At 37.2% G+C, this 144179-nt stretch overlaps 2 protein-coding genes across 5 annotated transcripts in view; one reads left to right on the plus strand and one right to left on the minus strand.

Annotated features, from left to right (window-relative positions):
• Nucleotides 1-8301: 8301 nt before the first annotated feature.
• Nucleotides 8302-101879, plus strand: LOC150076270 (LHFPL tetraspan subfamily member 3 protein-like). The gene is made up of 3 exons (XM_090387605.1): nucleotides 8302-8851; nucleotides 90863-91105; nucleotides 101573-101879. The coding sequence occupies exons 1-3, from the start codon at nucleotides 8440-8442 to the stop codon at nucleotides 101755-101757; spliced, it is 840 nt and encodes a 279-aa protein (XP_090243731.1). The 5' UTR covers nucleotides 8302-8439; the 3' UTR covers nucleotides 101758-101879.
• Nucleotides 101880-107375: 5496 nt separating this feature from the next.
• LOC150076271 (uncharacterized) overlaps nucleotides 107376-144179 on the minus strand; it is a 695145-nt gene continuing 658341 nt past the window's right edge. For 3 of the 4 annotated variants that reach the window (XM_090388135.1, XM_090388136.1, XM_090388133.1), the window contains 2 exons: nucleotides 127681-127797; nucleotides 107376-108350 (listed from right to left, as the gene is read on the minus strand). In XM_090388135.1, the coding sequence (XP_090244261.1) occupies nucleotides 108316-108350; nucleotides 127681-127797 (152 nt within the window). In that variant the 3' untranslated portion in view covers nucleotides 107376-108315. The remainder of the gene's footprint in view (nucleotides 108351-127680; nucleotides 127798-144179) is intronic. The other variant, XM_090388134.1, reaches the window with a different exon arrangement.

Genomic DNA, 144179 nt, shown 5'->3' on the forward strand with positions numbered 1-144179 from the left:
AGATGCGAGACAAGCTTGGAACCATCCAGAGGTCAATGTTAATGGCAATCTGCCGAGTGTGTAGAACGGTCTCCACTCCTGCCATTCAGGTCATTGCGGGAGCACTTCCGCTCGATCTACATGTCATCTTCCGAGGGTTGTGCTTCCGAATTACAAGAAATATCCCAACAAGGATCCTCGACATTGAGGTTAATCTGGATGCTGACCCCAAGGCTGAGATGACGCATTGCTACAACGAGCTCTTCAACATTTGGCAAACTCGATGGCATAATTCAACACTGGGCATTGTCACAAAAAGATTCCTACCTGATGTAACCTACACTGCTACTAAATCTGTACAGTCTTGGTTCACCCCTTCACTAGAAACATCATACCTAATTACCGGACACGGATCCATGAATGAAAAATTACACCATCTGGGTCTCCACCCAACAGATCTCTGCCATTGTGGAGCCAAAGAGAACTGGTGGCATGTACTGTTCGAGTGCATTACGTATGCTGATCTGAGACACAACCTTGTCAGCTGTACACAGATCTCTGGCGAGCATCTAGAGCTCTTCTTACAGAACCGTAACAACTTCCCTGCACTGCAAACCTGCTCAGCTGAAGTCTTTAAGTGCAGAGACGAAGGATTAACAGGCCCCCAATGGCAAACATCGAGGACCCAGCAGTGAACTGAAACCAACCATGTATTTCCCCACCCCCATCTTGCTACATGGGCTGTGGAGCTTGTTTCTGCAGGAAGGAAAACACCATCTCTCTCTCTCTCTCTTCAACCCCCCCTTTTTTATTTTTTATTTATTTATTTTATTTTTTTTATTATTTATTTATTTATATATTTATTTTTTTATATATTCATTTATTTATTATATATTTATTTTTTATTTATTTTTTTTTTATTTTTTTTTTTTTTCTCTTCGCGTTCTACAATCAGTCACCTGGTTGTTGTTTTTTTTTTTTTTTTGCACCACGGGAAAATCTGAATATATATATATATATTTTTTTTTTCTCTCTCTCCTCTGGAGTGGGTCCCTAGAGGAATCTGGCCCACCTTGTGGCAACATCAGGTGGATCAGAATCTCATATTGAGACAGTACGTGTTTAGATGAGACTGGCCCACCTTCCCGTGGTGTGGACGAGTACCAGTACCCAGAATCATCTGTCCAGGTGACTGATGCTTCTGGGTAGCCAAGTGGCCAGAACACACACATAATACACACAAACTGACGTCACATACATATCTGGCCCATTTGTAGTGATACTGATCTTCACGGAGCCGCCCCTTACAAAAACATATGTCCACATGTCCACATGTCGTATATGTTGTTTTAGTAAGATTTTTACCAGCATCAGCATATAAAAATAACGAAATGCTTAAAGTGCGGTACCCACCTTGAATATAATCTGCAATAGTTTTATGAAAAGACTGATGGCTAAATTTAGGGCGGAATGGTTAAGTTAATGCATTAGGGATTATGCTATTAGTTAAGAAACACATAAAAACCAAGGAAGTGAAGCCAGTCGACATCGCTGGACAGAGCAGTGTTGAGTCAGTTTGGTGTGACATAAACATTGGGATATCAAAATTGAGAGTAGGAGTGTGCTATAGGCCTAATGACTCTGATGAGTATAATAAGAAACTGTACAGGGAAATAGAGTGGGCCAGTAAATCAGAGAGTCTTATAAAGGGAGATTTTAATTTCCCAGATATTGACTGGAATTTGGCTGGTCACTCACACACTAGCAGGGCTTTTGTGGATTTATTGGATGATTGTTTTCTACATCAGCATGTTCGGGAGGCAACTAGAGGGAGTAATACTCTTGATTTGATTATCAGCAGTGATTCTTCATGCATTAAGAATCTGCAGATAAATGAACCACTAGGTGGCAGTGATCACAGTGTGCTGAAGTGGGATTTACTCAAAGAGGTAACTACCATTAGGGGTAAAGGGAAGGGTTATTGCTTCCGTAAAGGCGACTACGATGGACTGAGACAGTATTTAAATTCTATACAGTGGGACCAACTGATGATGTTACCAACAGCAAATTCAAAATGGGAAGCATTCAAAGAACTTATCTTGGAAACTACTAGGCTTTACATACCAACTAAGAAATATTGTTCAAGGTTTAGGCCAAAATGGATGGCAGATGAACTAATGAGGTATATGGCAGAGAAGATAAATGCATGGGATACTTACAAATTAACACATGACACAGAAGCCTATGATAGATACAAGTTGATATGCAACCAAGTTACAAAGGAGGTTAGGCAGGCGAAGGCAGATTACGAGAAATCCTTGGCAAGGGATGCAAAGAAAAACAGCAAAGAGTTCTTTACTTATGTAAACTCTAGAAGGAAGGGGATGAATCAGATTGGTCCACTTGATATTGATGGCTCAAGTATTGATGATCCTGCTCAGGTAGCTAACAAACTAAATGAATATTTTGCATCGACATTCACACACGAGGAGTTATTCAGCGAGGGGAATGCCAGAGGTGCATTCAACTCTAGCAGTAAGCTACAGAATCTTGAAATAACTGGGAGTAAAGTGGAGGAGAAACTGTTGAAGATAAACACAAGAAAGGCACCCGGGGTGGATGGAATCTATCCAGTTATATTAAAGGAGGCAGCAATGGAAGTAAGCAAACCCTTAGCCATAATTATGAGAGCTTCCTTGGACTCAGGGGAGGTACCCATAGACTGGAGATGTGCAAATGTGACCCCAATTCACAAAGGAGGATCAAAGGCTGGCACAAGTAATTATAGACCTGTGAGATTAACTTCTGTTCCAGGAAAATTAATGGAGGCACTGGTTAAAGAAGCACTGCAGGATCATTTAGACAAGACTTCAGTTATAGCTCGGACTCAGCATGGTTTTGTTAAGGGGAAGTCTTGCCTGAACAATTTGATTGGGTACTATGATGCAGTCACAAAAGAACTGGATGCAGGGAATAGCTTTGATATTATATACTTGGATCTTAGAAAGGCTTTTGATACTGTTGCACATGGAACACTGCTACACAAATTGGAGCAGTGTGACATTGGAGGCAAGTTGCTGCTATGGATAAAGGGGTGGTTGAGGGGGAGAAGACCGAGAGTGGTAATCAATGGACACTGCTCATCGTGGACTAATGTTATTAGTGGAGTCCCTCAGGGCTCAGTGTTGGGTCCATTATTGTTTTCTGTATTTATAAATGATATTGATGATGGTATATCAAGCTTATTGTCCAAGTTTGCAGACGATACAAAGGTTGGCAGGGTTGTCAAGGACACTACTGACACTATGCTGCTGCAACAGGATCTGGAATGGTTGAACAGATGGGCTGAGAGGTGGCAAATGAAGTTTAACATTGACAAATGTAAAGTACTACACATGGGAAACAGCAACCCCAGAGCAACGTATCAACTCTGTGGTACTACACTGACAGTGGTAGACAATGAAAGGGACCTGGGGGTGGTTGTGCAGGCAGATATGAAGTTTTCTGAGCAGTGCAGACGGGCTGCAAGAGTAGCTCATGGTATATTGTCAATGATATATAGGAATGTTTCTAGCAGGGATAAGGAGGTGATTATTCCCTTGTATAAGGCAATGATCAGGCCACACCTAGAGTACTGTATACAGGTCTGGAGGCCTCATTTCAAGAAGGATGTAGAGCTGCTGGAACGAGTACAGAGAAGGGCAACAAGATTAGTGAATGGAACAAAGGGGTGCTCTTACGAAGAAAGGCTTAAGTTTTGCAAATTACAGTGTCTGGAGACTAGGCACCAGCGAGGTGATCTGATAGAGGTGTATAAAGCCTTGAATGGTTTGAGCATGCTCAATGCTGATGGGATTCTTCCTCTAGCTCAGAATAATCACCTGAGAGGGCATAAATTCAAATTGAGCAAAGACAGATGTAGGATAGACACGTACGGAAATTTGCCTTTAGCCAGCGGGTGGTTGGTTGGTTGGTGGAACAGACTTCCATCCCTTGTAGTGGAAGTTGATAGCCTAAATAAGTTTAAGGCTCAGCTGGACAGGTATTTTGAACGAACAGAGGGGTGAAGTGGAAGTGGTTTTTTTTTTTTTTTTTTTTTGCTGATGCTGCATAAGCTTGCTTTCTTGCATCAAATGCCTCTACTAATGCTAATGCTAATTAAGGTGGGATGAAATTTAATTTAAGCATTTCGCTATTTTTATATTTAGTCTGTTATCACGGTACTATAAGAATTCTATAAATTTATACTTGCCAGCATCAGTGTCTAACGTCATATTGCTCCGTGTACATTGTCTGTAAGATGTGTGGATTCTGAGATCGATTTTCTGTTTGCTGGATGAAAAATCGGAGTTTCCGAGAGAAAAAACCATGATACCTCGCCTTAGACCGACTAACTCTGCCACATTATGAAAAAAGACACATAAAACTTTCTCACGTCATCGACGAAACTCGAAGTCCAGGCTAACTACAGCCTGGATTGAAAAGGACTTCAGAAATTCCTCCAAAAGTACCCAGTCTTAGATGAGAATCGAATCTGGACCTCTCCAAAAGACTGAATGTGACGAAACCACTATGCTGTTACGGAAGATGACATATAAGAGCAAAAACTAAAACAGCTAAAACAGCTGAATATTTCTTCTTTTTAATTTTTGTCTCTGTACTTTACAGTTATTGATTTTCATTATTCTTTTGGTTTGTATGGTGTGAAGGCAACTAAGATCATGAGGCGCCACTATATTATCTGTAGCAGCGTGCACTTCTCGGTCTGCGTGCTGGGATAGAAACCGCGGTTCAGGAAAAATTAAATATATAGCTCTCGTCGGAGACCGACTAATTCACCATATCGTAAAAAACCAATAAAGTTTCTCCCTTCGAGAGAGGAATTGAACTTAGGCCTCTTCCACACTGCACGGAAGAAAGACGATCTGTGTTTTCTGGATATTATTTTACGTAATAAAATAACTGCTAGAAAAAAAAATAAAATAAATGGAATACAAAAAATTGTACTTTTTAACATTAGGCAATTGGCGCCTTTTTTTGTGAATGTACCTGCTGACAAAAAATCCTGGCTACACCACTGATAAACGCCCAGTATGAAATATCCAGCACTGCTGCGATCCCTTGAATACCATATTATTAGACTTTACTGTACTAATAGTAACACGTGGTCACCGCATAATTTTTTGTTGGATTCCTGGACACTCTGGAATCCCAGGAAATGAACAGGAAGATTTAGCTGCCAAAAATGCTTCAAATCCTATTTCTTCCAATTTCAGGACACCTTATGTTGACTATAAATCCATTATACAGCAGACCTCTAAAGAACAGTGGAAACATATATGGGAAAAAGAAACAAATAATAAACTTTTTGAAATAAAGAAAGAACCCAAACAGTGGCGATCCAGTCTGAGAGGAAAAGAAAGAAGAAACTGTACTAGCACGACTGCGCATTGGTCACACATACCTCACTCACAGTTATTTATTAAGAAAGGAAGATGCCCCACGATGCAGTAACTGTTCATGTCCACTCACTGTAAAGCATATCGTTATCGAATGCCCACTATATCTAAGAGAACGAAAAACTGCTTTCTCCTTACTTTTCAAAAATTGCAATCAATTAACACTATATAATGTTTTAGAAGATCGTCAGGATATGGATGATGTTTTTGTTTTCCTAAAATCGATTGATAAATATCACTTTGTTTGAATTTTTATCAGAATCAGCATCAACAACAAAGATATACTAGTCAGAAATCAGTGCGTTATAGCCACAGTTGCTGATGCACCAACAAGCCTAACAACAACAACAACAACTAATAGTAAGTAAGAATAAAATTTTCATTCACCCTAAAAATTCATTCTTTCTCTGCTCTTCCTGAAGGTGAATTTACTGCAGACCGCAGAACAGTCTAGCTTTGAAGTAACGTCATTCTCTGTGGGTCGAATGGCCAATCCTGATAGGTGATATTGTGTCAGAGTCGTTCGGAGATACGTTTTAATCCAGCGGTTCCCAAACTGTGCGCCGCGGCGCCTCAGCTAACTCACAGGGACGTCGTGGGATATTTTAAATTTTCGAGAGAAACACAGCGATACTCGAAATCTGTCGGACACTGCGCGAACTACTAGCTCGAGGTAGTTCACAGTTTCAACATTACTTAAATAAATTTTCTGTTTATACTCCGGCACGACAACCAAGTCAGTAGAGTTTACAATAAATCGTCAATACAAATATTTATCGTATTTAGTAGTCACGGGCTTGAACCCCAGTCCACTCGGCTACGTCAAGAGCACAAGGGCAGCTGCTTGTAAATGTGCTATTAAGCTTTTATAATTTAAAACAAACACGTTCATACGGTCTTCATTTTATTATCTAACCATCCATTATATACTACTGTATCTGTCTCCTTCTACGAGGTTGGTCACGAGGGATCTCCACCTTTCTCATCCCGTCTTACAAGTAATTTAAGCTTACGAGACAGGCTGATATACTGTATACTGTACTATATATTTTACAGTTCTGGTCTATTCCGAGTACACTCCTCCAAGTTGTTTATCCATGACTATCTGAGGTGCTCTCTTCCTCTTTTGCTTTGAACTTTTCCTTCTGTTAACTAACGAATTTCCTTCTGAATACATTTTTAAAAAATTAAATGTCCTATATATATATATATTTTTTTTTTCTGTTTATACTCCGGAATGACCAAACGGTCAGAGGAGTTCACAAAATAGATTGAATACAAAAAACAGCACCGTATTCAGCAGTCACGGGCTTGAACCCCGGTCACTCAAGGCACGTGCACATATACAGTAGATGTCATTTTCCTTATTTTAACATTCAGCATATGCATTATAATGTATCTTTTTTTGTTTTTCATAATAGTTTCCGTGTTTTTCGATATGTCTACATTTCAAAAGCTTTTATTTTATTTCGGGGATAAAAAAAAAAACTAAAACCTCTCGTCCAAGACCGACTAACATAGCCATGATGTTAAATATTTTAAATATTTTTATTTGTCCACGTTTCGGCATCTTATGGACTGAACAGAACAGATCAAATAACGTATTTATCAATTCCAAGTCTGGCTTGCATAATAAGATGTAAACTAAACAATTTTTTCACATTGGTAATGCATATATTTCCATAGTAGTCCTTTTTATTTCATTTTCACTTATTTCGTCACTGGTGTAATATTTTATTAAAATATATTATATGATTACAGTATACTGGACGTTATAATAAATTATGTTATGTTGTTGTTTGGTTTTTAGGAGTACAGTATTAGCAACTAAGGCCATATTGCTCTGGGGATATGCGGTGGTCATTCCCTGACCTTTCCGCATCCTCCGTATTTGGTGGTTACGGGCTCGAACCCCGGTCTAATCAAGAAGCATGTGCTACGCACTGCTGCTCCTGCCCACCTGGTTATGTTATGTAGTATATTATAATAAATAAATGAATTCCTGTTTACACTCCGGTACAGTCACTTAGGGTCAGATGAGTTCGTAGTATTCTTTAATAAAATTGCATTTTATTATAGTATACTACGGTTTTATTATTATTATTTTATTATAGTATACTACGGTTTTATTATTATTATTTTATTATAGTATACTACGGTTTTGTTTTAATTAAATCGACTTTTTTGTATATTAGTATCATGGAATTTTTTCTCGCAATGGCGTAAATTGATTTTTATTAATTTCTTAATGAATTAATCAATATTTTTATTTATTACCTATTAATTTTTAATTAGTGAATTGGTCTAGTATATTAAATTTGATTTTTTATAATAACCGTTACAGATTTCATGACCTGTCCCCCTTCAGACAGTTGCTGTTGCATTTTTATAACCTCTCTGCCACACTCCTTTCAAGAATGCAAAATGATATTACTGTATTTTGTCTTTGTGATGACCGTGAAGTCGACTTCTTTTTCCTCTAATTTCAAAACGCGTATTTATGAGGCGGAGGAAGTTCTAGTTTGTTTGTTAAACATGTATTGTCAGAGCAGACGGATGATATCTGTACATGACTTGCTATACTACTTTTTTCTTTTTTACAGAGATATTATTTGACGGTCTTAAGTTGCCAGTTCGTTGTGTCAAATAAACCCTGAGGAGACACGTAGCATCATTCACTTAGTTCATCGTACAGACTAAGATGTTTCCTGCTTTGACCTCGGGTTTACGTTGAGGCCTACCCTGAAGTAAGAAAAACGCTTCACGGCCATTGGTTACCAGCGGCGCAGGTAGGGCCTTGCCCCGTGCACATACTAGGAGAGGGTCAATCAAGCAGGTAGTCTGCCGTTAGGCTTAGGGGAGCAGTTGCGTTGTGTTTCACGTGTGCTTCTTTGTAGACTACATATCCCACTCTTTTGAACAGTTGGGAATGCCTTCTTGCCGTACTTATTATATGGATAATACGGCAGATATTTGTGATTAGGGTCGCTAATATAATAACATGGATCCTAGATACGAGTATTCTTCCGATACTGGCATTTACCATGCCAACTACTTAAGAAACTCCAAAGCAATTGGTGTACTTTGGGGAGTTTTCACAATCTGTTTTGCTATTATTAATGCAGTCGTATTTCTTCAGCCTCACTGGTTGGGAGACACCCCGGCAAGCAAAGGAACGGGGTATTTTGGACTTTGGCAAGCTTGTCTTCTTGTGCAGGACGGTCAAGATGTCGTTTGTGAAGGTCGACTAGACGACTTTAGTACTATCCCGTCGCCAGCGTTTCGTGCAGCTACCGTGTTCGTTGGCTTGTCTGTTACAATAATCCTAATTTGCATATGTTCCATGTTACTGTTTTTTGTTTTTCACTCTTCTACAGTGTTCCACATCTGTGGCTGGATGCAAATTTCTTGTGGTAAGTAAATGTTTTTAATTTCAGACCAAGAAAACATTTGGTTATTATAATTGTTTATTTTAGAAAATGGATATTTATAAAATAAAATATGATTTATGAAATAAAATAAGATATAAAACAAAATATGATTTTTCATGTTTAGAATAAGAGAAGGACTCTCGTGGAAAGGGACTGACCGAATTAAAATGAGTGCTTCATTTCCTCATTCCCGCATCATTTTACATACGAATTAAAAGTGAAAAATTATTCATGTATTTTTGCAATTAATTCATATCATCGATGATTAGCTAATTCTTTAATCGTGGTAAATGCAAGTTAACTCCGCGAGGTCAGGATATATTTCAATTCTTAATTTATATTTAATTCACTGCAGTGGTTTCTAACAATTTCAGAAAGTATCAGTGATAATTAAACTATTGCTTTTTAAGAACGTAGCGCAATGGCGGTCCCTATCTGTGACTGCCACTTACACTATCCCTTATGATTAAAGTTCGATGATTTCCTGAAATATTGTTTTAGCCCGCTTTCTCTCCTTCCGAAAAAATCCTGGATGTTCCTTACTGTTAGTGCTCGTAAGTTATTGCCTATGTATTGTCTTGGAATAGTTGTCAGATCTTAATAAATAAGTTTAATTTAGTTCGGTAACTGTCTTTTTAGTTGTTCTCCGTTTATTTGGTTAGTATACCTAATTTGCATATTCTTGATAGTTCGCTGTTTCACTTAAGAACCGTTAAACGCTTGTTGATCTGGCATTTCGTGGCAGTATGCATGTTCCACCCGAGAAATTTGATATTATTAGTAAAATAGACTATACCATTCCTTCAATTGTATCATGTAATCAAGCAGAACAAAAATGATACGATTTTTAAAAACAATAAACTTTACTTAACGAGTTAAACATTGACTGTGGATTTAATGAGATGTAGACGACCTCCCCCCAGTGATATTATCTTTTTTGAAGAAATCGGAAATATTCTGTTGAGTCAAGTTCCATGGTATTGCAGTTTCATAGTCTCTTTTCACCCCTATTAGATAGAGTACACATATATTTCTTGAATTTCTCATCAGAATCAACAAATTTAATATCAGTGTCGAGATGTCTTTTTTGCGTTTGTTTATTTTAATCAATTACCAACAGATTGTTAGATTTTAAGGGGGATAAAGAGAATATTGTTATTCATTTTGGGACTAATGATATTAAGCACACACGATCTGATGATTTGTTTGACAAATGTAGGACCATGCTGAAGAAAATGCCACGAGTTATGTCATAATGTCTGTATCTGCAATTCTGCCCAGGCACGATAGGAGGGATTATATGCTGACAGCCTTATGGATAAACTCAAGACTTGAAAGACTCTGCAAGGCTGTTGGGAAGGAAATTTTTATCAGCTTGGCCCACACTTGTAAGTAGAAGGAATCTGTTTTGTAGAGATGGGATACATTTAAACAAAGGTGGTGCAAAAGTTTTTGCCAGTACTGTATCATTGAGGATTCCTTAAGAGTTCAGGGAAATTTCTAATTTGGGGGAGAGAAGGGTATGTAGATACGCGTTTATTTGATGGTATATATACCTCGAGAGTTCTTGTTTGTTACCAACAGATCATATCAGCCCGATGTTCTGAGGGCAGAAACGTTTCAATTGAGCGGGCAGCTAATGCCAGGTAAGCAAGCTTAAATAACTTCAAGGGGTGTGTCAGGGTAGTTAACTATGCAAGAACACCGTCTTAATTGTTAATACAGTAATGCCAGAAGTGACGTCAATAAAATGAGTGAATTCGAACTGCTGGTTACAAGTAGCACCGATATAATAGGGCTCGCGAAAAGTAGTGCCACCTGTAAATAGGGGAAAATGAGTTTCAGTGTAGTATGTATAATGCATTTAGGAAGGATACGACAGATAAAAGGGGTTATACGGTCATGCTTCTTATCAAAATCAGCCCGAGCTCAAGAAAAGCTTTCCCCGATTCAGCCATTTCACATTCTAATATAGAATCTGTATGGTGTGAGATAGTTGGAAGCAAAGGTATAATGAGAGTGGGAGTAATCTACAGGCCAGGTGATTGTGAAGATAATGATGGAATGGAAATTTGTTTTCATATAAGGAAAATAATAAATAAATAAATTTTGTTTATACTCCGGGACGACCAAATGGTCAGAGGAGTTCACAAGATAGACAGAATACAAGAAACAGCACCCGTGTTCAGCAGTCACGGGCTTGAACCCCGGTCACTCAAGGCACGTGTATTTATGCACCCGCGCGCCTGACCACTAGGCTACGGCAGGAAAGTTTTCGAATATGTGGGTTGCAGAGCTTGGAAACTAGGTACCTTAGAGGAGACTTGATAGAGGTTTAAGGTTCTGAGAGGCAAAAGTAAAATGAATGAGGACGAAATTTTCACGGTTATAAACGATTCTAGAACTAGGGCCCGTAAATTCAAGTTATGGGGGAGATGTTTAGACTGCATTGCAGAAAGTTTTATTTTAGTCAGCGAGTTATAAATTACTGGATTAAGTTATCTACATGCGTGGTTGAGGCTAACAGTTTGGAGGAATTCGAAATCAGCTGGATAGTTACTTACGGGAGGAGGAAAATGCATAGGTTGTCTACTTCCTTTACTTTTATTAATTATTTATTTTATTTACTTTTTTTTATTATCTTTTTCCTTTGTGTGGTAGTAAGGAAGGGATTTATCATTCCCCCCCCCCCCCAGGAAGTGAGATTGAGAACTGTATAGTCAAATTTGTGTGTGAGCAATTGTATAACGATAATTTGCTGATAAGGATTCTACAATCCTTAATGAGTTTTTGGTGTACAGTAAACCCCGCTAATCCGGTTAAAGTTAACCCGGATCGAAATATGAAAAATTCTGTTCACAGTTGAGTACTTTGAAAGACACATAGGATTTAAGAAGGCAGATAAGACACTGACTGTGCAGAGAAAAAGAGATGGAACATACATTACATTGTCTTGTGTGTTGTTCAGTATCGTTGTTGACGCATGATCAGACGGATGTCATTGCTTATATCGCTTCATTTGTTTACTTCTGTATACGGTATGTACATAAGTTAACATATTTTATATAATTATGGGTTCTAAAGAATTGAAAAGTGGAATAAAAAGAAAAATACATTACTTTAATTATCATTAACTTGAAAATGATGTTCCTGGAAAAAAATTGCTGAAGAATTTGGTATTGGCCAACAGACTGTCAGATATTAAAAAACAAAAAGAATCTATAAATGCATTTGCTTTAAAATGCGATGTGGGGATGATAAAAGCAGTGTATCAAAGTTAAAAATCCAAAAGAAGTGTTGCTGGAAGCTGTATTGAGTGGTATTCACAGCAACGATGAAGTGGCGTTGGCGTGCGACGCCAGCGCCACCTGATAAATGTATAACATGACAATACAGTACCATTTATCCATTGATAGATGGATAAATGTACATTTATCCATCTATAAAATTGAGTAGGGGTGCCAAAAAATAAAATAAATTACTTAAGGGTGCCGTTATTAAAAAAAGGTTGAAAGCCACTGCTATATTGTATAGCCACGCGCGTGGTTTGAAATCTGGGATTTATGAATGTTTAACATTAATTTTTTGCAATTTATCTTCATATTTTCGATTTTGTTAATACTTGAAAAAAAAAAAAAAAAAAAAACTCGTAAAGCGGGAACTGCCTGTATTATCTTTTTATAGTTTTTAAATAAAGGCTCTACAGTAATATTGTTTTATTTATTTTCATCATCACTGCCTATATTTTATTTATTAAATTTTCCATTTATTTGTGTTCTAAGTTTTTGTTCTTTTAAGGTTATCTTTTGCTTCATCAATCCGGATTATCGCTTAATTCGGATTAGCTAGGGTTTACTGTAATGTACTTGATGAAGACTAATAAATATTTTTATTATTATTTTACTTTTTTTTTTTCAGCTAGTGCAGCATAAGCCTTAGGCTTCCTTGCACCATATAGTTAATACTAAATTTTTCTTCTTTCTTTATTCTTCTTTTCCTCCGACTCCTGCTTCACTTACAGATTCTTCCCTTGAACTGCTGCTGTCTTCTTCCATGATGGTATGATGTTCAGCCTCATCTTCTTCCATTCCGCAACTTCTACGTTATTGCATCCCCAAATTAATGTTCATACTTTTGACACTGTTCATATTTGATTCCAGCGAAATCGATAAGAACATCATTTAAAGAGGTTTTTTTTTTTTTTTCCTATGTACTTACCAGAGCTAGTCCTTATGTGGGATGCAGAATGTGCAATGAACAGTTTCAAACTGAAGAGGTCTTCTCCTGCTGTCTTTTTCCTCCAAGAGTTATTGCAGCCGGTCCATTACTTTATGTCATGTCAACTGGCATCATACCTACATATTGCACTTTTTATGTTATAATTTTTAATGTTTCACTTTTTAATTTTTAATATCACTGCCCTTAACTCGTCTCCTACTCACTGTCAGAATATCAAAAAAAAAAAAAAAAAAATCTTCAATCGGCGTGGGCTTTGTACACTGGTGTGCAAAACTTGCGGACGAACACTTATTTCTAAAGGTTACGAAAACAAAATCTTTACTTAAGTTACTCTCAATTTCAATCTATGCCTCCTCAGGTTCTTCGTCTGAGCAAAAGGAAATATCCCGCCAGCATTGAGCCTGCTCAAACCATTCAAGGCCTTATACACCTCAATCAGATCACCTCGCAGGTGCCTAGTTTTCAGATGCTGCAACTTGCAGAACTTAAGCCTTTCTTCATAAGCGCACCCCTTTGTTCCTCTCACCAATCTTGTTGCCCTTCTTTGTACTCGTTTAGCAACTCTAAATTCTTCCTAAAATGAGACCTTCAGACCTGTATACATTACTCAAGGTGTGGCCTCACTATTGCTTTGTACAAAGGGATAATCACCTCCTTGTCTCTGCTAGCAACATTTCTATATAACATTGCCAAAACTCCATGACCTGCTCTGGCAGACCGTTTGTACTACTGCTCAGAGAACTTCATATCTGACTGCACAATTACCCCAGGTCTCTTTCATTCTCCACCTCCCTGAATGTAGTATCACAGAAGTTGATACGCTTCTCTTGGGTTACTGCTACCCATATGAAGTACTTTGCATTTGTCAATGTTAAACTTCAGTTGCCACTTCTCAACCCATCTGCCTAACTTTTCTAGATCCTGTTGCAGTAGCATGCTGTCGTTAACAACCCTGCCAACCTTTGATCACCTGAAAACTGGGACATTAAGCCTGATATACCTTCATCGATATCATTGATAAATACACACAAAAAAAACCCAACAACAATGGGCCCAGCACCGAACCCTGGGGGACTCCACTAATAACATTAGTCCACGTAGAGCAGTGTCCATTTATTACCACTCTCTGCCGTCTCCCACTCAACCATTCCTTTATCCATTGCAGTAACTTGCCCTTAATGCCATACCGTTCCAATTTGTACAGCAGTCTTCCATGTGCAACAGTATCAAAAGCTTTCCTGAAATCCAAGTATATGATATCAAAATTATGTTTAGCATTCAGTTCCTTTGTGATCACATCGTAGTATCCAATCAAATTGGTCAGATGAGACTTCCTCTTAACAAACCTTTGCTGCTGTCTTGTCTAGGTGATCCTGTATCACGTCTTTAAACCAGGGACTTCATTATTTTCCCCGGAATAGAAGTTAAACTAACAGGTCTATAATTATTTGTGTCACCCTTTGAACCCCCTTTGTGAATTGGGGATACATTTGCACATCTCCAGTCCATGCGGACCTCCCCTGACTCTAAGGATGCTCTCATAATTATGGCTAAGGGTTTGCTTACGTCCTTTGCTGCCTCATTTATTATAACTGGATAGATTCTATCTGCCCCAGGTGCCTTTTTTTATGTTTAACTTCAGCAATTTCTCTTCCACTTTGCTCTCAGTTATTACAAAATCACTTAGCTCCCTGTTAGAGTTTGATAAACTTCTGGCCTTCCCCTCCTTGAATAACTCCTCATGTGTGAATGTAGATGCAAAATACTCATTCAGTTTATCAGCTACTTGAGCAGGATCATCAATAGCCGAACCATATATGTTAAGTGGACCAATTTGATTCATCCCCTTCCTTCTAGAGTTTACATAAGTAAAGAACTCTTTGCTTTTTTTTATTACGTCCTTTGCCAAAGATTTCTCGTAATCTGCCTTCGCTTGCCTAACCTTGATTAGACTAGCTTTTATCTCTCGTAGGCCTTTCTGTCGCCTGATAATTTATATGCATCCCATGTATTTTTCTTTTCTGCCACGAGCCTCATTAATTCATCCTACTTCCATTTAGATCTGAACCTTGAACAGTGTTTCTTAGTTGGTATGAAAAGCCTAGTAGCCTCCAAGATTAAGTTCTTGAAGGTTTCCCATTTATAATTCACCGTTGGTAACATCATCAATAGATCCCACTGTATAGAATTTAAAAACTGTCTGAGACGTCTGTTGTCACCTTTATGAAAACAAAAATACTATTCTGGCATCATCAAAGTTGGCATTCCTTGGAATGCTGACTCCCAGAGAATGCTTGGCCTTTGGCACTCACACAGTGGCGTCTGTCCCTCTGACTTTTGATCCCTCTCCCCTACCCCTATTTCGCCTTCCCCGGGTGGACTGCCTTCTCTATCTGTGCACTTTAGCTTTTCCTCACATTCAGACCTCCCTTCCTCTTGTTCCCCCAGGCCTTCTCTTCATTTTTTTTTTTTTTTTTTTTTAACTTGGTCTTCGTCCAGGACACTCAGGCGACCCTGGCGGAGACCAGCCAGAGAATAAAGGGCAACCTCCTAGCGGTGTGTGCGGGCAACGTGGGGTCCCATCAGGGGCCTCTGCGGCCAAAGCCAGGACACCCAACAAAACCTAACGCAATATGTCATATACAACAGACAACACTTTTTTTGGCATTTACAGTAGTACTGTATTTCTTCATAGCGTACATATGGCGCAGATGTGAGAAATCGCAGGTGGTGCCTAACACTATGCATTATTCTTTCTTCTCATAGCAGAACAACTCTGCTTGCACAGCGAGTTGCACTGGTATTGAACTACTTCGAAACGAATGGCTTGAGTAAAAGTTCACCTACTTATTAATTTCTGGAAAACAATCATAAATTACACAGTGTGATTTACTTTGTAAAGGAGTCTATATATAATTTATGATTATTACTGGATAACTGGATTCCTTTTAGGATATAAAGCTGTACGTGACTCTCATACACAATGACTGAGTGATCATCCAAAAGTAATACATACATATATATATATATATATAGAGACATAACACAAAAACTGGCAAGGCTCTTCACAAAGTGCATTAGAAAAGGTGTGATGCCTAAGCAGTGGAATAATGCAATCATAGTTTTGCTGCATAAGTAAGGAGATAAATCAGAAATTGGAAATTATAGACCAATTAGCTTGTTATCCCATATCTACAAGTTGTTCACAAGGGTCATTACTAACAGATTAGAAAGAATACTTGATGAGAATCAACCGAAAGAGCAAGCTGGCTTTAGGACAGGATTCTCAACTATGGATCACCTTCACGTAATATCACAGCTAATGGAGAAAGCAAATGAATATAAAACACCATTATGCCTGGCATTTGTGGATTATGAAAAGGCATTTGACTCCATACAGCATAAGGCAATGTTTCGGGCACTGGAAAGACAAGGCATAGATACTCAATATATTATGATTTTGAAGAAAATATATGAGAGTGCTACATCCTTTATTAGACTAGACAAAGACAGTAGCAAATTGAAAATCGAGAAAGGAGTTCGACAAGGAGACACAATATCTCCGAAGCTGTTTACTGCTGACCTTGAGGAAGCTTTCAGAAGATTAGACTGGTCGCAGAAAGGAGTCAATGTGAACGGAGAGTACCTAAACCATTTACGATTTGCAGCTGACATTGTGGTCATAAGCCACGATCCCAAAGAATTAGAGGAAAATCTTAATCAGTTATGCACAGTTAGTAAGGATTTTGGACAAAGATGAATATGGCTAAAACAAAAGTAATGATGAACAAGTATGCCACGGAAAGGGAAATAATGATTGAAGGAGCAGTAATTGAAAAGGTGGAGTCATATACTTATCTGGGACAAGTTATTAGCTGTAATAATGATAAATGGCTGGAAGTCAAGAGAAGAATAAATTTTGGATGGATAGCATTCAGGAAATATAGTCACATACTGAAGAGCAATATCCCAGTTTGTCTGAAACGTAAAATAATGAATCAATGTATACTCCCCACCATGACTTATGGAAGTGAAACTTGGGCACTCACCAAAAGAATGGAAGGGAAGCTAAGAACTACACAGCGAAGAATGGAACGAATTATATTGGGAATCAGACTGTTAGATAAGAAGAGAAACACATGGATTAGGCAGCAAACTCAAGTAAACGACATTCTTATCAAAACTAAAGAACTAAAATGGTCTTGGGCAGGACACATAGCTCGAAAACATGATGACAGATGGACTAAGAAAATAACAGAATTGTACCCAAGAGGAGCTAGAAGAAAACCTGGAAGACAAAGGCGGAGATGGATAGATGAAATTCATGAGTTTTTGAGTAGTAAATGGATGGCCAGTGCTCAAAACAGAAGGAACTGGAAAGTTGCTGGAGAGGCCTTCATCCTGCAGTGGATTGAAAATGGCTGATGATGATATATATATATATATATATATATATATTTTTTTTTTTACATACATATATAATAATAATCATAAACAAGAAAAGAAAACAAAGGCTCTTAACTTACATTAAAAAAAAGTCTAGCCGTTTGAATTTAATAATTGAAGTAAAGGTGAAACCGAAAGATAAAACATCAAACAACCAAAAAAAAAGCGCCTCGTGAGTAAATAACGTGTTCAAAATGATAATATCACATAAACGTCATATCAGTTCGACAGTTCTAAAGCTAGAGAGCAAATAGCCAGCAACAAACACGATAAATGCGCTCCCGCCTAGAAGTTTGGAATCACAGCGCTTCTATTGGAGGGCGGGGTGCTCGGGTTTTCGGGAACTGGTGGGAGTCATCACGGAACAAATAAATACATGGGCTGTATTAGGGCAACTAAGAATATGTATAGGCGCATGTATACTTGCACGTACACCAATGCTAGGAGCATAGTTGATGAATTTGAAGTGGTAGTCAAGACATCAAACGCGGATATTGTTGTTGGATATCAGATACTTGGTGTTAACCAGATATAAGCAGTGCACAATTGGAATTTGAGGAGTACAATGTGTACAGGAAGGGAGGAGGGTTTATGCTGTTAGTTAAGAAACATAAAATCTAAGGAAGTGCATTCAGTTTACATAGATAGTCAGTGCAATATTGAATCAGTTTGGTGTGATGTAAGCACTGGGAAAGCAAAAATTAGAGTAGGAGCGTGTTATAGGCCCAATGACTCTGATGAATACAACGAACAACTGTACAGGGAAATAGTGGGCCAGTAAGTCAGATTGTCTAATAATGGGGGATTTTCACTTCTCAGATATTGACTGGAACTTCTGGGTGGGTCACTCGCACACTAGCAAAAATTTTATGGATTTATTGGATGATTGTTTTTTTACAGCAAATACGTTAGAGGCAACCAGAGAGAGTAATACTCTTGATCTGGTTATCAACAGTGATTATTCGTGCATTAAGAATTTGCAGATAAAGGAACCACTGGGTGGCAGTGATCACAGTATACTGATGTGGGATTTACTTAAAGATATTACTACCATAAGGGGTAAAGGGAAGGGTTTTGGCTTACGTAAAGGTGACTGCAGTGGTATCAGACAGTTTTTAAATTGTATACAGTGGGACCAACTGATGATGTTACCAACAGCAAACTCTCAATGGGAAGTAATCGTGGAAGCTACTAGACCTAAATGGATGTTAGATGAACTAATGAGATTCGTGGTAGAGAAGAAAAATGCATGGGATGCATTTAAATTATCAGGCGACACTGATGCCTGCGTTAATTATAAGCTAGTCTGTAATCAAGTCACAAAAGAGGTTACTTAAGCAAGGACTTCTTTAGTTATATAAACTCTAGAAAGAAGGGAATGAATCAGATTGGTCCACTTCATATCGATGGTTCGACTGTTCATTATCCTGCTCATATAGCTGATAATCTGAATGAGTATTTTGCATCTACATTCGCACTGAGGAGTTATTAAGGGAGTGAAATGTCAGAAGTTTATCAAACTGTAACGGGGTGCTAAATGATTTTGTAATAACAGAGCAAAGTGGAGGAGAAATTGTTGAAGTTAAATATAAGAAAGGCACCTGGGGGTAGATGGGATCTATCCAGTTATATTAAAGGTGGCGGCAAAGAAAGTAAGCAAACCCTTCTCAATAATTATGAGAGCATCCTTGGACTCGGGGAAATCCCTACGGACTGGAGATGTTCCAGTGTGTCCCCAATTCACAGATGATCTAAGGTGACACGAGTAATTACAGACCAGTTAGTTTAACTTCCGTTCCGGGGATGGCGCCTCCGTAGCCAGGCGGGAAGGAGCAGCAGTGCGTAGCACACGCTTCTTGATTAGACCGGCGTTCGAGCCCGTCACCACCAAATACGGAGGATGCGGAAAGATCAGAGAATGATCACCGCATATCCCGGAGCAATATGGCCTTAGTTGCTAATGCTCCTAAAAACAAAACAAACAACAACAACTGTTCGGGGGAAAATAATGGAGTCACTGGTTAAAGATGCATTGCATCTAGACAAGACTGCAGTAATAATTCAGCCACAGCATGGGTTTGTTAAGGGAAAGTCTTATCTGACAAATTTGATAGGATATTATGATGTGGTTACACAGGAACTGGATGCAAAAAATAATTTTGATATCATATATTTGGATTTCAGGAAGGCTTTTGACACTGTTGCGCATGGAAGACTATTGTACAAATTGGAACAGAATGGTATTAAGGGTAAGTTGCTACAATGGATAAAAAGATGATTGAGTGGGAGAAGACAGAGGATGGTAATCAATGGGTGCTGCTCTTCGTGGACTAATGTTATTAGTGGAGTCCCACAGGGTTCGGTGTTGGGTCCACTGTTGTTTTGCATATTTATGAATGATATTGATGAAGTTATATCAGGCTTAGTGTCGAAGTTTGCAGATGATACAAAGGTTGGCAGGGTTGTTAATGACAGTGTGCTACTGCAACAGGATCTAGGAAATTTGGGCAGACTGGCTGAGAAGTGGCAACTGCAGTTAACATTGACAAATGCAAAGTACTGCATATGGATAGAAGTAACCCCAGAGAGACGTACCAACTATGTGGTACTACACTTAGGGTGGTAGAAAATGAAAAGGACTTGGATACTTTTGCAGTCAGATATGAAATTTTCTGAGCAGTGTAGACAGGCTGCCAGAGCAGGTCATGGGGCATTGTCAATGATATACAGGAATTTTGCTAGTAATGAAAAGGAGGTGATTATCCTTTTGCATAAGGCAATAGTCAGGTCAAGCCTTGAGTACTGCGTACAGAGAAGGGCAACACAATTAGTGAGGGGAACGAAAGGGTGATCTTACTAAGAAAGGTTTAAATTCTTCAAATTGCAAATTTGAAGAATTTAAAAAGCGTCTGGAGGCTAGGCACCTGCGAGGTGATCTGATTGAGTTGTATAAGCTTTGAATGGGGGTTGAGCATGCTCAATTCTGATGGGATTCTTCCTCTTGCTCAGATTACGACCCTGAGGGGGCATAAATTCAAATTGAGGAAAGACAGGTATAGAATCGGAAATTTGCCTTTTGCCAGCGGGTAGATAATTGCCGGAATGAACTTCCATCTATTGTTACGAAAGTTGATAGCTTAAATAAATTCAAGAACTGGACAAACGTTTAAGAGTGAATGGATGTGTGAAATGTGGTTTTTTTTTTTTTTTTTTGGGCTGATGCTACGTAAGCTTGATTTCTTGCATCACATGCCACGATTACTACTACAGTTTTCGTTATTTTTTTGAAATTACAATGTAAGGGTTAAAAACAAGCACATACACCTACAATTTTTTAAGAATTTTTATTAAGCATTGAAAGATACAGCAAGAAATAGTGAAATGATTAAGATTAACAACTATAATCTCGTCGAGGACAAATGATTTTTCATCAAAATATCCTCCACAATATTTATATCACTGCCCTACACAGATGTGGCATTCTGGCGATTAATTTTATAATTCTACCTTGACTAACATTATTTTAAGCGATCTGCAAGGCCTTCCATAAATTTTGTGAAGATGGGCAGACTTCACGGACTTGGGTCTAGAATAAATAATCCCATAAAAGCTCTATTGGGTTTAAGTTAGTCGACTGGGGTAGTCACACCATAATTGGCAATACTCCGTCCTGTTGTTTAGTTACTAGAAAGTCCCTACACAGCTTAGACCTGTGCTTCTGGTTATTTTTTTGTAACACAAAATTCACAAAAGTTGAAGTCCAGAGGATATTGCATTATGTTCAAGAATGTTTTTATAGCCTTCTTTTTCTTAAAATTCTTTTAATTCTGATGATGTCACCCACTCCAGGAAAAGAAAACTAACCCCAGATCATGATGGAACAACACCGTGCTTGACTGTAGGCACCAATGAATGTGGCACCATTCTTTCTTCATTTGATCGCCTCACACGAATTCTACTCTTGAATCTGCAAATTTCAGATTTGCATTCCACAGTATGTTTTTCCATTCTTCAATTGTATAATGTTGACGGTTCTTAGACCAAGCCAATCGTTTCTTTCGACTTTCTGGTTTTTAAGACGGGTTTTCGGACCGCTACACGACCATGATGTTCTGATTGTGTAAGATGAAGTTTTACATTGGATGTTGAAGCGGGAGTTTCTCTGTTCCTATTGAACTCATGTCGGATTTCAAGTGCAGAAATTCGTGGACTGCGTTTAGAAATCAGTGTTATCGTCTTATTTTATTTTATTTTATTTTTTGATTTGGTAGTTGTTGTCGCATCGGCTTCTGTGACCATATTGCACCTCCCAAAGTTTTTGCAGTACTTTGATCCAAGCCCGAGGCGGGAATAGAACCGGCGACCTTTGGGTTGCCGGGCAGGTACTTTACCCACTGGGCTAGCCCGGTCGGCGTTATCGTCTTATCCTGTGCTTCCATTGTTATGCGCGGTCGTTTTGATTGTGGTCTGTCCTTTAAATTGCCAGTCTCCTTGAATCGTCGAATGATAATTTATAATTCCTTTAAATGAAACACCTACTTTTTTTGCCAATATTTCTCTTGGAATAACTTTCTTCATACAGAGTTATAATAGCACTTTTTTTTTTTTTTTTTTTTTCAACACTCAGTTCCCTATTCCATTAAATGAAAAGTACGGTGTATGAGGTCATCAAAAATGTGACCGTAAACAGATGGGATTAAGTTATGGAAGAAGAAAGACAGACGTATACAGGCTGTAATCATAAAATTTTCTTCATAATTTCTGTAGTTTTATCCTCACAAATAGGAGAAGCAAAAAAGAAAATCAAAATCGCCCACTATGCAGAAAAGTAATAATCATTGATTATCCGTGATTGGTTTCAGACCAGAACATTGAATAATAATTTATATCATCATTAAACTCTGTATTCAAAACGCTGTGACTGTCAAACTGGCACGTGACTTCCTTTTAGTGTATATTATTAATTCGCTCACAGTAAAATAACGATCTTGGTCACGCACTGATCCTATCGTACTACCTTGATTAACTGTCGTTTGTGGGGGGGGGAGAGGATAGGGAGTTCCGTCAGTTAACTGCAGTTTCCGTTGAAAAGTAATCTGTATAGGAAAGATAAGATTAATATCTGAAACAAATTTATATCTTTAATATTGAATTCGTATTGTATTTTTCAAGGTTTAAAGAAGGGGTCAAATGAAAGCCTCTTTTTTTTTTTTTTTTCTTTGTTATTAATTAGTAATTCCGAGAACCAGAAGTTAACATTTGTGGATAATGAAAGGCTGAAGACAATAATACCTTTGCATACAAGAAACAATCTCAATATGAATAAATAGATAATATTACACGAAACAGGAAAAGTGAACTAGCAATTCATTTACAATGTTTTATAATTAATGCTTTAAGTCTCAATGAGGTAAAACTAAAAGTAATTAGAACAAAATAACCAATTCATTTATTTCTTTATGGACATGTAGAGAGATGATGCAAGACGAATATGAGAAATATCGAACAGTGTGATCGTTTAGTACTAAGGCATGAATAAGCTAAAATAGCACAGATATTGAGAAAAACAGTTTCATTAGTATTATTTAGTTTTTAATATCACTCATATTTTACTGTACATTACTTTTTTTTATTTAACGCAAAAAATGTTTATTCCTATAAAAACTATTATCAAATTTTGTAGATTTGACATATCTACAAGCGAGGCACCTGACATATTAAAAATAGGCTTATGGAATGAAATAATCCAACAGCATGAGTTTTTAATTGGCATAAAGAGTTTAAAGAAGGTAGGGAAGGTCATTCATGAAGAGGTCTTCGCGTCATTTATAGGTCAATGAAAATACTGACAAGATCAGGATTTGCTCCACTCAGGTAGACAATTAACTGTGAAACGATTCCTGAAGAATTAAATTTTGATAATGAAACGGCTGCTGTTCGTCCTGAAATATCGTGAACACGAGATCATTTCTGCGAAGATTGTGCCACTCATTTTGAGTGATGAATAGAAACTGCAAAGACTACATTTCTTCTGATTTTTCAAGTGAAGATGGGCAAAATAACGGGCGTGTGTAAAATAGTAATCGGTGACGAAACAGGGTTCCTGTAGTATAATCCAGGAACAGAAGTAAGTCCTCTGTGGTAAACTCCAACATTCTTGAGACCCTAGAAAGTGCGTATGTCAAAATCTCAAGTGAAGGTGATGTTGATTTGTTTCTTTGATAAAACTCAATTTATTAACAAGACTCCGGAAGCCAAAATGAAATCTATGTCAAATTCATCCCACAAGATTAAACATTCAATCGGGCTCGTTCCACATAAATTCTGCAGCGTATGTACGATAGCTGTTTTTCCGCACTATGGAGAGGGTTCGGGTTCTGTCTAGATGCGAGGAACTTTTATGCACTTTTTCGTATCGTACTGAATTTCTCATGAGCCAGCTGCGTGGTTTTTCCCATCCAGGAAACTCAGTTTTTCATTCGACAAACAGCCAAACTAATCATAGTATACACACAATGTATGGACACAACACACTGACGCCTCGTGAACTTCGATTAACTTGGTATAAAAGCTAAAACAACCAAACTAAGTTTTCAGGTACGGTTGTCAAATATCAGTTAAATATTAAGTATTATTATTATTTTATTATTATTATTATTAGCCATATGGTGCAAGGAAGCCTGAGGCTTATGCTGCACCAGCAAAAAAAAAATTCCCGAGTTACGCTGAGAGAGAGAGAGAGAGAGAGAGAGAGAGAGAGAGAGAGAGAGAGAGAGAGAGAGAGAGAGAGAGGAATCATCAAGAAAGAGAAGAATGATGATATCCAGCTCAGGACCCTGGGTGTGCCAAGCCCATACTCACCAGATGTGAGCCCCTGGGGTTATAGAAGACACTCAAGCGACAGCTCTCGTGGGTAGTACAGTTGGTATTATCGTCGTCATACCGGGTAGAAGAGACCCAAGTCCGAATTCCGTCGATGACGCGAGGAATTTTTTATGGGTCTTTTCACAACGTGGCTGAGGTAGTCGGTCTCAGAAGAGGGTAGTATGGTTTTTTAATTCTGGAAACTTGGGTTTTTCGTTCAGAAAACAGCAAATCGATCACAAAACAATTTCACGCAATTTACAGACATATACGGCGCAATCGGCCTCCGTAGCCGAGTGGTCAGGGGCGGGAGTGCAGTAGCACACGCTCTTTGAGTAGACCGGGGTTCAATCCCCTGACTACTGAATACGGTCGATCTGCCAACCCGCACTGGACCAGCGTGGCAGATTATGGTCCATTTCCCTCAGCATGAATTGTTGAGGAGGCTTCCATCCTGCAGTGGGTTGATAATGGCTGCACTTTACCTTTTTTTTTACGGCGCAATATTGGCTTACGTTGCCGATGCTCCTAAAACCCTATAATAGTAACAGCAACAACCTAATAGCCACTTTTTTTTTTTTTTTTTAAGTCTCCGAAGCAGTCTGTCTCACTTCAACGTATCAGACTTAAACAACTGAAATGTTCAATACAGTAATGGATAAAGTTTCAAGTTGTTTTGGGGCCAATATTTTTATGAGTGTGGAAATAAGTTGAGTAGTTGGGTGTCATGTCATAAAATTACATTTTATGGTATTTCTAATTCATAATTGGGCCCCTGTGTAAATTGTGTCAAATATATGATTAAATCTTAGTTAACTTTTTTTTTTTTCTCCAGTTCACATGATTTAAGAGTTAATTTATGCTACTTTTGTCTTTCACATGATTAAAGTGTTTTTCATGTATTGAGAAAGAAGCTAAGTCTTTTCTTAGTGTTGGAGCTATACGTCGAATGCTTCTCATTGTTTCAATTTAATAAAGTCGTTTTTAACATTTTGTGAGCTCTGCCATTTTGAAAATAAACAGAAATTTGTTTATTTTGGTAAGTTTTTTGTGGAGTATAGATAACAGTAGCTCACATCTGGTGAGTATGGCTTGGCACACCCAGGGTTTTGAGCTGGATATCATCATTCTTCTCTCTCTCTCTCTCTCTCTCTCTCTCTCTGTCTCTCTCTCTCTCTCTCTCTCTCTCTCTCTCTCTCTCTCTCAGGGTAACTTTTTTTTTTTTTTTTTTGGCTGGTGTAGCATAAGCCTCAGACTCTCTTGCACCATGTGGCTAATTATAATAATAATAATAACAGACTGCAAATTCCTATTTCTGTTAAAATGGAAAATTTTAGCTTCGTAATTTTTTGTACAGTAGCAATATATTTTGTAAAGAGTATTTTTAGGTTAAGTCAAATAAAATACTGTATATCTAAATGGAGTTTACTACCTGCACACTTCAAAAATACCCCAGGGGCTCACATTTGGTGAGTATGGACTTGCACACCCATTGGGTATGCACACCGAGTGTCCTGAGCTGGATATCATCATCATCATTCTTTTTTTTTTTTTTTTTTTTTCGTGATTCTCTCTCTCTCTCTCTGGGTATTTCAGAAATTTTTTTTTTTTTTGGCTGGTGCGGCATAAGCCTCAGGCTTCCTTCCACCATATGGCTATATGGTGTAATATGGTGCAAATTCGTTGTTTTATTATTATATAATAAAACAACGAATTTCCAATACAACATTTAAAGCAGTAATCATAATTATAATATCGATTATTTGTTTATATTGGATTCCATTTGTATTGTTGAAAAAAAAAACTTTTCACATAGTCCGTAATTTCCTGAGAATTATTTAATTTAATAATTGTCTAAGCCTGCGTTTTTAACTTTAATAACACCCTTGCGGCGAGTTTCGAACCTTCGGATATCTCCTGTTGCATAATTTAATTCCATCGTTTGGTAGTTTGTAGCAATATATAACTACATTAACCCAATTAACAGTGAGAGAAAATAATCGATGAGTCTTTTTGAAAGGAAGCCGTTAAAAGTTAAGTTGTTCGTGTATGTGTAAATTAGTGGACGAATCCAGTACTGTCGTTAATCAGTTAAGTCAAAACAATTATCTTTTTGTAAAACGATAAGTTTCAGCTCATTAGATGAAACAAATAGCTTGTGTCACGGGGTATTTGGCCTCTTAATCTCTGAATGAAGTGCGTGGAAGTTTATTTTTTCTGCATCTAATAAGGAAATGTTGTACTCAGTGAGCAGCTCAAGCTTTCCGCTGCTTCTCACGAAATGCATTGACCCACAAACAACATCCTCAACGTGGTAGCTACTACCAGGTTAGAGAGGTAGGTCATTTTTGTAGTTAGTTCAAGTAATCGTTCCCTTTTAGAAGTTTGCGTTTTTCAGAATAGTCAGGCACTAAAGCCCTTCAGCGTCAGAAGTGAGCTGGTTTATTTTTAATATCTAACGTAAATGGTACCGGCAAATGCTTGATAACCTAAAGAATTATAAAAAAAAATATGAGGATACAGCAGAGATATTACACTAGTTCGTTCAGCACTAAATAAAGGCCTTTGATGCCACTTCCGCGTTAGTAGTCCAAGTGCAATATACTAGGACGAAGTTAAAGACTTCGTTCTTTGGGTTGTGCATGCTTGATTTTATATGTAATATATTTGAAATAATTGCTTTTATCGTTAAAACGACTAGGTTGTATAGACCACGGCCCTCAACCTTTTCTGTAATGCAACCAACATAAAATGTTAGGAAAAAAAAACTGCTGCCCCACATATTAAAAATTTGTATTTACAGATATAAAAGACTTCATCATTTTGGCTCCTCAGTTTTTCATAATATATGTAGTGTGGTGTGTGTGTGTGTATATATTATATAGATGTAACAAACTAATTAACATAAAAATAGGTAAAAATAAGAAATAAAATTGATAAGGCAAGCATCAGGGACAGCAAAATAGCATAATCCTTTGCGTGTTGTATAAAACAGGAAAAATAATAGTAATAATAAAACTTAAGCCAGCAGCATGGCTTAAGTTTTTCCTGTTTTATATATATTATATTGCCTTGTACTTTATTAAATATTTCGCGACCCACAGGTTGGAAAATACTGATATAGACAACTCGACTGTTTTTGGTTAAGGGGCAGTGAATTTTTAAAATTAAGAATTAAAATTATTTAATAAAGTTGGTAAATGTGCGGTATTATGGACTTATTCCACTGTAAATAGGCCTTTAATTGTTACATCATCCATCTGATAGGTCAAGGGCTGTTATTTTTCAATACTTTTTATACTTTCCGATCTAACATTTTTCTGTTATTCTTTTGAATACATAGTTACATAAACAAACCTTACTCATTTACCGAGGCGCAGGTTACTAAAGTAAATGCGCCTCAGGGTCGCTGGAGGGCCCGCCATCAGGATTCCGTTGATACAGACAACCCCGCGACCATGTTTTAGGGCCTATAAGAATATGTGCACGAGTCACATCGTCCCCACTTCCCAAGAGTACCTAAATCTGGCATGCCAGAAGCAAAACTATATTACCATTTAGTACTTAGTACACCGGGAGCAGAGTGTGTGTGGGGGACGACGTTGACATGTGTGGCCGTTCGAAAATCTTGCGGTCGTTGGGGGAAAATTTATAGTTTCGCCTCTGACCTAACCATACATAATAAAAAGATTAGATTACGGTATGTACAGTGGCGTAGCTACCATAGACAGGCAAGGCAATTGCCTCCGTGCCCCAGCGTCTTTGGCTGTCTCCTGTTTTTGCAATTTTCATTAATTAAGTAGGGGCCCCGAACATGTTCTTTGCCTCCGAACCCGAAAAAGGGTAGCTACGCTACTGAGTATATATATTAAGGCCGCCTTAGCCTAGTGGTCAGGCGCGCGGGTGCATAAGTACACGTGCCTTGAGTGACTGGGGTTCAAGCCCGTGACTGTTGAATACGGTGCTGTTTCTTGTATTCTGTCTATCTTGTGAACTCCTCTGACCGTTTGGTCGTCCCGAAGTATAAACAGAAAATTTATTATTATATATGTATATATATATATGTATGTATGTACATTTAGAAGGCTAATAAAACTAAATCTTAGGTTACCAAATGTTTAAAAAAAAAAAAAAAATGCCAGCGAAGCTTATATCCATATAGTTTGTCTTCCTGCAGAAGTATGTGTTAACGGGCTGATATCCATGTAATGAAGTTGATTATGATACTTTATGAAATATCATAATCAACTTCATTAGAAGAAGAGAGAGAGTAACGAAGAAAGGTTTTTTAACTAATCAGGTTAATGACGTCTGATTCGGAAACAGATTATCGTTAAAATCTGAGTCTGTTCACCTGCAAATTTCTTGGATTTGAGAAAAAATCAAAAGATAATTTTTCATTTTTGTGCTGTATACGACAGCCCACTTCTGATATTTCCACCAAGTGTATTATCTCTGTACGGAGGATAATTAAGTAAATAGATTGGAGTAGACATTATTGCAAAAAAAATTTAACTTTTTTATATATAATTTTATTAAGGCCTGAGTTCTGAACAGCACTAAATGATTTCAGTTAATGAGTTCGCATGCGTACCCTTTGTAAATTGAACTGAAATTATGCACGTATGCTTGTTTTGTTTGTTTGTTTTGGGATTTATTGGGCACATCGGCAACTATGACCATAGTGCGCCAGCACGTATGCCAAGTAATTTACACAAATACATGTGCACATAATTTTGTTATGCAAATATAGAATAGTTTTAAAGGAACGATCTTGCTATGCTTATTCGGATATTTCTGAGCAACATTTCGTGGTAAATGGCGCCGAGATATATCTGAGTGATTCGTTGCGGTGAAGAGACTTCGGCTGGATGGAAACGGGTAAGTCGCAGGTGGAAATAGCAGAGAGGTCAGAGTGTTCAATCAAATGTGATATCCCGAATGTGGTAAAGGTCGAGCAGAAACATCCGGAACAAATGGCCGAACACCAGTAGACGACCGATATCTGGCGCTGTCAGAATCTATATATATATATATATATATATATATATATATGCCTATGTTATACGAGGGGTATCAAAAAGTTCGTACCCTTACCTAGAAATAATATCCTTAGAAAGGTGAAACTTGACAGGAACTTTAATCCTTTTCTATGTATTCACCATGTATTCCTTTCGAGGAATGAAACAAGAAGAATAGAGGCTGGGTGTTGCAGTAGTTCGGAGCCGCACTGGGCAACAAATTTGTTGGTGGTAGCAACGGCTTTTGCAAAGGCGTCAGCAATCTTGGAACCCATCGTGTGGAGACCTTACACATGTGCAGATGGTCATGTAAAATGTTGTGGGCAGACCCATAACTAATTCCCGCTGCAACTGCGATTAAATAAATTGTCACACGTCTGTCATTCATCACCAGCTGCTCAACCTTTGGGGCGCCTCCGTAGCCAGGTGGGCAGGAGCAGCAGTGCGTAGCACACGCTTCTTGATTAGACCGGGGTTCGAACCCGTGCCCACCAAATACGGAGGATGCGGAAAGGTCAGAGAATGACCACCGCATATCCCCGGAGCAATATGGCCTTAGTTGCTAATGCTCCTAAAAACCAGATAACTCAACCTTTTGTGTGTGGGGGGGGGGGGTGGAAATAAAAAAAAAAAAAGGGATTTTTTAAATTTTATTTTTGATATTGATAATAATAATTCTTTTTTTTAAATATTCCTTATTTGTTCTGTTCCCTTATTACTATATAGACCGCTATTCCTTACACCCCCACGTACACATCTGACTTAGCTTCACAGGAGAATTCCAGATTCAAGGGAACTTCTCAATTGTGTATAATTCCCTTCGGAAAGGCTGAGTGTTCAGGAATAACAAACTCACAAATTAATAAACAACAAAGTTTATTTACATATATATATATATACAACATAATATACAATTGAATAAAAAAACATGTAATATGCATACAAAGTTAAATCAAGGATACCTTGCATATATTATTCTTATTCCTGTTTCCCTTCACTAGCTAATCTAAGTTGACCATTATATGAAAACACTTGATTCATTCTTCTTGCCCTAATTAACTCCTTGGATACAATTCTGTTTCTTATATTAACAATCAATATGCTGCTTTCATCATTATACCCTGTGTTCTCACCATTCTGTTACAATACACTGAAGACCAATCTTAACTTTCCTAAAGTCCCCATTTGTTATTAGTCTTTCAGATGAACCAACAATTCTTCATCAATACAAACACTATATTCAATTATCTATCCTTAAAACATATTCAAAGTTTCTTATATAATTCAATTATCTGTCCTTAAAACATAATCAAAACTTCTCAAATAAACCTTACTACCCTTCTAACACATTATAATCATTTGAACAACAATTTAATCTATTACTCATCCTTCGTTTCCCTTGCATTTTACAATAACCTTTTTTTAACATAATAACTCTGTTAGTATATATAATTTACTTCAGAGATAATTTATCTATCATTTTACTTCTAGTGCTACCCCCTTTTTTTTAATTATTAATTAATCACTATACTGTTTCACTAACAGTCCTTATTAACTTACATTACTTAATATCTCACCTACTTCTATCTTTTTTCTTTCCCTTCCGGGGAGGTTTCATCCTTCCATTTTTGGCTCTCTGAGGATCTCCTTCATCTGCTACACCTGAATTTGCTACAGATAATTTTTAGGAACTCTTGGCTGCATGGGACTGGCGTTCTTTCTCCACCTTATTCGGGCTACCATCCATTCGCTGCTTCCTTCCTTCCTTCTCATCGAGCTACTAATTCCGCATTTTCGCTCCTTCTCTTGAGCTACTAATTTTGCGGATTTCGCTCCTTCTCTCTCTCCACCTTATTAAAACTTATTCACAAAATAAAACTCACAGGGCATCTCACACTAACTCCTTCTCTACTCCACTTTTTACAGCTCATCCACAAGGAGATAGCTCATAGGGTGCCACCCTCGCTTCTCTGCCCCACCTTTTAAAAACTTCTTATTAAATTAAGAAATATTTCACAGCGCTCGTTTGGGTACGGGTCACTACCCTTGCCTTCCTCTATGATGGATTAAACTATTCGCAAAACGGCCACTGCTCTTGCCTTCCAATGACGGACAGGCTTATTCTCCTTACACTCCATAATTTCTAACACGACAAAAAACTCAACTGTCTGTCCTAACTCATTTTCCCAAACGCCGACAAGAATCTCAACTTTGTCTCCCCTTAACTCATTTCCATACACACCCACATAACTGAACTCAGGGATCTGTCTCTTTCCACATTTTCTAAACAAAAAAAAAAAAAAAAAACTTCAACTGTGTCTCCCCTAACTCATTTCCATAAACACCCACAGGAATCTCAACTTTGGGTTCTGTCTCCCTCTCTCCGTGTTCACTCGCTTTTTTCATCTCAATTACGTACCACCCCTGTGTGTCAGGTCCGTCCTTGTTCTGAGTCTTAACCAATCTTTCTCATTTTATCAACTTCCACTCTGTCCTAATTCGCCCATGTTATCTTTTCCCAAGCTTTCTGTTTATTGCTCGATCTAACTTCTTATTTTAAGAAATTTGTAAAATTTCTCAGGCTGTCTGTACCTTTTGAAGTTCGCCGCCTATAGTTATACTTTAGCAGATTTATTTCCCAAGATCTACCAAACCTGCCATCGCCGACAGCCAGATGCCAGTCTTAAATCTAATTCCCAGCATTTGTTCCGTATTTACTACCTGTCTCGTCTCCAGGTGTCACCGATTAAAGAAATGTCCCGACAGTACCATGGTCCTCCGCGCCCTTGTTTTCCAGAGTTAACACCTATTACTAACAGCAGTTGGTACTCGTTTCTATTGTTTTGGTTTGTCTGTGTGAGCTGGGAGTCGAAGTGTACCTAGGTTGCTAATAGCTTTTCAGCCTACTGCTCCCCTTGTATAGACGTTGTCTAATTTAATCCCTTGTGAGTGATCTTAGTAATATTCTTGACTTGTGGGGTTTCGCTCCCCCATATTGCTTTATTATAAGTTTTACTTTAAATTAATCTCACTTTTCTATAAAATAATATATTTGTAAGATTTTGCATCTTACACTTTGCAACCGTCTGTGCATGTTAATGGTCTTCCTTCTCTTGGCTTGTCAAAGACACTTGTACGACCACACTGGAACTCCCGTTTCCACTTTTTTACATTGTCATTGGATGGACAACTCTGCCCATACACAGCTTTCATTTCTTCAATTTCTCAGCTCACTTGATCACTGCTCGATACTTCACTTTATCAACCATAGCGTCCTTCCTCAGATTCCGTGCTCCTTCTCTGGTGTACGATCACCTACGGGAATGAAATTTCACATGTTAGTTATAGAATATGTAGACAACTTATATTAAAAAGGGCATCTTCCTACTGATGTTTTATCTAGGCCAGGGTACAACTTTTTAATACCCCCTCGAATATAGGGATCCGCAACCTTTTTTTTTTTTTATTTTTGAAGGGGTCCGTAGAAGGGGTCAGTACTTTGGGAACTACTGCCGTAGGACCTCGCGAGTAACATAGTTGATAGCATAGCATCGTCCTCTCCGTATCGGGTGGAAAAGACATGCGAGGCATTTTTATGTGCCTTCTTCGCAGTGTGGCTGGGTTAGCTGTTAGTCTGTCTCAGGCAAAGGTAGCATGGTTTTTACTCCTGGAAACTCGTGCTTCCAGGTACATCACGAAAACAGGTACATCGACCACAGAACACGCGCAGTTTACAGACTTAATATGTACTGCGCAATACGGTCTGTCGCTTATATGCTTAAAAAAGAAAATCTACAGAGAGAGAGAGAGAGAGAGAGAGATGTGTATGCAGAACGATCCATGATTCCGGTTATTAGTAGGAGTGACAGACACAATACTTTGGAATTTGCATTTCCGATATTACTTGGCATATCAAGATTTATAATTAATCTAGGCAACGGGAATAAACCATGTCATCAAGTATCGATAACGCGTCAGTACAATGAACGAGCCCATTCTGTTAACTCTTTCAGATTGCTTTCAGTAGTTATAAAAGGCAAATGTAAAGAAATACCATTTCGTTGTGAGGATATTTTTGTAATAAAATATATATTTTTAAAATTTTTGTATACAGGTAATTTTTTCATCACGGATTTATTGAGTTTAAGATTTGAATCCGAACAAATCCTCATGAATTACATTTTTTTTAATAGTCTTTAGCAAAGAAATAAAAAAAAAAAAAAATCCTCTTCTGAATTAATTGGATAGCAGGCAACACCTTCAAAATCTTGAGAAGCATGTTTTATATAAACTTGAATTTCACTGTATGCACACAAAAAATACTTGCAAAAAATTTGCATACTTTGGCCCAGCTTTTGCAGACTCATAATGAACAACATCGACAATTTAAAGAAATTGTTCTCCGTGTTTTATTAAATATTATTTTGGCACATTTTATTCATTCTGGGTTAAGGACATGACTTCAAATGACTGTTTGTTGTAAGTCATTTTTATGTGTGATGATTTTATGCACAAAAAGAAGCTTTTTCGAATCACGTGTTTTACTTTTTTTTTTTTTTTTTTCGACATACAAGTTGTTACTGCACATGCATTAGTTCTGTACGTAGTTGAATTTTTTTTTTTTTTTTTTTTTTTAAATTTGGGGTTTATAGTCCTAGAAATCTTAAAAGTTGATTTTTTTCCTTCTTATTTTTGACCCTAGATCCACGTCCCAGATTTTTTTTACACATATTTTGAAAGATCCTCTATGTACAGTGGTACACGCCGCTTTATTGTAATCACCGATGTTTTTATGTTTATGAAGTTCCGACAGACATATTCTAATAAATATAAAAAACCGTCGTTTATTGTAATCAGCGCTTCTGTTTTTGTTATTACTTTTTTGCGTTATCGCCGTTTACGTGCAGTAGAGATGATTACGTAACATCCCGATTTGTTCTTGAACTACGACACGTTGCGTGTCTAGTTACTGATGTTGCTTCAGCAGTTCGTATTGGTCTTTGGTGTCGTTAATCCGTGAAAGAAAGTATTGTGCCTGTACTTATACCAATCACTGTTTTACAGTAAAGAATTCAACCATTTCTTGATTTTAATATTGTTTTATTTGTTTTTTAATGGGTTCTATGGATTTCTAGAAACTAATAATTTCATTTTTACTGATAACTTTCTCGAACAAACAATGGACAGCAAAATTAAAGTATTTTATATTGCTTTTAAGTTTTCTCTCTCCACTTTCACCTTTTTATGTACACATTTCCGCTCTGCATCAATAAAGAACGATGAACAGCGTTGATCTAAATTAGCTTAGTACCTAAATGATCATAATAAATGGCATCCACTGTATTAGTATTAGCAGTGGCAAAATGATTCAGGAAGCAAACTTAATAAAATTAATAATGATTCAGTAAACAAGTTTATACAGCATCAGCCATTAAAAAAAAAAAAAAAAAAAAAAAAACAGAGTACCTACTTCGTTTTCCCAACCCTTCCAACAGTTTATCCAATTTTTCTTTATTCTACATTTATTCAAACTGCCCACTTCAACAACGCCCGGTCGAGACTTATTCTCGGAAATAAATTATTCTCTGGAAAACAATTTCCGAACATCTATCCTGCAACGATCTTTTTCCAACTTAAATTTGTCCTGTGTGCATCGTTCGAGAAAGAGTAAGGATACTATCAGCATTTAGGTTACTGAACCCATTTAAAAGTTCCTATACATTTTTGGCAGAACCCCCGTGAGCTGTCCTTAGCAGCCTGTCTGTACTGTCAGATAACTTCGTGTCAGATTATATAACTGCCCCTAGGTATTTTTCATTCTCCACTACTTGGGAGTTTGGTACCACCCAAATTCCCAATCCATATACTTGTCATTTTGGGATTACTGAGACCGAAATGCAGTACCTACCTAGCATTTTTAAATTCGACTGTGCTGTCAATATCATGTCGTGTAGTTCTTGAATTCTGTCATATTTGTAGAGATGATATTTATGTGATTTCAGCACCATGCACAGAAACATAACTAACCCGTGCCTCTTGGGCGACTTTTCACACATAATAATGATTACGCTTTTAGCTAAAATAGCTCATGCATCGCATCTCATGTAGACGTTTGAGGATTCCCAGAACGAGATATCCTTAAAACCTTTTAAACGATAGAGCTGATATAATTCCACAAGATTCCCGCCGACTTCTAATTAGTAGAAATATCAGATGAGATTTCTCTTGTATTGTGTATTTATTTATTTGAAATAATGGATCTATTACAGTGCTAATCACCAGTTCACAAGTATGCAGAAATACAAAATAAGAAGTAACATCAGTTAATATCAATAATATGCAACTACTTACAGTTTTAAACAACACATAATGATATTTGAATAGTGATTAAATGGAATTGGAATGATAATTAAATGGAACTTGAATAATAATAATAATTAAACATGGACTGGAGGTGTGCAATTGTATCCCCAATTCACAAAGGGGGTTCAAAAGGTGACAACCAACTATAGACCTGTTAGTTTAACTTGTGTTCCGGGGAAAATAATGGAGTCACTGGTTAAAGACGTGATACAGGATCACCTAGACAAGACAGCAGCAATAGTTCAGACACAGCATGGGTTTGTTAAAGGGAGATCTTGTCTGACCAATTTGGTCATAAAGGAACTGGATGCAAAAAATACTTTTGATATCCATATACTTGGATTTCAGAAAAGCTTTTGATACTGTTGCACCTGGAAGACTGTTGTACAAATCGGAGCGGTATGGCTTTAAGGGCAATTTTGCTGCAATAGATAAAGGAATGGTTGAGTGGGAGAAGACAGAGTGGTAATCAATGGCCACTACTGCTCTTCGTGGACTAATGTTATTAGTGAAGTTCTCCAGAGTTCGGTGCAGGGCACACTGTTGTTTTGTGTATTTATCAATGATATTGATGAAGGTATATCAGGCTTAATGTCCAAATTTTCAGATGATACAAAGATTGGCAGGGTTGTTAATGACAATATGCTACTACAACAGGATCTAGATAAGTTGGGGAAATGGTCTGAGAATTGGTAGCTGAAGGTTTAACATTGACAAATGCAAAGTACTGCATATGGGTAGCAGTAACCCAAGAGAAACGTACCAACTGTGTGGTACTATACTCAGGGAGGTGGAGAATGAAAAAGACCAGGCGCTTCAATTTGAAGCGCCTGGAGACTAGGCACCTGCGAGGTGACCCGACTGAGGTGTATAAGACCTTGAAAGGGTTGAGCAAGAATCACATCCCAATGCTGATGGGATTCTTCCTCTTGCTCAGATTCGAACCTGAGGGGTCATAGATTCATATTGAGGAAAGACAGTCATAGAATAGATGTACGGAAATTTGTTTTTAGCCAGCGGGTGGTTGATAGTTGGAACAAACTTCCATGGTGGAGGTCAACAACTTAAATAAGTTCAAGGCAGAACTGAACAAACATTTGGAGTGAATGGATGGATGAAATGGGATTTTTTTTTTTTTTTTTTTTTTTGGGCTGATGCTGCATAAGCTTGCTTTCTTGCATCGTATGCTTCAACCAATGCTAATAACGCCGACCGGGCTAGCCGGGTTGGTAAAGTGCCTGCCTGGCAACCCAAAGGTCGCGGGTTCGGTTCCCGCCTCGGGCTGGATATCACGATGGTGCCGAACCAACCGGTTGGTTGGATATCCCGGCCACGATACACGAAGGAAGCAAGAAAAAACTGGTTCCTTTGTGTAATGATCACATCATGCGAAATAAATAAATAAAATAAATGCTAATAAAAAAATGAGTGGCTATATACCCTTGGTTAGTCTTAATTGAAAATAATAAATAAATAATAGAATTAATAATAAAAAAAAGTTACTTTATCACACGAAGAGTCAGCTTCCTGAACCAAGTTTCGGATGTATCGGCATTCTTTACTACCGAGTAATTAGGACCTGAATGAAGAATTGAATCGTGATAGCTAACGACAAAAGAACTACATAAGCTCTCAAAACGAACTAACTAACATCAAGTCTAGCCGTCACTGTATCCTTCAACCAGCTATTTTAAATAAGATTATTATAAAATTTTTCAATGCCAACAAACTTTTAAGCCCTATGTAAATAAACATTTTTCGTTTGCCTTTTGGGTTTTTCTTTCCACGCCTCTCATTGAATCGGGCACCTTTGCGCAGGCGCCTTGTATAGCCTGGTAATAAATTCATCTGACTTTTATAAAACACATTTTAACGGTTAATCTCCTATATAATGAAATTATGTAAATTAACCATTCTGTATATTACATACAGTATGACAAATGTACCATGAAGAATATTGTCGGTAGGCTGAAATTTTTGTTGTAATGAAAATTAATGACCCTGTTTACTCCCATATTTATCTTCAGTATTTAAGGCAATAGTTGCATTAGATTTCACCGTATCAAAATGAGCTCTTGTATCCCTGAGAAGAGGAGAAAGTCTCCCAACAAGTATAACTTTTCAATATTTTCAATTAATGCAGGTTCCTCTAATCTGAATTTACCAAAAGCAAATACTTGGCACTAACGATTGTGTTTCAATGTTTCTTTCTTTCTTTCTTTGTATTCCAGTCATATAGTTTCAGTTCCTTAACCGAAACTAGATTCCAGTGCGGAAGAAGAGTTAAATGATATCACTCAACCCTTCACCCTTCTTGATATTGTTTCACATAAGCATTCTATTAATGGGCTCTTCTAGAAACCCTGCTGCTCTTAAATGGGTGTCTTCACACAGATTCCAAGATATTTTTACAACCAGTTAAGTTTATATATAGTTCACCTTACTAAAAATTAAGAACATGCATGACTTAAACAGTCTCTCAGCATTTAACTGGGTCAATTTACACACGAGGCTCGTTATAGCGCGCAGAACTACTGAATCGGAGGAATATTTCACGCCTCATCCTCCACATAAACGCTTTAGGTGGAAGGTTTCTCATCCCCGGAAGTGGGGTATTCAATTTGTCTGGATTTTTACATTTGGTTTGCATCTACGATATTCGTATATTACTTTGGTGATTCTGTGGGAAATAATGCATAATGTTATGTAGGAAGTTTTAGTTTGGATGACAGACTAAAAGTGGATAGAAATTGGTCAACGGGCACTATTTCCTCATTCATTATGCTATATGTATGATAATATTAACAGGGGACATGGTTCTTCGAAAGGTCCAAGCTCTCACTGTATAACTGTTATTTATTTCTCCAGGAAAAGGGATCACCTAAATCATTAGCGTATGGATTCCCGAACTGCTAAGACTTTACTGTTGATAATTATATGACAAGTAACGATGGTGATACACTAACCCAAGGGCTCACATCTGGTGAGTATGGGCTTGGCACACCCAGGGTCCTGAGCTGGCTTTCATCATCTCTCTCTCTCTCTCTCTCTCTCTCTCTCTCTCTCTCTCTCTCTCTCTCTCTCTCTCAGGGTAACTCTTTTTTTTGGCCGGTGCAGCATAAGCCTCAGGCTTCCTTGCACCATATGGCTAATAATAATAATAATTGGTGGTAAAAAGTCTGAAGTTCTCAGAATAGCTCCCTTACGATTCACAAAGATTTTCTTTTAAGGTAGTGAAATTTTCAAATATAAAACGCACAATATATCTAAATTCATGTTGATAAACACAAAAATAAAATACAAAAATATTGGTACAAACGTTTAGGGGAGGTAGGTAACATCTAAAGGAATGTGAATCGCATAGGAACCAATAACCGGAAACCAACCGGAAACCGGAACCAACACTATGGAAAGCCGTGCAGGCAGCATGACTGAAGATGGTTTGTTGTTGTTTGTTATTTGGTTTTTAGGAGCATTAGCAACTAAGGCCATATTGCTCCGGGGATATGAGGTGGTCATTCTCTGACCTTTCCGCATCCTCCGTATTTGGTGGTCACGGACTCGAACCCCGGTCTAATCAAGAAGCGTGTGCTACGCACTGCTGCTCCTTCCCACCTGGCTACGGAGGCGCCCACGTATGTACTGTGGCTGACTTCGACTAGTTCATACTGAATGCCCAAAACGAGTTTGGGATCATTCAAAGAGAAAAAAGAAAAGTAATGAAACAAAATAAATAAGTAAATAATAACACAAAATAAATAAGTAAATAAAATAACAAAATAAAAACATCCAAAGTCCACTGGTTAAGTGAAAGACTAGTGTATGCCATGATCCCGTACCTAGGGAGTCCAAAACCAGGCACCAGCAAAATCCGGTCTTGAGCGAAGGACAAGAGGTCAGGAAAAAAGAAAATCTTACACCCAGACAGTAATGAAGTCCTTGGGTGCCAGCAAGAGGGGAAAAAAAAAAAAAAAAAAAAAAGTAATAAATAGGTATAATGAAATAAATTAAAATACAAATAGGATAGGAGAAAGAATTAGATAAATAAATTCGTAAAATAAAATAAAGTGTATATAAGAAAAGGTAAAATAAAAAGTATATAAAATAAAAGTAAAGATAAAATTAATAATCCAGCACCCACATGGAAAAAGCAGTAAGTGCTGGCAATCCAGTCCCACAGGAGACCCAAATCCTGGATACCAGCAAGAGACTTCGCCTCGTGAGGCCACAATTTTCCCCCTTTAGTAGCTGAGGAGAAACAGAAAATAAAAACTCCGATCCATGGAAGGAGAAGGCAAGTTCGTATCGTCAAGTAAGTGCAGCCATAAAGTCCAGTCAGGTGCGTCCTATTGTAAAGTAATTCTGGTTTGAAATCAGTTTTTCTGGGAAAAAGAACTATCTAGCAATATATCCTATCTAGGTACGTCCTATCAGATTAGTAGGTATATTTTATAATTTTGATAACCGTGATAGGTACGCCAAATACGTAATAGGTTCAATAGAATCCAAGAGCCTAATCAAGTATGTATTGCACAATTATTTTTTTTTTTTTTTTTTTTTTCTCTTCTCCATTGTTTGAAGTTTAGGATACATTTCTAGATCAATGCAAAAAGCCTGTTGTACAGTTAACATATACATAAAGTTAGTGGTCGGAAGTTTAAGAGTTTGCTGTAGATGGCTTAGGTGTATTTACCAGCGGTCCGACAATTGAAAAAGAAGCAGGAGATGGGACAGCCGACATCGCTTTTCGTTTTGTAAATACTTCTAGTGCAAATCTTTGAAATGTCTGAAAGGATTCTTCATTTTCCACGAGAATAGTTTCATTTCCTTCAGCAAAATTTATATGATAAGATTTTATTGTTGATCTTTGGTCATTGTAGTTGGAGCAGTGATAAATCACATGAGCCCAAGTTTTCTCGGACCCCCCCCAGAACAAAGCCGAATTTAAATTAATTCAAAATAATTTAAATTCGGCTTTGTTCTGGGGGGGGGGTCCGAGAAAACTTGGGCTCATGTGATTTATCACTGCTCCAACTACAATGACCAAAGATCAACAATAAAATCTTATCATATAAATTTTGAATTTATATGATAAATTCTTTCGAATTTAAATTATTTTGAATTATTTTGAATTCTTTCGAAATCGAATTTAAATTATTTTGAATTTAGGGATCCGAATTTAAATTATTTTGAATTTAGGGATCCGTGACCAGTGATTAAGAATGAAGAGTATAGACTAGAGCTGAACCATTTCTTAACATCCCTTCCCGTGGCAAAGGTAACATCTAATATAAAGTTTCATGTCCATGCTCAGTTTGGCTGGTATCCCATCTGCTTTGCCAAATGTTTATCAAATTTTTCCATATTCTGAGTTTTTCTTGCTTGAAATCTGCATCTAAATTACAAGTTATGCCAAGAATTTCAGTGGGAATTCTGTTTGTTTTTTATTCGGTAGCAGAGACTTTGTACACGAGGTGAAGATCCATTGGAAGCACACCTGTCAAGACCTGTAGTGCAGCAGAGAATACTGTCCTGCAAGCGCGAAGCATGGAAAGGAGCTTGATGTTTGTTGCCTTGTGAAACCACCCTCCAGAGGCGTACGTGGCCATTGGGACAAAAAAAAAAAAAAAAAACAGCCTTGTAATATAGGGAAAGTTTTTTTTTTTCCTATTTAATCCCATTCAGTCTTGGTCATTCTGATTAGAGCGTTTGTATACTTTTTGATCTTTGAAGTCAGACAGTTGACGTGGGCCGCAAAATTTAATCAGTCATCCACAATAACTCCGACATAATCGAGCTGTGGAACCATTGGGATGTAACTGCCATTAATTTTAATGAGCGGAGGTCTACCCTAATCGAATTTTCTCCTGAAAGACCATCATCTTGGTCTTTGAAGGAGATACAGTATACTCAGCTTATTAGTAGCTGCCCAAGTAAGGAGATCAGATAGGGCCTGTTGGCGCGAAACTCAAGATCCGAGCGAGATTTGCCTGCAAAGGTGAGAGTCAAATCGTCGGCATATGCTATTGCGCGTGTCTTATCAAAACTGCGAAGTAACTAACTGTCTAGGACTATATTCCAGATGATGGGTCTCAAGAAAGAACCTTGGGTACACCCTCTGGAAACTTTTCTTGTTAGAGACTGCTATTTTGAGATGACTCTGATATATCTGCCTTGAAAGTAGCTTCTAATTATGTGGAACAGTTGTCGGGAGCAATTGGCCTTGAGGAGTCTATCGAGGGCGCTTTCCCACCACAGGGAGTCAGTCGAAAGCGCCCTCGAAGTCAATAAAAATGACTAATCCATATTTAGCCTGAGAGGTCCCAGTGTGATGGACAAGATCCGCAAGGGCATCTTCGCAAGATTTTCCCTTCTGAAACCTGAACTGTTGGGGAGAATTTGTTGCTGTTTTCAAAGAGGTTTATAATTCTTAGAGCAAGTAATCTCTCAAATAATTTCCTAGATTTGCTAGCAACGGAATTGATCTGTAGCCTTTCGGATCTGAAGCTGGCTTTCCTGGTTTTTGTATGATTTTTGATGGGTGCAGTTTTCCATAAATCTGGAAAGAAATTATTTCCATAAGGCATTTGTTACATAAAATTGATGAGTACTTCTGGCATTATTTCAAAAAAATGATTTATTATGAATATGTTTTCAGCTAAGTCGAGGCCCGGATATTTCTTGATTCTGAAGTTGGAGATTGTCAGTATGTATGTGTGTGTATGGACGCCGGTGGCCCCTAGACATATGTCCAAATCCACCTGTTGTCACTGTTCTTTATTGTTTTTCTACATAATGTTTGGAGATTGCCAATCAAGTCAAGTCAAAGTATTTTATTATTTTTTGGCGGGCTCCAGGGTTCCCCCTATTCGCCCAGCAAAACGTTGGTCCTTGTGCACCAGGACTCCTAGTTCTTGCCAGCAAAACATTCGCTGTTTTTCTCTTCTCCAGTGGAGCCTTTATCTCATGGCTATTCCCAACCTCGTATTGTTTATCATTACAAGAATGCAAAATGGGATGACCCACGAGACTTCATTTCTTCTTTTCCAGTAGAAGATCGTCGTTTTTCAGCAGTTCGGATTTCTGCCTACTGGATTGCAGCCCCAATCAAGGTCAGAGGGGAGTGATAATTCCCCCCTCAGGTGAAGTTTCTTAAAGTGACGTCTCGCCGTAGGGCGAAACGACATACAGCGTCAGTCACAAAGCCCTTGCACAGTGCCAAATGGAAAAGGTGGCTTCGTGTTCCTGGAAAGCTTTACGATCCTCCCCCATACAAATTTTTGTCGTCCAAAATGGCGGATTATAGTGTTTCAATAGCCGAGTTGTCTGGTGAATTGACTTTCTCTGAAGTTCCAGACACCAGTTTCAAGGAACCTCCAGCTATGATGGAAAAAACACTGGAAGACAAATTTTCCCCTATAAAAGAACCTTTAAATTCTACTAATACGTTTAATGATTTTCAAGATTGTGAACAAACTGGTAGCGCAGCTATTCTGGACTATCTTTTTGGATTGAAAGCAAATATGCTTGATGTTTTTATAGAGGGCTCTACTGTGACACCTCTTATGTTTGTCGAGATGTCCAAAAATTGGAACAATATGGAAAGGTTAGTGATAGATCTAACTATAGAGAATGAAAAGTTAAGAACAAAATTAAATGATTTTAAAATTCAGAGGAAACAACAAAATGTCTTGCCAACCGTTCCGGCTCCCACCTATGCGGGTGTGGTTGCCTTAGGCGCTGGCAAACAATCTCAGAGTATTGTTAACTTACCGGACGTTCAAACAAAGCACGTACTCATAGTTAAAGCAAACGCAGATAGTAACTGTAAAACTAGTGAGGAAGTCAAAGCTGAAATTTCTAAAAGTCTTAAACCTGAATTTAAAAAATTAAAGATTAAATCAATAAGAAAAATAAGAGAAAAGGGAGTTCTAATCGAAACTGACAACAGCAAGGATCTAAATAAACTTAAATCCTGCCCTAAGTTCAAGGAGTTAAAATTCTCTGTGGATTCCCCTAAAAAATTAAATCCCACTGTCATAATATATGACATACCTAAAGATGTCAATGACTCTGATTTTCTGGAGGACGTATTCAATAAAAACCTTGTGGATCATGGGATTTCCCAGGAAGATTTCGAGTCTGTTAAGGTTCGTTTTAAAATCAGGTCTCGGAACAAAAACAATCAACATTGGGTTCTTGAGATCCCAAATAAAATTAGGAAAGCGTTTTTGGCTTCAAATTGCAAGGTTTTTGTCGGATGGTCCGTCCATGGTATGAAGGATTTTTTCACAGCATCACGCTGTTTTAAATGTCTTGGCTACGGACACTCGGCTAAAAATTGCCACCAGTCCGAGTTTACCTGCGGACATTGCGGCGACCTGGGTCATCAAATTCAAGACTGTCCTAAAATGGAGGAACCTGTTGTTTGCCCAAATTGCCGGCTTAAGAAGAGGAATGTGGACCATTCCTTCAAGGACGTTAAGTGCCCTGAATTTGTGAAAGCCCAAGAGGTAACAAAAATTCGGACCGACTTTACCTAAATCTGAAATGTCTTGTGTATATACTTTACAGTTAAATTGTCAACGATCTTTATCGGTTTTAAGTGATCTTTCTAAGTTAATGGTCCAACACAAATTTCAACTTTTAGGGTTACAAGAACTGTATTCTTATAAGGGTGTGGTCAAGGGCCTCTCTCTCAGCTGTCGCATTATTACTTCAAACCCTGTTACGGTCGGTGACCGTGGTAACGCCACCAGAGTTTGGGCCGCCCTGGTTGTTGCTGACCCCTTCATTAATGTAACAAAAATTTCTAGTCTTTGCACCACACATGCCGCATGCGCAAGCTTGGAAGGCTGTTTTGGAAAAATTTATGTGGTTTCTCTGTACGCTCAATGTAGTCAGGCTGGGCAGGCTATAGAGCCATTTCTAAATTACATTGAAGACGTTTTGATCCGTTTAACTGGTTTTCCCATCATTTTTATGATGGATGCTAATGCTCACTCCCAGCTTTGGAATAGTCCTACTACAGACTCTAAAGGTGAGCTTTTGGAGGAGCTTATTCAGTCCAATAACCTCACTCTGTGGAATACCCCAGGCCATCCGCCTACTTTTGTTTCTTCTCTGGGTCAATCTTATATTGACATTACCCTTTCAAACTCTACTCTTGGTTATAGCATTTCCAACTGGCTTAGCCATACTTCGTGGTGCTCGAGCGACCACAATGTCATCACTTTTATGATCAGTCCAAACAACAATCCTAGGGTTGTTAGGTGCTGTTTTGACTTCCCGCGGTTTAAGACAAAACACATTGATTGGAATATCTTTGATGTAAAGGTTCAAGAGCTTACTTCAGAAGAAATAATCGTCCAACTTGGTTCGCTTCCTGCTGATATGCAGGTTTCTAGAGTTCAAGAGATTCTAATCACCGTCTGTGAGTCCACTCTAAAAAAGAAAAAACGAAAAATGAATAGTGTTTCATGGTGGACCCAAAATCTCACAATTCTCAGAAGAAACTTACAAAATGCTCGTCGTAATTTTCAGAGAGCAAAGAGAGCTAACAGGCCGAGAGATGAGATTGACAGACTTGGTGAGTTGTATAAATCCAATAGAAGGAGTTATTTCAATACCATTTTCCAAGAGAAGAAACTTGGCTGGGTAAGGTTTGTTCAGCATAACATAAATGAAGATCCGTGGGGATTACCCTACAAACTTGTTACTAACAAGGTTCATCCCGGCGATGTTCTTTCTTCTATTATTGTAAATGGTAACGAAACCCTGGACTGGAGTTTGTCCATAAATGCTATCTTGGACGGTTTGCTCCATGAGGACACTGCTTCCTGTGAAAACACCATCCAAACTCTAATGAGATTAGATCATTTATCTTACCAAGGGCCCCGAACCGAAGCTCCTTTTACGGATACGGAGTTGGAATCAGCTATCTCAACCTTAAGGGATGGTAAATGTCCTGGACAGGATCTCCTTGAGGTTTCTGTACTTAAACGATTTTGGAAAAATTGTCCATTAATTATATTAAATCTTTTGAATGCTTGTCTGTCTTCAGGATTATTCCCGCTGGCTTGGAAACAGGCTAGACTTAAACTTCTGCTTAAGTCCTTTGACAAACCCTCCAATGATCCGTCCTCTTACAGGCCCATTGCACTGCTGCCCATCCTTGGCAAAGTCTTGGAAAAATTAATTGTTTCTCGTCTTCTAAATTATTATTTAGACAGAAACCTAAGTTCCCCACTTCAATTTGGCTTTACACGTGGAAGGTCTTCTGTTGATGCTATTTGTCAGATCTTGAGTTCTGTTCAAAATTCCAATTCTAAATATGTCCTCGGTCTCTTTGTTGATTTTCAAGGGGCATTTGACACTGTTTGGTGGCCAAGTGTCCTGGCGAGGTCCAGAGAGGCTGGGGTCTCTGCTCCTATTTACCGTCTCCTTTCGAATTACTTTGATTCTCGCAGCATCACAGTTTCCTCAGGATTCTGCTCTGTCTCCAGATCTGTTTCTAGGGGCTGCCCTCAGGGCTCTGTTCTTGGCCCTGTGTGCTGGAACATGGTCCTTGATGGGTGGCTCGCGGTTGATCGAGACAACATCCTTCAGATAGCTTACGCAGACGACCTTGCTATTCTGATTTTTGGTAATTCCCGCCGGGAGCTAGAGTGCAGAGCAAATGAAGTTCTAGAGGACTTGGATATCTGATGTCAAACACATAAACTTCAAATATCGACTAATAAAACAAAACAAATGTTGCTAAAGGGCTCTCTTGATGTGAATAGACCACCTGTTATTAAGTTGAATGGAGTAATGATTAGGAGTACTCGGCAGCATAAATACTTAGGAATTTATCTTGACGACCGTCTTAATTTTAATTACCACGCAAAATATGTACTTCAGAAAATAAAAGCTATGACCTATAAAATTATTAAGATTACCAGGAGCACTTTTGGTGTAAAGAAATCTTCCATTAAATTATACTACTCTTGTATATTTATACCAATTGTGTGTTATGCTGCTGGGGCCTGGGGATACAGAATCGGTAACTCCCTTGTTCAAAAATATCTTACCCAAGCACAACGATTCTTTCTTCTCGCTGTAAGTAGAGCTTGTCGAACTGTCTCTACAGCTGCTCTCCAGGTCCTCAGTCATCGACTGCCAATCCAATATGAAGTAACGTTACATTATCTTTTATATTGTAGAAGAAAAAATGTTCCTGCGATTGTAAATGGTATAACATATAATACTGGCTTGCAAGAAAATGTAGACATTAAAAGAATGAGAAATGAATGTTGTAGAGCGTGGCAAAACACCTGGTCTATCTCTACTTTGGGTAGGGAGACCTTTAAGTTTTTTCCCGAGGTTGTTGATTACGACAAGAAAATGGATTGGTTCAATCCTGGTTTATATGTTACGTTTTTATATACCGGTCATGGAAGTCTTAACTTTAAATTGTTCTCACTAGGATTAAGTAACACTCCTCTCTGTAGTTATGGTGCTCAAGAAACTGTCGAGCACCTTGTGTTTCATTGTCCTCTGTACGATGATTTAAGACTGGACTTTCAACTTCTCACAAATGTATTTGACTGCTCCGAACTGCCAAGATTGGTTAACTGTTCCGAATATTATACTGCCTTCTCCACCTATGCAGAGAAATTGTTTAAACGGAGGAAAAGAATTCTTGCCCCCTGAGGTTCAGTAAAATGCTAGACTGTTTCTTTGGATTACTCTTACCTGATGTATTGATCAGTCTGCTGGACTCCGAAGCCCAGTATTTATTTATGTACCATCATTGTATATAGTCTTTTATGTACTATCATTGTATATAGTCTTTTATGTACCACCATTGTATATAGTCTTTTTATGTACCACAATTGTAAATAGTCTTTTTATGTATAATTAATCATTGTACTTTTATGTATAATTAATCATTGTACTTTTATGTACAATTAATCATTATAAATTGTACCCAATGTATAGATTACTTTCAGCGGTGAATAGGGGAGCCCGCCAAAAAAATAATAAAATACTTTGAACTTTGTTTTAAACAACCATCGCCACCTGCTGGATAGTGGATACCATGCGCGATGGGTACATGGACTCGTTTTGCTTGCGCCACACACGAAGGCGTCCGTCGGCATGTTGCCCCAGGTATTTGGGCTCGTCCGAGCAGCACACTCGTTTCCAATCCTTCAGTGTCCAACCAGCGTGTTGTTGACACCACAGGATTTACCATCAGCAGTGAGGAGATGTTGTCTCTTGGATTGTCTGCTGTAAAACCCCATACATCTGAGTGTGAAGCGCATTGTCATTGAGGATATTGTTCTCGCATTCCATTCCCCATATTGTATTGCGATGTCAACTGTTGCACAGTTAACTGCTATTAAACTGTAAACATTTTTACATTACATTTATTGTATAAACGGTAAAGCTAAAACTTTTGCAACACTGCTCGTGCTAGTCAATTTAGAGAATTACAAACCAATCCCCTCCTGTTTGCCCATTTGCAGGGTGAGAGGAGCTTAAAAAAAAAAAAAAAAAGACAAAAAAGTAAGCAATAACAATAATAACCAGAAAAAAATAATATGCATACATATAGGAAACAATTCAAGTTCCAGGTTGAAGTTTTTTTACAGTTAAATTAAATTTTCTGTTTATACTCCGGCACAACAACCAAGTCAATAGAGTTTACAATAAATCGTCAATACAAATATTTATAGGCGCTTCCGTGGGCAGGAGCGGCAGTGCATAGCACACGCTTCTTGATTAGACCGGGGTTCGAGCCTGTGACCACCAAATACGGATGATGTGGAAAGGTCAGGGAATAACTACCGCATATCCCCGGAGCAATATGACCTTAGTTGCTAATGCTCCTAAAAACCAAATAACAACAACAAGAAATATTTATGGTATTTAGTAGTCGCGGGCTTGAACCTCGGTCCACTCAAGGAACGCGTGCTATGCACTCTGGCTCATGACCACTCGGCTACGTCAGTTCTGTCAGCGGGAGATAGTTCGACCTGTTCGACACCATGAGCAACTGACAAGACATGCGTTTTCGATGGAGGCATCCGACGCACGAGTTTCCATAATCATGTAGTTTTGAAATTTCGTGATATCTTTACTACGTCCCATAACTACTACTTTATCACTTTGATTTGCACCACCAGATACAAATTACCACTACTCTAGCGTAGGAAGCTGTTCGGTTTTTTATATTGTGAGCTATGTGGCATAGTCCATTACTGATGGAGTGGTCATAATTCAGTGATCACTAGGTGTGCCTGTTAATTTTGATTTTTGATTACGTTCTGAAATCTTTGGCACATACTTTAGAAACGCTATGTAGCGTGCGCGCATACGCTTTCAGCTTTTACCATGTCTTAGGGATGTCTGTAATTGACTCGGTGATAGTACTCTTTGTTTTTTAAATTGAGTGTGGACTTATTATCTCTTCTCTATAGGTGGTATTCCGACCGGTCAGGAAGTGAGTATTCCAAGAGAAGAAAAGAAAAAAAAAAAAAAAAAAAAACACGAAACCCTCTCCGGAGACCGACTAACCCAGACATACTTCAAAAATTTTCCTTCCATTTTTAAAATATGCAGATTTTAAAAATGAAATAAAAAATCTATTCTTATATTCCATTATATTCCACTCGTGGAATCTATTCTTATATTCGCTTATATTCCACTCGTGGGTAGCACAGTTGCTCACTACACGGTCTACACCTGGTAGAAAAGACTTGAGTTTGAATCCCGTCAGTGACACGAGGATTTTTCTATGGGCCTTTTGCACAATGTGGCTGAGTTAGTCGTTCTCAGGCGAGGGTAGCATGGTTTTTCGTCCAGCAAATCGACTACAGGACACACGCAATTTACAGACATATTATATACGGGGCAAGATGGCGCCTCCGTAGCCAGGTGGGCAGGAGCAGTAGTGCATAGCACACGCTTCTTGATTAGACCGGGGTTCGAGCCCGTACCCACCAAATATGGAGGATGCGGTAGGTCAGGGAATGACCGCCGCATATTCCCAGCCCGGATAAAGGGTGAGGGTTGGCGTCAGGAAGGGCATCCAGCCGTAAAAATTGCATGCCAAAACAATAAAAAAACGCTGACCCCATATAATAATGGGAAAAGGCGAGGACAAAAAAAAAAAAAAAAAAAAATTATATACGGGGCAAATGGCCTAAGTTGCTGATGCGCTTGAAAATCTTACAGCTCTGCTTGCTGAAATGATAGAGGAAACAAATAAAATAAATAAATAAAATAAATAAATTTATTTTATTTATTTTTTACCTTGTAAAGTTAGTATCTCCGGTTAGCTTTCGTTTTTTTTTTTTTTTCTTTTTCTTCTATGTAACTTCGGTCGTGATGCATATAATGAACAGAAGGGCCATCTTTTATCGTAATCCCATGGACTGGTCCGCGGATCCACGGGGTTCGCAGACCACAGTTTTTGTGCCACTGGGTTAAACCATATCCTCTTTGTATCCATCCCTAAAAAACAGAACTGCTACACAAATCTTACCTCATAGGTACCTCACAGTTATCTTGAAATGGTTAATGTGAGGTACGATTGTGGTGAGGTTTTGATGAGTATTTCTTGAGTGCAGTATAGGAGCGTTCAACTCTGGGGTACATTATTTAATAATCGAACGCGCCTGAAATGTAATGCAGTTCAGACCTCCTGACTTGTTACTTGTCCGTTCTGTTTGATCTTTAAAATTCAAGAAACGTCATTGAACTTTATTTCAATTTAAGATATATAAATAGTTCTTAGGGGTTCTTAGCCAGGGAAGTGAGGTAGGGGTCCAGGAGAATGAGTTTAAACAGTCTTTTCAGAATTAGATTTTCTGATCGTGTATTTTATTATTGTGCGAAATTGGAAGAGAAGTGGCTGTATAAAGTTAAGAAACTCTGCCATAGGATGACCCAATATCATAATACTGTATACAGAGTATAAATAAATCATAAGCAGCTTATTGCCTTTTCACAGGACATGACATTTGTACCATGTTCTTTGGAAAACAACATTTCCATAAATCATTGTGATGTTGGCAACAGTACTCTTATTTGGCCATGCACTGTATTCAGGTCAAGCCTTAGCTTTGTCTAAGACTAACTTCATTATATAGATCGACGGTAAACTATTCTGGAGTTCATGTTTGATTTTACATTAGAAGCGTGATGTCTGTTAATCGAAATCAAACATTAGGCGAAACTAAGTAAATAGAAACAACTGAAGTTGATAAATATTTGTATGATATTTGTTCTTCCTAAATCTTTCCAAATAAATACAAGACAAAATATGAAAGAGTTTCTTGATATAAAACACCTTTCTTGGATTATTAAAAGAGAAGAAAGACAAAAACTTTTTAAGCAGTATAAAATGAGATCTCTTTCTGTCAGTTGTATAAATTCCGTCCAGTTCAATCTCCCCACCTGATAAAAGTGAGTCTATTCACATTTATGATTAATATTTTTATTTCCTCACAGAAGTAACGTATGGGATAGGATTGAAAAATTAAATAACGTTTTGGAAAATGAAGCAAAGTGGTCTGTAACCTTTTTTTTTTTTTTTTTTTTTTTGATGAATCAATATAAATAAATAAAATTTCGGTTGACATTTATCACACTCTTTGTTTCATTACATATCGTATATTCTGGGGTTTCACATGTTCTGCACTATGTTTGAAATGAGCAGATAATGGGGAAAGGGTCACTCATTACTGAACATCCCATGCTTGGGAAAAGAGATTCAGAACAAATGGATAAGCCTATGATAGAGGTAGTACCCAAAGGCAGTTGTGCACGAGTTGGAGAGCTAGAATTTAATAGCGTAAGGTTACGGTTATCGAGGAATATCTCAGTTGTTCACTTTTTATATTCCAGTATAGGGGATTCCCCAGTTCCCTAGAGTGGATGGGTGACCATTGAAAGCACCACGTAAACCAAAAGGAGGTTGAAGCTGTGTGATAAGATTGTCCAGTTCGGCCTCGAAACAAGAATAGGACTGTGTTTCCCATAAGCTGCATATTTCTTTGGTCGGTTTACCTGCTTTATTATACATAAAGTCACTGATTCCGGAAGGGAAAAACCTTGCTCTTCTGGCCTTAGACCGATTAACTCAAGCCAAGGTGCGAAAAAGGCCCATAAAAGTACCTATCGAAAGAAAGAAACGTGGAAAAGACGCCAATGATATTATTATTATTTAGACCATTTGAGGGCTGGTCCCTGTTCGAGAGAATCGGTTGCACATGCTTGTGGCTGGCCTTGAGTTGGAACGAGGTTCCCATCTTTATGTCATAATTCGTCTTGCGTATATCATCTTCAGCGAACAAAAGGTGGTATATTCGTCTTGCATATATTACCTTTTGTTCGCTAAGTTTCTTGGGTTATTTCGTCTTCGGTCATAGTAAGCAGGATCCATTCAGAAATAAACGTTTTTGGAAGCGTTCCTGATTAGAAGCGCGCCATATAGCTTTGGCTGGTTAATCGTAATTGTGGAACAGCATACATCCTATTAAGGAAGCGGTCATTTTGCAACATGATGAGAAATGGCGAGCTAATAACGTGGCAAACATGCGTTGTGCTATCTCTGTAAAGTCCGTTGGCTGATGTTTGTTTCTTTTTTTTTTCCCCTTCCCCCTCTCTTTCCCTCTTTTTTTTTTTTTTTCCACCGTCCACGATCAGCATTAGTTTGGTTCTAGCGCGCGCGTATATGTTATACCTCCGCGGGATTTCAGGATGTATCATATCTTCTTGTAGTTCATAAAAGGACACATTGCTCCGAAAGCTATACTTGGTGTACATTTGTTTTAACGATCTTAGTCTTTATATATTTTTTCGCTTCTAATATATTTACTTCTAATATTTATTTGTTTGTACGTAGTATTTTAATAGTTTTCGTGTATTTCCTTCTTTTATTTCTTAATTTCTGTATATTTTTAATCAATTTTTACTTTGACGTCTAAAGAGGCTACGGAAAGATGCATAGAATCGCGAAACACCTCCTTATCTGCGCAGCCAGTAGGTACAATTCGTTGGTTGCTGAATCCCTGAAGGTGGTGAAATGAGTCGAGGATTTGCTGATCGAAACTTTTAACTCAAAACAGTCTGAACGGTTATGAAGTTTAAAACCTTTAATGCAATACCGGTATCAATCATTGTCTATAACAGTGGTTCTCAACGGGGGGGGGGGGTATGCCGTATTTCTGAGGGGCCACAGGTAAAAGACCTAAAATTGGGGGCCATAGAAACTTAAGTGGGCCACGAAAAGTTTACTTCTAAAATAAAATTATTACTAAAATAAAAAAGAAATTAGTGAGATCCGCAAGGGTCTTACTAATTTCAAGGATCAACTCCTGATTTGGAACTTCGTCAATGACGTGAGGAATTTTTATGGGCTTTTTTTTACAACGTGGCAGAATTAGTTGGTCTCAGGAGATAACAGCATGGTTTTTCGTCCGGCAAGCAGCAAATCGACTACAGAACACATGCCTCTTATAGGCATAATATGGCGCAATATGGTCTAAGTCGTCGATGCACCTAAAACCCTACAACAAACCAACCTTATGTAAGTAGAGTGTTGTTAATGTTTTTCGACTGGTTTAGTTTGTCTTCGTTACTTCTGTCTTAGTTACGGTGGAAGGCAGCTTCCCAGCATCCTTCCATGCTATGGGGGAGTCAGACCAGGATCAGCAGATAAATGCTCTGGTGGAGCTACCCACACTCCAGCCTAGCAAAAACGGGAGCTGCCCTAAAGAAATGAAGATGAGGACTAGGAGAAGGTTAGAGGGGATATTAGAGAAGGCATCCATGAGGCGACTAGAGATTATGAAACCTTTAGTAGGAAGGAACCCTAAAGGTGGGATGGGTATGTTAGGAAGGGACAGATAGTGTGCAAAAACATGAAACAGAGAAGTACTTCTGAAGCGATTCCCACAGAATCAGATGAATTTGATATCTAGGACGTATTTTGTGTAATTGCAGTGCGTTTCCAGTGGTTTCCCACAAATCCCAAAGAGAACTGCTGTGTAGACGCAAAGACGCTACAGAACTAGTACGTGTTGGTTGTATTGTTCGACTGGTGAACAACAAAAAAAAAAAAAAAAAACACCTCATTTACCCTTGTGTATTATGTATGTAAATTGCGTGTGTTTTCTGGTCGGATTGTCCGTTTTCCTGGACGAAAATCCTGAGTTTTTGAGGGCAAAAACTTTGCTATCCTCTGCTGAGACCAACTAAATTAGCCACGGAGTGAAAATAGTCCATTAAAGTTCCTTGCGTCATTGAAGGGATTTGGAACCGTCAGTGACGCGAGGGCCTTTTCCACCCGGTGGCTGGACTTGGCACACCATGGCCTTAGTCGCCCATGCCCCATAAAAACCAAACCAAACCATCTGGTGTAGAAAGGACATAGTGTTTACTGTCTTGTAGCTCTCTACGCGTGTAGCACAGTGGTATCGTCACCGTCCTCCCCACAACGGGTGGAAAAGGCCCGGGTTCGAATCCCGTCGATGACGCGAGAAACTTCAATGGGCTTTTTCACTCCGTGGCTGAGTTAGTTGGTCTCAGGCGTAGATAGCAAGGTTTTCCCCGCAGAAATTGGAATTTTTTTCGTCCAGCAAAACAGGCAAATCGACCAGAGAACACACGCAATATACAGATATATATAAACGGGTATATGTAAGAAATTATGGGTGGCCCTAATATAATAATTTGAATTTGTCTTGCAGCTCTGGGTCTCCCCCCAACTCCTTGTCGCAGTACAAACTCTCTAAAGGCCAAAGAGTGTGTAGTGTAGTGTTGGGATGTGTTGGTCTGTTGTTGCTCTGGCCATTTAGCCGTGGGGCCCTTGGAGAACCGAGATCTCCCCGTTGCCTGTCCATTACTGCGTAGAGGCGAGCCAGGTAGTAGGGTGTAGGTTTCTGGATGGGTGTCACCTGAACTTGCCAGGAAGGGCTCCCTAAAAAAACAGAAGTTTTTATTGGAATGGAGAGGGGGGGGAGGTAGTATGAGATAAGGAGTACAGGTAAAGTTGGATTATAGGGAGACTTCCACCTGGAGTGCAGAAGTTAAAAGGGATAGAGGGGCACCCCTGTGGAGAAGCCCATCCTCTACAAGGGAGGACTGTTAAGAGCAGAAAAAGATTTAGGGTGGTAGAGCCCGCCAGGCGAAAGGTTTGGATGGGAGGTGGGGAATTAAATTTTATGGGGGAGAGTAAAGTCATAAGGTTAGAGTCCTGTATGTGTGGGTGCTGCATGCAGGGTAATGTAAGTCCCACAGACCAGCTGGGGCCAGTGTCAGCAGATCCCGAGCCATGCCACCAAGGGTGGGGGCACATGACGTCAGTAGGGCAGGCGGGTTTCCTGAATAGGTTACCTCTCTATAGGCGGGTCTACCTGAGTAGGTTGGTGTGCATGTAGTTTGTATACACTCTACATGTACACCAACCATTCATCCACCTGTCATATACGCGGATATACATTTTTTTATTTTTTTATATACAATATATGACGTATATTTAAGGGTAAAAACAAGTATTTCACGCATAACACTACTTTCACTCACATTTGTCAGGTTCCATTCGTTATACCTCTGAAGTTATTTAGGGTCAGTACAAAAAAAAAAAAAAATCTACATACTTTTATAAACCATCCAATATTTTCACTCAAATTCCAGATTTTTCTGAAATGCTTTGAGAAGTAGACGACAGGAATATGTGAACCCATTGTGTACACAGTAACCTACGTAGACAGACCTTTATTCTGTCTGCTGTCTGTACTTTTTGCATAGAATAGATAGAATTCGGGAGGTAGCTTCTATTCTTGCTTTTGAATCTACTTGTAGGTAGGTCGTGACTGAGTTCCACCCTCTGACAACGGTTGTTAAAGGGTGGAAAAGAGGTTATTGGGTGTTCCCTCGGCATTCTCTAATCTCAAACAGGTGTAATGATGTACCCAAGGATGAGCATCCGCCCATAAGTTCATTGTAACAACATAAAGTGGCAGTTATAGAGTAACACACCTAAACATTTATTTAAGAATGTCCTTTACCTGAATTCTTGAGTAACGTGAATATGTTTTTATACTGGTCTTGGGAACACATTTTCTGGTTTTTTGCTCTCGTCAAGCTGTGAGTACGATACTTGTAATGTCAGCCTGAACTGTTTGTTTTTTTGCTTTCTTGTTTACTTTTTTTTTCCTCTGGGCATTCTTCAAGTTATCGAGAATACCTCTGGGCGTTTCGCTTGTTAATAAGTATGCAAATGTATGTCAAGGGCGAGTCCATAGACAGCGGTTACTGTGCGTTGTGTGGAAACGCCTACTAGACGTCGATATCTTGGTGATTAAACAATTCATATAGACAAAGACACAGAGGCGAATAAACGAATTCGTAGAATAAATACCATTACATGCAGCAGAAGATATACTCGCAAAAGTAAAATGGAGACCTTTACCTTTCCTTATTATTGCTTCATTTTTTTAATTGCACATCAAGATGGGAATTATTTATTTTACTACTATTAAATATGATATTTATTGTAAGGTGCAAAGAAACACTTAGAGACGTTACAAAACCCTACACGGCTCTAAGATATGTTAAACCAAATAATTAAATTGTTAATCCAATTACAAAATCCAATTGTTAAATCCAATATACACAAGAGGAATGCGACCAGTTAATATGTAGAGTATTAGTATTCAATACATTCGAATACATAACATTAAAAAAAATTTAGACGGAGGGAACAGGTTTTGCTTCTTGAGTTATTCTGGAACATAAACATATAACTAAATAAATAAATGAAGCTTAAAAGTGAATAATATAATATTTCATTGATAATATGGCTCTATTAGGAAATCAATCTAGTACTAGAAAAAGAATACAAAGTTCTTGGGGTTTCTTTAACCCTTAAAAATCTTCAACAACAAAGTAGGATGTTGCAGGAGACTCCATCATATATCAGTGATAGATGAAGACAGTGCCACTTAGGAAAACCCATCAACCAGAAAAACTCGCTCCAAATGGCCCCGTGAAATTTTTCTGCCCAGAGTCATGATTCCGATCATGTTTGTTTATTGATTGCTATAGTTCTTTGTAAGAAGTTCCTAGATAGTTTTAACTTCACCTTACGTTCATGCACATCATAGCATATCTGGCAGATAAGTGGATTCGGAGAGAATATTACAGAGAAACTAAAGATCAAGGACAGTTCGCCATGTTTCCAAATATTTCAGCTTGAAACAGAAGCACGAATTCAGATATAAAACTCGGTGGAAGTACATGGGATTGCGTCTCGAAATATAGCGGATGAATTTCATTTGAAGTAATTTAATTTTTTGTATCAGGGTTGTACTGTGAGGGTTCCACATCAAAGAACAAATTCCGATGCCTCCGTAGCCAGGTGGGTAGGAGCAGCAGTGCGAAGCACACGCTTCTTGATTAGACCGGGGGTTCGAGCCCGTGACCACCAAATACAGAGGATGCGGAAAGGTCAGAGAATGACCACCGCATATCCCCAGAGCAATATGGCCTTAGTTGCTAATGCTCCTAAAAATAACAATAACGAAGAGCAAACTCTAATAGAGGACGTACAGTGTATCTTAAACAGAAGCACAGAGAACTGAGGATATTTTAATCTAATGTCTGCCGTTTGAAGAAACCAGTTTGATTTTGTTTGGTTCTACATATTTCGGATTTGATTTATCAAAATCACATCCACATAAAATGCGACTCTTGGATTTTCAGCATTACAAATTCTGGGAACCGTAATGCCATTGGAATAATGATTTTCTCAAGACAGCTCTGATGGTAGCCAGGAGGTTATTTCGCATCGATTTGACTTTTGATTGATGACATCATCAGCAAACATTAATGTTTTGATATCACCTCTCTCTAAAAATTGCGAAATAATTTTAAAAATATATTTTTTTTAAAATTCACAGTTTTTCTTAAATTAGAAATACAGTATGTTAATTTTTGTAAGGTTTAGAATTTTTCATACAACAGTTGAGTGATTAAAAGTTAAGTGGTGAATATTACTATATAATAATAGATGAAGTGATAATAAGTATTTGGCTGAAATTTTACATTTATGGTAAAATTTCAGCCAAATAAATAAATAAAGTAAATTAAAATAAAATAAATAATAAAACAACACTAATTTCTTAAGTTCTCATTTAATATAACTTATCAATATGCCCTCTGTGGCAGCTTAGTCAGTACAATACATCGCTGCCTTTTGGAAGAGGTGTGATTCCCGTCTGTGACTAGAAGAATTCTTGAAGGTCTATTCAGTTGGGGCCGTAGTTGGCCGATTTCAGACGGAGGGAACAGGTTTTTTGCGCCTTGAGTTATTTTGGAATTTTCTGCCATAAAACACAAATCAGATCATGGTGGAAGAACATACTCAAGTACATCTACGAGACATTTTCCGTATTAGGATTAGTCGCCACCAATATGGGTATAGGTATGTTGAGGGTCAGACTGCTCCGGGGATTCTCCCATCGCCGACCGGGTTAGCCAGGTGGGTAAAGTGCCTGCCTGGCAACCCAAAGGTCGCGGGTTCGAATCCCGCCTCGGGCTTGGATCAGAGTAAAATGCAAAAAAAAAAAAAAAAAAAAAAACAACTTTGGCAGGTGCATTATTGCCACAGAAGCCGATGCGCCAACAACTAGCAAAAAAAAATTCTCCCATCTCCGCGTATGTTCTATGTATCGAGTGAGAGTACCTGTCTATGCTAGAGGTTTAAAAAATAATGTATTGGTCATGTGGTATGTAGTTTGTTGTGCCCATTGTTCATCCAGCCTGTTGGCAGCTGGGTCCCTAATGGGACCGGCGTTACCATACCTGGCGACGGGGAGCCGGCTGGGTGTACCAAGAGACTAATTATACTTTGACATGTCCTGCCACTTACTTTCCTGGGATTTCGGTGATTAGGACCTAAAATAAAGGTTGGAGCGATTGCGGTTGATTTAGGTAAAATTGCATTTAGAAAGCGCTGCGTGGAGTTTTACGCAGAAAGAACTATTTCTAAAGAGCCTAAAAGGTCGGGCAAAATTTGATGTTATTTAAATTTGGACATGTGGGGCAGTCGCTGTACAAGAAAGTGTTGGGAGTGGGTGAAGACGGGGGGAATAGGAAAAAGAGGGGTCGGATAAGTAGGTGACCCCCCATTTTCAGTGGGGCATGCCTATTCACCTCCCCATATTTCACCAGAGCGAAAATATGGGGAGGCGAGGAAGGGAGAAGAGGGGAAAAAATGCTGCGGGATAGCTTCATACATTTATGGTAAGTTTTATTTCTGTGTCATGTTCTTGTTTGACCTCCTGCAGTCCTTCTAGTCGGGTTGCCTTTGGTGTATTGCTATCATTGTTTTCCTTCTGGAAAATAGATCCTGGGAATATTGACTGAGTGCCTTGTAGTCCTCTTGAGTGTCTAACAGTCTGGGTTCTTGGTTGTCTGGTATATATTGGATTGCCGTTATTAGGCGTAGTCGTAGGTCGTCATACAGATCGCAGTCGAACATTAAGTGTCTCCAGGACTCAGGGTTGCCACAGGGACAGTCCGCGTTATCTATGATGCCAAGTTTGTGAAGCTTAACTTTAAACGGGCCGTGTCCTGTAAGGAGGAAGGTGGTATTCCGACCGGGGTGAAACCACGCTGGTGCCTTAGGGTAAAGCTTTGTGACAGTGGGGAGGAATCTTCTAGTCACTGCGCCTTTTCTGTGTCGCTCCATCTCCTCGTCCAAATCTGGACGAGGTGGTCGGTGATTCTTCTCTTCTGACAGTTGCGGTCATTAGTGTGATGTCAGTGGTCATACATTGTAGCCGATGTGGGAACTCCTGCCAGGACCTGGAGGGCAGCCGTGTTAGTCGTTCTAATTGCTCTCATCATGGTAAGGAGGATGGTCCTCTGAATGGTGTAGAGTATCCTTTAGTCACTTCTAGACCCGCTCTCATGTACCAGACAAAGGAGCCATACGTGATGAAAGGGATGAAGAGAGCTTTGTAGTAGATCGACAGGTTAGTATGGCTGAGTCCCCAGTTCCTGCAGGTGACTCTAGCGACGAGGGTCGCGTGCCTTATCTTTTGTTTAATATATTCTAGGTGTGGCTTGAAATTTAATTTTCTGCCCAGGATTATTCCTAGGTATTTGATCTGTTCGCACAGCTTAACTGTTTTGTTCTCAGTCTTAATTTGTGGTGGTCTCCTTAAGTCTTCAGCACCGATTTTGTCGTGTTGGGTGCTAGTTTAAGCAAATACAGGGTGTTTCAGTTAAACGTTTCAGAACTTCTAAGAGGGGTAGGGTACATCCTGACAACTCGAAATCATATAGCAATGTGGGGTCGGAAATGCTTTCCTGAAGCGGTGTTGTACACAGAAGCACCATAAAGAAAAGAGACCGTAAGTGAGAAATCGTTTTAATAATACATGAAAAGAAGCAAAAGGTACATGGATTAAAGTAAGTGTTCGAAGTTTCTTCCACGGGCTACAATGCACGCCTCACATCTCCGACGCATGGACATCCGAACATTCTGGAATACTCCAGGCGAATTTCGAATTTCTTCGGCAGCTACTGCGATTCTTGCAACCAGCTCCTCAGCATTGTCAACAGGGGTGTCATAAACTAGCGATTTCATATGACCCCAGAAATAAAAATCAAGACATGATAGGTCGGGTGACCGAGCAGGCCAACGCACGGGACCACCACGTCCGATCCACTGTTGACCAAATGTGACATCCAGGTAGTTACGAACATCTCCGCTATAATGGGCAGGGGCTCCATCGTGTTGGAACCACATTGTCTGTTGCGTCGATGCAGAAATCTGTTCATCTCTCAAAAGTTGTGGCAATACTTGCTGCAGAAAGATCAAGTAGATAGGTACGGTTAGACGACACGGTAACAGGTAAGGTCCGATGAGGTGATCTCCCATAATACCGGCCCATACATTGACCGAAAATCCAATCTGTGCTGCACGACGTTGTATTGCATGCGGGTTCTCGACCGCCCAGATATGGTCGTTATGCGTGTTGAAAATTCCTTCCCTTGTGAAGGATGCCTCATCGGAAAACAACACTTCAGCAGGAAAAAGGGGATTTGTAGCACATTTTCCAAGGTACCACTGTGCGAAAGCAATACGAGGTTGAAGAAACTTCGAACACTTACTTTAATCCATGTACCTTTTGCTTCTTTTCATGTATTATTAAAACGATTTCTCACTTACGGTCTCTTTTCTTTTTATGGTGCTTCTGTGTACAACACCGCTTCAGGAAAGCATTTCCGACCCCACATTGCTATATGATTTCGAGTTGTCAGGATGTACCCTACCCCTCTTAGAAGTTCTGAAACGTTTAACTGAAACACCCTGTATAGCTTCGTCCAATGTAGCAGCTTTTGCAGGGCATCATTTTTGCTTGAATTTCTAGGGAGGATCTGCTGTCAGCCTCGATGGCCAAGACAAAGTCATCTGCATAGGCCTGGGCCTCCACACCATTCAGATCCATGGTGCGGAAGTCACCAATATGGGTGTTGAGTGAAGTGGGAGATGAATGCGAAAGGTTTGTTTGGTTTTTAATGGTGCATTGGCAGCTGAGGCCATAATGCACCAAGTCAAAATTAAAGCCTATAAACAGGCTACCACATCAAGAAGGTCCTGGGAAGGCTCTGGAGAGCTCACATACCTGGTAACCTCTATCAATGCATCAAATCCTATCTTAAGGACAGAGAAATCATTGTTAGTGCCCCGTACTGCCGTCTTTCCAAGCCGGTCTACAGGGTTTTCTCCCAGGGGTCTGTCCTTGGGCCTCTCCTCTGGAACCTGGTCCTGGATGATTTTCTTAACCTTGACCTTCATGGCGTCGGAACCAAGCGTACGCAGATGACCTGGTCGTGATCCTTGCATCTGACAGCAGGGCCCAACTGGAAACCACGGCAAGTCAAGCTATTTTCACCCTACAAGAATGGGCCAGCCAAAATTTCCTCAACATCTCGCCAGAGAAGACAATCTCAATAGCTCTCTTTCTCTCTTAGCTCTCTAGACCTAACAAGGCCCCCACAAATCAAGGTCGGAGGGACAACCATAAAGCTCAAAACTGAACTCGAGTATCTTGGTTTGACTGTGAGCACTAAGACAGTCAAGATTGAAGAGATACCACGGGCAACAACCGGTGATGGACTGTTTCAGTGCTTTATATTTTTGTACATATTTCTAATGTTTTTGTAAGTTACAGCACTTTTGATAAAATTATATCTTTCTTAATTTGGGACACTTCAGTATTCCACAACTTTCAAGTATGTAAAATAATAAACTCTTGAGTTCTGTACCTTTCAGGTTAAGCATACATATGCCTCATGTAACCGCCGGACACATGCCTTTGTCTTAACCTCTGAATGTATATATCACCCCCCTAGCTTACTGCTGTCCAGGAGGTGGCTCTTTAGCAGAGCAATAAACAGATTTAATAAATAAATAAATAAAAAATTTCAGCCGAAATCTTACAGTTTGTCGCTAAGATTGCGTTGTTCTTCCACGCCTGCAGAAAAGTTATGAACGATTTTGTTTGGCGTCAGGTCGGAACAGCTATGAACTTCTGAATTTTTTTTTTTTTTTTTTTGCCATACCGTGTCCGAGCTAATTGACACTATTAGGAAGTTAGGATTTTGCATATTAGTCTCCCCACCAAAAAAAGGGGCGAATTAGTCGGTTTCGGGTGAGAGTAGTATGTTTCTCTCTCGGAAGTTTTTTTTTTTAATCTCGCAAAAGACGAAACCAGTCATAGGCAGAGGCGGATTTAACGGCGGGCGCACCGGGCGCGCGCCCTGGGCCCCGACTTCTGAAGGGCCCACGCAAAACCCCAACAAATTAGTTGAACATATTAATTCAAAACTTTGTGATTATTATTATGCTATTATTAATTATATTATACATATATTATATTCAAATTTTATTGGAAATAAAACATTAATAGTACATAATATTTTTTATTTATTTAAAAAATTGGTTAATATGTATTTTTATTTTCCCTGTCTCTCTCTCTCTTTTTTTTTAAGGGGCCCAATATTTTCTTCTGCGCCCGGGGCCTCAACCGACCTTAATCCGCTCCTGGTCATAGGAGTAACGAGAAATTTATAGCCACGATTAATGCCTCATAGCCTCAGCTGCTTGGGCATTTATAAAAACAACTAATAACAACAAGCAACAATTTTTAAGATATGAGTATGCATATTGTACGAACTCTGCATTGTAGTAATAAAGCAAAAGAGAATTACCTTGACCTACACTTCAAAGAATTCTGTCATGCATAAGGGTGACATTATGTAGAATTCCCACACGTCGTAACATCATAACCGTGTTCGTAAATGATGTAATCTTCTGCTAGTGGTCTTTCCCTCTCCCGCACACCCGTATATTCCAAGAAATTTAGCACCGCCTCAAGCGTTAGGTTCTTAAAAGAAAACAGAATTATTATTATTTTTTAAGTGTACAAGGTAGTTTTAATTAAAAGGCGACTGAATAGGAACATGCATGGCTATTTATATAATTACAACTAGTCAGGTGTGCAGTCTGATGAAACTCCTTAATAGAGATATCAAGACGGTTTTTTAAAAAAAGATTATAAAATTTAAAATTTAGATTTCCCCTTAGATATCTAGTTGTCAGACTTTGTAGTCCACACCCTCTAAGCTCTTCTTCATATGGACATCGCTTTCCGTTCGTCATCATTCTGCTCGTCCTTCTCTTAACCCTTCTAGAAGTTGCCTTTTTTTAAGATGCAGTCTCCAGACCCGAATACAATTTTCCAAATGTGGTCTAACCTTCGCCTTGTGAAAAGGGAAAGGCCCTAAGAACCATAGACACACCATGTGCCTTCCTAGCCATATCTTTATACTGTATGGAAAATTTCATGTCAAAATGAATCATAACACTTGTCTTTTTTCCGTCTTAAACCACGTTTAACTCTTCTGTCTCCCCAGCTTATACATGGCTGCTGCATTTCTGTTCCCCGAATGCATAACCTTACATTTAGAAACATTAAACTTTAGATGCCATTTTTCGGGCCATATATGCAACAGATTCAAGTATTTTTGAAGCAACTTGGTCTGGCTCGAAGCTATTGTATGTACGAGGCACATTTCAAAAGGTTTCCAGAATTTTACTATAAAAGTTTAAGCGAGCAGTTGGGCTTACTAACCTAATCATCTTTAAAGTATCTTCCTTCTGCACACACACACACACACACACTTGCTCCATCGGTCTTCCCAAGCTTTGAAACAATTCTTTAAAATTTTTTTGTTCTGAAAACATCTATAGCACCACCTAACGATGGAATGTAACGAAAGTTTTAGCAGTCACGTGACGCTGCCCACGTGACTGGTGAGAAATGTGATGTGAAATACTGAAATTAAAGCAATAGTATACGGGCCCACGGTAGCTTATGGAAATGTTGCCAGCTTGCTGAATAGATGATCGAGGTTCGATTCCAGCTGCTACCCTTATGGGAATTTTCCCAGGGGAATTCAGCATTGTGTTTGGCTGTCTCAAACCATGATCGTGAGGTTTTTCGCCGGGTTGACTCCAGCTTTCCCCTCACAACAGACAAACCGTCCTTCGCGACGAGGAGTACACGAAAATTTGATAGGGCGAGGGTCGTGCGTAGACTAAACGCAGCGTTTTCGCTAAGGACTTTGACGGAAGAGGGTTAGTGGGGAAGCTGCGCCACCACCATCAGGTGGGTTACGGGAAGTTTATTTAACAGACATGTTCTGCTCCTTAAAAGAATGCATTGCACGCATTAAGTCAGTGGATTTCAACTGCAGCAAAAATCAATTGCTGGGACTTGCACCTGCTGCAAAAGAAGTTCATCGCAAAAAAAAAAAAAAAATAATAATAATAATAAATAAATAAAAAGAAAAAAAAAGGTAGTAAATGTGCGCAGAGCATTTCATTTCAGGCGCATTAGCATTAATTAATAATTCATAATTTACTGCAAAAAAAAAAAAAAGCACTATTTATGTGCGAACAGAGAAAGTTTCGTTTCTGCGCATAATATCCAGTGCTTCAGCTACAGTATAGTATATGGATAACCCATGTGATATATATTCCAAAAAAATAAAATAATAATTGCTGGAATTGTATTGGCGTGATTTTAATGAAACGTAGAAATGGTTGACAAATCTTTTGTACAGAGCGAAATATAAAATTTCCTTAAAATCCATCCACTGGGAAGAGTTATTACAGACGGACGGTCAGAGAAATAATAATTGTAGCATTTCTATTAGACCGATTTTAATGATACAGTATTTGGAATGCTCAACAAATCTTTCTAAAAGGTCCAAACATAAATTTCATGAAAATTCGTCCTGAGAGTTGAGTTGTTACATGATAACCGAAAGCAGGCGTGGTGAAGGCAATAAGCGCATTTTGCATATACAGTATGCTAACGTTCTTAAAAACGGGACCATATTTTACAAATCATGCAGTTAATTGCATTGTTAAGGTACGTATGCGTGCTTTTATTTATTGATGTGAAAACATCTATAAAGGCACCTAACATTGGAGTGTAACGGAATGCAAAGTTGTGGTCAAATATTTGTATTGTTGCAATCATGCTTCCAGCAGTAGTAACTACAGGAAGTATGATTGTACCGATGTAGTCGCGATGTCACAGGAGGTATAATTATCACAATCATACATTCTGCAGGAAGTATGATTGTGACGTCATACTATTCTACGAATGGCCTGACGTAGCCGTGGTCAGGATAGAGAGTGCATAGCACGCGTTCCTTGAATGGACCGGGGTTCAAGCCCGTGACTACTAAATACGATAAATATTTGAATTGACGATTTATTGTAAACTCTACTGACTTGGTTGTCGTGCCGGAGTATAAACAGAAAATTTATTTATTTTATTTCGCTAACCTCTTCCACGCTAGGAATGTTTTCACATAAAAACAATCTTTCGTATGTACGGGTACACACGCTTTAATTTTTTTTTTTTTTTTTTTTTTTTTAGCGCAGTAGGGCCGCTTCGCGTTTTCTTTGATGTCATCCAGCGAAAAAACGGCCCCGAATTATATACAATATAATGTTTTCAGTTTAGAAAATATTACATTGTATATAATTGTCTATGGTGGCATCTAAACAACTGTCCAATCTCCACCATATATTCTATTCAATGGAACATCTACAAAATGGGCCTGTAATGTTAATTTATGTGTACTAAATAATGTGTAAATAAAAATAAATAAAAAAAAAAAAAAACAGGTCACTCTGCCTCCAGGGGGAAACACCCACAGGGTTCCTCTCCCCCCCCCCCCCAGTGACAGAGTGGCCTATTTTTTTATATGAACCAGGTGGCAAACGCCGGCAGGGTTTGCCACCTGGTTCATCAAGCACCAACTCCGCTCCCAATGGATGGAGTGCAATACCATTGGGAGCCATTACCACCCCACCCTGGCTGCCCACATCAGGAATAAATAAAAAAATAATTAATAAATAAAAATTCTCGCAGTTTAGGAAACATTCGTTTTTTTTTTTCATTTATTTACAGACACAATTTTATGTACATTTTCAAAATTTATATATTAATTTATATACAATTTTAAATATACCTTCTCATGTGGGAACGTGTGTGTGTGTGTGTGTGTGTGTGTGTGTGTGTGTGTGTGTGTGTGTGTGTGTGTGCGTGCGTGCGTGCGTATTTGCGTTTCTGGGTGGCTCCTAGACTAAAAAAGCCCATCCTCCACCTTGTCCTCTGAGTTGTACAGAAACTCTGTTTAGTTGGCCTGAAAAGGTGTAAATGTTTGGGTGTAAGATGTTAACTATTATATTTAGGCCACCCGAATAATTAAATTCATCTGCCGTGCTGTGTCTTATGTCTGTTAATTGCGTGTGTTCTATGGTCGATTTGTCTGTTTGCTGGACGAAAACCCCCAGTTTTCTGGGGGAAAAACCTTGCTGTCTACGTCCGAGACCGACTAACTCAGCCACGGAGTGAAAAAAGCCCATTAAAGTTCCTCGCATCATCGACGGGATTCGAACCCGGGCCTTTTCCACCCGGTGTGGGGAGGACGGTGACGATACCGCAGACGATAAAATCAGACAAGCAGCTGAAACCTATCGGATCGATATTGTAGCAATCCAGGACTCCTACGCCATCAAGGTTCCAACGGGTAACACGCACAAAATCGCGGGCTACTCTATCCAAACAAGACTTATACAGCCCACCAGCACTGACCCAAAGTCTTGCATTGTGATTCTAAACAGACATATCGATGCACTAATCGTCCATGGACTCTGTACGAAATTCTCAACTTGCATACAGGTCAGATACTTCTCCATGTCGTTTTATTTAATATCCCTTTACTGCCCACCTGCAAGGGACATTAACGACTTCCTTAATTATTTAGAGTTTGCAGTAGACTTCCTAGGTTCAAGTAACATCCTCATCTCGGCAGATGTTAATGCAAAATCCCACCTTTGGCACTCCTTGCCTACAGATGCACGAGGACAGCTTTTAGAAGACCTTATCCTCAGCAGAAATCTGGCTATCCATAATCTTCCCAATCAACTTTCTACCTACTGCAGCACCATCGGACAATCGAATATCGATGTTACCGTAACCACCAATGACCTCCGGACACACATTCTGAATTGGACTACAATACCAGACTGGACTCTCAGCGACCATCAGGTTATTCACTTTCAAATTAAACACAAACGGCCTCTAGCAGTGCCTGATTTCCGAGTGCCAGAGTTAGTGAGGTTTTCCCTGAGGAATGTCGATTGGGAAATAATTGATGAGTCCATCAAACACGACTTTCCTACCCAGGACCCCTCCCAGTACGATGCCACAACCTTAGAAGAATATTGCAATATCATCCAAAGATCAATCATTGAAGCTTCCTATAGATCCGCAAGAAAGAAAGTTCCTTGCCACAGAACTTGTGCATGGTGGTCTGCTGATCTCTTAAAGCTTAGAAAGTAAGTTCACCAAGCACGTAAAAATTACCAGCACCACCGAGACTGGTCTGCCCCAGATGTAGCCCAGCCCCGCAGAGAGTACATAAATAAGAAAAATATATATACTAAGGCAATCGCCACCAGGAAAAGGGAAACCTGGTCCAGTTTTGTGCTTGAAACAGATAACTCAAACCCATGGGGCACTGCTTTATAAAATTGAACAGGATAAAACCTTTACATCAGACGTCTTTGGAACTATACAGATGGATCATATCGAAACTACCAACTGGACTGAATCAGTAAACGCAATAATAAGCTTTTCCCCAATGACCTCCCTGCACACAAAACCATTTGTAAAGAGAATGCCGCGTATGCAACCTCAACACAAGCTGAACCATTTACAAGTCAAGAACTGGGTGCTGCCCTTAAAAAGGTAAATGTCAAAAAATGCCCTGGATTGGATCTGGTTGAGTATGCCTTTGTAATTAGATACCACAAGCTAAAGCCTGAACATCTGCTGTTACTATACAACAAATGCCTACACCAATCGAGTTTCCCTCAACTTTGGAAGGTAGCGCTGCTACGCCTCATTGCCAAGCCTAACAAACCAACAACTGATCCTAGATCCTTCAGGCCTATTGCCTTGCTGGAAAAATTTGGAGCGACTTATGGCCCCGCCGTATCACCAATCGGTTTCTTTCTAATAATCTGATTTCTCCAACTCAATATGGCTTTAACCAGGGCAAATCATATGAAGATGCCCTCACTGACCTGATCCTGCACTTGGAAACATCACAATCAACGTATGAACTAGCCCTTTTCATCGACTTCGAGGGTGCCTTTGATAACGTTTTTTTAGGAAAGTGCCTTGGAACACCTTCGAGTAGCTGAATGTCCACATAACCGCTATTGGCTCTTTAGGAGTTATTTTTCTGAACGACCTATACTAGTAAAATCAAAGCACCTCCAAGTCCAAAGGCCAATCCACCGCGGTTTCCCCCAGGCTCGATTTTGGCCCCCTGGTTTGGAATATGGTATTGCAAAGCTAGCTTAACAACACCTTTGAAAAAACCAAAATCATCGCATTCGCTGACGACCTTACTATCGTCATCGCTGGACACTCCAGAGCAGCACTAGAATCAACAGCACAGTGGGTCCTCAACCTTACCTCCTAGACAGTGCTTAACAAACTTCAGACAAATCCTACCAAATCCAAAATGATGGTTTTTAAAACCAGGCTTGATCTGCGAAGGCCCCCTCAGGTCAAAATCAACAGAATCCAAATACCTTTTGTTGACCAAACCAAAGTCCTTGGAGTGGTAATCGACCACTGGCTATCATTCCTCCCATATCTCCAGCATCTCAGTACAAAGGCCAAGAAGTTCACAGCCTCCATTGTAAGAATATCCAGGAGAGACAAGGCGTACCCTGCTGCTCTACTACAAGGCCGTTTTTCTCCCAATTGTTTCCTTCGCAGCCGGGGCTTGGTTTCATCGGGTTCCTATCATCAAAATGAGAGAGAAACTCGATTCTATTCAGAGACGAATGCTTTTGGCAACCGATCGGGTCTTCTGCCGTACAGTCCCCACAGCTGTCATCCAAGTAAAGCATGCATCCTTCCACTAGACATAATCTATAGAGGTTTTTGCTACCGACTCAGGAAAGGCATTCCTGCCTTTCCTTGACATAGAACTCTCCTTAAATACAAATGTTAAAAGAGAGAAAGCTCGATGCTTAAATGAGCTTATTAATGTGTGGCAGACCAGATGGGACACCTCAGCTGTGGGGATGGTGACCAGAAATTTTCTACCAGATGTCATGCTCTCTTAAAAAGAATAGGATCTGGTACTCCCTCGTTCCTTATAACTGGGCATGGATCACTTATTGAAAAACTTCCAATTCGGGCTTATAAATACTAACTTATGCTACTGTGGACAGAGCGAAAATTGGTACCATTTAATATTTTAATGTGTCCAGTATCAAGAATACAGAGACCGCCTCAAGAGTAAGAACCCTGATTTCTCCCCACACCAGGTCCATCAACTTATCAGCACCTCGACTAACCCCGCTGCCTTCCAAGCCTTCGCCGCAGACGTCTTTGCCCGGCGGAAGTCACTGATTGTAAACCATCAACAAACTAACTCCGACTAAACCTCTTTCTTTGTTATATATATAAATGCACTACGAGAACATTTTCTTCTTCTTCTGTCTTTTATTTATCTATTACTATATATATTTTTCTCCCTTTTTTCCCCTCTTTTTCCTCTCTTCCTTTTTTCTCTTCATCTTTTTTTTTCAGAATTCTTTTTTTATTATAAATACACCACGGGAATTTTTTTATTTTATTTTATTTTTTTTAAATTTAATTTAATTTTTTTCCTGTTCTGTAAATTTAATCTGTAAATATTTGTTTTTTACTCCAAATTTTTTTTTTTTTTTTTAGGTCCTAGCCAATGAAATCTCAGGAAATTAGGTGGCAGGACCTGCCAAAGTAAATAACTATAATACTGGTGTACCTGGTCTGCCTCCATGGGGTATATTGTGGACAATGTTTGGTCCCATTAGGGGCCCAGCGGCCAAATGACGAGGAACAACTGTACACAACACTACACACACACACCTTTAAACCCTCTGGCATTAATATTGTTCTGTTTCACACCCAAAATGTACGTATACTACGCAGAGATGGGGGCGGAACCCCTGGTGCCATTTTACACTAAACACTATACTCCACTCTGACCCTGTTTCCGACGGTGAGATGTTGCTAACCCAGTCCCTGGACTGGGTAGGATCCGTGGCTTAAATCCACACCAACGCTAAAGGCGATCACACCAGTACCCTTTCTGCTTCATCTACATCCCCTCACTCTTACTTTCACCCCTTCCCCCTTCTTGTGTTACACTCTACTTCTTTTTTTTTTTTTAACTTTGTCTCCGTCCAGGAAACTCAGGGGACGCTGGCGGAGACCAGCCAGAGAATAATGGGCAGCCAAGCTTACCTCCCAGCGGTGTGTACGTGCAACGTAGGGTTCCATGAGGACTCTGTGGCCAAAAGCCAGAACACAAGATAACACTGTATATATACAACACTTTTCTGGCTTTTACACTCACTGTATTTCTTCGCAAGAGTGCTTATGGCGCATATGTGGGAAACCACTGGTGGCACCTGACCCCCTAAACACTATGACCCTTTCGACACCATTCTGTGCACACCTTAACTACAGTGGACCACGAGCAACCGACAAGCGCGGTTTCCTATATGGTAGTACCAGACGCTCGAGCTCCGCCATCATACCCCCTTTGAAATTCCGTGATATGTTTACTACTTCCCAAAATTGTCACTTCATAACTTTGATTTGCACGACCGGATGCAAATTATCACTGCTCTAGCGTAGGAAGATGTTCGGCTTTTTATACAACGAGCTATGAAGCGTAGTTCATTAAGGATGGGGTGGTCATAATTGAGTAATCACTGAGTGTGTGTATATATCTTCTTTTTTTTTCCCCCCCCCTACTGTTGAAAAATTTACAAGTAAACAGTTTGACCGCTCTGCAGAATTCTTCGCGTTAATTATGCAAAAGAAATAGAGATGTGATCAAAATAGTTCGTAGACGGACTTTGTATCTTGAATTTCGGCGTTGTAGAAAGTTGAAACTGTCACAATACAGCTTTTGGATAAAGTGCTGTGCATCATTCGAAGACTTTTCTGTGGTTTGCAAAGTTAACGAGAGCCACGTCTGTCGAAGATGATTTTCACGCTTTCCACCTTTTTCTGAAACAAATGATGCTGTTGCTCGTGTTCGTGATCTAATGAGTTCTCGAATGCCAGTATCATCGTCAACGTGCTACTGCTGTCCTGCACTCTGTTTCTTCCATCACTACTGGTAACGAACTGTGACCTGGAAATAAAGCCCCAAGTCATCTCATTGGAAGACTCTGCTCTCTCCTAAGTCATAATCCATCCCTTGTTGTGGAAGTTGATAGCCTAAATAAATTTAAGGCTCAGCTGGAGAAGTATTTCGAACGAACGGAGGGGTGAAATGGGAGTGGTTTGTTTTTTTTTTGGCTGATGCTGCATAAGCTTGCTTTCTTGCATCATATGCCTCTACTAAGCCAACCTCTCTCTCTCTCTTAGGGTAATAGGGAAATTTTTTTTTTTTTTTTTTTGGCCGGTGCAGCATAAGTCCCAGGCTTCCTTGCACCATATGGCTAATAATAATAATAATAATAATAATAATAATAACACTCTCTCGATAAAACGTAAATGCTTATCGTAGTTTTTTTGACTCGTAGAGAATTATGAAAATTGTTCTGCATGGTCAAACAGTGACAAAAAGACTACAAAACAGTTCTATGGCGATTGTTTGGAGAAAACGGCAGAATAATGCGCCTCTTGGAATTGACCCTTTCCAGTCACAAATTTCTTGCGAAGCATCCTATCATTGTGGTCCCCCATCCGACATACTCACTTGGATTTAATTCTTTGGGATTTTTTTTTTTTTTTTTTTTCCTGTTCTCAAGCTTAAGTCCCCTTGAAAATTCGTTTCCCAAATTTTCAGTCATCAAACTGTCTGATCACACTTTGTGTACGTTTGTCTCTGGAACAAGTTAAATTTCTCACGAGAGAGCTGTAGCTTCTGAAGATTGTGAATGTAAGATAAAAGAAATAATAGCAGACAGCCCTTTCCTTTTCGTTGACCTAAATTCCCATTTTGAACATCGATATAATTCAGTTTGAAGGATGTTATCAGCCATTGCCATTACCACTGAAGGATACTCTCGTGGGAGATTTATGGCCATGTTACTCTATTGTTTTCTGCGTTGATAAACTTGGGCAAGTTTATCAACACAGAATTCAACTGAAGTATTTTCAGGTTTTGCACTATCTCTTGGTTCAACTACATACAGAAAAGATTAAACGGAACATGACTTTTGTAGCCTTTGTTCATAAACCCACTTTCAGGGACCAATAATCCAGAAAATTATTACGATTTTCTTATGAATAATTTCATGTAATAATAATCAGGATTACTTTCACATTGCTCATTATCTTCACTTTTAACTCACGGGCAGGTATTAAGGAAGCAAATTAAAGTAAAGTGGGTCAAGGGATGTTCTGTAACAAGTGTCGGTAACCTAGTATTATTTTATTTATTTTATTATTATTTTTTTTTGCTTCTCATTTTTTCTCTGGTAATTGTTTCTGTTTAGCTCTGTTCAGTCTTTTAATAGTTGGTATCAGCACGATCCGTATTAGTCATGAAGTTTTGTACAAGCTTCAGCCCTGTTTTCTAAACCTACTTTTTAACATTTAGCAAAGCGTTTCAATATCTATACTACAGTATAATTAATTTTCCTGCTACTTTCAGTGGTGAGTGATAAAAGAAGTGGTATCGAGGTTTTACATTCTTTAGGCAGAAGGTATTTTCAATTGGACTGAATTAACTGTCTGAGCAAAGAATGTATCAGAGCGTGTACAGTTTTATATTTTCTCTCGGATGAGAAGTAATTAGTTGAATCTAATGGAAATGGGATATCGAAAACAGTGTTAATCCATGTGGTGGCAAACTTTGGTGATATTCCTTTCTTTGCTACTAACATGATCAGAACTTTTTTATTTTATTTTATTTTATTTTATTAATAAAAAGATACACAACAGGTAGCCATTAACAGTGTATCTGAGATCAGATCAATAAACATAATAACAATAATGTGAAATCCTACAGGACGATAAACATTGATATAGATTCAAACAATAAAAGCATATGTACAAAAGAGGATTGTATTAAGTTAAGTTACCGGTAAAACAAGTAATAATTAATCCGTTAGAGAATAGAAAAATAATATAACAAATAATAATAAACTACAATAATTAGATGTGAGCTAGTCACTTTGCAGTTTAAGTGAAGAGGCAAACTTGTGGATGGAGTTCATCAGTGATTGGGAGTTGTCAAAGAAGTCAATGCGAGAGTCATTTGCTGATTTGCTGATTCTGTTCAGTGGACTGAACTTCATTAAGTCCGTGTTGGCAGAGTCAAGGCGAAACGGTGTAAGGTTCCTGACTTGTCTACAGGGAGCATTGAAGTTTATTTTACTCAGGATATCAGATGCTTCATAAATTCCAGTGATTACTTTGGCTACGAGGGCGATGTCAGCAGTAACTCTTCTAGTGCACAGAGGCCTTAGATGAAAGTAATCACACAGCGATTCATAATACACTGAGTGATAGAATAGAGGATTGCGGTACGTAAGGTAACGGATAAAGTTTTTTTGGACTGCTTCAATTTTGTTAGTTAAAGTCTTTGTGTGAGGATTCCAGATGGGTGAACTGAATTCAAGGATTGGCAGAACAATAGTTTTATAAAGGATAACCGCATATCTGTAGTTTTTGAACTTGTATGTGTTCCGTTTGATGAATCCCAGTGTTTTGAATGCTTTGCTGGTGATTTTAAGGACATGGGCATCGAATTTAGCACTGCTGGAAAAGAGAATCCCTAAGTCGTTAACTTGGTCACACCTTTCGATGATCACAGAGTTAATACTATACTCCGTATTCATTAGTTGTGGAGATCTGCAAGATGAGAAAGAGATAACTTTGCACTTCGAGGGGTTAGCAGACAAGCCATTCAGAGATAGCCACAGAGAGAATTTATTGAGAGCACATTGAAGTTGTTGAGAATCGGTAGTCTCCTTCACTGCTGAGTAGATCTTAAGATCATCTGCATAGAGAGCAACTTGAACATTGGAGGTGTAGATGAAAGAAGGAATTTTGAATTTGTTCTGTCTATACAAAAAAAAAAAAAAATAAAAAATAAAAAAAAATAATAATAAATAAATACATTTAGAACATGCTAAAGCATAAGTAGTTGCATTAATTACACGATATTTTACGGGGGAAAATACACGATAAAAATAAAAACGAAAAATATACGGGGAAAAAAAAAAAAAAAAAAAAAAAAACGAAACTGTCATATTAGGGACACCCGAGAATTAACTCTGACGTTACTGTGTGCATCATGTCCACAAAATGCGTATTCTTGGTCGGTTTTGCCTGTTTTGCTGTACGAAAAACTCGAGTTTCCTTGAAGACAAAACCATGCAACCCTCGCCTGAGGTCGACGAACTTAGCTATGGAGTGAAAAATGCCCATAAACATTCTTCCCGTTATAGACGGAATTCGAATCCGGTGTGGGGGTTAACCACTATGCTACCTACGAAGAATTCTACAGGACAGCCATAAAGTTTCTTAAACTATTTTGTCTTACAGATTGACGAGGTTGGAGAAACGTTTGTTGGCTGAAGTCAGCAAATATAGTTCATTTAGAATTGAAAGATAACCGCAAATACTGTATTTATACATGAAAGAATTGCGTGAATATACAGTATTACTGAATAATTTTTAATATACCACTTTATCACGTGAATATTATTTTAATGACGTAATTGGTAAGGAAGGGAAAAGTTAATTTTATCCTTTTCCTACCAGTAAAGTAATTAAAACTGTTCAAGTGGCCAAGTGCGATTTACTAAAAAATCGGGCATGTCTATTTATCAAATCGAGATTTAGTATCAGAGGATTAACCCAAGGAATTAAATCGAAAATTGACACATGTGGAGTGGATACTATTCATTTATTCTTGGGATTTTGAAATTAATTTGTTAGAGTAATTATGGTGAAGTTAATTGTTTTGAAATATATAAAACTACATTGAGCATAAATATATACTTACTTTATCAATCTGAGTTGTTTAAACGTTCACTTCAGTCAACCCCAGGGCCTCATATCTGGTTGAGTATGGACTTGGCAAACCCAGGGTTCTAAGCTGGATATCATCATTCTTCTCTTTCTTGGTGTTTCTTCCCCCCCTCTCTCAGGGTAACGCGTGATTTTTTTTTTTTTGGCTTCCTTGCACCATATTCAGGGCCGCCGCAAGTGGATAAGCAAGGTAAGCATCGCTTACGGGCTGCAGTTCAGGAGGGCGCCAAATTTTTTCTTACACATACAAGTTGGACCTCTTTTTAACGAACTTCTTTATAGAGAAGTTTTATATTTAGCGATTTTTTTAAAAATTTCCCTTGGGTAATTACATTTATAATAGTTTCAGTAGAACAAAGAAAATTTCCATATAACGGACGGATTACGAGAGACTTTACTGGGAACGCATTGTTCGCACCTAGCGAATCAATTGAGGCTATTGAGTCAATTAGTGCTGCTGCTAAGCACGAATTAAGAGCCAAAGGGATTACCATTCTGCAACTTAGTGTTACTTTTAAAACCTATAAATCTATCCAACCGCTTGTCCGACATACCAGTCGCGATTGGTTTTTTATACAATCAGATGATCAGCGCGACTTTCATCGTTTACCAGTATTCAACAAGGCAGGCAAATAATTTATTTGAAATAAAAATACAGTGCAGGAAATTGCAGGCACATTAATTTGCTTATCCGGATCTGTGTTTCATATTTATATTTCGCAGTTATAAATCTTTTTCTTCAAGTTCTCTGCCCTCAGGCAGGTTTAGGGCTTCACTGATGCCATGCTTCTCTATCTTGTGCTAAAAAAAGGGGTGGTTGAGGGGGAGAAGACAGAGAGTGGTAATCAATGGACACTGCTCATCGTGGACTGATGTTATTAGTGGAGTCTCTCAGGGCTCAGTGTTGGGTCCATTATTGTTTTCTGTATTTATAAATGATATTGATGATGGTATATCGGGCTTAATGTCCAAGTTTGCAGACGATACAAAGGTTGGCAGGGTTGTCAAGGACACTACTGACACTATGCTGCTGCAACAGGATCTGGAAAGGTTGAGCAGATGGGCTGAGAGGTGGCAAATGAAGTTTAACATTGACAAATGTAAAGTACTACACATGGGAAACAGCAACCCCAGAGCAACGTATCAACTCTGTGGTACTACACTGACAGTGGTAGAGAATGAAAGGGACTTGGGGGTGGTTGTGCAGGCAGATATGAAGTTTTCTGAGCAGTGCAGACGGGCTGCAAGAGTAGCTCATGGAGTATTGTCAATGATATACAGGAATTTTTCCAGCAGGGATAAGGAGGTGATTATTCCATTGTATAAGGCGATGGTCAGGCCACACCTAGAGTACTGTATACAGGTCTGGAGGCCTCATTTCAAGAAGGATGTAGAGCTGCTGGAACGAGTACAGAGAAGGGCAACAAGATTAGTGAATGGAACAAAGGGGTGCTCTTACGAAGAAAGGCTTAAGTTTTGCAAATTACAGTGTCTGGAGACTAGGCACCAGCGAGGTGATCTGATAGAGGTGTATAAAGCCTTGAATGGTTTAAGCATGCTCAATGCTGATGGGATTCTTCCTCTAGCTCAGAAAAATCACCTGAGAGGGCATAAATTCAAATTGAGGAAAGACAGATGTAGGATAGACGTGCGGAAATTTGCCTTTAGCCAGCGGGTGGTTGGTTGGTGGAACAGACTTCCATCCCTTGTGGTGGAGGTTGATAGCCTAAATAAGTTTAAGGCTCAGCTAGACAGGTATTTTGAACGAACAGAGGGGTGAAGTGGAAGTGTTTTTTTTTTTTTTTTTTTTTTTGGATGATGCTGCATAAGCTTGCTTTCTTGCATCAAATGCCTCTACTAATGCTAATGCTAATTTTAATTCCTGCATAATTTCCTCTTACCGTTCAATCCATCATTCCAATTCTCCTTCTCCAAACACTTCTCTTCCCTCAATCCCTTTCCTCAGCATGCTTTCTGTTCTCAATACATGCTCTATAAAGTTATTTTGTCTCCTTCTTAATTCTTTACAAACATTCTCACTCTGTCCACCCATTTCACCCTCCTCCACACTCACATTTCGAAAGCTTCTTCTTCACTTCACTCTTCCACACTCACATCTCGAAAGCTTCTATGTCTCGGAGCCATATAGTACAACAGCCCATATTAATGTTTTCATCATTTGCTTTCTTAATTCCTCCTTGAAATTTCTTCTCAATAGTTATTTTCTATTACTAAATGCTTCTTTCCCATTGCAATTTTTGTTTTTATTTCTTCTAAGCTTTTCCCGATTTCTGTCATTATGCTTCCCAAGTATCTGTATCTCTCGACCTGTTCCAACGTTATTTCATTTAATGTTGTATTGATTCTTCTTCCTGGCCACTTTGACATAACATTACCTTGGTTTTATTGCTGTCAATCTTCATATTTTACTCCTTTATTGTGCTGTTCAAGATGTCCAAGGAGCTCTAATTCTTCATTAGCAATCAATATCTAGTCATCTGCAAACCTTATTGTCTTTATCTGCCCCTTCCTACTTTTACTGCTCATTTCTGCTCTTCTTTGAACTCTTTCATCAGCGCTTCTGCGTATAAATCAAATAGTACAGGGTACATGGACCATCTTTGTCTTATACCCCTACCAATGGGAAATCACGGCATATTTTCAAGAAAATAGAACAGAGGAAGCATTCCAAAAAATTCTCGATTCGGTTAATAATATGGCTACTATTACTAGCATTTCCGCTTCGTTTCTAGAAGTAAGCACTGTAAGGAAAAGACTGAAAAGACGTCATTTCGATTATGAACGTAGAGAAGCTATTCAGGATCCCCAAAAATATTTCAAAATTAATTTTTTCTTTCAAATTATTAGCTATATGGTGCAAGGAAGCCTGAGGCTTATGCTGCACCAGCCAAAAAAAAAAAAAAAAAAAAATAATAATAATTTCCGAGTACCCTGAGAGAGAGAGAGAGAGAGAGAGTCAAAAGGGAATCACCAAGAAAGAGAAGAATGATGATATCCAGCTCAGAACCCTGGATGTTCCAAGCCCATACTCACCAGATTTTCATTATGGACACAATTTTCTGGGGTACATTATGGACAATTTTCTCGTTAACTGAAAGGTTTAGAAATACGAAAGAACATGTAGAAATATTTAAAATATTTTATAATATTTCTGAAAAAAAAAAAAAAATGGTAATATATCGATGTCTTAAATCTTTGCAAAGATTCACGTAATAAATTAAGTGACCTTGATCATAACGAGTCTGATATTGACGGTTTAGCATTATTTGAAGAACTTAGAGTACTTCAATTTTATATTAAAGATAATATTACTCCATTTTAAGTGTTACAATATATTTTAAAAACAATTTTACAGATACATTTTTCAAATGCAGCAGTTGCATTAAAAATTTACGCAAATGAGGGGAACAAAGGAGTGCTCTTACCAAGAAAGGCCTAAGTTCTGCAAATTGCAGCTTCTGAAGACTCTTGCAAGGTAATCTGATTGAGGTGTATAAGGCCTTGAATGGGTTGAGCAGGCCCATGTTGACGGGACTCTTCCTCTTGTTCAGATTACGCACTTGCGAGAGCATAAATTCAAATTGAGGAAAGACAGTTGTTCGGAAATTTGCATTTAGCCAGCGAGTAGTTGAATGTGGAACAAGCTTCCATCTGTTGTTGTGGAAGTTGATAGCTTAAATAAATTCAAGCAAGAACTGGACAAACTTTTGGAGCGGATGGGGAGGTGAATGGGAAATGGGTTTTTTCCCTTTTTTTGTCCGATGCTGTATAAGCTTGCTTTTTTGCATCATATGCCACTATTAACGCTAATGCCAATTTTTCCAGTTCAGTTGACTCAGGTGAACGGAGATTTTCAAAATTAAAATTAATGAAAAATTATTTACGATCGACAATGTGTCAACAACGACTCTCTAATTTGGCAATAATTTCAATGGAAAGTGATCATTTGGAACAAAAGAACATAAACGTAATAATGAATAAATTCTCATCTCATAAAGGAAGGAAACAGATTTGTATAATTTTTTTTAACATTATAATTTTCCTTTTATTATTGTGATAGAGTACGATTACTGTTTTACGATTACTTTTTTTTTTTTCAGTCAAGTATTGGGAGCATTAACTGTTTGTAGAAAATAAAAGAAAAGAATTTTTCGTTTATGATATTAGATAACAGTTTGGAGGAAATGACATCTGTTTACTATACTTAAATTTGCCGAACTCATACTGATTATGAAATTTGATTTCAAAAACGCATTCTTTGAAATCCAGCCTATGATATGGCAAACTGTTTATACTTGGGTATGAATTCTGTGCTGTGTAATAATATTCTGGAATAATATTTTTATTCCACGAATAAAAATATTATTAACAAACCTAAACATCAAATATATTACAGTGTTGTTTTATATAGATGTGAGACTTGGACTTTAAATGAAAGACAAAAAAAAAAAAAAATAAATAAATAAACGATTGGCTGTTGAGATAGATTTCTGCCGAAGATCGGCAAGAAAGTCCAGAACTGAAAAAGTTAGAAATTATGTGATAAGGAATACAATGAACGTCCATAAAACCATCATTGATAAAATAGAGGAGAAAAGATCGGAGTAGTTTGGCCATGTCAAGAGAATGGAGGCGACAGATTGCCCAGAGGAGCCATGGAGAAGGAAAAAGAGAGGAAGATCAAGAAGGACGTGGATAGAGGGTGTGAGAGCAGCTATGAATAGAAGAGTGGTGGATGGAGATTGGAAAGATAGAAGAAAATGGAAAAAAAAAAAAAAATAATAATAAAGGAATGACTTTTCGATGTTAGGTTGAGGAGATGTTTTTTTTGGTGCAAGGGCTACATAGGCCATATTGTACCTCTCAATGGTATGAATCATACACATGCATCATATTTACTATGACCCCAATCAAAAATGATATATAATTTTATCTGCTTGATAAAGTAGAAAAACTCCAGCAGATTAGCATCATTACCTATGATATGGTTGAGTGTCAAGGGTTCTTTAAGATTAGGCAGAAGGCTGAATGAGACTTTCCGGGCAGTGGTGTACAAAGCACATTCAACAAGAATATGTTTCATTGTAAGCGGAGAATTGCATTGTGTGCATTGCGGAGGATCATTACCTGTGAGGAGATAAAGGTGCATAAGTTGACTGTGGCCAATTCGTGCTCTGGTTAAGCCTACTTCCTCTCTTCTGTTTACATGGCAGCTGGAGGTCCATGACTGCGGTAGAGGTTTAATCTGATGGAGTTTATTTTGTGTTTGAGCTTGCCATTGAATTGACCATTGTTCCATATATATTTTTCGTATATTACATTTGTAGTTAGGATATGGAATATAATAGATAATTCTATGTTGATTGGATGCTTGGCAGCATAGTCTGCAAGTTAATTTCCTGGTAGTCCAGCATGGCCTGTGATCCAGCAAAAGATGACCACTTGGTGGAGTTTCTGGATAAATATCAATTTGGATTTTATGAACTTTATTAAAGGATGTGTATGAGGGGAGATGTTCTGTAAAGCTAAAAGCGCACTCTGGGAGTCTGTATATATCATGCTTTTTTGGATGGACAGATGTAGAATACGCTCTATTGCAAGCCTGATGCCGTATAATTCAGCTGTATAGCTACTGCATTCAGGAGGAAGTGATACGGAAACGGTTTTATGAGGGAAGACAGCTGCGGCACCCACTCCATTATCAGACTTGGACCCATCCGAATATATTTTTGTAAAATACAAATAATTTTGGGTGTGGGCAATATGGAGTTGTACGTTGATATTCGCAAGATAGTGCTTACCACAGTTTAGAAAATAACTGTCACAGGATGGTTTGATAGAGTACCATGGGGGATCCGGATTGATTGGATCTTGGAGAACTTTATCAAGATGGATATTCAAAGTTTCTGCAATCTGATAGCAATAGGCTGTATTGCCCTGGGTTTATTTCTATAGTACATTGGGAACCGAGGATCATTAAGTAGCGACTTAATGGGGTGGTTAGGTAGACTTTGAATTTCAGTTGTATGGTTGACAAGTAACATCTTTCTTCTGAGGCTTAGAGGGAGTTCATAGGCATCAATGTAAAGACTTTGAACTGGCGAAGTTCTATAAGCGTCTATAGCAATCCTCAGAGTAGCATGTTGAACAGGGGAAAGTCATGATAGCACGCTCTCCCTAGCAGAATCATACACTGGTGCACCGTAATCAAGGCAAGATCTGATTAGGGCTCTATATAAATGAAGTAACATGTACCGATCTGCATCCCATGATCTTGATGAAATAACTTTGAGTATGTTAATTTTTTTCTGGCAAGACGTCCGTAGATATTTAACGTGTTTCATGAAGTTCAATTTTCTATTGAAAATCAGACCAAGGAGACGAATACTGTTCACAACTGGGATAGGATGTTTTTTTAAGTGTCGCTCTGTATCTGGATGCATCTGCCATTTGTTACAAAAGCGAACTACTCTTGATTTTTAAGGAGTCCTTATGTGCTGTAATGTAATGACTAGATCATAGGTATAGCTTAGCTTAATTTTAATAAAAATATTAGCTTAATTTAGCTTAATCTAAATATATAAAAAAAAAAAAAAAGAAAAAAAGTGAACTACTTTAGATTTCTGACAAGATATTCGATACCCATTCTGTGACATCCATGCTGAATATTATTAACTGAAATTTGGAGCTGCCGCTCAATGAAGGTCATGTTCTGTGAACTGCAAGAAACAGTCAGATCGTCCGCATAGAGGTATGAATTCACACTATTGGGAATATTTTTAGTCTTGTGATTTGTTCTTATTGTGAATAAAGTGGCACTGAGAACAGAGCCCTGTGGAACTCCTTCTTCCTGTATATGTTTTTGAGAGAACTTGTCGGTATCGAACTTGAAAAGATCGATGCTGAAGGAAGTTCTTTATGAAATATGGTAAGTGGCCTCTGAGATCAAGCGAATGGAGATCTCTCAGGATACCAAAACTCCGTGTGGTGTCAAAAGCTTTCTGTATGTCCAGGCATACCATGACGAGATGCTCATTCCTGATGTTTGTTTCCACTTTTACCATGAGATCCAGGGTTGATCTATTCTTTCTGATGCAGAAATTAGATTTTTAGATTCAAGGAACCAAGTGAGTTGACGAATTATTTTTTCTAGAGTTTTATTTAAGCAGCTGGTGAGAGAAATGGGTCTATAGTTTTCGGGAATAGAATGATCTTTCCCTGGTTTGGGAATTGCCAGTATATAGGAGTGGTGCCAGGAAATAGGGAAAGAATGTTCAAGGAAGATGCGATTGAAAAAGCTCAGCAATGAAGAGACTGATTTATTATCTGTGTTGGAGCATTATGGAATATATTCCATCGGGGCCTGCAGCACTATTTTTTGAGGTAGATATGACTTCTTGTTTCAGCCAAACTGAAACAAGAAGAAGAAATGAATCACTTATAAGTTTATCAAGTGGAAATCTGCTGTACACCAATGGAAACAGTGAAGGTGGAGTTGGGTTTCTGGTCCATAAAGATTTTAAAAACAACATTTTGGAATTCAAAAGTACATCACCAAGGGTGTCAAGACTAATATTCAAGATTTCTAAGAGGTACAAGCTAAAGATTATAATGATTTATGCACCAACATCGAGCCACGATGATGAAGAGGTTGAAGAAATGTACACTGAAATTGAGAGTCTTCTAGATGAGCAGAAAACCCACTACACTATTATTATGGGGGACTTCAATGCTAAGGTTGGAAAAAGGCAAAACAGCGCAGAAAGAGGAACTATAGGAAATTTTGGAATTGGTGAAAGAAATAAAAGAGGTGAAAGACTTGTGGAATTTGCAGAATCTCAAGGACTGTCAGTAATGAACACTTTTTTCAAGAAAAGGGTGAACAGAAAGTGGATATGGAAGAGTCCAAATGGATTAACAACTAATGAAATCGACTTCATCCTCACTAACAGAAGATATATTGTGAATGATGTTACCATCCTGAATAAGGTAAATGTTGGAAGTGATCACAGAATGGTAAGATGTACACTTGATATAGATGTAGGAAAGGAAAGGAAAAAACTGACTCGAGTAAATAATACAAAGGTCTTTGAAATAACAGAGGAGGAGAAAAAGCAGTATGTACTGGAGCTCAAGTTCAGGATAATTGTCATATTCCATTGTTAGCTCCTTTTTGCCCTGGGGGTTAACTTTCCGGTCCTGCCACGGGAAGGCAGGAGCAGTGCCGCAAGGAGGCCAAATGGTTAGAGAAGTTAATTAGTCAGTAAATAAAGAAATATATGTAATAAATAAGAAAGGTGATTTTCCTTTCTCTGTTCTTACTTGCAATTTTCCAAGTGCAGAACTAGGGTATAAATGAACAGCTGATAGAGAACAATATAACTTAAAATGAACTTTTCTCTCTCTGAAGAATCACTATATTATTCGCTTGGCACTCAGGGCCGGTTGAGGAGAACCGTTGTAATAATGGAATAAATCCTAAGATGAATTCTTCTATGTCTATAATGGATTGTGTTTTTTTTTGTAACTGCTTAGGTCAGTGGTTTTCAACCTTTTTTTTTTTTAAAAACAGTACCCCTACTCAATTTTCTGCTTGTTAGATCTGATTCCCCTTCTCTCTCTCTCTCTATATATATATATATATATATATTATATGATAGTTATTACAATAATATAATTATAAAAATTACATTTCATAATACAAATTATATATGTACAGTATATAATAATTTTATTCTTTATATAGAGTTACTAAGAAAATATCAATTATAGATCACAACAAAATTAAAAAGATACTGTACACCATTTTATAATGAAATAAACATATAAATTTAAAAATAAATAATAAAAAGTTTAAGTAACTTAAACCCAAATTACGTGGCACCCCTGGAATGTTGCAGCACCTTGGTTGAAAACCACTGGCTTAGGTAGATGTTACAGTAATTCCTTACTTTAGCCAATGCCGTGGTGTCGCTTTAGTGCCATATGTGACAGCGTCAGGGCGCTTCGGCTTTGACCAGTGACACTGATTTTAACCTGGTTCTGACAGAGCATGCGCGTTGCTCAGTCTATTTGCCCAACCCTGTGCTTTCAGCAATCCAGAAAAATAAAAAATAAATTTATGCTTGCCATTCTGTGCTTGCGCCTTGGATTACTGTTCCCCCATTTTTTGGTCTAAAAGATTTATCTTATTTTCAGTGAGAAAGAATTTAATAGCTTTTCTTTTTTTTTTAAGTGTTTTTTAAGTATAAGTGTAAGTATCTACCTTTTTTCCACGCTAAACAAAAAACAAAAGTTTAATACAGGTAACCCTCGCATAACAGTTATTAGGTTCCTGTAAAATGGCATGTTGTGCAAACCGTTTGCAGGACTAAAGTACAAAAAGGGGGGTTACATTCCAAAAGCTAACAAACACTATTTCATTAACAAAACTAACAAAAATATACCATTCTAGATTTCGTGTATCTTCTGCTCTCTTTAAAAAATCAGTAATCTGGGTTTGTTTGCTTTTGCTTGATAAATCTTTGTGAATTTCATTGTATGGAACTAAGCATTTTTGAAGCTCCCTTTTGAGCTCCTTTCATTCAAGAATCTGCATTCAAAAAATAAGATTCTAATTGCTCGACTAACTTTATGCCTTCCCCTATGCTTTTTAGTGTAAAATTTGGAAGTTCAGAATTTTCATCTGCGATATCATCTGAATTTATTTGATTTTACCTCCAATGCCATTTGCACCAAATCTGCTATGCCGGCTTCTTTTTTTACCAATAATTCTTGAACGTCTTCAGTAATCATATCTGTTTTTATTTTTTTAGGAGCATTGGCGACTAAGGCCATGTTACTCTGTGTATATTGTCTATAAATTGTGTGTCCCGAGGTAGATTTTCTGTTTTGCTGGACAAAACCTGAATTTCTGGGAGAAAAAACCATGCTACCCTCACCTGACTAACTCAACCACGTTTGAAAAAGGCCCATAAAAATTCCTCCCTTCATCGAAGGGATTCGAACTCGGGTCTTTTCCAGCTGGTGTGTGGAGGAGGACAATTCTATCAACTGTGCTACCCATGAGGGCTTCAGTAGTCATATCATCAAAACCTTCCCCTCCTACCGACATATCAAGTTCTACTGTTGCACTGATTCAGTTTTCTGCCTGTTCGATCATATTTCCTGAATGAAATATGACTCTGGCCATACATTTTTCCACACACATTTAACATTGACGGTTTTACTTCTTTCAGCAATAAAGCTATGATTCTGATACAGTCCACAACTGAGAAATCTTTTCATGCCTCCGTTACTTCAATAGATTCGGAATTAATTTTTTCCAAAATCCATTGTAACCATCCATTGGATCTTTTGGATCAAATGTGTATCATATTATTTTATCACTTTCACTTTATATTCTACACTCATGTTTTATCGCTTTTATCTATTTTAAAATATTTTATTGCTTTTATACTTTTAATTTTGCATTTTAATTATATAATTTATTTGTGTGGTTTTATTTTATTAAAGTTTTATCTCTACAGTTTGTTAGTGGCAACAACTTTTTAAAAATTTTTTTAGAAGGTATAAATGAAAAAGAGGGAAAGTTAGTTGTGTGACTTTGGAGTTGGACAGCAAATGGATGCTGATTGGTTGCAGTATGTTTTTGGAATGGTGGGGGAAAAGAGAGGAGTTACAGATGCCAATTCAGACAAACAGTGCCAATGAAAGTATATATATAAAAAAAAGGCATGCACGTGAGACAGATGTAGAGAGACGGATCATTAGTTAACCTGATTGTCATCTTTTGAATGGAGTCTAGAAGATGGAGAGGGGTTTGGGACATTATCCCAGGTGTGGAAACAATATTCCATGGTAGGGCAGACTTGATGTTTGTAAAGAGTGAGTAGTTTAGAAGAAAAGTAATGCTGAGAGTGAAAGAGAAAATCCAGTTTTTTATTGCAGAGGAAGCAGTATTTGTGATGTGCTTATACCAAAAGAGATCAGAAGTCAGGGTAATCTAATAGAGATATGTGATCTTGTCAAGAAATCTGAATATCATCTAAGATAAGCATAGGAGCAATAGACTTTTCAGAAGATTTTACACAGGCCCAAGTTTTAGGTGAATTGAAGTTAACCAAGTTTTCTTTGTCGCATTGTAGAATAATGTGGAGACCAGCATTTAAGGAAATGGTGGTGGATATTTGAGAAGCTGAAGCTGTTTGTGTAGGACTAGACTTCACAAACTGGATACCCAGTTGCAAAAAATAGTAGGCAAACCATTAGAAATGGAATCTTGTTTAGAAGACCTTTATGCAAAACATGATCAAAGGCATTAGAAATGCCAAGAGCAACTTCTTTGATTTTTACCAAATTTTTCCATTGAATTTGTCCACAGATGGGTATCATAAGCCAATATATTACCAATGGATTGACACTGATGGAATCCATACTGCATTCACTGATCAGATGGAAGGTTTTGAGATAGTTCAGGGGTTGGTTGTTGGATTTCATTACTTTGGAAAAAGTAGAGGTAAGTGTAATGGGATGGGAGAGAATTATCACCCTTTTTAGAAATGGGCAGATATGAACAAATTTCCAAGCAGAAGGAAAAAACATCAGTAGAATAAAAAAAAAAAAGAAGCAAAACAGGAATAAGTTCAGGAGCACAGGTTTTGAGAATGAATGGAGAAATACCATCAGATCTGGAGCTTTTTTGGTATCCAGGTTGTTCAAAATTGTTCTGATATCCTTTTGATGGAAGAGTTTTGAACAGGCTGCATTTTCTACTCAGCCTGTTCAAAATCTTGATTGGATTGATTAATAACTTTTGAACCACAGTCCATTCAAATGTGTGTGCATTACTGCACTTGACGACTCAGCTATGCCAGGCCTGATTTTATTTAAATCCTTTGTTGCAATCCCATTACCTCTGCCAGTTAATTCATTCCTTTTTAACGCCTAAAATTTGCTGTTCATAAATTTAGGCATTTAAAATTGAACAATTTAAGGAAAATTATCTGGAACAAGTACACTAGAATTACTCCAAACATCCTTTTTCTATTTTAAAGGATCTAACAGCTACCTAAGATGGAATCTTCATGTGTAAACAATAACACAAAACTGTATGTGATGCTATAACACAATTCTATAGAGTTAGGACTTTCAAATTGCTCTGCATTTAAAGTATAATTTTACAGAAAATTCATATTGGGCACAAGTATAAACATGATCAAAGGGTACTGGAAGTACCCAGTGTGGTTGGCCAAGTTCAATCTTTAAATTGTGTCCATCTTTAGCTACCACTTACAAATTTATAATATTTGTAATGTTACAAATGTTATAAAATAATATTAAAATAATAAAAGAACTGATCAAACAGTTTAGTGAATGTTGCAATAATTAATTTTATTCAATGATAATGATAAATATTTACATTGGTAATATTCTTCAACATAATCTCCTTCAGCAATGATACATTTAGAAGTCTTCCTTTGTGAATGCTTTTAGGCAATTTGTTGTGTTTGGATTTCTTGAATCAAATAAAATAATTTTCCTTTCTTGTCCTGTTTAAATTTGGAAATAGCCAAAAGTCACATGGTTTCAAAACCAGGTGAATAAGATGGGTGTGGTACATTGGGAATGCTTTTGTTGATCAAAAATTGGCTGCTGGCAAATGATTTGTGGCACAGTGCATTGTCAGGGTAAAGAAGTCAACTATTTCACCATTCCCCCCCCCCATCTTTTATTCTCAATTATTTTATAACTTCTTGGTAGTAGGCTGCAATAACAGTGACACCACATGGAATGAATGTGATAATAACATCTCCTTATCAAAAGATGCAATCAGTATGATCTTCACATATAATTTTGACTACTGTGTTTTTTTGACCTTGGGAATCACAGTTTTCTGTTGAACTATCAACCTTGGTCTTGAGTTCATATCCATACGCCCAAGACTCACTGCCTGTTATAATTCTTGTTAAAAATGCAGGATCTAATGCAGCTTTTTTGAACAACTCATATGAAATAAGGACTTAATGATGATGATGACGATTTTGTTTTATGGCACATTGTACGAGATATCAAAAAGTTAGTACCCTGACCTAGATAAAATCTATAGGAAGATGCTGTTTTTAATATAAGTTGTCTATGTATTCAATAACTAACATGTGAAATTTCATTTCCAGTAGGTGATCTTACACCAGAGGTGGAGCCTGGAATCTAAGGAAGGATGCTATGATTGACAAAGTGGAGTATCGAGCAGTGATCAAGTTCCTGCATTTGCAGGGCAAGAAAGCTCAGGAAATTGAGAAAGAAATGAAAGCTGTGTATGGGCAGAATTGTCCATTCTGTGACACTGTAAAAAAGTGTAAACAGGAGTTCCAGTGCGGTCATACAAGTGCCTTTCACAAGGCAAGAGAAGGAACGGCATCAATATCCACAGTGAGACGGTGGCAAAGGTTGAGAAGCTGGTGCGGAGTGCCAGACGTGTGACAGTTCATTTCATTGCAAATGCAGTGTGAATTAGTTATGGGTCTGCCCACAGCATTTTACATGACTATCTGCACATGTCTAAGGTCTCTGCATGTGGGTTCCAAGATTGCTGACTCCTTTGCAGAAGCAATGTCAAATGCAATGTTCTCACAAATTGTTGGATTTTTGTAATGCAGATGTTGAGAACTTTGTTGATCGGTTGGTGACAAATGATAAATGCTGGGTGTATCAGTACAATCCGGAGACTAAAGACATGTCAAAGCAGTGGAAGCACACCACCTCCCCACCTCCCAAAAAGGCAAAGACCACTGCATCTGCAAAGAAGGTGGTGTCCGTGTTTTGGGACAGAAAAGGAGATTACCTACCTCGTGGTTCCACTTACCAGAGAATACTACATAAATCTTTTTAAAAAGTTATGCTATATGATGCTTTGAAGGTGAAAAGGTGTGGAATGTTAACCAAAGGTGTCCGTCTTCTGTCAGAGAATGCACTGGCTCACATGGTCGTTGCCATCACTTTGTTGCCCAGTGCAGCTTCAAACTGCTGCAGCACCCACCCTATTCTTCTGATCTAGCACCATCAGACTTCTTCTTCTTCTTTCGAGAATTGAAGAAACCATTGCGTGGACGGCGCTTTGATTTGTCTCAGGAAGTCATTAATAAAGCGGAATCATGGTTCCAGGCAAAAAGTGCAGATTCTGTGATCAAGGCAACTGATTAAATGACTGATCCATAGATGGGAGAAATGTGTCACTATACATGGAGACATAAAGGATTAAAGGACAGAAGGATTAAAGTTCCTGTGAAGGTTCACCTTTCTAGGGCTATTATTTCTAGGTAAGGGTATGAACTTTTTGATGCCCCCTCTTATAAGGACACGAGCCTGTCTTTGATCTCAAGTAAGAATGCATGGAACAAACTTGGTGCTACTTGCATCATACCCAAATCCTCAGTCAATTTAACTGAATCAAATGAGTGTCTACTTTATTGATGTTTGGTCATTTGTGAGTGTTGACTGATGATTGCATCTTTTTTCATCTTCTAGCAAAAAATTTCCCTCACAAAATCTTTTCAAATCAATCACAAAAAAGCTGTTTTTTTTTTTTTTTTCATCATTACAGTTTATTGTAACAACTCTGTAAACTGTAATGAACCTATCACATGTTTCTAAGTGGACTTTCCAAGTTTATAGCAAAATTTAAGGTTCACACATTCAAATTTTGTCATATTCGGTACACATGACAAATGAGAATAACAAATCAAAACTTGATGTATGCATGCTGAAAAGATTTCTGTTGTAAATCCCACTCAATATTTAACTATGCTACATGTTCAAGAATTAATAAGATCATTTTACCAAACTTTTTGGCTATTTACATATCTCAGGCAACAGGCATTTACATTTAAAGACTTGCTCTGAAAAAGATAAAAGAGAAATCTGGCTAATTGGAGTTTACACACTGGGATAAATAGGTCCATGGATAGGGAGTTCATAGAAAATTGAATAAACAGATTTGTAATATATTTTGTGCAATCGGAATGACAGTAATTCCCTATACAATTCCTTACGTGGGGAACAAATCTAGTCATCTGGAACCGTAATTAAAAATATTTTCTGACTATAATGAGCACCTGTTTTATAGGTAAACCATATAAATCATGATTTATTTTCACTAAATAAATAAATATTATTTTCAGATAAAAAGTAGATTTTACTTTTTACCTAAATTATGACATTTTAATTAAACATGGAAAAAAAAAAAAAAAAAAAAAAACTGATCTAATTTGAACAGTAAATAACTTTATTTTAATATTTCTTATCTTAAGCTATCTGCATGATTGTGGGAGTTCTGACATTTCCAGCAGGATGGGATGTAGACGTTGTCAGGGGAGTCTGTGGACTTGAAACAGATAAATACAGTATTGGTCAGTGTGGAATCAGATGGGCATACATACTGGCTATAATTGGTATCTGTGACTGTGTTGTGTTGGCTGCTCTTGCTTTTGTTCTTGGCACAAGACATGTGAAACTTCCAGAACAAGTACTGTCTAATGGTTCAACATATAAAGGTAATTTAAAATATACTAGGATATATTAAAGGTATATTTAGTTTTATGAAAGAGAATAATATCTAATATTCAGTTATTTGTCTAGTTTTTTGTAGAATTCATTGGTGTCTGTGTGTTGCTGAGCAGAAATTGACAGATATACACCTCATGTATAGCAATGTGTGAAGAATGCAGTTTCTACTCAGTGACAATAAGAAGAGTAGTACCATACACACCACTGTTCCTATTTGTAGTGTACCAACAGGCTTTCGCTGACACTATTAGACAACAAATCTCTGGAAATAGTCTCACACTGGTATCCTGTATATTTGTTGTAATTGGTGTTCCGTATAAGAGTGCACAGTAGACTTTAGAATAGCAGCAGCCCTATCCATACCACCTTCAATAAACACAAGCATTGCTACCAGCTGATGCATGTCCTCAAGAACAGTTTTTGTCAGTGGAAGATGTGCAGAAAGGCTCTGTTCATCATAACTAGGGTGATTACGCACATATTACACAGTGATTTAAATCTTTGCATGTGTACACATAACTGAGGGGAAACTCTTGGAATGTATGAAGTATATATGATGAGCATCTATTTTTGCAATCATTTGCACTGGGATCATAAACAACCATCTTCTTAGTTTGTATACTATATGTTACTTGCATATCTCAGGGCAGGTACTTGCAGTTTAAGAGAGGACCTACTATAACTGCAGGAAGATGTTGTTTGTTATTTGGTTTTTAGGAGCATTAGCAACTAAGGCCATATTGCTCCGGGATATGCGGTGGTCATTCCCTGACCTTTCCGCATCCTCTGTATTTGGTGGTGACGGGCTTGAACCCCGGTCTAATCAAGAAGCGTGTGCTACGCACTGCTGCTCCTTCCCACCTGGCTACAGAGGCACCGCAGGAAGATGTATTGTTAGCTGTAGGAATCAATGTCTTGCTACGTGATCATACTACTATATCCACACACTACAGTTGTATTGCCAGATATTTTCTTGATGTGACTTTCCCACCATGGAGGACTGGATAGAATGGTATTATTGTGTGACAAACAGTAACTGGGGGGATCAGTGTTTTAAAAGATCACTAGATCAGAGCTTTTGATTTTTTCCCTTTGGGATTAGCATTAGCATTAGTAGAGGCATTTGATGCAAGAAAGCAAGCTTATGCAGCATCAGCCAAAAAAAAAAAAAAAAAAAAAACCCACTTCCACTTCACCCCTCTGTTCGTTCAAAATACCTGTCCAGCTGAGCCTTAAACTTATTTAGGCTATCAACTTCCACGACAAGGGATGGAAGTCTGTTCCACCAACCAACCACTCGCTGGCTAAAGGCAAATTTCCGCACGTCTATCCTACATCTGTCTTTCCTCAATTTGAATTTATGCCCTCTCAGGTGATTATTCTGAGCGAGAAGAAGAATCCCATCAGCATTGAGCATGCTCAAACCATTCAATGCTTTATACACCTCTATCAGATCACCTCGCTGGTGCCTAGTCTCCAGATACTGTAATTTGCAAAACTTAAGCCTTTCTTCATAAGAGCACCCATTTGTTCCATTCACTAATCTTGTTGCCCTTCTCTGTACTCGTTCCAGCAGCTCTACATCCTTCTTGAAATGAGGCCTCCAGACCTGTATACAGTACTCTAGGTGTGGCCTGACCATTGCCTTAGGTAGGTACTTACAATCAGACTTTATCTGATTTTTATGCAAACTAGCAAATTTATTATTTGAAGTATCTATTTTACACACACAATGGAAGTAAACTCAGAAGAATAGTTACGGCAGTGTAGCTTGTCAAGCAGTCTTGTGTTCAACCAGGCACTAGTGGAGTATGCAGTCTCTAATATGATGGGCATAAGCTTATATGTAAATGAACAGAAATTCATATGCTTATGGCTGCTTATTTTGAAGAGCTGTGTAACACAGGCCTAAGATTTCCTTGTTCAGTTGATATTATTGTGTATAATTTTTAATGCCCTCTAGCTCAGTTTGGACTCATGCTTGTAATAAAGGGTTTTGTTTGTTTTTTAACTGTAGAATTCAGCCTATAAGTTATGAAGCATTTGCTATATATATATACGAATTTTATCTGATTTAATATATATATATATATATATATATATATATATATATATATATTTAACAAATGTTCATACTGAGTATATTTGTATACTTAAGGTAATATAAAAGATATATAAAAAAATAATATTAACTTGTATATATTATACAAAGGAAGGAATGTTTCGTTCACCAAAATAGTAGTCAGTTAAAACATATCTATGTGAATCAGCCTTTTTGCATTTGAAACAAACAAAGACGAAGAATCGCTCTACTCTTATGGACTTGCATACAGAAGATTCTTTACGGTTGGCCTTATCCCAATATATCCCCGATTTTGAAAGCTTGGCAGATGACGTGAAGACACAAACTTCACATAAATTAAAAATTTAAATACATATGATTTTAAAATTTATAAACAACATTTTTCAATATGTGTTGATTAACTTTATTAACTATGGGCAATGAAATTCTTGAGATGGTAGATAGTGGCACATTTTGAAGAAAAAAAAGATTGCATCACAAATTAAGTTGGCCACCCCTGACATACAGTATTTCTCTTATCAGATTATGTTTAGTTGCCAACTAAAGAAAAGATATGAGAAATACTGTTGAATATGAGAAATTTTGTTGCAGAGTGTGGCCTTCACCAAACACTTCAATATCAAAATGTATTCTGTTTGAGACGTAACCACAAGCACAGTAATGACCAATTAATGTGTCGTAGATGTGCAGAAAGGATGGGGAAGACTTTCAAAGCATTCAAGTGTCTTATAACAACTCAACCAATTTTCTTAGGCAAATTTTAAGTTACTATTAAATAGATCATAAGATGCAAGGAAACTAGGCTTTTGCTGCATCAGCCAAAAACTATCTACACAACCCATATTTGTGCAGATAAAGTAAAATTATAACAACTATCGTTACTTAAAGCAAATTTTCGTATAATGAAGATATTTCTATTCCTGGACAATTTTCTTGATGATTATCCAGATTCATTTGAACGAAATAGTTTGATGGTAAGTTCAGTACAAAGAATTATTTTTACGTCTGCCTGTGCTTATTATGAGGGCTGTCTGAAAAGGCCACAGTATGAAGGCTTTATTTGAGGAGTCTAGTAACACGTTACATTTCAATGTAGTCCCCTTTGGAGTTGATACACTTTTCTCACTGATGTAGCAATGCATTGATTTCAACCGTAAAGAGTTTTCTTTTGGGCCTCCAGGAATGCATCTACTGCAGCAATGATATCATTGTCGGAGGGAAAATGGTTCAAGATTTCAAAGCCGCACATATGCAGTGCAGCCATGGCAATGACACATTTGTTAGCAGGTGCATTGTCCTGAAACAAGATTCTTTTGACATTTTCATGCAAACTGTCGGAGACTTGGTAATTTGGGATCTCCTCTTTTTGATCTTCTCTGGCTTAAAATCTCTCTACCTCGTTCTGTCAAATTCATCCGCTGTCTCTCCCGCTCTCCCAACTCCGCTAATCACTTTGAACTCTTTGACTTCTTCTCATTGCAACTTGACTTTCTCCAGTCCAACTTTCCTAACAGTGAGGTAATTTTCCTTGGTGATTTTAATGTTCACAACTCCAGCTGGCTTACATTTTCTTGTCACACAGACCCAGCTGGTCGAGATGCTGAGGCTTTTGCAATTTTCCACAGTGTGGGCTATCTTCCAGGCTTTCTCTCTCATTTAAATTGTACTGCCCATTTCTTAACTATGGAATAGAAAGGGACATCCTCTCCCATTGTTGTAATCATATCTTCATGAATTGCATTTGGCATTAGTCCCCTTTCCCCCCAAATATTGGATGACTGTATGGTACTGATTTTGTCCATATTTCCTCATGCACACAACTTTGGTTGGCTTCAGGAACTGTATTAAAAAGGGGGAAAAAAAAAAAGATGTTATTGACCATGCACCTATTGTTCATTTACCTACTAGAATACTGGACAATCCTAACCATACAGCCAACATGCTTGATCTTTTTCTCACAAACAACCCTTCTAAGTACACAGTCAAAGAGTGAGTGGTCCTTTAGGTACCTCAGATTACAAGCTGGTGATTGTCTCTTCTCCAATGGAGCCTTTATCTCATGGCTATTCCCAACCTCGTTTGTTTAGCATTACAAGAATGCAAAATGGGATGACCTGCGTGATTTCCTTTCTTCTTTTTCTTGGTTAGATTACTGTTTCAAAACTTCTGATGTCAACATTTTCTCAGATCGTGTCAGTGAAATTATTCTTGTAGGATGGAATCCTTTATTCCACACTCCACTTTAAAATCTCACCCTTCATCTAAACCTTGGTTTTCCAATAAATGTGCTCAAGAGAAGAATGCTGCATATCATAATTGGCTTTCTTCCAATTCTTCAGTTTCATTTTCTGCCTACAATACAGCTCGCAACAATTGTAAAGCAGTTATTAATCAGTCCAAACTAGATTTTGAACAGGTTAAGAATAGAAAACTAGCTTCTTGCTGTAATGGTGGCCGAGCATTCTGGCCTCTCGCCAAAGCTGTTGGCCGCAACTTTTGCCCATCTCTGCTCCCACCTCGGTCAAAACCAGATGGTTCTATTGTCACTTCAGCCAAGGATAAAGCCGACCTGCTAACACCCCATTTTTCTTAACTCTTATATTAATGATCTTGGCAAAACGTCTCGCACCATTACCAACACACTCCATTCAATGCCTCCTGTGGTCTTCCGTCAAAAGGATGTCAGAAGGATTTTGATGAATCTGGATGCTAAGAAAGCTCCAGGTCCTGATGGTATTTCTCCACTTGTTCTCAAAACCCGTGCTCCTGAACTTACTCCAGTTCTTTGCCACCTTTTTTCACTTTCTTATTCCAAAGACGTTTTTCCTTCTACTTGGAAATTTGCTCATATCCAGCCAGTTCCTAAAAATGGTGACAAATCACTCCCATTGCAATTACTTCTGCTCTTTCTAAAGTAATGGAGAAATCAATTAACCACCAACTCTTAAACTATCCGTCAGTGTCGATCCTGGTGATATTCTGGCTTATGTTACCCATTTATGGACAAAATCATTGGAAAAGTTTGGTGAAATACAAGCTGTTGCTCTTGACATCTCAAATGCTTCGGATCATGTTTGCCATAAAGGTCTTCTAAACAAGCTTCCAGCTTATGGTAGTCAACTGTTTTTTGTAATTAGTTATTCAGTTTTCTCTCTGACCATTCACCGATGGTAGATGGCTCTCTGTCTTCTAACTTCTTTACTAATGCTGGTGTCTCCCAAGGTTCAGTTCTTTCCCTCACTCTTTTCCTATTTTATATTAATGACCTTCTTCCCATTGACCGGAAATCCTATCCATAGTTTTGCTGATGATAGCACATTACATTCCACTTTCCAGTTTGAGAAACCTCGCCCTGCTCAATCAGCTTCAACTTCTCAAATATCTGCTACCAATTCCTTAAATGCTGATCTCCAGGTAATTCTCCAGTGAGGCAAAGACAACTTAGTTGATTTCAATCCTTCTAAAACTCAGTCCTGTCTTACATCTGGCAAAAAGGTTTCTTCTGCTCCTATGCTTAACTTCAGTGACACTCCGATTTCTAGGCAAGATGATATATCTCTTTTGGGATTACCTTGACTTCTAATCTCTCTTGGCACAAGCACATTAAAAATATTGCTTCTTCTGCATCTAAAAAACTTGGTATTGTCTTTCGCTCTCGGCATTACTTTTCTTCCAAACAGCTGTTTACTCTGTACAAATCGCAAGTCTGCCCTACCATGGAATATTATTCCCACATCTTGGGCGGTGCCCCCAAAATCTCTCTGAGGCTTCTAGATTCCATTCAGAAGAGGGCAAATAGGTTAATTAATAACTCATCTCTAACAGAGTCTCTCCACTCTCTGTTTCTGCTGCATGCCCTTTTTACAGTACTTCTATAATTCCCACTGTCTTTCAAAACAGTCTGAACATGTGCCACCACCAGCCATTTACTGTCCAACTTCAAACTCACTGAACCTACTTTTCATCTTCCTCGTTTATTCATTCAACTGCCGTTTTCTGGAACAACCTTCCTTCATATGTGTTTCCTGAAATTCAACAAATATCTTCTCTCATCTTCTCAACCTCCCAAACAGAAGAGATATTAGGTTCTAATACTCCTCTCGTTTTTGGGGTTTTCATAAAAAAAAAAAAAATCTCACAAGGTCTGTTTCATATACCCCTGTGAATGTTTGGCTTTTCTGAATGCAGTCCACTAGCAATACTCCATCAGCATCCCAAAAGATTGATGCCGTGAAACTGCCAGCAGATGGAATTGACTTAGCTTTCTCTGGAGCTGTGTTTCTACTGTTCAGGCTGCTTCTGCTGCAAGTGATGGAGCCAAGTCTCATACATGGTTACAAGCCTTAAATTTATTGGATCTGCTTGAAAAATTATGCAAATGTTCACTTGACTTGACAAATGTTGTGTGTTTTTGATTTGCTGTCAACAATTTTGGAACCTGTCATGCTGGCATATTTTTCATACTGAGAACCTCTGTTATTATGTATTCAGGTGAGATTCCCCATTGCTGGTAATGTACTGAACTGTCACTTGTTGATCACTTATCAGCAGATCATGCACATTGTCAACAAATTCTGGAGTGATGGATGTTTCAGGTCTTCCACAGGCTTTCTCTCTCATTTAAATTGTACTGCCCATTTCTTAACTATGGAATAGGAAGGGACATCCTCTCCCATTGTTGTAATCATATCTTCATGAATTGCCTTTTGCATTAGTCCCCTTTTTTCCCAAATATTGGATGACTGTATGGTACTGATTTTGTCCATATTTCCTCATGCACACAACTTTGGTTGGCTTCAGGAACTGTAATTAAAAAGAAAAAAAAAAAAAAGATGTTATTGAAACTGCATGAAAGTAGGTGAGTTACTATTTGAAGTACAGAAATTAACACTGTACCACTACCTTTTCATAATCAGATCATTAACTTTTCAAACACTCCTTGTATGTATTGATTCATAATGAGAAATACATTATGTGAAAATAATGACACTGTGTATACCATAATGTAAATATGGCTATGGGAGGATACACTTGAAATAAAAAAATATAATTTTTAAAAGATATGATAAAGGAATTTATCACATCTTTATTACATTTTTGAATGATTATGATTAAATTCATTTTCTCTCTCATTCTTTGCACTCTTATGGTGTATATCAGCATCATTTCACAAAAAAAAAAAAAACATACCACAAACAAACAGTGATGTATGTTGATACTGCCAGTGATCAATGAATTTGCATACTGGTAATTATTTTTTCTGGAGTAAAGAAAATCAAAGAAAACATAAAAAGCAAACAGGTCATATCTTATTATGACCTGTTTTTCAAAACTTTTTCCTTATTCCCAGTTCACTTGTTTTGCAAAAAAACTCTCATTCAATAGTGATAATTTAGCTGAACTTAGTGTAATTTGAAGCCACATGTAGTTGAAAAGTCAAACATTAAAAACAAAAGTTGATATATGAGAAATAACAAGTTATATTTACTGTATTTCTTATAATAAAATATTTTTTCAGAATAATCCGTGTATATTTTCTTTTGTATATGTATTTTGTCATTTTATGTTTATTTTAAAGTCAATTTTAAGTAAGATAAAATGGAAATTTCTACTTCTGTATATCATAAAAATGAATCAGGATTTATTTGAACTAGATGGCAGATTAATGGACGTTTAATGACCATAACAAAAACAGCTTGAAATAATAACTATCATATATTTTTACACCTCTCTCTTTCAATATTTCCAGACCTGCCAACTTTTCTGATTTAGAAGGAAAATTACTGTTTTTGTCCTTTTCGTATTCTTCTCCCCTTTTCTGATTTTTCATGAAACCCTTAAAATTGTAGTTTTGTGATTTTATTTATTTATTTTTCTCACTCTCCACTACTTATACACACAAGATTTCACTGATTGCTATTTATTGATATATTTTAATGTTGTATATTGCTACAAGCAGTGTTAGTGATCAGTTATGTGAACAGTATGTTAGTTCATGTTAACACTATAGGAAAGGGATGACCTACTAGATACACATGGCATAACTGTTGATGATCCTCTTCAGGTTTCTAACAAACTAAATAAATATTTTTTATATATACATTCACTAGTTAAGATGTTTTTAGGGATGGGAACATCAGAAGTACACCAAGTTATAAATGGAAGCTAAATGATTTTGTTTTAACTGAGAAGAATGTGGAAGAGAAGCTGCTACAGCCAAAAGAAAACAAGGCACCTGGGGCTGGTAGGATCTATCCAGTTATATTAAAAGAAACAGCAAAACAGCTGCACAAACCTTTGGCCATAATTATGAGTGCAGCCTTGGATGTAGAGGAGATTCCTCAGATTGGTAATGTGCAAATGTTGTCCTTATTCATAAAGGGGGGGGGAGATCAAAGTGAGATGTGCAATTTTAAACCTGTAAGCATGACTTTTGTTCCAGGAAAAATGATGGAGTCAGTGTTAAAGAAATACTGTAAGTTCATTTTAATAGGAATGGAATTATATGGAAATCACAGCATGGATTTTTTAAGGGAGAATCCTGTCTGACCAATCTGATTAGCTACTATGGTGCAGTAACAAAGGAGCTGGATGCAAACAATAATTATGACATCATATATTCATATTTTTGCAAAGCTTTTAATACTGTTCCTGATTAAGTGGTAGAAGACAGAAGGCTGTTATAAAATAGGCACTACTCTTCTTCTAGTGGAGTCTCTCTCTAAGGGTTTAGTGCTGGACCCCTTACTGTTTATGATATATGTTAATGATAATGGCATGTCAAGCTTACTGTGTAAGCTTGCAGATGATACAGAGGGTTGGCATGGTGTTTAATGACATGAATCAAGAAAACTACTACAGCAAGACCTAGTGAAATTAGGCAGATAGGCTGAGAAGTGGCAATTGAAGTTTAACATTGCTAAATGCAAGACACTGCATATGGGCAGCAATTCCAGATTAAAAACCAATAAGGTGGTACCACAGTCAAGTTGATGTAGAATGAAGAGACCTATGGGTAATTATACGGTCCAATGTGAACTTCTGAGCTTTGCAGAGAGGCTTCTATAACAGCTCACGGGATTCTGTTGATGGTATACAGGAATTTTGCCAGAAGGAACAAGGTGATTATCACATTGTATAAAGCAATGGTTAGGCCACATCTTGAGTACTACTGCATAGAGGTCTGGAAGCTTCATTTTCAGAAAGATGTGGATCTCTTGGAATAGGTGTAGAGAAGAGCAACCGGATTAGGCAACCATAAAAACTCTGGTTCTGCCAAATTTGGCATTTGCAGGGTGACCTGATTGATGTATTTAAGGCTGTAAATGGATTAAGTAAACTTAATGAGGATGGTATTCTTATGTATTCTCAGACAGCATACCCAAGGGAACATAAATTGAAGAAGGATGGCTGCAGGACAAATGTGCACAAATTGCTTTCAATCAGAGAGTATTTGATCGTTGGAATTAACTACTATCTGGAATAGTGGAAGTGGGTAGCTTGAATAAATTTAAGGAAGCATTACATAATTATTAGAGGAGATGGACAGTGGATTTTTTTCTCTTTATTGTTGGCTGATGCTGTACAAGCTTGCTTCCTTTCAGTGTTTTCCACTATTAATAATCATGGCTATGTCATTATTTGAATAAGGAATGCACAAACCAACTATCCACTGATTTGTGTATTCCTTATTCAAGAAGCTCAATTGAGTTCCTTAATACAAAGAAATGGTTTTCATGAATCCTGAAGTTTCCTTGCATTATTCATTCAAGGAGATTATTTTGTTTGTTTTTTGCATTGTGTGCTCAGTATTTCAGAAAAGGTGATATATATATATATATATATTGCTGTTTTGTGCGACATTTTTCTTTTATTATGCTTTGTCATTTTTATTTTATATTCTCTTCATATATTACAAGCCATGTTAGACTGCCCTTGCCCAATTCCTTCCACAACTACAACCACCCCTGTCCTCCCTAAACCCACTGGATGCAGTTGTACTATTTCGTTTTCTGTTATGTACATAACCTTGTAACTATATGAAACACTGCAACATCCATGTCCATATCTAGCATAAATTGAAAATGGTAAGTACAGTTGCACACTTAATTTTTGCATCTTCACATTCTATAAAACTAACTCTATATAGCAAATAATATACAGATAAATAATAAATATGCTGTTCTTTAGTGTTTTCTAATAAAATGTATAATTTTATTACTTTTCTAATTAAAAGATAATCTTGTCATTAGGTTTTGGATGATATTATATAATTATTGTTTTACCATTTCAGTTTTAATATTTCAGCAAATTTCTGCTACTATGCCTCCCAAAAAATTTACTGTTTTCTTTCTTTTCTATTCACTTTTAGGTGAAGTAAACAGTGCTTTTATAGCAGATAACCAGTCCATGGCATCTCGAAAGTCTATGACTCTTCAGCCAGTTATGTTAATGCCTCAATCTGGAGACCCAGAAAGATTTTCTGAATTTTCCCATCGCACAGGTCGTTCTAAAAATAGCAACTATGGTACCTCTGCAAATAATTTTCAACTTTGAAAATTCAGACTGAATTATTAAACAAGCTGTTAAGCATGTGATAATCTGAAGTAAAGTGTAAAGCATCATAATATAATTACATAGTGCAACCATATGAATAAATGCACTATGTCTGAAGCATGAGCCACAACTTAATCTATTAGAGTTGCTTTTACACTTAAACTGAATAATGTTCTTATTTTAAAATGATTTTATGCTCTGTATATATGATAAAAATTAATTATTTCATTATATAAAGTAAAGCTTTCAATGAAAAAATATCTGTGAGTATGATTTTACAAATGACTGAATACAAATGGTATATCTGCCAGTTTATAATATATATTGTTTGTATATTGCAACCTTCATATTAAAGAAGTGCTAAAACCAATCTGAATAAACTGATAGTTAAATCACTTGGGAAAAAATATTTGGTTTTAATTCTTGTTCATGTTTTAAAACGTAATTTTAAAACATGAACAAGAATTATAAAATAAAAATGTCCAGCCTACTAATGAATAAGCAAAATTTAATAGTATAAAAATATTTATTATTAATAAAATATTAAATCCTTGGCTCCTTTCATTGTAGGTACTGTACTTATTAAGGAATTTTAAAATTATGTGCTATTTCTGGAATTTAGTTAGAAGAGCAATCAAATAAATACAGCAAAGCTTGAAATAAAGTGATTTTTAATGGTGTCTAACCATATATATAAACAGCCCATTTAAGGGTAGGTGTTCATAAATTTAAAGAAAAAGTAATTTTTAATAAACTAAAATTTTTCTCCTGTGTAAGTAGTCATTTGATCAGTTTCTGCTTTCTTATGTTACAAAGAAACTGCAATAATCTTTGTCTTTAACTAGAGATAAAGAAATCATGAGGAAATATTTGTTTTGAAAGAGGCATCTTTCCGTTAAAATATTTGTAAAAACAAGATAATAACATCTGTTAAAATAAAGCAACAAAAACTGTAAATCATGCAGTTGAGTTAATTGGATATATAACAATAATATTCACATTCAAAAAGTTCCAAACTTTTTATATTTTGTTATAAATATTGACCTTCTTTAATGGAACTAATCTCACATATGCCTACTGATTAAAACAGTTTAAACTTTAATCTGTTTAAAAGAATTAACTTCCAAAGCACGATTTTACTTGTTATATTTCAACAAATGAGTGGATTGAAGTTATCACAGTAATGATTAGGTAATGTACATACACATTTCATTACTTTCCAGGTACATCTGATTATAAAATAACGTACCTCAGGGGTTAAACTTCTATAGCATTGTAAAAAAATGCTTATCAAAACATTCCCCCCATGATGGGTAACTATAAGGTAAGATTAGTGCAGCAGTTTTTTTTTTTTTTGGGGGGGGGGGGTATGACTGCACAGGGAATATGGGTTAACCTTTGACATGAAATTTGGTGTAAAGCTACAGATGAATATACAAAAAATTCCTGAAATTTTGAAAACATCAAAGCTGTTGTTCCAAAATTATTGCAGTATTTTTGTATTTTTGTAAGGGAGAGTAGAATTAGAGGGGGATATGATCGAATTGGACCTAAAACTTCTACAAGAATCAACAAACGTGCACAAAAAATTTGCTGTTGCGCTTAATATTCCCTTTTGAGTGTACAGCCAGGCCTTGCATAACGCGAGTTCGATTAATGCATGTTTCAGTTACTGCTATTTGGAAAAATTATATCACTTTACACGATGCAAATTTCCAGTTAACGCGATCTTTTTTTTTTATGCGATAGTTGAAAAAGATTTGAATCATGCATTAAGCTTACCACGTGTCGGCCGGGCAATAAACAAATGTTTGCCTGCTGCCCGCCTCAGTGTGTTCCATCAACCATCGGAAGAAGATGTGTTACTTGTTTGTCTCCCGCTAATAAAGTCAATGCAGACTTGCATTTAAAAATTCAAATTTTTAAATGCAAATCAAAACTGGCTCATCTGGCTCATTTAAAAATTCAAATTTTTAAATGAGCCAGATGAAAATGTTACCGCGAAGGAGATAACGGTAAAAGAACTAGGTGAAATCTTTCGTATCGCAGAGGACCTCAAACAAAAGGTTTGAGGTTCTCTGCGATACTTATTTTGCCAAGGCCCAGAGAAGATTATTGTCGGCTATCGGAAATTGATTGATGAAAAGAGAAAGTCAACACTTTTCAAATATTTCCTCAACAGTCATTTCTTTATTGTGTATTTTATGTCAGAGGATCCCAAACTTTCTCAGTTCACGGTGCCCTTAGTGTCTCAGTAATTTTTTAGCGGCGCACCTAGACCAAAAGAAATACCTAACACTTCCATTTAGTTATTAGGTCCAAACAACTTAATAAGAAATGTTGGAACTGTGAACTACCTCAAGCTAGTATTCGCGCGGTGTCCGACAGATGTCGAGTATCGCCGTGTTTCCCTTGAAATTTAAAATATTCTGCGCTGCACAGTTTGGGAACCGCTGTTTTATGCAATAAACACTTAATTCTATAATTATTTTCATTATATTTTACATTGTATACAGTTAAAAAGTTATTTAAAAGGTATTTTTAAAATTCTTTATAGACATTCCAGAAGGTCAAGGACCAATTATAATTTTTCCTATTGATTATTATATTCTATTAACGCGTTTCTGTTTTGCTCGATGCTCTCGTGGGAAGAATTAATCGTGTTAATTGAAGCTAGCCTGTACTTAATTTATATCTTGACAGGTGGGAGGAAAGCCTATGAGATCACAATTGGTCTTAAAAGCTTAAAAAAATGTTTACAGTTCAATAATACACTTTTGGTTCTCTATTTATTTACTAAGTTATAAATTATATTCTCGTGTGTAATGGGAGACTTCCGCCTGAATCTGTCAGACACTTTTTTACATGAGCCTTAGCAGAATTATGCAACACACAGATTCTCTACTCTAGCATGAAGTTATCCATGGCCAATGTGGAGATAAACCTACATAGAACTGGTCAAATATGGCTGTAGCAGCAACTGATCACATTTCAACCTATTTACATCTCTCTTTTATGGTAAATTCCAGCTTATTGCTGGAGTTGACTGTGTGAAAATGCTGGTGAGCAGTATGTGAATTGCTGTTTTACATTAATATGCCAGTGTTAACTAACATAAATAGCAGTTATTTACAGAAATATTCCCAAGATTATATCTGTCTAACTATGTAAGATTAATAAATGTGACTATGACAGTTGGGTTTGATGTGTTTCACTTTTGCCCAGCAAATGTGAAACAATTCGTGTATTCTGAAATATTTTCTACATGCAAACCTTTATTTATAAAAATGAAATGCCTCGTTTCAAGTACTAATAATGTATCTTATGAGATGCTTTATTTTATAATTTCACTGAATTTTAATTGTATTATTCACTTGTATTGTTTCCAGTATTTAAAAATAATTGTTTTTATTTATCACTGCAAGTAGATGTTTTGTATAGGAGCAAAACTGGGTAGTTTATCATATTTTTGACAAATTGCCACAGTCCAATATTTATGTGTGATGATTGTTCTGAGAAAAACTTAACTTCAGTTACGCAAGAATTTGTACATAACTTGAATAAAATTTTTCAAAATCACAAGATTGTAAGCTTTTACTTTATTAGCCTACCGTGTATAAAGACCCACTGGCTACATCTCTTCACTCTTCTTAGCACAGACTGGGATTAACAGTACTTTCATATTACTCAGATACTATAACTTCCATATCTCTTCTTGTGACATGTACTGTTTGTTATCAAACATTAATATATTATTTATGGAAAGAAATGAATTGTCATTGGGAATTATAAAGATATTAAAGATGTAGAGAAGGAAATCAGCATTTGTTTTTATGATGACTAGAAAGACTTTCCAAATGCATATCTCTATGCTTTTGCTATAGGGAAAAAATAATACAAAACACAAAAACATCACAGAGTATGTTAACTATTATTGTAATTTTCAATTTCATATATTTATGTAAATATTTCTTTATACTTTATATGAAAGAACTTCTACAACTAATCACTAAATGTTTTAAAAACTATGTAGGGGGGATTTTTCTTAAAAAAAAAAAAAAAAAACCAAGTCCACACGTTAAAGTTTTCTAAACGTTCGTTGAGGGAAAATTAATGTATACATACAAAGTATTATATGCATTGAGAAAGCCTTTTGTTTTTTTAAATCTCATAATTAAAGAATACCAATATATTCTATACACAAAATACAATGCAAAAAATAAAACATATACACATATCTATATACACATCCATACATTGCATGGGTTTTGGTTTATTACAAACTCCTGGGATCTTCACGTATACATTCTTCTTATGAAACTGGGGGAAAACATTATTCTCCTCCCTCACATATGTGGAGTATATATTTCAATGTGTCTTAAAAGTGTAATAAACGGCTCAATGTACTTACATTTTTGTGTAATAATTTTATAAACTGCATGAATGTTCATTAATTTTCCAAAGAACACTTTTAATACTTAGAGGTAACACATATGATACTAATTCTGCCTCCACTGACTTCAAAACTTCCATCATGAAACTGATTCATCTTGATCAATGCCTGCTTTAATATCTTATCCAGACTTTATATACATTTATAACTCACAGGGAATTTTATTTTAAGCATGAAATGGTTTTATTGGTATTACTCTCTTAAAGAATTCTGATTATAAATCTGTTAGATATATTTGCAATCATACAAACTGCAGATCAGACATCAGTTTAAAATCACTCCCTTCAGTAATCAATTCCCAGCCTAAGTTTAACATACAATTTCTGTCACAAAGGAAATTTCAATTAATTTTCTAATACTTTTTTTTCAATAACTGCAGTGTTTGTTTATTAGAAATAAGCAAGGCATTTTGTAACTGGTGTTGCATATGGACCAAATAGCATTTGCCATTCCATTTATTGTTGATAGAAAATAGCACTATCACTTCAAGCACTGCCTGCAGTTACAAGAGAAACACATTAATAGCTACTATCCTCCCCTCCCCTCTTTTCCTTGCATAGCTAAACTATGATCACTAAGCAGCTTATTAGATAACACCATCTGTATCAATAATATAAATTTCAATATAAAGTGGAAGTTAGAACTTAAAATTGTTTCTTTTTTTGTTTATTTGTTTGATCTTTTATTAATAAAATAAAAAAAAAAAACCAAAAAAATTTGAATATAATAAACTGAACTAAATAGCAAATTGTATAAATTGAATTTTTAAGTTTCAATTAAATTCCAAAAGAATTTTTTTTTCTTACAACAGCATACTCTATATCCATAATAATCTATGAAAATAGGAGCATATGGCAGGCATTCACAGGTAATTACTAATTCTAAAAGGAAATTATTGTCTGATTTAAAAGAACTTTTTTTTTTTTTTTTTTGGAGGCAAATTGTAGATAAATAAAAAATCATAAACTATATATATATATATATATATAAATTATGTATCAGCATTCTGTTTCTCTTATTTACAAAATCATAATGAGTTATGAAAAATGTTCCAACCATTTTTAAGAAAATAATTCAAATTATGAAATGGCATTGCAGCAATGAATACAAAATTTACTTAGCTACACTAAAAAAAAAAAAAAAAAAAAAAAAAAAAAAAGGGCAGCTCTACAGAAAATGGACCATTTTCAAAAGTTTACAAAACGGACAACTTGTGCTGCATTGGGTGGCTTTATTCTGATAGTGGTTGAAGATTGCATTTAGAATGTGTGCAAAATCCTCTTTCAGGTTTGCTTTCTGCATTTTATTGCTGACTGTAGTGCCAAGTTTATGGACAATGAAGAGTGTGGGACAGAGTTAATACAGTCACACTTATACTGATGTGAAGAAATTCTATACCATGCAAGAACTGTTCTTGGACTAGCAGATGACTATAGTGATACCTTGCATTTGTATATCTACAAGTCACCAGAGTGGACTTGTTGCATTCAAAAGGCAGTGCAGAAAAATGGGAGAATCATCTTCTCTTTAATCTGAGTCGGTCTGCTTTATTAAAGATCAAAATCTTAATCTCCACACAAAAGAGTAAAAAAAAGTATAGCAGACTTGTTAAAACTGTGTGCTCTGAGAAAGTTTTTTCTTTTTTTTATTTGCGTAGTATATGGAAGCTGCTTGAAAATCATTCTGATGTATTAATTTACCAAGCACCTAGTAAAATTAAGTATATCAAAAAAGATGGTGGTGTTAATATTTTCCCATATTTGGATTTGTTGCTGCCTATGTATACTAACTTAGGATAGCATCATAAAATACCTAATAACACAATTTTAAGCAATCTGAAGCAATAACAAACAACCTCAAAAATGCACAACCCACTTCTGTAGGAATTACAATAACTTAACAGCAATATTATTTACATTATGTACATCACTATAATGGCAACGAAAACCATGTGATATTTTTTGATGTGATTACCAAAAAAGGCAACAAACAATACAGCTCATTTAAAGATCTACAAAAAGTACTAATTATACAAACAATATCACTTCTTGCCTTGTTCCAAAGTTTATGTAAATTGCAAACAGCAGACATTCTGTCTTAAATCATTAGAGGTCAACAGTATCACCAGTTGAGGCACTACCTGAAAAATAAAGATTAATCATGATTAAAAAATAAAACCTCTATAATTCTAATTAACACAGTGAACCCTTTAGAAGGAATTCAATTAACTTCATTATTTGCCACCAGTAGTATTTTATGATTGATTATACACTACCTAATAATGTAAATAAAAAATTTTGTTAAAATTTTGTTTGCAAAAATATACTGATATATGTTATTTTGCTATTTAATATGCAAAAGTGAGGTTTAAGTACAGGCAACCCTCATATATAACATGGTACTTCTACAACACGGTACTTAAATAACAGTTTTGCTCTAACATGATTAGAGAATTGTGGCAAACCTTGCATAACATGGTGCTTTTGAGCGGGAAAACCCTGCTATTATATTGGATGTAATTTTTTCAACATTTCCTTTTTTTTTTTTGTGAATTCCAGCAAAAAAAAAAGGGGGGGGGAGCATTCCTGTGTTAGGTTCTGTGCTATTGAACTTGTGCTTGTAGAAAAATCTAGATTTCAAAGTTTTATTATTATTGGATAACACGCCAGGCCATCCAAATGATTTAAGTCATCCAAATGTTAAAAGTAATATTCCTACCATCATATACAACTTCTTTAATTCAGCCCTTAGATCAAGGCATTATTATATCTACCTCTAAAACTCATTACATCAGAAAATGGTTACAATGGAATTTGGAAAAAATTGATTCTGAATCTACTGAAGTGATGGAGGCATGGAAACATTTTTCAATTATGGACTGTATCGGAATCATACCTTCATTGCTCAAGGAAGTAAAACCGTCAACATTAAATGTGTGTTGGAAAAACGTATGACCAGATTCAGTTCATTCAGGAAATATGGTCAAACTGGCAAGAAAACAGAATCAGTGCAATAGTAGAACTTGCTAACTCAGTAGGAGGGGAAGGTTTTAATGATATGACTACTGAAGACATTCAAGAATTACTGGTAGAAAAAGAGGCTGGCGAGGTAGATTTGGTGGAAATGACATCAGAGGTGAAAATTCTGAAGTTCGAAATTTTACACTAAAAAGCATATGGGAAGGCTTAGCCAAGCAATTAGAATCTTATTTTTTGAATGCAGATCCTTCGATTGAAAGCAGCCCAAAGTTCAAACTTCAAAAATGCTTAGCTCCATACCATGAAATTTAAAAGCAAAAGCAAACAAACCCAGATTACTGATATTTTAAAGAGAGCAGAAGATGTATGAAATTTAGATGCTGTAGAAGAAAGTTCAGAAGGTGAAAATATTCTGCAACAGAGAAACCTAACTACCATGCTTTATGAGGGTTACCTGTAATTTGATTTGAAATTTTGATAAATTACTTGACTTTTAAATATAATTAGGTAAAAGGCTTCCCTAACACATAAGTGCTTCACAAAAAATGGAAACTTGAAAAGTAAAAATTAATAAAGTACAGAAGTTAAAGCTATTACTATGATTGCTCTTTTAGCCTACCAGTCTGCTGAAATTCAGAGAGCTGTTCCTTCATATAAACCAAGCATGAACAAATACAGATCACTGCACACTTTTTTATGAATGAAATGAAAAAGTGTCTGCTGAATTATAATTATCAATATTAACGTGTAATTTGCATGCTATGGTCTGAGTAGCATATGTGCAAAAAATTCCCATGCTTTCTTTCCATGTTGTACAGGGTTATTTCTTCACCTTCTACAACATGGAAAGAAAGCACTAAAGTTGTGCTGAGAACAGAAATGACAGAAAAAAATAAAAATAACAGTTCTCTCTTATTTAGAAGCTAAAATATTATAAAACTGACTGCTTCATCAATTCCGAAATAATCATTTTGGAACTCACAAGTCATCTTCGGTTATTTTAAACTGAATTTTTATAAATTTCAGTTACGTGCCACAAGCATTTTCTTCTTACAGTAGTATATAGTAGATTCCCATTTAAATATGGAGGTTGGGAAATTAATTCCCCTGGATAATCGATTTCCAGATAATCCACAAAATAAGGAAAAAAAAAAAAAAAAAAAAAAAAATGGGATTATGAACAATATGCATTTAATATAAAAAAATATAAAAAAGGCAAATTGTATACATACATATATATGTTATATTATTTACTGAAAATGGAAAATAAAGAAGTTTGTATTTTTTCATCACGGGCATTCCTACGAATGGGAGATCATAAATTATGCAACATTATCTTGTCCGCAAGAACGTCTTGCTCTGTATAGTTAAGCAGAGCCTTCATGAGACAAAGCAGTACTAAGCAAGATTTTATTTGTTGGCAAGAGATTTTCTTCAATGTCCTCTGAACCTTGTTGCTGTTTTGCTCTTCTTCATTCATAATACTACACAAGATTTCATCATCACATTAACATTTCATGACAGCTTAAACTTTTACCCGAATTAAACCACTCAACAAATGCTTTTCCATCTAAAATTTCAAAACCTTCAGACTGTCTTAAACCATATAATATGGTCCCATCACAAAGAACTGTGGCGAAGGTAAAGAAAGTCTGCACGAGAATGACGAGAAACGTTGGATAACTTACACGGAAAATTAGTTTCTCGATATGGCACTCTAGCATTGCTCACTCGGTAAACAGACGGTAGATGTTATCAGTCTGGAGCAAAGTTGAGAACGAGATACTGATTGACAGGTAGGCGTGGCAAACGATGTGCTGATTGGCGTGCGAACACAACACACAATAACATCGGTTTGGTATCACTTTAGCAGCACTAATGGCAACTTATCTAATCGCACATGCCCTAACCTTTTTTCACCATTACAGTATTTCGTAATGGTGAAAAAAGGTCAGGTTACCTCGACTTGAATCCCATGGGAGCTTGAACCCCTCCTGAAGTGAAGGGGGTAACCTAATCTTTTTTCTTTAGAATCAGTCATATTTAGAAATACATTCATAAAAAAATAAATTTTTTATGATTGTATTTTTATTTTCTTGTTCAATAATATGCCCTAATGGTGAAAAAAGGTCAGGTTACCTCCACTTGAATCCCATGGGAACTTGAACCAATTCCGAAATGGAGGGGGTAACCTAACCTTTTTTTTTCCTTTAGAATCATGGGTGGACTAGCACATAAATTGTTTATCAACAAAATATTAATTTTTTATTACTGTATTTTTATTTTTAAAGACACTCATGCAGATACACACGTATCATAACGTCAATCAGCACCTTAAAAGATTCATCGCTACTATTACCTGTTCACCGTTCATTACAAAACTATTATGCACCGTTCTTTACTGGTAAATACACATCATAATGCTAACCAATGACTACACAGTAGTTTGTCGCACCCACCACCAATCATTTCATCATTTGCCACGCCTACCTGTCAATCAATATATCCTTCTCGATTTCTGCTCCAGACCGATAACACCTACCGTCTGTTTACTGAGCAAGCTGCGCTAGAGCCCGGTGTCAGGAAACTAATTTTCCGTGTAAGTTATCCGACGTTTCTCGTCGTTCTCGCGCAGGCTTTCTTTACCTTAGCCAGAACTGTCTATTGCAGGTACATGTATTTTTTGAAAAGGTTTTTGTGATGCTTGCTTTTGATCGATGTCCATGATACTGAAATTTCATAAATTTCATTCAATACTGTCATGTTTCCAAAATGACAATGAATTACTTTTCTCTATTAATTTATGTAACAAGTTTTTTTAATAAATTTCTTTAAAATGTTGAATCATGCCTTGGTCCATTGGTTGTATTAACACTGTCACATTTGGTGGCAAAATTTTACAAAATGTTCCCATCATATTTTTTTAAAAACATTTAAATTTAAAAAAAAAAAATTTTGTAAGTAGGCACTGTAATTGATTTTTTAAGACATTTAAATCAAAAAAAAATTTTTTTTTGGCCCCGGTTAATCTGCAACGTGGTTAAATAGCCCCTGGATAATCCACAATACTCACACAAATAAGAGATAGTGTTGAGCATTCACAGATAATTACTAACTCTAAAAGGAAACTGTTTGATTTAATTAAGAGAATTTCATTTTCCTTATCATCATCATCAGCAGCCATTTTCAATCTACTGAAGGATTGGAAGGCCTCTCCAGTAACTTTCCAGTTCCTTCTGTTTTGTGCAATAGCCATCCATTTACCACCCATGAACTCGTGAATTTCATGTCTATCTTTGTTGTTGTCTTCCAGTTTAAAAGGTGGTAGATGACTTTCATCAACCGGTGAAATACCACCACTTTGCTTATTGGAGGCTTGAAGTGGTGAAACCCATGTTTAGTCTCCAGAGCAAAGTTTCTGGCATCCCCCTCCCCCATACTTATCCTTCAACCCATGCATGGTACTTAAGTACTATAGGTTTCGATACCTTTCGTGTTTGGGGTTTTCATAAAAAAAAAAAAAAAAAAAAGGTTTTCTTTTAGCTCCTCTTGGGTACCATTCTGTTATTTTCTTAGTCCATCTGTCACATGTCTTTGAGCTATGGGTCCTGCCCAAGCCCATTTCAGTTCTTTTTTAGTTTTGATAAGAATGTCCTTTATTTGTGTTTGCTGCCTAATCCATATGTTTCTCTTCTTTTCTAACAGTCTGATTCCTAATATAATTCATTCCATTCTTCACTGTATAGTTTTCAGCTTCTCTTCCATTCTTTTGGTGAATGCCCAAGTTTCACTTCCATAAGTCATGGTGGGGAATATACATTGGTTCATTATTTTAAATTTCAGACAAATTGGGACATTGCTCCTCAGTATGTGACTATATTTCCTGAATGCTATCCATCCAAAATTTATTCTTCCCTTGACTTCCAGCCATTTATCATTATTACAGCTAATGACTTGTCCCAGGTAAGTACAGCCAGGACTCTCATAACACAAGTTTGATTAACACATTTTTCAGTTACCAAGATTTGAAAAATTATACAACTTTTTACTTTACACGATGCAAATTTCCACTTAACGCGATCTTTTATTTGTGACAGTTGAAAAAGATTCGAATTGCATGCTAAGTGTCTGACAGCCAATAAACAAGCATTTGCCCGCAGCCCGCCTCAGTGTGTTCCATCAACCATCGGAAGTAGACATGTTACTTGTTTGTCTCCAGCTAATAAAGTCATGTGCAGACGTATTTAAAAATTCTAATTTTCTACCCCGGGTAATTATGGATAAAAGAAAGAGTGACAAACAATGTGATTGCAATAAAAAAAAAAATGAAAAGTTATTACTTTAGCTGAAAAACTTGAAGTTATTAAAAAAATATGAAAGTGGTGTAAACCATGCGAAAATCGTAAGAGATCTAGGATACAGTGAGTCTACCGTATGAATTATCATGAGCCATAAGGATGAATATAAAGAGAAAGGTAAAGTTTCATTAACTTCTTTTGTTTTACAAAATACCAGAAACAGAACTCCAATAATGATCGAAATGGAAAGTCTTTTATCAATTTGGATAGAAGATTGCAATTCAAAAAAGAATTCCATTATCCAAGGACAATATTCAGAGCAAAGCTATTAACATTTTTACTAAGCTCAAAGAAACAAAATACCAAGGGGAGACTGAAACGTTTGTTGCTAGTTCAGGGTGCTTTGAATGTTTCAAAAATCAAGCAGGACTGCATAATGTTAAAGTAACAGGAGAAGCTGCTAGTGCTGATGAAGATGCAGCCAAATTTCCTGCAGAATTGCAAAAAATCATTCAGGATGCTGAATACAATGATTGGCAAATATTTAATGTAGACGAAACGGGCGTATTTTGGAAACGGATGCCAACTAAAAGTTATTTAGCTGCAAATGAAGCATCACAACCTGGGTGTAAAGTCTCAACAGATCGACTAACACTTTTATTAGGAGGTAACGCTGAAGGTGATTTTAAATTGAAGCCTATGCTTGTGTACCGTACACAAAAGCCTATGGCTTTAAAAGGATACAGCCATCAAACTCTTCCAGTCATTTTGCGTTCAAATAAAAAACCATGGATGACCAAAGCCCTATTTGAAGACTGGTTTACGTCTTATTTCTGTCCAACAGTTGAAGCCTATTGCAAGAAAATAATCTTACTTTTAAAGATCTGTTGCTTTTAGAAAATGCACCTGGACATCCTTCTGCACTTGGTGACTTAAATGAAAATGTGAAAGTTGTTTTTTTTATCGGCAAATACGACTTCGTTGGACCAGGGGACGATTGCAACTTTCAAGGCTTACTATCTCTGTAGAACATTTGCACAGGCACTTGAAGCTATAACAGGAGACAGTGCAATTTCTGTACCAGAATTTTGGAAAATCTATAACATACGAGTGGCCACTGAAAACATTCATGCAGCATGGGAAGAAGTGACAGCCAGCAATATGAGAGCAGTTTGGAAGCATCTTTTACCCCATTGCGCAAACGATTTTACTGGCTTCAAAGATGCAATATTAGTTATGTCTTCAAAAAGTTATTGAAGACATAACTAATATTGGTAATGACCTTGGTTTCAAAGTCCAGTTAAAAAGTTATTTAAAAGGTATTTTTAAAATTCTTTATGGACATTCCTGAAAGTCACGGACCAATTATAATTTTTCCTATTGATTATTATATTCGATTAACATGTTTCCATTTTGCACAATGTGTTTGCAGTACGCATTAATTGCGTTAATTGAGACCAGCCTGTATATGAATCTACCTTTTCAATTATTGCTGCTTCAATGATTATATCCCTTTCTGTGGCATACTTGTTCATCATTACCTTTGTTTTATCCATATTCATCTTTAGTCTGAAACCCTTACTAACTGATTAAGATTTTTCTCTAATTCTTTGGGATCATGGCTTATGAACACAATATCATCTGCAAATCGTAAATAATTTAGATACTCTCCATTCATATTGACTCCTTTCTGGGACCAGTCTAATATTCTGAAAGCTTCCTCAAGGGAAGCAGTAAACAATTTCGGAGATAGTGTGCCTCCTTGTCAAAAAACATTGCCTTATGCTGTATGGAGTCAAATGCCTTTTCATAATCCAAAAATGCCAGGCATAATTGTGTTTTATATTCATTTGCTTTCTCCATTAACTGTGATGTTATGTGAAGGTGATCCATGGTTGAGAATCCTGTCCTAAAGCCAGCTTGCTCATTCGGTTGATTCTCATTAAGTATTCTTTCTAATCTGTTAGTAATGACCCTTGTGAACAACTTGTAAATGTGGGATAACAAGCTAATTGTTCTATAATTTCCAATTTCTGATTTATGCAGCAAACTTATGATTGCATTATTCCACTCCTTCGGCGTTATGCCTTTCCTAATGTATTTTGTGAAGAGTCTTGCCAGTTTCTGAGTAATATCTCTTCCTCCCAATTTTAACAACTCTACAGTAACTTCATCATCACCCAGGGCTTTCTGATTCTTCATTTTCTTCAATGCATGTTCTACCTCATCTGGAAGGATATCAGGTATGTCGTATGTGCTGCTAATTTGTGATCCATGTTCTCTACTGCTGGCATCGTTCTCTCACTCCTTGTATAATTCTTTATAGTAGTCTTCTGCTTGAATTATGCCTTCTCTGCTATTTATAAGTACACCATCACTATTCTTCAGTTTCAGTATCATTTGTCTTTCTGTATTACTGCTCACAACTGCTGATTTAAGTCCTTTGTTTCCCCTTAATGCTTGTTCTACTTTTCTTGTGTGTTAAATCTTTTTATATCCTCTCTGAGTCTCTTTCTAATGGCTTTGCATAATTTTGTCCTTGTCAAGTGTTTATCTTGCTCTTCGCTTGTTGTCTTCAGTTTATCATGGCAAGTGTTCCTTGACTGATTTTTTCTTCTTTGGATTTCTTTTTACCTATAGGTTTCTCGGGCTTTATCACCTTCAGAAAGTTGTATTCCTCATTGATATCTTGGTACTGAAAGGTCTGCAAACTTGTTCGTAAGTTCCAGTACATATTGCTTTTCCTCTTCTGTTATCTCAAAGACCTTCGTATTATTTACTTGAGTTAATTTTTCCCTTTCTTTTCTTACATCTATATCAAGTGTGCATCTTACCATTCTGTGATCACTTCCAACATTTATCTTGTCCAGGACGGTAACGTCATTTACATTATATCTTCTGTTAGTGAGGATGAAGTCTATTTCCTTAGCTGTTAATCCAGTTTGGCTCTTCCACATCCACTTTCTGTTCACCCTTTTCTTGAAAAAAAGTGTTCATTACTGACATTCTTAGAGATTCTGCAAATTCCACAGGTCTTTCACCTCTTTCATTTCTTTCACCAATTCCAAAATTTCCTATAGTTTCCCTTTCTGCACTGTTTTGTCTCTTTCCAACCTTAGCATTGAAGTCCCCTATTATAATGGTGAAGTGAGTTTTCTGTTCATCTTGAAGTCTCTCAATTTCAGTGTACATTTCTTCAACCTCTTCATCATCATGGCTCGATGTTGGTGCATAAATCATTATAACCTTTAGTTTATACCTCTTAGAAATCCTAAGAGTAGTCTTGACACCCTTGGTCATGTACTTTTGAATTCCAAAATGTTCTTTTTTATATATTTATGGACCAGAAAGCCAACTCTACCTTCACTTTTCAATGTTTCCAATGGTGTACAGCAGATTTCCACTTGATAAACTTAAGTGAGGCGCATTTAGGGCTAGAGCCTCAAGCTGCGAACAAATTTAGACTATGTATATAAAGTGCTTAGCATCATAATACACAGCCATTTCTGAATAAACAGAAAATTTTTAAGGTGGCATCGTTTTAGGTTATATCTCATATTGTGAATGCCTTCACAACGAGTTGCCATGATATTGCACTACTTCGAATAAGTAATGCTTCACCTAAGGAGAAGACTAGTGTTACTTATTCTCAGATAGGTACCACCACCCAGACAGCACTGTTTCAGGGCTATTTGGCCCTTCGTCAGTGAGTGGGTAGGTACCCAAGTGATGCAATGATGGCAAAAACAGTTATGAAGTATAACTCCACAATATGAGAGATGCCTGATGGTGTATGATGTATTTAGACTAAGGCGCATTTAGGGCTAGAGCCTCAAGCTGCGAAAAAATTTAGACTATGTATATAAAGTGCTTAGCATCATAATACACAGCCATTTCTGAATAAACAGAAAATTTTTAAGGTGGCATCGTTTTAGGTTATATCTCATATTGTGAATGCCTTCACAACGAGTTGCCATGATATTGCACTACTTCGAATAAGTAACGCTTCACCTAAGGAGAAGACTAGTGTTACTTATTCTCAGATAGGTACCACCACCCAGACAGCACTGTTTCAGGGCTATTTGGCCCTTCGTCAGTGAGTGGGTAGGTACCCAAGTGATGCAATGATGGCAATGAGAGATGCCTGATGGTGTATGATGTATTTAGACTAAGGCGCATTTAGGGCTAGAGCCTCAAGCTGCGAACAAATTTAGACTATGTATATAAAGTGCTTAGCATCATAATACACAGCCATTTCTGAATAAACAGAAAATTTTTTAAGGTGGCATCGTTTTAGGTTATATCTCATATTGTGAATGCCTTCACAACCTAAAACGATGCCACCTTAAAAATTTTCTGTTTATTCAGAAATGGCTGTGTATTATGATGCTAAGCACTTTATATACATAGTCTAAATTTGTTCGCAGCTTGAGGCTCTAGCCCTAAATGCGCCTTAGTCTAAATACATCATACACCATCAGGCATCTCTCATATTGTGGAGTTATACTTCATAACTGTTTTTGCCATCATTGCATCACTTGGGTACCTACCCACTCACTGACGAAGGGCCAAATAGCCCTGAAACAGTGCTGTCTGGGTGGTGGTACCTATCTGAGAATAAGTAACACTAGTCTTCTCCTTAGGTGAAGCGTTACTTATTCGAAGTAGTGCAATATCATGGCAACTCGTTGTGAAGGCATTCACAATATGAGATATAACCTAAAACGATGCCACCTTAAAAATTTTCTGTTTATTCAGAAATGGCTGTGTATTATGATGCTAAGCACTTTATATACATAAACTTAAGTGATTAATTTCTTCTTCTTGTTTCAGCCAAACCGATGATATTCCAAATCACATTTTCTAATTCCTTTTCCAGCTCTAATATCCTATCTTCACCAATGAGTGATCTTACATTGTAACAGGACAAGTTCAGTTTCCATGCATGACAGCATGGTTATACCCAGAGATTATTAGCACCCTCTGCTTCCACTTTGATCCTCTCACTGCTGTAAGAGGCAAAGTGAAAGCCACTGAGGACTGAGGGCCATTTGTTTCGTTGAATTGTCATGTGCTGGAGGGTTTGGTCTTTTCCTCTTCACACTGACCAGGTGTCTTGATGAGAAACACTCTCACTTTTGTAGTCACCAAAATAACGTAACAGGGTTTACCATCGAGAAGGTGTGCATGGGTGGATTTTAGGGAGGCAGGCCAACCAGACTTCTCCTAAATCTTCTAAAATAGAAAGATATTAGATCCATTAGTGTTTTTGACTGAGTGTCTGAAAACATCTTATGTTTTCAGACACTCAGTCTGAAATTATTACAGAAATTATTATCAGTCTGAAATAATTACAGAATGCCTGTTCCCTCTAAGCCCCTTTCCTTATCAGTTCTGAAATAATCATTTAGAAATTCAATTCAGATAATGAATCCAAAATAAATTATCAGAATAATTACCTACTCTTTAAGCAGGAGCTGAAATGGAATTTTATGAAATGGAATGCACATTAATAAGTAAGCATATGACAAACCAGAATGGTGTTCCAGTGCATTGTGGTCTGTTCTAAGTCCTGACTTTAACAGAGTAAGGACTCACTTTACCTACATACACTGGTGTTCAAAGAAAGTGCATGACCTAGGAATTTCACATTTCTAACCCTTTTTCGTGATGCTTTATTACATTAATGACTAGCATCACAAATAGGATTACAAACAAAAGATATTTATTAATAGTTAAGTCAAAGCTAAGTAATATTTGATACAACATAAGAATTATGGCTTCCTGAAGTTCACGAAAGGTCTTTGGTTTCTTTCTGGCAACTGCAGATTCCACACGATGACCCCAGGGGTTCACATCTGGTGAGTATGGGCTTGGCACACCACCCAGGGTCCCGAGCTGGATATCATCATTCTTCTCTTTCTTGGTGATTCCCCTTCTACTTTTGACTCTCTTTCTCTCTCTCTCTCAGGGTAACTCGATTTTGTTTGGCTGGTGCAGCATAAGCCTCAGGCTTCCTTGCACCATATGGCTAATAATAATAATAAAACAGTTCTCTATAGGATTCAGGTCCGGGCTGTTTCCTGGCCAGCTAAGAGTTGTAATTCTTCCAATCATTTTTTCACCTGTAACAAATGTAAGCACATTACTGTCGAATGTCTAATGCAGAAATGAAGCTAAAGTGACAACAGAAGTGCCTACTTACACTTTTCGCCCAATGACAAGGAGCAGAGTCATCCTGAAAGATGCCGTTACTTGGCAGGTTGAAATAGTCTCTAATGGTTGGCAGCAATTTGCCTTCCAATATAGCCATGTATCCATTGGCATTTACAGAACCTTTTATAAACTGCAGGTGATCTACTCTGCGATATGAAATGCACGCCCGTATCATTTGGCAGGTAGGGAATTTCACTGTAGACACCATACAGTGTGGATGGTATTCTTCACTATGCCTACGGTCAATCGTTTGTCTCCTATCAGGGCCATGCAGGTTGAATTTCTTCTCCTCCAAGAAAATAACTGACTTCCACTGCTCAGAGATCCATTTGACATGCTCCTAACACCAAGTTAATCAGGCCTTTTTCATTTTTTGTGTGAGGAGGGGCTTCTTCTTCTTCTTCTTAGGACTACAGGCTACAAGTCCATTTTTGAGGAGGTGTCTTTTGACTGTTACTGCACTTGCTACCACTCCTGTATGTTCTTCCCATTCTCTTTTCAGCTGAGACGAAGAAGCGTTATGGTTTTTAAGGCATAAGCGCTTCAAAACACGGTCCTATTTTGTCGTAGAGATTCATTTACATCCAGTTCCTTTTTTCATATCAGCAGAACTAGTATTTTTAAGTTTGGAAAGAAATCTACTCACTGTCGACTGATCATAAGACACTCTATAAGCAATATGACAGGAAGAACATCCTTCCTCATGTAAAGTAACGATAGCACTCTTTCTTCGTGATGTCAAATGCACATAACTCGTCATCCTGACACAAGCAAGGAATGACAAACTCTTGCAGAGCATGCTTATATAGCTGAAAGTAACAGCTGATGCAATATTATGTCATCACCTACGCATGTCAATCTTATCTGATGCAATCTGTAAGAAATATTGTCAAATACTTATTTTATTTGGATGACAATTACGATTTTAAGGGGTGATTGTTAATAATTACACTAATAAGTTAATAATTAATTATACTACATAAACTATATTCATAGTTTGTGTAGTGTAATTATTAACTATAATTAGTTAGCTAGGTAACTATATCTGTAATTCAGCAAAATAAAAGGACACACTGACTGCTGTGTTATAAATATAATTAATTTATTAAAATATTTCACAGAACTTAAGTGGCCTATCCTTCCTAGCAGTTAAAAATAACTTGAGGACTTCCTCAAAAATTTTCCAGCTCCCAATGAAGTACGGAAGGAAAATTAGAAAAAAAATTTCAAGAATTGGAAGAATTATCAGAAGAAATATCAGAAGTGAAACTTCTGATATTTATTCTAGTTATTCTTCTGTACTTAATTATATAGGTGGTCTTTATTCTCATCCTTTCTCTAAATTTAGCCCAACAGTTTATGATAAGCTGCATGCTGGCAAAGAGACATTCTGTCTCAACAGGCATTTTAATAACTTTTCACTTCTGAAATTTTTTATATTCACCCTACTGTACTTTATTATTATTATTATTATTAATATCCATATGATGCAAGGAAGCCTTAGGCTTATGCTGCACCAGGAAAAAAAAAAGTTCTCGAGTAACCCTGAGAGAGAGAGAGAGAGAGAGAGAGAGAGAGAGAGAGAGAGAGAGAGAGAGAGAGAGAGAGAGAGAGAGAGAGAGAGAGAGTCAAAAGTAGAGGGGAATCACCAAGAAAGAGAAGAATGATGATATCCAGCTCAGGACCCTGGGTGTGCCAAGCCCATACTCACCAGATGTGAGCCCCCGGGGTTAATTTCATATATAGGTGGGCTTTGCTGTTATCTCTTCAAACTTGTACACATAAGCTCTGTGCTGGTTCCCACGTGTTCTATCTCTGACTTCAAAAGCACTTCTTAAAGCTATTGAGATACTAAACTGACAGTTCATTGTGATATTGGCTGCTGCAACACTCCCAGGTGAATATCTATGGCAGTACACTCTCTCTCTCTCTCTCTCTCTCTCTCTCTCTCTCTCTCTCTCTCTCTCTCTCTCTGTACACAAGGTATGATCAAAAAATTTGGGGACTACTAATATTTTGGAAATTATGATGCATAATAGCTGTTTGGACAGATCTCCTTCAAAGTAGCTTCCTTGATTCTAATGCTTCTGCAACTTTTATAAGAATTCCTGATCTGCTAATAGATCCTGTGTCATGTTTTGAATATTTCTTTGGCCTATATAAATCCGTGACCTTTCTTCAAGAGAGCTTTAAACTTTGGAAGCAATAAAACTAAATTTGGTTTGCAGCCAGTTTCTTCAACATGTTTCACCTTGCCCTCATAGCACAGTGTGGTGTATGTACTTATTTCCAATTTGATATGGGAATTTTTATCTTTTCCTGTCAGGACAGAGTGGATACTTTTACCCAAAAGGTGTATACACACAAAGAATACAGACTCATTGCCCAGGAATAACTACCATGGTGATAATTAAATCTCATATATTCCATTGGTTGGGGGCCCATATAATACACGTCAGTAGGGGCTATAGGATTTACAGGGTCAGGTGCAAAATAATTATGTTAGGCTAGTGATCAGCATTCAGAAGGATCTTTTATGAATAAATAAATAAATAAAATAAAAATTAAGAATAAATAAGAATACTTGGTTTTTCTATTTTTAATTATATGGCAGCATTATAAAGTTTCAATAATAATGCATGCTGATTTATACATTTTAACAAATATATATTTTATATAAATCCCAATTGTAAGTTACCCCCGGACAGCCATGGGCTAGGAGGGTGATAACTACAGAAAATTAGGTGTGAGATACCACATGCACAAGAGGTTACATCACAGTCATGGACACCGGCAGGATATTTTTCAAGGTGGTGCATGTGGAAATAAATTTTTGTTCTCCAAATTTTTGAATACAATACATGCAATATCTTAATTAATACATAGTTGATCTTGAAACGAGATCAACTATATCCAAAGAACGTAGGAAAAGAATTGATGGCAATGAAGATTTTATGAATGCAACAATATCAAAATTTGCAGAGAAGCTGAGAAGATTGCAATTTTTATTTAAAGAATTAATTTTTAAATTAATTTAAAAATTAATGATGTCTAGTTTTGTATTGCAAGAGTTATTTTAATTTTTTTCATGTTTTGATAAATTATTTGAATTAATATTTTAGTTTTTTTTTGTACAATTTGTATTGTTTTAAAGCTTCAATAAATTAATGAAATTATTAAAAATTGTGTATTACTTCAAAATCCAAATTAACGATGTATAATGCTGCTGGTGCCCATGATCACAGTACATGTGAGCTCCATCTGCTGAAATATTTACATCATCTTATTTACAACAACAGCTTATATTCTTAGTATCTTTAACTTGACTAATGAGAGACATTAAATTTAAATGGAAATAATCTTGGACAGAATGCTAGCAGATCAACCTGAAGACTTTGATGCCTCCGTAGCCAAGTGGTCAGGAGCGGGAGTACAGTAGTACACGCTCCTTGAGTAGACAGAGGTTCAAGCCCCTGACTGCTGAATACGGTCGATCTGCCAACCCGCACTGGACCAGCGTGGCAGATTATGGTCCATTTCCCTCAGCATGAATTGTTGAGGAGGCTTCCATCCTGCAGTGGGTTGATAATAGCTGCACTTTACTTTTTTTTTTTTTACAAGACAGTCAACATTATACAATAGTTCTCTGTCGATATGGACACCGTTAGACATGGGCAAAGCCTGCTCTCTGTTATTCCTAGAGGTTAGGCTTGGGGACAGCCTGAGGTATCCTGCAGACACCCATAGCCCATTGTACTTGCATGCATAGGGATACTAAACATTGACCATCAATTTGGAGGTATCCTTCACAGTTGGGTGAGGAGAAAAGTCCCCAAAAATTTGTTTTTGGCATGTGGCAGCTTTGAGAAGCCTTTTGGCATCAATTTTCAGTTTATACCTTGAGTGTATTTGTTGGGAGGCATCACCAAAGACCATCATGTCAATTATACATGATGGTAGGCTCAGGCTAGTAGAGAGCCTTGCATTGGGCCATGGGCGTGTGAAATTATGTTGTCAACCTTTGGGGCATCTAGCTTCCCAGTGATGAGTTGAGCAAGTGTCAGCAAGTTCCCTGTGAAAACTCACTCACAGCTTCTAAGGCTTGATATTGAGGTTTTAGTACAGCATGGCTCGTAAAATGGGGAAGGGATTCTCAGTGACTCTAATGAGCCATCAATATTCAATCCCAAAAATGGCTTTAAGATGACAACTAGTAGCAGAGAATCAAATCTGTGGTGTTTAAGGGTACAGGGACAATGAAAATATGGTGTATTTAGTTGTGATGCAAAGTTTTGGATTCCTACCAGCTTCAGTCTGGTGGCCCACAGAGAGGAATGTGTTTCAGCTTTCATGTGGTGGTGGGGTACAAAAGTTAGCCCTTCATCTCACATTAACCCTAGGCCCAAATGAGAGGTTGTCTTTGAAAGGTGAAGCACCCCAACTGTAACTGAAATGTTAGTTTTGATTTTCCAGTTGGAGATCATAAGCTGGGCTGATTTGCTTGGGTTAATGCAATCATGATAGAAATGGGGAATGCATTTTTAAAGGCAGAGTGTAAACTTGATAGGAAGGCATATATGTGAACAAGCAAGCTACCATAAGGCCATAAAAAAAAAGGTAAAGTGCAGCCATTATCAACCTACTGCAGGATGGAAGCCTCCTCAACAATTCATGCTGAGGGAAATGGACCATAATCTGCCATGCTGCTCCAGTGCGGGTTGGCAGATTGACCGTATTCAGCAGTCAGGGGCTTGAACCCCGGTCTACTCAAAGAGCGTCTGCTACTGCACTCCCACTCCTGACCACTCGGCTACGGAGACAAGGCCATGGTTGATCCTTAATATTGATTATACCATTGAGGATAATCCTAGTTCAACTATTGTCCCCAAGAGAAATTTAATAAGTGCAATAAGGATCTGTAATATTTTCATCTTCAATTAATGATGTACTATTAAAATTGTTTAATTTCATTAAGTCAGTAATCATATGTGGTGTTTTCAATTCCAATTTTGCTTTAGCTCTTTTGTATTCTAAAACCATTCTGTCCACCTAGGAGAGATTCTTTTGGATTGGAAGTGGCAGCATATTGCCAATCCTTAAAGGTGATTCTGAGAGCAAAGTGGGTAACTACTATGGACTGGTCAGTTTGAATTTAGCAGTGGAGAAAGTGAAGCAGTGATCAAGGGTGCAAAGTAGGAGTATTTTGATAGAAATGCCAAGCACATCAGGACAACTAGATAGACTTCAGAGTTGGTCAGAAAAGTGGCAGCTATCTTTTAATGCAAAAAAAAAAAAAAAAAATGCAAGGTCTTACCTTGCATGGGGAAACAGCAACTCCAAAATAACTTAATATGTGGGGTGTGACTAAAAACAGTAGGGGAATAAAAAGATTTGGGAGTTTGATATGGTCAGATATGAAGTTCTCTGAGCAGTATGGACAGGCAGCAAGGAGGCTCTATGGTGTCCTATTGATGATTTATTGAACATTTGCTTGTAGAGATAGGGAAGTCATAATATCACCATATAAGGCATATGTGCGAGATCACATTTGGAATGGAGAACATATCTAAAATAAAGACATTGAGTTTTTTGAAAGTGTCCAAAGGTGGACCCTTTCAAGCAATGATTTTGATTATGTGGGCTGCAGGGCTTGGGAACTAGATACCTTAAAGATTTGAATAAGATGTATAAGGCTCTGAGAGGTGAAAGCAAAATGAACGAGGGTGAAATTTTCACTGTTAGGAATTATTCCAGAACCAGGAACCATAAATTCAAATTATGGGGGCGGGGAGAAGAGGTTTAGACTGGATTGCAAGTTTTCTTTTAGTCAGTGAGTTGTTAATTGTTGGAATAAATTACCTATTTGGGTGGTTGAGGCTGACAGCTTGGGGAAATTCAAAGCTCAGTTAGATAAATACTTGGAGGAAGTCAAATAGGTGGTTTATAATTTTTGTTTTTTTGGCCGGTGCAGCAATAGTCCTGGGCTTCCTTGCACTATGGCTAATACTAATATTAAAAGAAATTCTGAGAAAACACTGGAGTTTTGTAAAGGGAAAATCACATTTGACTAACCTGGTTAGCTACTTTGACAAAGTTGAGCTGGATGTATGAGATAATTTCAACATTGTTTGGATTTTAGCAAAACATTCAATTCACTCCTATATAAGCTGGAACTATGTTAGGATTACAGGTAAGACACTCAAACAGATTGCTGCAGAGCAGGAGGCAAAAGGTTGTAATTAATGGTTACTCTTTAGATTGGGCTAATGTTAGAAGTAGTATCAGCAAGGATTGGTATTGGGAACTACTGTTGTTTCTAATTTTCTTAAACTGATGAAGGGAGGCAAACTGTGTCAAGATCAGGAGAATGGTTAGTGATCAATTCCAAGAAGCACTACTTTAGGATGAAGACAAGAAAAGTGCAACTATGTTTTTATGCAGCAAAACAAGGTATTAGATTCAGGGACTAACAACACTGAAGTAGCATACAAACTTAGTGGGTTTAATTAACAAAGGTAAAATAAGAAAGGGATTTGGGGTTACAGGTTACAACAGATGTGGATATGAAATTCTCCAGGCAATGTAGACAGGCAACGAGGACAGTCCATGATGTCTCATCAATGATTTACTGAATATCTGTTTGTTGAGAATAGGTCATAATCTCACTGCATAAGGCAATTGTAAGACCACTTTTGAAATACTGTGCTCAGATATGGAGACTACATCTAAAAAGGACAAACATTTTGAAAAGGTCCAAAGACAGGCAACATGCCAGCTGTGATTAGCAAAAGGGTAACTAGTATGAGGAAGACTTCGAATATGCAGGTTATAGGGTTTAGTACTAGGATCTGACTGAAGTCTATGACTCTGAGAGGGGATAGCAAAATGAATAAAAGTGAGATAATTTGAGGTTATAAATGATACTAGAACTAAGGATTGTAAATTCAAATTATGGAGTGTGTTGATCAGACTAGGTTGTAGCAGGTTTTATTTTAGTCAGTGAGTTGTAATTTCTGGAATAAATTAGCACTATGGGTAGCTGAGGCTGACTGATGGTTTGGGGAATTTCAAAGGTCAGCTGGATAGGTACCTATATGAGGAGCGAAACATGTAGATAGTTAAGTACAAAATAATAATCTGGAACAGCTGATTATTTTATAGAATTCCTACACTAAAGTGTAGGAATTCTATAAAAGAAATATTCACTTACAAGGAGAGGTGGAGACCCCCCCCCCTTATTATTATTATTATTTTTTTTTTTATTTACATATACACAACTTTTTTATTGCATGTGCAGATATAATTATATACCATCCCAAGAAAATACAGTTGCAAGCAATTCACATTTGATTTGAATTTCAATTTACAATGTTGATGTGTAACCATAAAATTATAACTGGCAGTGGTTAGGCAAAAAAAAAGGAAAAAAAACCTGCAAAAAACATAAATTTCACTTTCCAATAAGATTTAGATGCTACTTCCAGAAGAATGAAATGTAATGTGGAAAAAAAATCATAACTGGATTAGTTCATTATCACAATGTGATCAGAATAACCCCTGGAATAATTTTCTGGCAACAAATTATATGCAAATAACAGCTGCAACTTTTTCAGCCACAAAAACTTATTAACAATATTATTGACCCAACAATAATGATATTATTTAAATTAGAACTATTTGATAACTACAGTAAATCATGTCTACTATATTTTATTAATGATATCATTATTTTGAGTTACTGAAATATTGAAGTTGTAACTGAACAGTGAAGTACAATAAGTCTTTTTGTTTTCTAGAATTATATGTATTTGGTAACTCTGACAGAAAGTTGTATTTCACTTTTTTTTTTTTTTTTTTTTAATTAATTAATATATATTTTGATTTAAATTTTTGATGGTGTATTGTTAAACCGAAAAAAAAAAAAAAAAAAAAAAGTCAACAATTTTCATTATCCATTCTAAAATCCTAGAAATCTTACCTGGGTCACACACAATCATGTCTTTTTGTCTAGTCATTTCTGGCTTTCCCACTAATGAGGACTCTCTGATTCGTCGGGAAAGAATTATAGGAGGTGTCCTGGATCGAACCCCTTCTACTTAAAAATAAGTTTCATAAAATACACTCTATAAGAAATTAAGAATGGGGTAAGAGAATGTTTTGATGCAGATTACAAAGATATATAAATACCATAATTATTTAAATATAAGGTGACCTGTTTTCAAGTAAAACTGAATGGGTAAAAAAAAAAAAAAAATGCATACACACAATTCATTTAGATAGTAAAGAAAGGAATATGTTTAATCCTAAAGTGTTAAATTAATAAGAAAACATTACAAAAGATCCAAAGGATAGATATTCGCCTCCTTGGCAGGAATGGAAACAAGTCGCATACATGTGAATGCGCACGTCTCATGTTGATAGTCTAAAAATGAACAAATGAAAGCTGAAACAATAAGTAGTTGCTGTCACATGGAAACCAAAACTAATTACTGACCATTAGGAATGAAGTGCACTGTAAGGAGAGTGCAAACTTCTTATGTAATGGTAGTGGCATAAGTTGTGGAGGTAGTGGCTGTTATTTGGTTTTTAGGAGCATTAGCAACTAAGGCCACATTGCTCCAGGGATATGCGGTGGTCATTTCCTGACCTTTCCGCATCCTCCATATTTGGTGGTCACGGGTTCGAACGCCGGTCTAATCAAGAAGCATGTGCTAGGAGCAGCAGTGCGTAGCACATGCTTCTTGATTAGAAGCATGTGCTACGCACTGCTGCCCCTATGGAAGTAGTGGCATACGGAGGCGCCTATGGAAGTAGTGGCATAGGTAGCAGATGGAAGAAGCATGCACTCAGCCTCTTGACCTTTTGAAGAGAAACTGGAAGTCCAAGGTTGTAGATCTTGTTCTGTGATGGAAATGTGATTTAAGGTGTTAACATAATCATCTGGTGTCTTAGTGTTTGCTAAGAAAATATCAAGTGATGTTCTTAGCAGGCACTTTTTCAAATATTAATTCAAGCATTTCTGATATTTATCCCCTTTGTAATTAAAATTACTGGGGATGCTTAAATAAGGAATGCTTCTTTTAAGTCTGCATTTCTTAATCTGGGATGTGAGTCAGCCTTTCTTGGGGGGGAGGGTGCAATAAACAGTCAGATTTCTTTAAGGACAATAATAATTATTAAATACAGACATATGTACAAATACTCTTTCTTCAAACAACAAAAAAATATAAAGAGTGAAACCTGCATCACCCTCTGTTAGGTGGTGCATTTTTGTTGGTCCCTTGCTAAGTCCCCTCTTGTGAACATCTAATTAAGCACTATCCTGTCTAACATAAATAGCAACCTCAGTCCCCCAAAAACTAATCTGACCTGTATTAAGCAAGCATTTTTATTGTAAAAAAAATTATATTTTTTTATTTAGTTGGTCAGAGTGAAATAGTTAGTCAACTAAATAGGTTATACTTTCCCTGTTTTAACATAACATATAATAATGCCACAAAACAAAAACATAAATGGTAATACTGTATGCAGTAAAAATAAATCCTTGATTTTTAAAAGAAAGTTACAGAACAGGAATGAACATGCAGCACTTCAGTTGAGGCACTGCATACATAACCAATTTATAGTGTAATGCTATTACAATAATTAATACTGTAATAGCACTACCAAGGCTTTGATCTTTGAATTTAAAATCGATCATTAGTGTTGCGTAAGTTGCCACCGCATCCAGTACAGTTAGTTTCACAGAAAATTGACTAGTATTTACTTGTATATTTTGTAAATTTACATCTATCATAAAATTATTTGAGGTGAGTAATATTTAATATGCATTTAAAAATCTGATACTTTTATTTATCTTGTCATATACTATAATGAATCTTAGTGATGAGTAATTTAACCTTTTAATTCCAGTAACCCTTGCCATGTCAAAGTAATGTAAATGGAATGATGACTATGTTTTTTATGGTTTCACTTGTATGACAGAGTTAGTTATTTTGGTTTTTAGGAGCATTAGCAACTAAGGCATTATTGTCTGCCAGGGGCAAAGGTTCAAATTCGTTGTAGAGCGGATATCATCTTTTAAGGGCACAAAAGGTGATATAGCTGTACACGTTGGCACTAATGATATTAAGAGTAGGTAAAGTAAAGTGCAGCCATTATCAACCCACTGCAGGGTGGAAGCCTCCTCAACAATTCATGCTGAGGGAAATGGACCATAATCTGCCACGCTAGTCCAGTGCGGGTTGGCAGATCGACCGTATTCAGCAGTCAGGGGCTTGAACCCCGGTCTACTCAAAGAGCGTGTGCTACTGCACTCCCGCTCCTGCCCACTCGGCTACGGACCGGCGGAATTACTTAACAAGTACAGGTCACTGTTGAAAAAAAAGCCGTGAATTAGGGTTGAATTTGAAAGTATCTGCAATTCTGCCCAGACACGATAGGAGGGAGTATATGATGAGAACCCTGTCGATCAATTCGGCCCTGGAAAGATTGTGCAAGGCTCAAGAGGTAGAATTTTTTTCAGCCTAGTCTGTACTTGTTAACAGGAGAGACTGCTTCTACAGGAATGGGATACACTTAAATAGAAAGGGTGCAAGAATGTTTGCTGATGCTATCAAAGCAGTGTTAGGTGAGTCGGAAAACCGCTAGATTGGGGGGATACAAGGACTAATAGATTAACAGTAGCCACTAGCAGAGGTGAAAGTGTTTCTTGCACTGCTTCTATTGGAATGAGCCGCAGCCTGGAAAATAAGATGCAGGATATTTCAGAGACTGCTGGAAATCATTGGGGTACAAGTAAACACATGGGTTGTGTTAGGGTAGCTAAGAAAAAGAACAGGTGCATGTTTACTTGCGTGTACACCAATGCTAGGAGTTTGGTAAATAAATTTGATGAATTTGAGGTATTGCTCAAAACATCAAAGGCAGATATTGTGGAGATTTCAGAGACATGGTGTGACACAGATATAACGAATGCAGAACTGGAATTTGGGAAGTACAATGTCTACAGAAGGGATAGACAGGATAGGAAGGGAGGAGGGGTTATGCTATTAGTTAAGAAATACATAAAATCCAAGGAAGTGAAGCCAGTCGACATTGCTGGACAGTGCAGTGTCGAGTCAGTTTGGTGTGACATAAGCATTGGGAGATCAAAATTGAGAATAGGAGTGTGCTATAGGCCTAATGACTCTGATGAGTATAATAAGAAATTGTACAGGGAAATAGAGTGGGCCAGTAAATCAGAGTCTTATAATGGGGGATTTTAATTTCCCAGATATTGACTGGAATTTGGGGGCTGGTCACTCACACACTAGCAAGGCTTTTGTGGATTTATTGGATGATTGTTTTCTACATCAGCATGTTCGGGAGGCAACTAGAGGGAGTAATACTCTTGATTTGATTATCAGTAGTGATTCCTCATGCATTAAGAATCCGCAGGTAAATGGCAGTGATCACAGTGTGCTGAAGTGGGATTTACTCAAAGAGGTAACTACCATTAGGGGTAAACGGAAGGGTTATTGCTTTCGTAAAGGCGACTACGATGGACTGAGACAGAATTTAACTTCTATACAGTGGGACCAACTAATGATGTTACCAACAGCAAATTCAAAATGGGAAGCATTCAAAGAACTTATCTTGGAAGCTACTAGGCTTTACATACCAACCAAGAAATATTGTTCAAGGTTTAGGCCAAAATGGATGTCAGATGAACTAATGAGGCATATGGCAGAGAAGAAAAATGCATGGGATACTTACAAATTAACACATGACACAGAAGCCTATGATAGATACAAGTTGATCTGTAACCAAGTTACAAAGGAGATTAGGCAGGCGAAGGCAGATTACGAGAAATCTTTGGCAAGGGATGCAAAGAAAAACAGCAAAGAGTTCTTTACTTATGTAAACTCTAGAAGGAAGGGGATGAATCAGATTGGTCCACTTGATATCGATGGGTCAACTGTTGATGATCCTGCTCAGGTAGCTAACAAACTAAATGAATATTTTGCATCAACATTCACACATGAGGAGTTATTCAGTGAGGGGAATGCCAGAGGTGTATTCAACTCTGGCAGTAGAGAATCTTGTAATAACTGAGAGTAAAGTGGAGGAGAAATTGTTGAAGATAAATACAAGAAAGGCACCTGGGGTGGTGGATGAGATCTATCCAGTTATATTAAAGGAGGCAGCAAAGGAAGTAAGCAAACCCTTAGCCATAATTATGAGAGCTTCCTTGGACTCAGAGGAAGTACCCATGGACTGGAGATGTGCAAATATGACCCCAATTCACAAAGCAGGATCAAAGGGCGACACAAGTAATTATAGACCTGTTAGTTAACTTCTGTTCCCGGAAAATTAATGGAGACACTGGTTAAAGAAGCACTGCAGGATCATCTAGACAAGACTTCAGTTCTAGCTCAGACACAGCATGGTGTTGTTAAGGGGAAGTCTTGCCTGACCAATTTGATTGGATACTATGATGCAGTCACAAAAGAACTGGATGCAGGGAATAACTTTGATATTATATACTTGGATCTTAGAAAGGCTTTTGATACTGTTGTACATGGAAGACTGCTGCACAAATTGGAGCAATGTGGCATTGGAGGCAAACTGCTGCTATGGATAAAGGGGTGGTTGAGGGGGAGAAGACAGAGAGTTGGTTGGTGGAACAGACTTCCATCCCTTGTCGTGGATGTTGATTAACCCCGGGGGCTCACATCTAGTGAGTATGGGCTTGGCAAACCCAGGGTCCTGAGCTGGATATCATTATTCTTCTCTTTCTTGGTGATTCCTTTCTACTTCTCTCTCTCTCTCTCTCTCTCTCTCTCTCTCTCTCTCTCTCTCTCTCTCTCTCTCTCTCTCTCTCTCAGGGGGTAACTTGGGAATTTTTTTTTTTTTTTTTTTTTTGGCTGGTGCAGCATAAGCCTCAGGCTTCCTTGTACCATATGGCCATTAATAATAATAATAATAATAGCCTAAATAAGTTTAAGGCTCAGCTGGACAGGTATTTCGAACGAACAGAGGTGTGAAGTGGAAGTGGTTATTTTTTATTTTTTTATTTAACTATTTATTTTATTTTATTTATTTTTTATTATTATTTTTTTTTGGCTGATGCTGCTTAAGCTTGCTTTCTTGCATCAAATGCCTCTACTAATGCTAATGCTCTGGGATATGTGGTGGTCATTCCCTGACCTTTCCGCATCCTCCGTATTTGGTGGTTACAGGCTTGAACCCTGGTCTAATCAAGAAGCGTGTGTAATGCACTGCTTCTCCTTCCCACCTGGCTATGGAGGCGCCTATTTGTATGACAGAGAAGGATGAAACTCAATGAGTGCAAAGTGTGCTGCTTGTTATTTTCAAATTTGAATCTCAACTCATCAAAACTATCTAAACATTTCAATACAGCATGGTGATGAAGCTTCTAGACATAATCTTGACACTCTGTTCTACTCTATTTCTGTCGATTTTGCAACCACCATTCCTCAACTCAATATGCAGCCTAACCATGAACTTATAGAAATTGATAATAACCTTATCCATGCTAATAAAGTTTCTATATATCACTGACAAAACCCCATGAACTGTCCTGGCAGCATGTCTGTACTGTACAGAAAATTTAATTTCTGATTGCACAATTACCTCCTGGTATTTTTCATTCTCCACTACCCTGAGCTTCATTTACTAGAGTAACTTATCAACTGAGTATCACACAGTTGATAAGTTACTCTAGGGTTACTACTACTCCATATGCAGAACATTACATTTGTCAATGTTAAACTTCAACTGCCATTTCTCAGCCAATCAACCCAATTTTCCAAGACCTGTTGCAGTAGCTCACAGTGATGATTGTCGCTAACCACCCATTTTATCATTTACAAACTTAGATATTAAGCCTAATATACTTTCATCAATATCATTGATAAATATCGAAAACAACAATAGGCCCAGCACTTAGACCTGGGGAACTCCACTAATAACATTAGTCCATGAAGAGCAGTGCCCATTGATAATTACACTGTCTTCTTCCATTTAACCATCCCTTTATCCATAGCAGTAACTTGCTCTTCATGCCACTATGCACTCCAGTTTGTACAGCAGTCTTTTATATGCAACAGTATTGAAAGCCTTCCTGAAATCCAAGTATATGATGTCAAAATTATTTTTTGCATCCAATCCCTTGGTTACTGCATCATAGTAACCTATCAGATTGGTTAGACAAGACTGCCCCTTAACAATCCATGCTACGATTGCAGTAGAATTCCATGTCTGTCCAGATGAGCCTGCATTGCTTCTTTAACCAGCGATTCCATTATTTTTCCTGGAGCAGATGTTAAGCTAACAGGTCTGTAATTACTCACATCGCCTTTTGGGTCCCCTTTATGAATTGGGGATACATTTGCACATCTCCAGTCCATATGGACTTCTACTGAATCCAAGGATGCTCTCTTAATTATGGCTAAGGGTTTGCTTACCTCCTTTGATGCCTCCCTTTATATAACTGGATAGATTCCATCCACCCAGGTGCCTTTTTTTATGTCCATCTTCAACAATTTGTAATAATTTAGAATTATTACTTCAAGCAGTAATAATTAGACCCAGCATGGGTGTGTTAAAGGGAAATCTTGACTGACCAATTTGTTTGGATACTATGATGTGGTTACAAAGGAACTGGATGCAAAAAATAATTTTGATATCATATACTTGGATTTCAGGAAAGCTTTTGATACTGTTGCACATGGAAGACTACTGTACAAATTGGAGCAGTATGGCATTAAGGGCAAGTTGCTATAATGGATAAAAGGATGGTTGAGTGGGAGGAAGACAGAGTGGTAATCAATGGACACTGCTCTTCGTGGACTAATGTTATTAGTGGTGTCCCCCGAGGTTTGGTGTTGGGCCTATTGTTGTTTTGTATATTTATTAATGATATTGATAAAGGTATATCAAGCTTAATGTCAACATTTGCAGATGATACAAAGGTTGGCATGGTTGTTAATAACAGTAATGACAATATGCTGCTGCAACAGGATCTGGAAACGTTGGGCAGATGAGTTGAGAAGTGGCAACTGAAGTTTAACATTGACAAATGCAAAGTACTGCATATGGGTAGCAGTAACCCCAGAGAAATGTACCAACTGGGTGGTGTTACACTCAGGATAGTGGAACCTGGGGAGTAATTGTGCAATTAGATATGAAGTTTTCTTAGCAGTGCAGATAGGCTGCCAGAGGTCATGGGGGTCTTGTCAATGATATACAGGAATTTTTCGAGCAGGGATAAGGAGGTGTTTATCCCCTTGTATAAGGTAATGGCCAGGCTACACCTTGAGTACTGCATACGGGTCTGGAAGCCTCATTTTAGGAATGCCGTAGAATTGCTAGAATGAGTATAGAGAAGGGCAACAAGACTGGTGAGGAGAATAAAGGGGTGCTCTTACGAAGAAAGGTTCAAGGGTGAAGGTAAAGAAAGCCAACACGAGAACGACGAGAAACATCGGATAACTTACATGGAAAATTAGTTTCCATATGGCACTCTAGTGCTGCTCACTCGGTAAACAGATGATAGGTGTTATCGGTCTGCAGCAAAGTCAAGAACGATATATTGATTGACAGGTAGGCATTGCAAACAATGTGCTGATTGGTGCGCGAACACAACACACGATAACATCGAGTTAGTATCATTTTAGTAGCACTCAGAAGCACTGATGGTAACTTGCCCTAATGAATGCCATAATGGTGAAAAAAGGACAGGTTACCTCCACTTGAATCCCATGGGAGCTTGAACCCCTCCCAAAGTGGAGGGGGTAACCTAACCTTTTTTCTTTAGAATCACAGTCATATTTATAAATACATTCATAAAAAAAATAATTTTTTTTATGACTATTTTTATTTTCTTGTTCAATAATATGCCCTAATGGTGAAAAAAGGTCAGGTTACCTCCACTTGAATCCCTCCTAAAATTGAGGGGGTAACCTAACCTTTTTTTTCTTTAGAATCGTGTGGACTAGTGCATAAATTGTTTATTAAAAAAAATATTATTTTTTTATTACTGTACTTTTATTTTTAAAGACATTCGTGCGGATACACACGCATCATAACGTCAATCAACACCCCAACAGCTATTCACTATATATATATAATCTTTCTTTCTTATATTATTTCCTAACCTAACGTTTAAGGTTAGGTCACTAAATATAAGGAAACCGTTTCTATTATTTCTCAACCTACCATTTAAGGTCAGGTTATGAAATATAGCGAAAAAATAAAAAAAAAAACTTTTCCTTTTTTTTCATAACCAAACCTAAATCAACAGTATAGTAAAAACACTTAAGAACTCCAAAAATCTGCTTTTAATAATGAGAAAAAAACATAATGAAGAACATAAAAGTGAATAGAATGAAACTTTTATTGATTTTGTTTTCATCAAAAAATCGACCAACGTTTTATTTTCCTTAAATTTCTTCCATCTTTAAAAGAGTCATTGCTACTATTACCCGTTTACCGCTCATTACAAAACTATTATGCACTGTTCTTTACTCATAAATACACATTATTATGCCAACCAATGACTACACAGTAGCTTGTCTTCTGTGGCGCCCATCACCAATCATTTCATTGTTTGCCAAGCCCACCTGTCAATCAATATATCCTTTTCGATTTCAGCTCCAGACTGATAACACCTACCGTCTGTTTACCAAGTGAGCAGCATTAGAGTCCAGTGTCGGGAAGCTAATTTTCTGCGTAAGTTATCCTACTTTTCTCGTCATTCTTGTGTTGGCTTTCTTTACCTTAGCTGGCTCAAGGTCTGTAAATTGCAGCATTGGAGACTAGGCACCTGCGAGGCGATCTGATGGAGGTGTATAAGGCCTTGATGGATTGAGCAGGGTCAATGCTGATGGGATTCTTCCTCATGCTGAGATTACCAACCTGAAGGGGCATAAACTGAAATTGAGGAAATACAGAATAGATGTGTGGAACTAGTACATACAACCTATTCCCAGTTGAAAAAGCAAGCCTTTACATCTCCATTTGCCGAGATCCTAACATCTGTATTACCAAGGTAGACAAGATTAATGCTACAACAGTCATCAATAAAATTGATTATAATCAGAAAACTGAAAGCCTCCAAGATTCTGATAAACATCAAAAGATCACAGGTTTGCTTCTGTAAAACACACACTCTCCTCACAATGCCAGTATGTTGCATGTTACCAATACATACTTGTGAGAGTTGATAACTGATTTTGTTTTTGTCAAACAGCATGCCAGTGCCAACTTGAATTTTAGGGTTTCATATTTTTCATCATGTTGTGTTAAACTGTCAAGACGTGACTGGCATGATTTTATTTTATTTTTTACTTTAATTAAATTTATACTTTTAATATTTTGATAATAAAATTTTAAAGGAAAACTTATTAACTTCTATGAGTCTTTTCTAATGGATTATTATTAATTTAATTCTTAAAATTAAATATATTCCTCTTTTATTATCCATGGAGCAAGTGTTTATTTATTTATTGTCATGCATCTATCCTATAACCATCCTTTTTCAATTTAAATTTATGACCCTTATATGTGTTATCCAAGAAAGAACTGGGATATACCGTCTGCATTTAATTTAGTCAATCCATTTAGGCACTTATATACTTCAATTGGGTCTCTTCGTAGGTGCCTAGTTTCCAGAAACTGCAATTTACAGAACTAGTCTTTTTGTGTGTCTCTGACTAATCTTATTGCTTTATTCTCCACCCATTTCTGCAGATTCACATCTTTCCTATAATGTGGATTTGGCATTTGTATGTTGTACACTCAAATTCGGCTTAGCCACTGCTTTATACAATGGGATAATCACCTCCTTGTTTCTTCTGTCAAAATTCCTGTATATATCACTGACAGAACCACACAAGCTGTCACATCACTGTCTACACTTCCCAAAGAATGTTATGTCAGACTGTTCAATTACATACATGTGTAATTGTACACTCTTTCTTCATTACTTTGAGTACAGTACCACATATCTGGTATGTTATCCTGTGATTAATGCTTCCTACATGCAGTACCTTACATTTTTCAATTTTATAGCTTCAACTGCCACATCTCAGACTATCTGGCTAATTTTTCTAGGTCTTATTGCGGCATCACACCCTGAATTTTGTCAATAAATCCCTGCTAACCTTTGTATCATCTGCAATTTGATATAAAATTTGATATGTCTATATTAACATCATTAATAAATACTGAAAATAATAAAGGACTTAGCACTAAGCCTCAAGGGACTCCACTAATAAACATTATTCCAAGAGCAGTGGCCATTAATAACCACCCTCTGCCTTCTCCCACTGAAATATCCTTTCATCCATAGCTGTAACATGCCCTTAATGTCACACTGCTCCAATTTGTATAGCAGTCTTTCAAGTGAAACATTGAAAGATTTTTGAAATCTAAGCACGTGATGTCAAAATTATTATTTTTCATCTAGTTCCTTTGTCACTATATTGTAGTAGCCAATCAGATTGGTTAGTTAAGATCTACAATATATTCATGCTGTGATTGCCATACAACTACATTGCTGCCAAGATGATCCTGTATTATGACTTTGATCATTAATTCTATTATTTTCCTTGGAATAGAAGTTAAGTTTACAGGTCTGTAGTTACTTATGTCTCCCTTCAATCCCCTTTATGAATAGGGAAGACATTTATACATCTTCGGTCCATAAGGGGCTCCCCTGAAACCAAGGATGCTCTTTTGTTGCTTCTTTTAATGTAACTGGTAACGTTATATTACATTAGATTCTATCAGCCCCAGGTATCTATCAAATGCCAGTGGTTTTTTAGCTGTACACCAGGTGCTTCTTACAGTTTAAATATATTATAGCATGTAGGCAGGGAAATGACATCACAGCTTCAGCTATGTAAGTTTGCAATAAGTAAATCCACCTAAGGTGATTTTAATAATTTAGAGCAACACTCATTCTTTACAAGATACTAATGGATAACTCAGTGTTCAAATATGCAAACTGGTGTTACTGTGAAATTTTTAAAAAGTTCTGTACTATACATCAAATGTGATGGATAGTAGCATATTAAACACAATCCAGGATTGTCTGATATGCTATTATCAGTGATCACTTTAATGATACATGGTAAGAGCTCTTAGAAAGCCAGTAATGTTTCATTCAAGAGTGTTGGCAAATCTAGATTCCTATGAAACATTATGGAAGCACCAATCTTCAGTATTCAGTTTAGTTGGGTAACTGACTGACTGATTGGTGTTTGGTGTCGTGTCAAGAGATATTTAGTTTACCACAGTTCCAGAGAAAGTACTTTGATTTTGACATTAACTGTATCACTTTTTGTTTCTAAGCAAGCTGATTTAATTAATGGTACCTTCATTTGTTTGTAAAAATGAAAATGCTACAATATATATAAAATCTTAGAGAGTAATAAATAAATTGCAAAATTTCTAAACAACCGACATAAAGCTTTCTTCAATGTTGGAAGTTTTTGTTAGAGAAAATGATTACCCACATTAAGTTGGATTTTCATAAACTGAATTTTTTTCAAGTCACAATTTATATAAACTATTTTTCTTTCGTTTATAACATTGACAATGCAAGTTTTCCAGGTTGAAATGAAAATTTCTACAATTTACATAGGTGAGAGCAAATGATATCATGAAATATGGTAGCAATCATCTTTTTGAAACAACTCACCTTGCTATTATGCATTTAAATTTTCATATGGAAGCAATTAAATTAAAAAGAAAGAAGGCTAATTAAGCTAAACATCATTAAAAAGTTTTCTTTGAAGAGTAGTAGTAGTGGCATGTGATGCAAGAAAGCAAGTGTATGAGCTTATGCAGCATCAGCCAAAAAAAAAAAAAAAAAAAAAAAACCACTCCCTCCAAATGCCTGTCCAGTTCCTCCTTAAATTTATTCAACCTATCAACTTCCACAACGACAGATGGAAGTTTGTTCCAGCAATTAACCACCCGCTGGCTAAAGGCAAATTTTCGCACATCTATTCTACATCTGTCCTTTCTTAATTTGAATTTATGCCCCCTTAGGTTCGTAATCTGAACAAGTGGAAGGATCCCATCAAAATTCAGCGTGCTCAACCCATTCAAGGCCTTATACACCTCAATCAGATCACCGCATAGGTGCCTAATCTCCAGCCACTGCAATTTGCAGAACTTAAGCCTCTCTTGGTAAGAGGATCCCTTCATTCCCCTTACCAATCTTGTTGCCCTTCTCTATACATGCTCAAGTAAATCTACATCCTTCCTAAAATGAGGCCTCCAGACCTGTACGCAGTACTCAAGGCATGGCCTGACCATTGCCTTATACAAAGGGACAATCACCTCCTTTTCTCTGCTAGCAAAATTCCTATATATCATTGACAAAACGCCATGACCTGCCCTGGCAGCCTGTCTGCATTGCTCAGAAAACTTCATATCTGACTGCACAATTACACCCAGGTCTTTTTCATTTTATACCACCTTAAGTGTAGTTCCACACAGTTGGTACGTTTCTCTGGGGTTACTTCTACCCATATGCAATACTTTGCATTTGTCAAGTTAAACTTCAGTTGCCACTTCTTAACCCATCTGTCCAAATTATCTAGATCCTGTTGCACTAGCACACTGCCATTACTGTCATTAACAACCCTGCCAACCTTGTATCATCTGCAAACTTCGACATTAAGCCTGATATACCTTCATCAATATCATTGATAAATATACAAAACAACAGTGGACCCAACACCAAACCCTGTGGGACTCCACTAATAACATTAGTCCACGAAGAGCAGCACCCATTGATTACCACCCTCTATCTTCTCCCACTTAACCATCCTTTTATCCATTGTAGCAACTTACCCTTAATACCATTCTGCTCCAATTTGTACAATAGTCTTCCATGCGCAACAGTGTCAAAAGCTTTCCTGAAATTCAAATATATGATATCAAAATTATTTTTTGCATCCAGTTCCTTTGTAACCACATCATAATATCCTATCAAATTTGTCAGACAAGACTTTCCCTTAACAAACCCATGCTGCGACTCCAGTGACTCCATTATTTTACCCGGAACAGAAGTTAAACTAACTGGTCTGTAATTACCCGTGTCACCCTTCGATTCCCCATTGTGAATTGGGGATACATTTGCACATCTCCAGTCCGTAGGAACCTCTCGAGTCCAAGGATGCTCTCATAATTATGGCTAAGGGTTTGCTTAGTTGCTTTGCCGCCTCCTTTAATATAACTGGATAGATCCCATCCACCCCAGTTGCTTTTCTTATGTTTAACTTCAACAATTTCTCCTCCACTTTGCCCTCAGTTATTACAAAATCATTAAGTATCCTGCTACAATTTGATAACCTTCTGCCATTTTCAAACCTTAATAATTCCTCATGTGTGAATGTAGATGTAAAATACTCATTCAGTTTGTTTGCTATCTGAGCAGGATCATCAACAGTCGAACCATCGATGTCAAGTGGGCCAATCAGATTCATCCCCTTCCTTTTAGAGTTTATATAAGGTAAAGAAATCCCTGATGTTTTTCTTAGCATCTTTTGCCAAGTACTTCATTGAGTGAGTCTAAATTTGCCAATTTGCAACAAAACAATTTAATATGGTAAGAAAAATACAATGGCAAGAATAGGACTATTCTTTTTTGTGAGAATGCATCAACTGCCAAACACTGTCAGAATTGATAATGTGTTCTTATGAAAAGATTAGTTTATTTGTATATTCATTTATTAGTTAATAGATGAATATTAGTTTTTCATTAATACTCATTTATTAGTTAATAAATGAATATTAGTTTTTCATTAATATTCATTTATTAGTTAATTTCATCAATTAATATTCATTAATATTCATTTATAGTTAATAAATGAATGTAAATGATGAACTTGTCAGTTTGCTGAACAGGTTTCTCAATAATTATGCCATTTATATCTTGGGGGACCAATGTGGTTTATTCATCCCTTTCCTTCTAGTGTTAACATAAGCAAAGAATTCTTTGCTGCTTTTCTTCACATTCTTAGGTCAAAAACTTCTTATAATCTGCCTTAGTTGCCTAACCACCTTAGTGACCTAACTACAGACTAATTTATGCTTACTGTGGATTTTTGTCCCTGATAATTTATAATCATCTTATGCATTTTTCTTCTCTGCCACTAGTTTCATCAGTTCATCTGATATCTATTTAAATTACTTTCCTGAATGTTTTCCATTTAGAATTTGCTATAACTGTCACCTAGTGGCTCTTTGATCAGCAGTTTATTAATACCTGAAGAGTCATGGCCTAATGAACAGATAAAGGGTATTGCTTCCTCTTGTTGTCTCTCTAACATGCAGGTGTAGAAAACAGTCACCCAATAAATACAAAAAATTCTGCTACTTGGTGAGTGACTTAGTGAGTTAATATATGAAAAGTTAAAATTCCTCATTATAAGACATTCTGGTTTACTAGTCCATTCATCTGTCTGTACAGCTGTTCATTATTAATTATACTCACTGCTATTGGTTTCCAGATGCATTAGTGACTCAGATTGTTTTTTGCCATTGTGTTATGTCTGTAGACTGTGTGTTTTCATAGGACAATTTGCATTTTGTGTGGGTTGCAAAACTCAGAATAACTCACAGGGGAAACTTTACTTCCTCCACATGAGATCAGCTTACTACAGTTCCAACTGAAGAGGCTTTTAAAAATTCTTCCAGTCTATGACAGTATTTGAATCCAGACCTCTCTATATGAATGACAAGTGGCAAAAGCAAGATACTTTCACTAAGGGTGCAATATTGTGAATTTGTTCTCAAATTAGTTTAGTTTATTATCAATTAAATTTGTAGGTCACTGTGAATAGTTAAAATTTTTTTTGTTTTTCCATGAACAAATAATAATAATGGCAGAATAGTGTTTTCAGAAATTGAAAGATATGCTGATTTAGAGTTCTCAGATTCAAGAACAACATAGTTGAAGTTTTCCAAAAAGTGAGTCTGATGTGAGAATTAGTAACTTTGATGTAATCAGCTGTATTGGAGATTGACTAAAGTTTTAGGTCATCACAGCAGACTATCAGGAGCACACAAAGCATCCCTCCATGCAGTACACCTGCACTGATTTATCTTGACAGCAAGGTGGAGCTTAATTTAAGCATAAGTTGATTACTGAATGAAAAAAAGAGATCGTCAGTTAGAATCTGAATAACTAGTACTCAGAGAGGAAGTGTTTTGGGTCTAACAGCACCAGGGATTTCCTGCATCTCCCCTGTTCAGAGAGGAAATGAAATGAAGGTAGGGTCACATTAAAAACAGAAAATAGATCTGAATATATCAAGTCCAACTGATTCTTTTTATTAATTGTCTCAACTAACAGAAAATTAAGAAGTTGGTGACTGTTGATGTCCCCCTTTTCTATTGCTCTGAGAAATAAAAATTTCATGATTTAAAATTGAGAACAACAAATTAATTGTGGTATTTTGAGGAAGAGAAAGTATTTATCCACCTCAGAATTCATGCTATTTCTTTTTTTGGTATGGGGGGGGGAAGGTTGATTTTAAGTTAGTTATTACTAGTGTGCACACTGACCTTCAAACGTATCCTTTATATCTTTTTTTTTTTTTTTTTTGAGCATATGCAATTTTTTATATATTTTGTAAAACCAAAAAAACTGGGTACTTTTGGTTTCAGCGAATTATGCATTAAAGATTATTAGAATAATGCAAATTGCATTATTCTAAATATTTTCATTATTCAAAATGCTCATTATCTGATTATTCAATTTTCATTATTACTGCATTATTCAATTTTAATTATTATTACATTATTCAATTTTCATTATTCAAATTGCATAATTCAAAATGCTGCAAGGAAGCCAGTTTATACAGCAATAGTGAAAAAAAAACAGGAAACTGCTACCTACTTCATTTGCCCATCCTTTATAATAATTTGTCTAATCCCTTTTTTAAATTTATTCTCGTTACATAGTTCCACAACCCCCGTGTGGAAGTCGATTCCAAAAATCAAGTACTCACTGGCTGAAGGCAAATTTCCATACATCTTTTCAGCTCCTTTTTCAGTTTAAATTATGCCTCCTTGTACAATCTGAGAAAGAGCAGGATGCCACCAGCATTTAGTTTAGTCAATGATTTTAAACTTGGCAGTGATAGAGTTTTTAATTCACAGTTAACTTATCATAAATGCATTAATTATAAATTTTAAGCAACTTACTATTTAGTATAAGTATCAGTCATATGGTGCAAGAAGGCTTTGAGCTTTTGCTGCATCAGCCAAAATAAAATAAAAATTGTGTTTCCTTTGTCATATAGGTACCTATCCAGCTGACCATGAGTTTTCCCACAGTGATGGCTAGTGAGTGATTCAATTCAGTGACTTGAGTCATCTTACTGAATGATTGACTTGGATCACTAGATTACAGACTGAATAAAGCTGCAGTTATTTACACTGATATCA

Source organism: Mastigoproctus giganteus, chromosome 13 (genome assembly GCF_048544385.1).
Source record: "Mastigoproctus giganteus isolate SK-2022 chromosome 13, ASM4854438v1, whole genome shotgun sequence".
NCBI classification, from domain to species: Eukaryota; Metazoa; Arthropoda; class Arachnida; order Uropygi; family Thelyphonidae; genus Mastigoproctus; species Mastigoproctus giganteus.

Bases quoted from the DNA above. Each gene is read 5' to 3' on its own strand.
- LOC150076270 (XM_090387605.1), top strand. From the start codon at position 8,440: ATGGATCCTAGATACGAGTATTCTTCCGATACTGGCATTTACCATGCC. The intron at 8,852-90,862 runs GTAAGTAAATGT...TCTTATCTTAAG, and splicing joins CTGGATGCAAATTTCTTGTG to CTATCTGCATGATTGTGGGA. The intron at 91,106-101,572 runs GTAATTTAAAAT...ATTCACTTTTAG, and splicing joins TAATGGTTCAACATATAAAG to GTGAAGTAAACAGTGCTTTT.